Source organism: Antechinus flavipes, chromosome 4 (assembly GCF_016432865.1).
Source record: "Antechinus flavipes isolate AdamAnt ecotype Samford, QLD, Australia chromosome 4, AdamAnt_v2, whole genome shotgun sequence".
Lineage (NCBI taxonomy): Eukaryota > Metazoa > Chordata > Mammalia > Dasyuromorphia > Dasyuridae > Antechinus > Antechinus flavipes.
The window spans coordinates 281,840,692-281,984,870 of NC_067401.1; the positions used below are offsets into that span (position 1 = coordinate 281,840,692).

A 144,179-nucleotide genomic window follows, 5' to 3' on the forward strand; every position below is an offset into this window, starting at 1 on the left:
TGAAACATTTTTTCTATTGATTTCCATTATAATATAGAGAAGAACATGGCATTGCAGACACTTGAGTGCCGAACTTGGGGAGTCAGGTAGATCTGTATTAAAATTCTGTCTAGGATTCTTATTAGTTATCTGACCTTGGATATTCTATTCTCATTCAGGACCAGAGATTTCACTGTAGCATTCAGTAAAAAAATGGAAGAAAACATTTTAATTGCTTTAAATCAAGCGTCCTTAATTTTTTTGTATGTGTAATGGACTCCAATGGCAGTCTGGTTCTTATGCATCCATATCAGACTGTTTTTAAATCAGGAAATAAAATTCATGGAATTACAAATATTTTGAAAGTTATTAAATGGGTCCCTGGGGGAGCCCTGAATTTCTCCAAGATAGTTTCTAATACTTGTCCAAACAAGTTAGGGAATTCTGTATATATACTTTTGGGGCAAAACACACCTTTAATACTGCTTTTTCTTCCAATGTCTGAGTCCTCCCATTTTTTTACTTTTGTTTTTACTTCTTCTGAGTGATTCTCTTTGGAAGTTTACCTAATAGGAGTGGGATTCCTCCAGAACTAAGTCCAAGGACCTCTGGAGAATTTTCCAGTGGGCTTCTGCCAAAGAATTTAGTGTGAAGAAGACCCCTCATAAATAGGAACTATCCCAGAGGAGCCCCCAAAGCTGTGGGGGGGATGGCAGCAACTCTTTACCAAATTAAAATCAGAGACTCTCAAAATAAGAGATAAAAAAGAATTTATTTACAATATTGGGGAAAAGGGCAACTTCCCACTGCTATGGTGTTAGCAGAGAGAGAGTACAATGTGTGCACCATGGAAAGTAAATTATATAGTCCTAGCACAGAATTCTTCCACCCCTTCTGAACTTTTCTCCCATTGGCTGGAAGTCCAACCTCACAATTTAAATGCAAAAATCTACCCCAGAGACAAAGAATAAGGAAGTTGATAACACTAGCCAATGCCCCCAAAACAATCTTTACCATATTAGGAACTTAATGTTGATGTGACAAAAAGGAAAGGGGGAAGGGAAATATATGTTTGCCTAAGATAAGCTAACATATGTGGCTTTTGGCTATAGTACAACTTGTTATTGCAAAGCTTCAAGTTAAAACTAGAGCACAGATCAGGGCCACATCCTTATGGGGGGGTCTTCACTTAATTCATCCCATTCAAGGGGAAAAAATCTTCAACTAAATCAATTTAAAGTAATTACCCATTCATCTGTCCAGGAGTGCAAAAATGAATCCTACTTGAAAATTAGAACAGAGATTGATTTCAAGCTCCCCTAAATTCAACAGTCCATGTAAAAGCTTGAGCCATTAGCAACTTGGTCCCCAACTCCTATCTGGTTATTTCCAATCTAATATGATTTGCATACCAAGGACCATTATGTCAAATTAGTTTTTGTGACATTTTGTGGAGTGATTTTTGTCAATTAATCTTATGAAACTTAAGAGCTATATCTTAGAGTATGTCTTTTTTCAGTACTTAAAGAAAAATCATCTTAAATTCTTAATATAAGGATAAGGTTTTCAATTATTTACCAAACTACTTAAATTCTCAAAAAAGATACCCCATTCTAGGTACTTAAGTTCACAAAAATAATATCTGATTTGAAAAATAGTAGAGCTAAAAATGTGCAAAGTGAAATTAGTCCTTTTAGTTTATGATTTTAATATTTTAGATACCAAAAGAAATGACAAGTATTTCAGCTAAAATTTATATTTTACGAGTGAAGTAGAGGAGAAACTATTGTTTTCCTGATATTTAGAGAAATACTTGCATTTCTTTAAAAACAAAATCATAGGAGAGGCGGCCCTGTAAATAGAGTAATACTCACAGTCAGGAAGACACAGGTTTAAGTAGTACCTCTTACACAGATTCTAGGAGCTTGGGTATTTACATTTTGATCTCTTGGTCCTTAGGCAACTTCTTTGGACAGGAAGTTGCAAGTTTTTGCCTATTTGCTTGATAGAGATTTCTCTATGGAAGTTGCCTAATAAAATCTCAGGATTATTTCCTTCTCCTCCTCTCCCTTATCCCCAATAAAAAATGGGCAGAGGTGATGAAATACAGGCATGAAAGGAGGAATATTATGTCAGAAATGGCCAAAGGACTCATTTGTAATGCTTAATGAAGGACCTAAATTTAAGAATACTTTGAGTGACCAAGAATGCATTGACAAAGTGCATTAAAAAAATCTATAAAGTGAAGAAAAATAGATATAAGATAAAATTTTTATTTTCAAATAAAATTATTTAAAAATTGTGTCAATATTCTGTTTCTTGTATTTCATAGCCATAAGAGAAAATTATATTTTGTAGGTGTGTGTGTGTGTGTGTGTTTGGGGGAGGGGAGGAGGTTGAGTAAGAAGGAAAGTAACATTAATAACAAAAGATCTATAATATATATGTGTTTTAAGTGACTACATTCTGAAGCATTACTTATTTTAAATTTTAAGTAATAAATACAAGAATTATAACATAGCATAAATTTGAAGGAAAATAAACCCAAACTTTCCTATCTACTTTCTGAAAACTGAAAATCACCTAGATTGTCTTTTTCTATTATTCCTCTTTTTCCAATACACATATTTTAAATGTTTAATTTGCATGTCATCTAGCAAACAGATTGCCATTATGCACAACATCTCCCATGAGTGAATCAGAATGAAAATTTGCTCAAAATTAAATTACTAAAGTAATTAACTTGGGAATTTAGGTTAGATGGGATAAGCATATCCCTCTATTATATATGTATATGTATGTGTGTTGTGTGCGTATGCATATGCACATATACATTTATATAAACATGTATGTGAAAATCCTTTATCACATTATTAACAAATAAGTTAATGGACATGGGACATAACCAGTTTATATAACTTATCATGGTTGGTCTGCTCAAACTATCTTAATGACCACTAGTCAATCATTCAGTCTGACCCAAGTAACACTATATCCCTGTCACTGAAATGCCACTATTTGCAGTCACAATTCCAGTCACAAATGAAAATTTAACTTAAAATCATATTTTCTGAAGCCCTCACTAAATTTTTGCATTGCTATGTCTATGCATCTAAAATGTTTGTTATTACTAGTTTATTTTGTCTGAGATCAAGGTTGGGGCTCAAAGTGGCTCATGCATTAAAGAAAGGTGTGGTTAAGGAGCTTCAGGATGAGAATTCTCAAAAACAGAATAAAATTAGGTTAATCATGCTAGCCTATCGTGCCTGTGGCATTCTCCTCATCTACCCAACAACTATGACCATCTCTGCTTTTACAGTTACTCTAAGGTTGCAAAAGCATAATGATACCAGGCTTGGTGTGGTATTTGGGTTGGGTGGGCCAGTGGTGCAGAAGACAAAAATTAGGTGAAAAGCCACAAGAGAACAGATACACAGTAATGAATGAAAACAGGTTCAATATTACTTTACTCTAGAATTGACAACCATTTTATAATTATAATGCTAACTATATCAAATATGTGATATAGCTTTGTTAGTGTGATAAGCTTTGTTCTTATCAGGCTGCCAAAATAATGCATCTAGTAAATTATTTTAGGGAGGACTAAGGTGAAAAAAGTAACGCACAATAGTCAAACTAATCATTTCTCTGAGATTGCTAGAATTCTGTCCAAGAATATAAGAAAGCTAGTAGCCTTATCCAGACAATCCAAATAAATTTGCCTGCTTTTCACTGCTATTTGAAATGAGTTTTACAATAACTTAATAGGATTGAAATTGTCTTTTAAATAACTTAAAAGGATTGTTATCTCTAAAGCTGTGCTTCATGTTAGTGAATTGATTATTGTTTATGACAAAACAACAATAAAAACCTTGTACTGAAGACAAGACAAGGTGATTATGTCTGTGTCACATGATAATATATCCTAGTGAAGGACCATAAGACAAAAAGCATGGAAGATGGTCATTTTTAGGGAGAAAAAAATGCTCCCACTCTAATTTTAGTGTTTTGGGACAAAGCTTGTTTGTTCATTGCTAATTGTGGCTATTTCATAAAATATATTAGAAAGACTATACTAGGTGTCAGAAGACCTGAGTTCAAATCTAGACTTTCAATAAGTCATATTATCTCTCTGAATCTCAGTTTTTTCTCTGTAAAATAGAGAAAGTTGTACTACTTACCTCAGAGATGTCATGAAAATTAGATGAGGTAATATATGTTAAGGTTGTCATAACCACAAAACACTATGAATATAAACTATTAAAATAAATGATGGGAAGTTCTACATCAATTAATATTAAGAAGATTGACTAAGTTATAAAATATCAAGAAAATGTGAATATTTATAGGTTAAAATAGAACTTTGTTCAATCAAGACACAATAAAATGAACCATGAAAAACTTGAACAGTAAAAAAGAAAGAACATAATTAAAAAAAAAACAAACCCTTATCATCACTGACCACAAAATTTCAACCATCTGGATTTATCATGGCAGGGAAGTTTGAAAATAATAATAATAATAAAAGAAAACACTGGTAATTCTCAGGATCTCTTTAAGATGATTATTTTTTTTAATTGACCAGAGTACAAAGTTTCCTTGATCTTGAACTCTTTGTATGCTGGAGTAATCAACGAATTTTAGTCTTGACTGGAGATTCTGGCTCAAAGACATCATCTTCAACAGCTTCTTCAATAGGCTTCATTTTTTCAGAGGCTCTCATGTACGGGGAAGGCACACCTGTCAACATTTCACAAAGAAAATCAATTAACATATTAGCAAAAAGATTACAGAAAATCATCCCCAGGATAATACATCACGATCAAGTAGGATTTATACCAGGAATGCAGGGCTGGTTCAATATTAGGAAAATTATCAGTATAATTGGCCATATTAATAACCAAGTTAACAAAAACCATATGATTATCTCAATAGATGCAGAAAAAGCATTTGATAAAACCCAACATCCATTCCTATTAAAAACACTTGAGAGTATAGGAATAAATGGACTTTTCCTTAAAATAATCAGTACCATCTATTTAAAACCATCAGTAAGCATCATATGTAATGGGGACAAACTGCAACCATTCCCATAAGATCAGGAGAGAAACAAGGCTGCCCACTATCACCGTTACTATTTAATATTGTATTAGAAATGCTAGCTTTGGCAATAAGAGTTGAGAAAGAGAGTAAAGGAATAAGAATAGGCAATGAGGAAACCAAATTATCACTCTTTGCTGATGATATGATGGTATACTTAGAGAACCCCAGAGATTCTACTAAAAAGTTATTAGAAACAATCCACACCTTTAGCAAAGTTGCAGGATACAAAATAAACCCACAAAAGTCATCAGCATTCTTATATATCACTAACAAAACTCAAGAGTTAAGAGTTACAAAGAGAAATTCCATTTAAAGTAACTACTGATTGAATAAAATATTTAGGAATCTATCTGCCAAAGGAAAATCAGAAACTTTATCAGCAAAACTATAAAACACTTTCCACACAAATTAAGTCTGATCTAACCAACTGGAAAAATATTAAATGCTTTTGGATTGGACGAGCAAATATAATAAAGATGACAATACTACCTAAACTAATCTATTTAGCGCTATACCAGACTCCCAAAAAACTATTTTGATGACCTAGAAAAAATAACAACAAAGTTCATATGGAAAAACAAAAGGTCAAGAATTTCAAGGGAATTAATGAAAAAAAAATCAAACAAAGGTGGTCTAGCTGCACCAGATCTAAAATTATATTATAAAGCAGCGGTTACTAAAACCATCTGGTATTGGCTAAGAAATAGACTAGTTGATCAATGGAATAGATTAGGTTCAAAGGACAAAACAGCCAACAACTTTAATAATCTAGTGTTTGACAAACCCAAAGACCCCAGTTTTAGGGATAAGAACACATTATTTGACAAAAAAAATTGCTGGGAAAATTGGAAATTAGTATGGCAGAAACTAGGCATTGACCCACACTTAACACTGTACACCAAGATAAAGTCAAAATGGGTTCATGACCGAGGCATAAAGAATGAGATTATAAATAATTTGGAAGAACATAGGATAGTTTACCTTTCAGACCTGTGGAAGAGGAAAGAATTTATGACCCAAGAAGAACTAGAGATCACTATTGACCACAAAATAGAAAATTTTGATTATATCAAATTGAAAAGTTTTTGTATGAACAAAACTAATGCAGACAAGATTAGAAGGGAAATAATAAACTGGTAAAACATTTTTACAGTCAAAGGTTCTGATAAAGACCTCATTTCCAAAATATATAGAGAATTGACTCTAATTTATAAGAAATCAAGCCATTCTCCAATTGATAAAGGGTCAAAAGATATGAACAGACAATTCTCAGATGAAGAAATTAAAACTATATCTAGCCATATGAAAATATGCTCCAAATCATTATTATTCAGAGAAATGCAAATTAAGACAACTGAGATACCACTACACACCTGTCAGATTGGCTAGAATGACAGAGAAAGATAATGTGGAATGTTGGAGAAGATGTGGGAAAACAGGGACACTGGTACATTGTTGGTGGAATTGTGAACACATCCAGCCATTCTGGAGAGCAATTTGGAACTATGCTCAAAAAGTTATCAAACTGTGCATACCCTTTGATCCAGCACTGTTTCTACTGGGCTTATATCCCAAAGAGATACTAAAGAAGGTAAAGGGACCTGTATGTGCCAAAATGTTTGTGGCAGCCCTGTTTGTAGTGGCTAGAAGCTGGAAAATGAATGGATGCCCATCAATTGGAGAATGGTCGAGTAAATTGTGGGATATGAATGTTATAGAATATTATTGTTCTGTAAGAAATGATCAGCAGGATGATACAGAGAGTCTTGGAGAGACTTACATGAACTGATGCTAAGTGAAATGAGCAGAACCAGGAGATCATTATATATCTCAATAATGATACTGTATGAGGATGTATTCTGATGGAAGTGGATTTCTTCGACAAAGAGACCTAACTCAGTTTCAACTGATCAAGGATGGACAGAAGCAGCTACACCCAAAGAAAGAACAGTGGGAAATGAATGTAAACTGCTTGCATTTTTGTTTTTCTTCCCAGGTTATTTATACCTTCTGAATCCAATTCTCCCTGTGCAACAAGAGAACTGTTTGGTTCTGCACACATATATTGTACCTAGGATATACTGTAACCTATTTAATATGTATAGGACTGCTTGCCATCTGGGGGAGGGGGTGGAGGGAGGAAGGGGAAAAATTGGAACAGAAGTGAATGCAAGGGATAATGTTGTAAAAAATTACCCTGGCATGGGTTCTGTCAATAAAAAGTTATTAAAAAAAAGAAAGAAAATAGCCAATCTCAAATTGTAGAATCTTCCAAATACATAGAAGTCTAAAACAATGGCTCAGCTTAATATATTGTTAATCACTTACTATGTTCTGTGTTGGGCAGCAGGAATGCAAAGACAAAACAAAAACTAATACCCACTCTGAAAGGACAGCAATTATGCTCAGTTTTTAATGAAATAGAGATATGGAGAAGGGAAACTTGCCCCAAGTCTGATTTTACTTTGTCACATAAAAAAAAAAAATGAAGAATGGGGAATAGTTGTATTCATCTATTTGGAAGAACATCTTGTATTGATTCTGCTTAATGTGTTTGTATAATATGAGCCTTCTTGAATACTCAGTCTGGCTAGAGTGTAGTAGCTGGGTATTCAAGATATTTGTTGAAAAACTGAAATATAGTATATAGAATTCAAAGAACTTATATGGAAGAGTGTTTTCTAAAAGTAATAAAGACATGATTAAAAATAGTTGCATGGGATTTTCTAACAATACATAAACTCTCCAATTCTATGCTTTTGGTTTTTCACAGACAAAATAAGAGCAAAAATATTGACTCCCTTATGGAGTATTTAAAGGTCTCTGAATAAATGAATGTATTTAACAAATAATTGTGAAAGCTTATCAGGAGGTGATTATGGTAGGATTAATATCTAGCAGGGTTCTGCTCCTGACATATAAATCAGCATAATTCTTATCTAAAAGTTAAGGAAGCTATCCTCCAAGACTTTATTGGTCTTGGGGCTAAGGACTATTGACTATGTGACCTAGCTTCTGGATTGATATATTTCTAGATCATGTAAAGTCATAAATAGACCCATCTATCTGGAGTCAAGATCCTTCAGACTTGGCTGATGTCCCACTACCCTATATTATAAGGAAGTGAGTTCTCCCTCCTCCCCCACTTTATCTTTTCTCTACATTACTTAAATTGGATTACTTACTATTTGGACCACTTGGCCTTACCATTTACCCTGCTGCAGCACCTAATCACCACAGGCCTTTTTATACACATTGCAGCCTTAACTTTCCTATGTGTTTTATCTCTCCCTATTAGAATGTGAAGTTCTAAAAAATGGGGACTTTTTAATTTGTCTTCTAAGCAATTAGCATAGATGTTCAGCTAGTATTTACTGTTTACAAGGTTCTAGATTAGATACTTGGTATACAATACAAAATCATCAGTCTGGCTCTCAAAAGATTTTTACATGATTATGGCTAAGTCAAAACAAAAGAAATACAAGGTGATTTCAGAGGAAAAACTAGGGGTGGGGAGATGTAAACGTTAAAAAAATTAGAAAATAGAGAAAAAAAGAAATCAGAAAAAAGCTTTATGGATTAAAAAGAAAAAGGAAAATAAAAAAATTAGAGAAAATCAGAGATATCAAAAAAAAAAAAAAAGCTTTATAAGTGAAGTTGTACTTGACCTGAATCTTGGAGTGAGCTAGAGTTTCCAAGAGGAGAAAGTAAAGATGGAGAACATTTGCAGGTATGGAGAAAATAGCCTTAGATGCAGATGATTAATTTCATCTGAGTTAAAATCTAACCTCAGACCCTAACTAGTTGTGCAGCTCTGAGCAAGTCAATTAATCTCTGTCCACATCACTTTCCTCTTCTATAGAATGGAAATCTTATATACTAGCACCTATTTTTCAGGGTTCAGATTAGATAATAATTATAAAGCATTTAGCATAGTGCTTAGCATATTGTAAGTACTATATAATTATTGCTTATTGTTATTAGTTTTTATTCTCATTTTAGCCAAAGGGAGAAAATTATTTGAAGCCACTGTGGATTGGTTTGACAGCCCTTATTCCAGTACTAATTTGGTCTTGTGTCATAGCACCATTAAACTATGTAAACTTTTCCTGTTGTTAGAATCCTGGAATAGTCTTAAGTGCATGGACTGATATTCATAGGGAGTGAAAATAGGAGTGGCTACCTATTTCTCTGCTTGTAGCAGTCACTGTCAGGAGACTAGTTATCAAAAGCTGGGGGAATTATCATCAGACTTGGTGTTTTCTAACTTGATAAGAGATCTGAATTCTTTCTGGGAAAGATTTAGGTTTCATCATAAAATAAGAATGAATATTTCCTTCTCTAAGTAAATCAAAAAACCAATTTGGAGTTTGAGTAAAAGTGAGAGAATAGAATAAGGAAATTATTTTATATAATCCCAAGGTGGATGATGATAAATCCCTTTCTATGTTTCCTACTAACTTTTATAACTCATTAGGACTTTGCCCAGAAGGTGCAAACTAACTTTTTAAAGGTGATTTTATTGTGTTTTGTTTATTTTTCATAATAGCTTTTTATTTTTCAAAATACATGCAAAGATAGTTTTCAATACTCTTGCAAAATCTTGCATTCCATATTTTTTCTCCTCCATTCTTCTTTCTTGACCCTCCCCATAGGCAGCAAGAAATCTAAGTTAAACATGTGCAATTCTTCTAAACATATTTTCACATTTATCATGTTGCACAAGAAAAATCAGATTCATAGTCCTCTCTCTGGACACAGATGGCTCTCTTTCCATCACAAATCTACTGGGATTGGCCTGAATCACCTCATTTTGAAAAGAACCACGTCCATCACAGTTGATTATCATATAATCTAATTGTTACTGTGTACAATGTTCTCTTGGTTCTACTCACTTAACTTAGCATCAGTTCATGTAAGTCTCTACAAGCCTCTCTGAAATCATTCTGCTGATCATTTCTTATAGATCAATAATATTCTATTATATTCATATACCATAACTTATTCAGACATTCCCCAACTAATAGACATCCACTCAATGAAAATTAATTTCCTTGGCTAGTGGTGCAGTAAAGCTTATTTTTGGTTAGATGTTCATTCACATCACTCTTTGGCTCTTGGAGGATAGGTCACTATGAAGCTGAGTACCTCATATGTAAACATCCAAACAATTTATTTATCCAATACCTTCATAGAACTTCTTATACTCAAAACTTTTTCTAAGAGACATAAACCCTTGCCTAACTTCTTAAATTGAGCATATTGAATATAATTTAACTTTTTCTTCATGGTTCAGAACTAATATTCTTAATACCAGCTATTGTACTATACCATAAAGATCTATAAGCTCTCTAGGGTTGTTAAAGAGAATAGGACTACCTGTCTCTACATTAAATGGCCCCAAGGATCTATGATTTTGAGTCAGATTCAGATTTCTAGTTTTTGTTGCTTTACCTTTACCGTCCTATGGCATTTTCTGTTTCTGTCCATCAGAATCACAGCTGTTTCTCTGAAGGACAGCAGCAATCACCTTCTAATTTTCTATGGGAGCATCGAGGTGATGCAATGGATAGAGGACTGGGCCTTGAGTCAGGAGAACCTGAGTTCGAATATGGCCTCAGACTTTTCTAGTTGATTCTGAAAAAAGTTACTTAGCCCTCATCTGTAAAATGAGTTGAAGAAGAAAATGGCAAACCATTCCAGTATCTCTGCCAAGAACACCCCAAATAGGGTTACAAAGAGTCCAATCTGACTGAAAATGACCAAAAAAAAGTTTTCTATGGGTTGGAAATCCAGATGGCTTGATGGAATTGTATTTAAAAACAAAGTAAATGGATTCTGAGAGGTCCCAAAAGATTCATCTGTAGAGAACATAGAAATAGCATTACTATACAGATTTTGACAATTCTTTCAGTCTTATTTTCTTTTGGCTTTGAGATTTGCTCTAGGTAGGTGAAATTGAAAAAAAAAATCTCACTTTCAATTAGATAGAGCATTACTTTATAAAGTTTGTCAAGGAACCTTTTCCCCTCAGGTAATATACTTAAAATACACCTGATTTTGTAAAGCACAGAATAAAATTTCTTGAAACTTTATGCCCTAGAAACTTTGTCAACATTTTAAAAATTCATTTGAAAATGTTATTATTTTGATTATGTTCAACCATCTGGCCAACCAATTAAGTAAGTAATTAAAAACTTCACAGGCTTTTGAAATCTTATTTAGACTTATATAGTCCTTAGATCTATTTATTCAAATTAATTGGGAAGGAGAAAGTGTTAGCACCTTCTGTAGAAATATTTCTTTTCTAAAATTTGCACTTTTGTTTTACTGATTTGTTTCCACATTAATTGAAAGAGCTCAAACCTTTGGCCCTTGTTAAATCATGTTGAGATAGTTTTATATTCTTGCTTTTGAAAGAATGTTCTTGGAAATAGCTCATAAGATCTGTGTGAATCCCTCAGAATACAGGTATAAAATATGGAGGGGAGTGAAGGAAGAAACAAAAGAATAATATTCTTGTAAAATGGAGGCTCCTTATGATGCATTTAAGGTTACTGCTAAAAAAAAAATCTGCCCTTTCAAAAAGGACCATTTACATACATTGTGGAGAAGAGGAATACTTGGATAGAGTTTTCATCTATTTGGTGTGAATACTTGAAACTACTGGAAACACTGGATTTTACCTGCAATACTCATACTCTTAAGTTGAATTCCCTGAAAATTCAGAAGCTAAAAATTGATAATGCAATCGCAAGACAAACTGCAAAAAGTAATGGAAAAATTGTACAATTGGAGTAAAGGATGCTTCCCTATGAGATATCTCCCTTTAATACCCCATTAGTGTGTCTGTCCAAAGTTAGGATTGCATCTCAGAAGACTGTAAAGGTATTTATTTAAAAAAAAAATTAAAAAATCCCTTAGCCAGGGTAGGAGGAAACTATGAGAATTATTTGAAGTCACCAAATTTTTAGCAAACTGATGTTCAGGATGTGCTGAATCCAGCTCTTAATAGCTTTCAATTATTACATTTTCAGTGTGAGCAATTGCATGTCAGAAATCCTCAGTCTTGTATCAGAACTTTATTTCATTGTTTACATTAATAAAGTAATAGAGACAATATAAATAATGCAGATTAAACTATTCCCTTCCCCCCAGAGTTGATTGTTGGAGATTTATCAGCACAGCATTGCCTATATTATAATAAGAATACTAAAATTCATTTATTTATTCAAGAAATATCCCTTAAGTATCCGTTTGTTATCATTTATATATTTCACTATGCTATTATTGGTTTTTTTTTTGTCATACTATCAGAATCCCACTCTCAAATAATTCATTTTCAATGGTTCCTTTTCTTCTTCAATTAATTCAACTCATTCAAATCAACCAGAAAATATCTATTAAATATCAAATAGGCACAAAGTATGATGCTGGATGCTTGGGAAACAAAGAGATAAAAATGCTTTAAGAAAGAATGCAACTGACACCCATACAAAACACATTGTATTAAAGAATGTTTACCTTTCTCTCTCTTTCCTTCTCTGTTAGTCTCATTTGTATCATCTGTAATCCTTGGGACATTGGATTAGATCAAGGTATTCTTAAACTTTTGGGGGGTCATGGACTCTTTTGGTGTAGCTTATGGATTTATTCTCATAGGATGATGTTTTTAAATAATTGAAGGACATGCTATAAGGTTAATGAAAACAGGTGTAATTTTTTTTTTTTTCTGTCAGCTCTGTAATTTATTTATGGTACTTTGAGGAAATCTGTGGAGCCCAACTTAAGATTTCTGGAAATCATAGATAGACATCCCTCCAAAAAGGGAAAGGACCTATTTGTACAAAAATATGTATAGTTAACTCTTTTTTTGTGGTGGCTAAGGACTGGAAATAAAAGAGATTCCCATGAATTGGGAAGTGCTAAACAAACTGTCATATGTAATTGTAATGGAATATCATTGTAATGTAAGAAATGACAAACAGAATGATTTTAGAAAAACCTGGAAAAACTTACATGAACTGATGCATAGCGAAGTGAATAGAACCAGGAGAATATTGTACATGGTAACAGCAGTATTGTATGATGAAGAATTGTAAATGATTTAGCTTTTCCAAGAAATACAATGATCTAAGACAATCCCAAAGAACTAATGATGAAGCATATTATCCTCCTTCAGGGAAAGAACTAATATTGTTTGAAAACAGGCTGAAGCATGCTATTTTCCACTTTATTTCATTTTTTTCCCTTTTATTTGCATCTTCTTGTACAAAATGTCTTCTATGGAAATGCTTTAAATAAATGTACATATATAAGCAGACATCCATTAGGGTCATTTGGGTTTCTAAGCCAAACTTATACCAGCATTCAGATCTCTTAACTATCAAACTCTTTCTTACTCTTCCTTAAATTCTCATTTTATCTACATTAATCACATATGTCTCACTTACCCAAAGGGATTACAAATCTAGACTCTTTTATTTCTTGATTGTCTTATTTGGTTATAATTTAAATTGTGTGAATTTTATTCTGGCATAGCTAATTTATGGAATACCTAAGGCAGTCAGCAGTAATCTTTTCAGTTTGACTTGCTAGTTTAAGGGAATAGATGAGAATGAAGAAAATCTCATAAAGTATTAAATTTCAGTTCCCTCCTTGCCCCATCGAAAAAGGGAAGAATAAGCAGATTAAACTTAAAATAATTCTGGGACAGGAACAAAGGCCTATGTGGAAGGCTGTGGGGGGGAGGGGAAGGCAATCATTTGGGTATTAAAGAGGAAATAGAGATAGAGAAAAATTAATGACAGCAAAGGGTCACCAAATCAAATGGTCTAACAAGACTATCTTAGAATGGATGGTAGTAATGTCAATCCCTGCCTGGGAGTCTTATCTATCACCTGGATATTACTACTTACTAGAATTGGTGAATGGGACTAATTTCTTATTTTCCAAGAGAGTAAAAAGAGTGGGCAAATTTCAATTCTAGACTACATGCCTAATATAACTAGTGATAATTCATTAAGAATGTGATTTCAGGGACAGCTAGTAGAGGCACAGTGTCACTGTCAGTGGGGAAACTTTGAGTCAGGGATAAGACCCTTCAGCCCAGAGGGAACCTGCTAACAATGTCTGGCTCTGCTTCCCATCTCCCCTAAGAGCTCTTGACCTTCCTGAGAAGTCACAGGTGGTGACAACCTGTGTTGAGACTGAAGCAGAGTGATAGCAGATGGAAGAGTGATACCTGATGGCAAACTATGTACAATAGCAAGTTGTTTATGTAGTCTCACGTGCTCAGTGTTGTTTTTGTTACATTATAAAAAGGGGAAAGCCCTTGAAATAAATGGACTCCATCTTTCCACCCTCCTCAGGAGTCCCATCTCATCACTTCTCCACTAGGAAGGTATATTTAATCACCCCGGTGTGGGGGGTCTAGAAGGCAATGTGATGTTTTGTCACCCCAGCTTGGGGGCTCTAGAAAGCAGGACACAACAGCACAGTGGATAGAGCACCAGCCCTGAAGTCAGGAGGACCTGAGTTCAGATCTATCCTCAGACACTTCACTTCCTAGGTGTGTGACCCTGGGCAAGTCACTTAACCCCACTTACCTCAGGGGGAAAAATGTGATTTCATAACCAAGTGGGCTCTAGGTAGTACAAAGAATAAATTTGGAGTCGTAGGCTTTAGGTTGAAGTCTGAGCTCTGTTACTCACTATTGCATTACCTCAGGTGATTTAACTTCTCTGAGGCTTAATTTCTTCATTTGTAAAACGAAGGGGGTTAGATTAGATGACTATAAGATTTCTTTTGGCTTAGTTCTATGATTATATGATTTCTAATTTCCCCTTTCTTCTTCCTTCTATGATTTCAAACACTAAATATCCATCCTTTAGACATATCAAAAATGTTCCACAAGAGTAAGTTAACTGATTGATGCTAATGTACAAATAACTTCATAATTATTAATAATTCATAATTATTATTCTGGGAGATGTAAGTTTAAGTTTAGAAATTTAGGTGCCAAAAATAAGTGAGGTAGGAAGTCTTTCAAATATTATCACTAACAAACAGTTTTTGGACCTCAGATGTGCAAAGCACTGAGAAGGAAGGAAAACTTTCTCATTATACCATGTATATGGACATAGGCTAATTCAGTTTTAAAAAGGATATTTCTTTAGGAGAAGAGATTACAGATAAAATGAAGAGGTAAAATAAACACAGGAGTGATAAGTATGAAATAGATTTAGAAGAGCAATGGGGTTACCAAGGAAAGGAATCTGGAAAAATCTATTAAAGAAATATGCCATGAGGTCCAAGTGTGCCATTGACTGGTAGATTAAATCCTTAGAAAAATGTAGCAGACTAACCAGATCAAATGTGTATCAACTGGAAATAAGAATTGCACAATTATATAGCCAGTGATTCAATTATTAGAGTATGCAAAAGCATAGAATTTGTGAGCTTCCTATATTGAATTTTAGGAATAAATAACTTCTATAGAATTAATGGGCTACATGGAGACAGTTTTAGGAGTGAAGAGAAATTTTAGGAATTGTATGGCAACAGTGGTAGCAATCAAAGATACTTCCCAGAGAAAAAAAATTTTTTAAATTACACCTAGAACTCTATGCCAAAGATATGAGCCTGACAGTAACTATGCCTTGGAAACACTTTAAATCTCTGATTGCTTCTGAATCTGCTATTCACTTCCTTAAAGACTAAAAAAGATCCTGACTGAAAAACTATCATGGTAGTATGGGGGAAAAAACATAGACATATAGAAAGATGAAGGAATTGTGCCTCAATTTCCCATTTGCAAAAAAGAGAGAGCTGAATTGAGATCTCAAAGTCACTTTCAGCTCTAAGGTTCTATAACTTCAGTGTTTCTAAATTTTTAACTTTCCATTCAAAAAAAATTTTTAAACCTTCTAATTAACACTGTAATTTATGGAGTTCTGCTAATCCTAAATTAGACCATTTCACTATTATTCAAAAATAAATAAAAGGCTACAGTTATTTTCTTAATTATTTTAAGCATAAGTACTTTGATTAGAAGCAGTTTTGTACTCTATGAACTAAGATCATTTACTGTTCACATGGTGTACTAAAGAATGAATAATTATCTATCAATAAATTTAATAAAATATAGTACATATGTTGTGCCAGTTTCCTTTTATTGTCCTGCCTCAGTTTCCTTAAATAGTCCTGCCTCCGTTTCACTGAACTGTTCCATCTAAGTTCCTTGAATTGTTCTGCCTCAATCCTTCTGGTTGCAACCCCCCTTCCTGACCATTAGTACTGAGATAATTAGGATTGTAGAGATCTGGCATTCCAAAAGATAAAACTCCAGATGTCCTATCTCAGATATCTAATTGGTATCCTCAATCTCTAAGTTCTAGACTTTCTATCTCTAACTACTCCTGGTTTATCAGAGTTTAGGGTCCTCCCCCCAACCTGTCAGAACCAGATTGATGATCCTTCTTGGAAATTCCTGCTCTTAGTGTTCGGAATCCACCCCTTGCCTTTGTCTCCCCTGATTGCCAGAGAGCTATATATATAACTCATCGGAATCTCACATTCGATGCTGATACCATTTACCAATGCTTGGACTCCATCCCCTGCCTTTGTCTACCCTGATCTCTTAGAGCCACATATATAAAAAACCACTGGAATCTCACATCCCATGCTGCTGCTGCTGCTGAATGCTTTGAGACTTCAGCCCTGGGATCCTTTGGTCCCACAAAATCTCTTCCTCTCAGAAATCCAAATAAAATATTAAAAACTCTCTAATCTCTATCTTGCCTCAGTTTCTCCAGCATTACATAGATCCTCAAAGGATTTGCAATTATTGGATGGATTATAATGGAGTAAAAAATCCACATAATTTGGGTTTAAATTTTCCTTTTCCTTTTTGGAAACAAATAGCATTAAGGCTTCTTTTTGTATTCTGAGATATTAAGATATAATATTAAAATAGTGTCCTAGTCTAAAGTCTTTAGTATCACTTGAACAAAAACCTTACTTATACTTCTTCAAAATGTCAAAATTCTTTGTTTCATCCTTATCAAAGACTTAATCAGTTTTTTTGTATTAGAAGATGACCAAGTTCAAGGAAGGATCTCTTAGAAAACTTGTCTGTGATGCCTAAACTAGAAGAAATTTCTTTAACTCAATAAAAAGAAATGTCTCTTGAATTCACCTCTGAATTGAAGGAGAAATCCTTTGAGGAAATTTTATAGGGGTTGTTCTTTTGTTAACCAAGGCAAGTAGTTTTGTTTTGGACTAAAATCAAAGGAGGTAATCAATTTGTTTCACAGTGGACTTGACTGGTTTTTCCATTGTAGCCAGACCTGTCTCCAAGTGTACAATTTCCTTTATGGACATTTCTATCATTTTATTTTGTTTTGTTTTTTTTAGACCAAACTTCCAAAACAAAGCATAATTTTGCTTTAATTTTTCTGTGGAATTTAACGTTGTACTTCAAAACACTATAAATTGCAAATCTGTAACTTGAGGCAAAGAGAAACTGCTCTTTGGCATTTCAGCATAACAATATTTTATTTGTAATTAATGAATTTGTTTCTGTCAGATTTGTGTCAGAATTCTAACTTTTTCCACATTTCCAGTAACCAAGTAATAGAGGATAAGCTCATTAAGCAAACACCGACCTCCCCCCATCTCAATAGTTCTTTAATTCTTCAATGATCTGTAATGTCAGTAGTGCCAAAAAAAAAAAAAAATCCCAAACCCTTTACCAAGTCAATTTATAAGCCACTCTTTCAATCTCTTTAAACCTCAAATTTAGGTAGTCTCTAGTCTCTAAAAAACTCCATCTCTTCAATCCTCCTCTCCCAACTCTCCCTTCATGCATACAACTGATAAGCCTTTTCAAATATATGAGTCTCTAGAAAAGAGGCAGATAATTGATTGTCAAACCCATGTCTGAATTTTTCCTAGTTTGGAAAGAACTATCAGGCTTTGGGCTCTGCTGGCATAGCTTCTAAACTATCAATGTCATTTCCTTATGTGAGAAGGTATCAGAATAGAATTATCAAAAGCATACAAATTATTCCATCAAACATTAGAAAACAATAATTTGAAATGGCAGTAATTCCACTATAGAATTGTATTTAAATAGGAAGGATTATTTTTTTTTCTCTTTACATTTCTAAACCTTGAAGCTATGTTATTGTAAATAATTCTTTTGCAGTAAACAAGTAATTATAGATCTCTTTGCCATTAACAGAACCTAGATAAATGTGAGCTGAACACAATTATATAACTATGTACATTTCCAACATACAGTGCCTGAGGACTGAATTGATTATCTTTTCTATCTGTGACAGTCAAAGGTCAATCATTGTGCCTGTTGTTGAAAATTTAATATACTTTGATGTCCCCTAACAAATTCAACTTAAAGAAAAATAATTTTAGCACTATTGGTGCAACACTTAAGTTTTATAGGTCTAGTTCTCTAAATAGATTCTGGTTAATAATAAAACTCCTAAACTCATACTAACTTCATAAGGAAAAATCTTGTGTTAATGCAATAAAGAAATCAGCAGCTTTTTGTGGGTGATGATATTGAATAGGATAGTTGGGGGAGAGAGATTAACATCACGAGGTTTAGAGCTAGAAGAGAACTAGAGCATATGGTCCAGAATCAGGGTACACCTTTAGTGACATTTCACCTGTTTATTGTTTGTATCAAATCAAATGTTCACAAAGAATTTGCCAACCTTGAAATACAGGTGAAATTGATGTTATCCCATTTATATGTGAGAATACTGAGACAAAAAAATGAAGCTTCCCCCCCCAGAGTTACATACTTAAGAAGTATTTAAGACAAAATTTGAACACACACACACACACACACACACATAAACACTTCTATCTATTTATATATAAAACTGTCACTAAAGTTGTACCCCAATTCCTCCTGATGGGATGAAAATAATCCTAGGTTAGAGATTTTAGGATCATAAAATGATAGAGGAATCACAATAACCTTCTTCTACAGATGTAGAAGCTGAAGCTGAGAAGTTCTTTGACATGCTCAAGGTCATCCAAGCAGATTTGAATGCAAACTTCCTGGCTGGAGAATCCTGACTCCAAGCTCAGTGCTCTAGCCACTGCACCACCTAACTGCCCTCAAATGGATAAATGGCAATTCAAACTATTTGGATTGGATTGGATTTAAGCTACAAAGCTACAAAGAATAATATTTGAATTAAATGGTTCTCACAGCAACAACTATCTTCTTCCCTTTAATCCTTGGATATTCCTGAAACAGTATAAATATCTAGGCATAAAGTATTCTTAAAGAAAGAGGAAAGGTGTCCAAGAGTCTTGGCCTTAGAAATTTGGGTTAATATGTGTATTATTCTTAATTACCTATGCGTGCAAAATATCCTTCCTTTTGTTTTTCTTTGCTTTTCTGTCAAACAAAACAAAACCAAAAACCAAAATAAAAACAATTCAGTGAACAAGTTAACATTTGAATTCTAAAAAAAATTGACATTTGTTTTATTTGCTTGAGAGCATATTGTAGTAAATATAGTGCTACCTTTAGAGCCAGGAAAACTTGAGTTCAAATCTTGACTTTAGCAGATATTTGTTCTGTGATTGTGGGTAAGTCACTTAACCTCTCAGTTCTTTAGGCAATGCCTAAGACTCTAAATTTCAGAGAAGGAGACAATTTGAATTGGCAAAGAGAGTTTTCTTTCCTAGTAGCTCATCATACTCATATCACAAGTCTAGCTCCTATCCCTATTTAATTGCCTATAATTACTGGGGAGTAGGGAAAGGTATTAGGAGAGGAGGGTAGGAGGCTTCCTCCAAAGACTAGCTCTTACTAGTACAAGGAAAAACTAATGAATAAGAAATTAATTTTTGTTTAACTCTTGCCTCTCCTCAAATAGAAGAAAGAAAGAAAAGAAGAAAGGAAAGAAGGAAAGAAGGAAGGAAGGAAGGAAGGAAGGAAGGAAGGAAGGAAGGAAGGAAGGAGGGAGGAAGGAGGGAGGGAGGGAGGGAGGGAGGAAGGAAGGAAGGGAGGGAGGGAGGAAGGAAGGGAGGGAGGGAGGAAGGAAGGAAGGAAAGAAGGAATAATACTTTAATAGTTTTAAAAATTTTTTTATTCTTTATTCTTACATTTTTTATTCTTCCAGAGCTTGTAAAATTCAGTTCACATTGAATGTATTCAAAAGAAGAACCAATTTTTGAACCCAGGAACCACTACAGAACTTAAGGCCTGTAGTTTCTTTCAAATCACAACCACTATTCCATCAGTTTAGTCTTAGCTCAGTCTGTAAAAGTTCTATTTGTTGATTCATGCTATCTATTGGGGAGTCTCCAAAAGCCAGAAAATTGAGAAAGTAATCTGGGGAATTTTTTCATTCCAGAAAGTTTCTCCATAGTAAGATTTATCTTGAAACCTCTAAGATTTCTTTAGGATTACTTGAATTTGGGGGAGAATAGGCTCAAAGGGAAATAAAATATAAATATAATATAAAACATTTAGTAACTGTCTTTCAGTTTAAAAAAAAAAAGGATTCTGGACTAGACCTACCAGTTAGTACCATGGACAAGCCCTTTCACAGTGGGATGCTATATAACTTAGAGATCCTACCAACTTTTACAGGAACTACTGGAGTTATCCTGTAAGTACTGGGAAATCAGGTACTGTAGGTGGGTTTTTGGACCTTGCTATAAAAGAAGTCAAAGGACCAGTATTTTGCACAGTGGGGAAAACTAAAATCAGGCTAGCCTGGGAAACATGATAGCAATGATTTTTTTTAACACCATTTCCAAGGGATTTAGTTTGCCAAAGAAAATACTTAAACTATTTAGTTTAGGATGGCATAATCTTTCTTTAGGCATAGATATTCAACTGTGATGAATTTCACAAAGAAGGAGACATAAGAGGCTAATGTCCAAGGGAAAAAAACTTTCTCTAATTGTGTTTCCTTCCTTTATTTTCAGGTTAATCATCAAATAAGTTCTCATAAGCTGTCCTTGGTATGACAAATGTACCTGATGCTACAATCTGCCCTATGCTGAATGATAATTCCTTTGAAAATATTTCATTCTTTTCCTAATGTATATTTAATTTAGAGTTTAGTAACAGAAAAGATTTCTACCTTTCTACTTTTGTTATTGTTCAGTCATTTCAATTATGTCCATCTCTTCCTGATCCCATTTGGGATTTTCTTGGCAAAAATATTAGTGTCTTGTCATTTCCTTATCTAGTTCATTTTAGACTAAGGAAATTGAGGCAAACAGGGTTAAGTGATTTACCCAGGGTCACACAGCTAGTAAATGTCTGAGTCCAGATATGAACTAAGGTCTTCCTGATTCTAAGCCTGGTATTCTATTCACTATGCCTCCTAGTGGCCATCTCCTTCCTACTATGCAAGAATATACAGTGTATTAATGGTCTTTAGTAATAATAAATAATTATAAAATAAATTCCCCATTTGCTATACTTTAAAAAATATCTGAGGAAGTAAATAATGTTTCCTTTTTAGCAGTTCTAGTGAATTGCTATTTTTAATGACCTTTGCTTTACTTTCAGTTGCAAAAAGCAAAATAAAAGCTTAAAATATCAATAAAGATTTGTTTTAAGGCTTCAAGATTAAAGCAGATCTATATGGTCCACAACTTTCACATAAATAAAGATGTACTTCCAAATGACTTTAAGTTTATGTATTTGTAATGTTATAAATCACAGACCTATTGTGAAGCACTCATTTTTATTAACTTTATTTTTATTATGCATTAGTGCCATTTGTATCTTAATTTATAACTTCACTTGACCATAAAAATAAACCACTTTTAAAATTTCATACCTAATCTGGGAACTGGTTACATTCTGAAATTTCCTTTTTAAGTACACTCAAAATGATTTCCCAAAGAAATAAGGTAATATGGACCAGCCCATTCACTCAAGTATTACACAAAACAAGTGGAAGCTCATTGGATTGGTCTGGAAATACAAACTTCTTATACAAGTATTATGTATCAATGGATATTAACTTCAATGCAGTTTTGAACAGGATTTAGGTGATCAGGCTTGACTGCATTTGGAAAACTTTACAATCTACTCAGTAATCCCAAACTATCTGTTATTAGAAAAAGCCACTTTTTATTCTGGATATTCTCTCAATGATGCTGTAGGATTATAAATCACAGAATGCCACAACCTTGGAAGTATCAGAATTCCAAGTGATCCAGAGGACAATTGAGGGATGCATAGTGGGTGTAAAGTAACAGTTTATTGTCATCCATGACTTCAATTTAAAAAGTAGCACAAAGGCATCATTAAAGACATCAATGGGATTTGGTGCAGTCAAAAGTGCACTGTGGAGTCTGTGGACTCTGATTCAAATTTTAATTCTTACTGTCTGTGTGACCTTGAGCAAACTACCTGATCATTCTTGGCTCCAGATTGCTCATCTGTTAAAAAGAAAGTGTTGGACAAGTTGTCCTCTAAAGTTCTTTTCTGCTTTAAGGTCAATACTGGAAAATAGGAAACAAGCATGCAGTTAGGTAGAGTAATAGCAGTGGACAGCCAAGATTTTATAATCATATCCATGAAATATTAAAATAATCTGAAGAAGGCCACTCTGTAGTGCCTCTATTTCTCTATCTATAGAATAGAGCTAATCCCAACTATTATTAACTATTTTATATAGCAATTGTAAGGGTCAAATGAAATGTATATAAAGCATCTTGCAAACCTTAAGGAGCAATATTAGTGATCGGTTATTAGATTAGTTCTGAAGTGAAGGATTTATGGGAATTTTCACACAGGTTGAAAAGGTAAGGATGAGTTCAATTTCTTCCTCCTACAACATTGGCAAAGTGGATGACTAAGATCACACAGCTAAAAAATATCTGATTTATAATTTGAAACACATTTATTCCTGATTCCAAATCCAAGTTTTAATCCACTATACTACCTAACTGCCTCAAAAAAAAAATCAATGCAGTAAGGAGCAGGGGAAAGGAACAGTTAAAATATTTGCTTTCTCTTACCCAATATGGCATGTTCTTGACTCAGAACAGCAGATCAAAACCTGCCATTTGAAACTGTTTTTGGGATATGAGAAACAGGAGTGTTATGGGAGTGGAGAGGTGGTGTTAGGCAGCTTTAAGGGAGGAAAAAAGGAAATAATAAAGAGTAGAACCTGTATGGGTAAGAGACTTCCTGTGGCCACTAGATATCCATTACTATGAGGCAGCAGAATGTGGCTTAAAGGCAACTTTTAATGCCCAGAGCAATTTTCAACATTCTATTTGCCCTATCCTAAAACCACCCACTTCTAGTTGGTAAGGTTTTTTTGAAACTGGAAATGATGTGAAAATTTTTGAAATAGGTTATCGATTTAGGTGGATTATTTCATTTTGAAATTGCTTCTGGTTTGCTGGAAATGCCCGTGTTAAAATCAGATGTGTGATTACTGTGCTCTGTCCTAGGGTAAATAGACATACCCTGAACCTTAAAGACATCTGTCTGAATTGTCAAGGCAGGCTAATTTGGTCAGCAAATCACAAGATGATAGACTTAGAGCTGGAATGGACTCATCTAGCCCAATCTTTTCATTTTAAAGCTGGGGAAGCAGGAAGCTCAGAGAGGTCAAAGTGATTTCTTCATTGTCACACAGGTAGTACATCATAAGACTGGGATTTGAACACAAGCCTTCTCACTCCCAAACTAGTACCCTATCTACAATCCCATAAAGAAAGTGCAAGATTTTTTTTAATTATGAGAACCATATGCCTGCTCTTTGGTAGAGATATCTGAACACAATACAAGTAAAATCATGTCTTCTCAAATGTTGTACATAGGCTGATGTAACATGGTTAATTTGTAACTCAGTTCTATCCTGTGATATTAGTGCTACAAATGATTCTACTTTATATTTTCTAAATCAAATTAATTTGTCTGATTGGGAACAAGTTTATGAAGCTATAGTGGATGTTCCCTTTTCTCTCTCCCCCACCCTGCAAATCTTATATAGACAGAGAATTGGGCTTGAAGTTGTTTTCTTAATAATGAAATGCCTGTGTACCATGTCTTTCTCGAAAATTATACATATGCCCTGTCAGTTTTTCCATTCAAAAAATCCAGGACTGATAAGAAGGGAAACTAAGTATTAACTTGATAGGAATTGTACTTAGAAATATCCTTTGATGAGTTAGCATTAAAAGGATGGTTACAATGTTTTCCTTTTAATCTCTTTTTAGCTAACTGTACTACATTCAAAGCAACAGAAACAACAGACACTCAAGTAATCATCACGTGTATGTTTACCTTTTCTAAAAGGGAGATTATTTTATCAGAAATAAAAAAGCAGCCTCCATAGACACACACAGACCATGTGAGTGAGTAGCTGATGCACAACCCCTCTGACAAAAGAAAAGCAAATTCAGATAACTGGATGAAATGAAACCACCTTGGTGGACAAGGACCCTGTCTTGGCAATAACCACAATAAATAATAGCAACTATGAACCTTGAAGAGGGGGAGGGGTAATTTGTCTTGCCTCTCAGAAAGTAATTTTCTGATTTCTATTCCACAGGGCCCCAAAGAAAGACAATAAAACCTGAAAAACTAAGGGGGGGGGGAAGCAACATGCTTTCATAATAAAATCTTTAAAAGCTTAGGTTCAACTGACTGCTGAAGAGTATGCATCAAGATAAAAAAAAATCTACCTGAAGTTATTTAGCCCAGATCAACTAAAATGGAGGTCTGAAGCTTTCAAGAAAAATATAAAATATCTCTAGGTTGCCATGACAACACCATTGCTGTTCACCACTTGTCAGTGATGAGATTGCTTTGGCAATCTCTTTCTCTCTAATCATTAGAAAGGTGAGAGTTGAATACCTCTGAACTGTAGTAGCCCAGACTAAGAAGATGGGGTGTGTGTGACATAGCAATAATGATAATAACAATAATAATAGCTAAAATTATATAGCAATCTTAAGGTTTATAAATTGTTTTGCATATATCACTTCGCTTGATTCTCATCACTTATTTGTGAAATAAGATAATATTATTATCCTCATTGTACATATGAGGGAACAAAAACAGACGGAAGTAAAATGATTTGCGCAGGATCACACAACTATTAGATGTCTGAGACAGAATTTGAACTTAGGTGCTCCTGACTCCAAGCCTAGTGTCTATTTGAGGTTCAACTGTAAATACAGTTCCAATACATTTAGAAAAATTTATTCTTAACCTTTCCCCAAATCCTTCAGAAGATCTACCTTTCTCTCAGCAGTTTGTAGACACTACCACTGAACAAGAACTCACATTTATGTACTGTTTCTGTATTTTTTTTTATACACAACTTCATAAAATAACCACATTACTAATAGGAGTTAAAACCATGAGTGGAAGCTAGATCTTCTGATTCCAAGAGTAATGTTTTGTTTTGTTTTTCCATGATACCATGGCTGCCTTTAATTTGTATGATTTCTTACCCAATGAAATGAGAAAAGAAATATAAAATTTAATTCACTTCAATACATACTAAATACCTACCACCATGTGTAGGTCCCTGGGAGATGCAAAGAAAAAAAATGAAATATTCTTTGCCCTGAAGGACTTTGCATTTTACTGAAGAAATCCATCATGTACAAAGATAAGTAAATAAAAGATAATTTGAGAAGGCAAAGAGATAATTAACAATAAAGGGGGCCACGTTAGTCTTCAAGACAACAGTAGCAGCTAAATTGAGCCTTAAGGGAAGATGAGAATTTTGAAAAGAGAAGGAGCAATAAATTCTAGAACTTGCCTGTTGTAAAATATGCATTTGGGAGACAGAATATTTAATTCAGAGATGAACTAATAGTTAAATTTGGTGGGATATTGGAAAGGTGTGAGTGGAATGTGAAATAAAATTGGAAAAGTAAATTGGAGACAGATTTTGGTGACTTCTTAGTCTTTACTGAAGATAATGCATTCTATTCTAAAGGCAATGGGAGTCACTGAAGTTTTTTGAGCTGGGGAGTGACACAAACATAAGAGTTCTTTAGAAGTTTTTTATAAGGTAAACCTGGAGAAAAGAGATTGGAAGTGGAATGTAAAGAGAAAGAATGACATAATTCTCAATGAGTTAAAAATCAGTGTTAGCATGAATAACTGGCTAATGTTCAAAGTGAACAAACAAATCTGACTCTTTCAGGTTTCCATACTGAAACTTACCAAATCAACTGGGTAAAAAGAAAGAGACAAATGGTAGATAGAGAGGGAGGATGTTAGCCCAAATTCTGGCTCTACAGCTGAAAACTTGGGCAAGTTGTATCAATTCTCAGAGCCTCTCTTTCCACATATATAAAATTACAGTGTTGGGATAGATAACTAATTAGGTCCCTTTCATCTCTAAATCTATAATTAGACTCAGGACAAAGCCTTAGAGGTAGACAATTATAATAGGGGCAGGAGCTATATGATATAATAAAGAATACTTGTTTTGTTATGTGAAGAACCAGAACATAGTAGTTTCACTTAGGAAAGAGAATCAGCAAAAGGAATGAGTGGCAAACAGTGTCAAAAAGTCCATAGAAGTCAAGGAGGATGAGGATTAAAAAAAGAAACAGTAGAGAAAGGAAAAGATTGAAGATGGAAGGATACAAAGAACAGTTAATAAGAAAAATTTCTGGAGAAGAAAGAAGATGAGCTCAAGGATAAAAACAGAGGGTTAGCCTTGGCAAAGAGAAGAGCCATTTTTTTTTCTTTCAGAGACTTGGAGCAAAGAGTATGACAGGTAGAAGTGTAGAGGGATTTTGAAATAGAAAGTAGGAAAGATGAGTAAACTCTTGAAAGATATCCTAGGTTTTCTCAGTAAAGTAGAAGACAGTCATTTTCTGACAGATTTTGGACTGCTGCTGTGAGGAGACTGATAAATCAATCAGAAAAGTCCAAAAAGATTACTGAGTGGTACTGAGGTTCTAATTGAGATTAAACAAAATGAGTTTGTCAGCAAATGGGTAACTGCCAATAGTGGAATTAATGAGCATAGGAATAGGCCTATGCTTTAAGAATAAAATGTCCAATATAGTAAAACTGTACATATATGTATATATGCATATATACATACATACATACATATATATATATAGTCAGAGACTCCAAACAGAGGAAAGTAAGTCCAAAATATTGGTGACAGATATCCAAATGAATAGTTCTAAATTCTTTTAAATAAACACATGTAGCTTGGGTTAGGTGGGGTGGAAATTTGGAAATAAAAAAGATACTGTCTCCTTATAAAATCTTTTCTATCAAAAGGGGCTAACATTCTTTAACATATTCTAATGTAATTTTTATTTTATCTACCTATTTACTCTCTCCTTCATCCATGTAATTTTATAGTTCAGGAAACTAGAATACAGAAAGTTTAAGGGACCTTCCCTTTCCTAGGTAATTCACTTCATTCAATTTGTTCAATCTCAAAAAAAAAAAAACCAATCTGTTAACTATGTAAAAACAAGAGATCTAAAATGATCTAGAAGTGATCATTTAAATCCATCTGAAAGAAAAAAGAGCAAGAAAGTGTGGCACAAATCAAGAGGAATTGTGTTTTGCTGAAATGGATGGTGTATGAGAATCCTTTGAAATGAAGCTGAAAATGTAAATTGGAACCAAATTATACTTACTCTTAAAATCTGACCAAGACCGAGTTTGAACTTTATTTTCTAGACTCATAGACTATTTGCCCACAGTCAGATTTATATTTTAGGAGGAATGGTTTGATTACTCAGTGAAGAATGGAGTGGATGAGGAGAGATTAGCAGCATAGATAACAAAAAAAATACTGTAATACAGTTGAAAAGTGATGAGAGGTTAAATAAAAATCATGGAATAAGAGTAGAGAAAAAGGACAGATATGAGATTGTGGAAATAAAATTGACAGGATTTGACAATTGATTATCTCAGAGTGAGGGCGTGGGGAAAAATTGACTTTGAAGTTTCAAGCCTGAGTAACTGGGAGAATAGTGATGTCAATCACAGAAATGAGGAAGTTGGAAGAAGGGGTAGTTTTAGGGAAAATGAGTTTATTTTTTTACGTATTGGATTTGAGATGATGAAGGGGAATGAATGTAGAAATAACCAGCAGGTGACTGAAGATAGAGAAAAGGAGATCAGAAGAGAGACCAAAGTTTCATATGCAGATTTGGGGATCATCTCACATACATAGTGGTTATCTTTTGAGCCATGGTAATAAATTAGATCACAAAAGAAGGGAATACACAGAGAGGAAAAGGCCAAAGACAAACTGTTGGGTGGATATTCATTTTTGTAAAGAGAAAGACAAAGAATCAGAAAAAAACATGAAGAAGTGGTCTAGCAGGAAAGAGGAGAAGAGTAAGGGAGATACACACACACACACACACACAGAGAGAGAGAGAGAGAGAGAGAGAGAGAGAGAGAGAGAGAGAGATGACAGAGAGAGACAGCATTGGAAAGATACTCCATAAATTAGTCAATGGATGAACAAGTTGTATTTTATGATTATGATGGAATACTACTGTGCTATAAGAAATTATTACTCAGCGATCTTAGACAAGCATGAAAAGATGCACATGAAATAATGAAAGCAAAACATGCAGAACCAAGAAAACACAATATAGGCTAAAAGCAAGACAGAAAGAAACATCAAGAAAACCAAAGTGGGGTTGGAGGGAGAAGAGACTCCAAAAGGAAAGGGAATGAAAGGAGTTTAAAGTGACAAATCAGGATGAGGTTTGATAGGGTGAAGTACATTGGATGGAAATTCTTGGAGCAAGCAGTTTCTGTAGAATAGAGTGGATGAAAACTAGACTGCAAGAGGCTGAAGAATGAATAGGAATGGATGAAGGGGTATTCTATTAAGTCAATCAATCAATGATATCACCTCATTTATTCTTAATATCTTTACAAGGTGAAAACACATATCAATGGACTTAATCAGAGGTGTGAACCAAGTGTGAAAAGTACTAGACATCTACATTGAATCAATCAAAGGCATTTCAGTTAATTTCTTGGACTTGTAGGGAATTAGTTCCCTGTAGGACCTTGTTTAAAACAATCTAGCTAATGTGAAGTCATCTGAGTATCTGGTAGCTTAGTGGTGAAAGTCTCAAGCCAAGGCCTTACAAGGAAATTACTTTGAGTGGGTAAGGGAATTGCTTCATCCACCCCATCCCTGTCATTCTTTTGGCTAGAGGAAGATTTTGTGAGCTTCAAAAGGTTTAGAGAATTTTGAGCTTCTCAATAAGATTAACATCCCAAAATAGCTCATGGCATTGTCTTCACTGGGGGCCAAGGATAGACTGGACATGATAAGGAAAGGCAGACTGAAGATTCTACAAGAAACCCTGCAGAAAAGATAGACCATCACTAATTGTAGCATCTTCAGAACTCTACTGAAAGGACTTACAAGAGCTTTGAGATACATTTCACTACCTGTGCTCTTTCCATTTGATTCCACTCATCCCTATGTTCTATATGTGGAAGACCAAGTCATAGACTTCAGAAGAGGGGGAAGGAGGAAGGGGATATATTATACCAATTGTTATTACTATAAGCACCTCAGTAAAGAATCCTTTCTAACAGCTAATTAAAATTGATTAACTAATAGATAGCACCTAATATAATTACAGTTTAGAAGCATACTGGGTAAGGTGTAGCATTAGAAAGACATCCCATCAATTAGGAAATGGTTGAACAAGAAGAAATTTACATGATAATTCTGCTGTATATTTAAAAGGCATAGTAAGTTGTACATAGTAGATTTACAGTTTCATGTATAATCATTTTTTGTTCTGTACTATGTTATGGAAATACTTGTTTTACTACATAAACTAAAAAAAAAAAAGACATCCCATTACACCCAAACCCATAGGTTATTCTGGAACCCTGAATGAAGACATAGCAGACATCTTCTATGAGCAGGATTTGGAAGGACATCTCAAGAGCATGAACTATAAATGAATGAAGACATATACACAGTGATTGTATTCTGAGCCTTTTAGGAGTTTAGTCACTTATCCATGACTGAACTACTCATATGACTGAAGTGCAGTAGTTAATAGCCCTTTTCCATTCACATGAAAGACTGTTTACAAAATAAGCATTTAATAAATACTTCCTAGTATCACTGATTTAAAACTGGTAGATACTTTGGAAGTCATCTAGTTTGATCTCCTCATTTATGGATGAGAAAAATGTTGTCACCTATCACATAGATATCAAATGAGAATCAAGATTCAACTCCAAATTTTTTTTATTTCAAATCCAGTGTTATTTTCATTCAATTGTGAATCTCATTACCAGTTTCATGGTTTCAATTGCACCTCTATGCAGATGATTTCCAAATTCTTTTCTGTAGCCCAAACTCTTGTTGAGCTTTAACTTTGAATGGTCAATTTCCCATCTGATTACAGCTGTTTGAATGTTCCTAGATTCATAGGTTGGAGTTAGGAAGGACTTTGAAGGCTATCGAGACTAACTAATTCCATTTTACAGCTGAAGAAACTAGGTGACTTGTTTAACATTTTTACTCTAAATCTAATTTTTTTCCCATTATATTAATATGCATTCTTTTTAAAGGACAAGGAAGAAGTGAAAGGTAGAGAAGTATAGGGAATGAAGAAGTATTTTTGAAATCAGAAAGAGCTGGCTTCAAGTTCTATCTCTGACCTACTAGCTAGACAAGTAACTTCAACACTCAATTCCTTAGAGACAATTCTAAAACTATTAGCCACAAAAGCAATTGATGACCTCAGTTTCATCTAACTGGGAGTTCCTTCTTCCTATTAAATTACAGAAATTACAATTCTGGTGAAAAAAAAAAACACATGCACACACAAACAAACAACTTTCCTTCACCCAAAACAAAGAAAAATTAAATTATTTTTGAGGTAATAGTGGTTATAGGCACTTTATCAAACCATGTTATGTATGTGTGTATATGTGTCTCTAGCACTAAGTAGCATAATTAGTAACATGGATAAAACTTAATAATAAAAACATTTACTTCCAAATATGCAAAATCAGAAGCTATGCTGAAGAGAATTTCAAAAGGAAAATAGAAAAACCACATTAAAGCTCCACTGAGTCTCTGAAACCTAAAATACAATTAAGATTTAAATTCTGGCCTGGATGAGTTCTGAAAAATCCTCTTAAAGGGAATAAAACTGCTCACATTCAATATTAATGTGCTGATATGGTTCAATTTCTCAGTACTCAAATACTAGTATCCCATTAAGTATGGGAAGAGGCCAAGAAATTTTAAAAATGAAGCCAAAGGCAGTCAGAAAAGTCCTGTACAAACTACCTGCAGAGCATTTATTTTGTGGTGTTGAAACAGAAAATGCATAGGCAGGGAATAACTGGAGCTGCTCAGTTATGACTGTGACAGTCAATAAGATGATGAAGGAAAAGGAAAACTATAGAAGTCAAATCCAAGGTAGAGAAAATTAGTAGAAGTCAAATCCAAGGTAGAGAAAATTAGTAGAGAAAATTACTTACCAACAGTCATTTAAGAAGAAAACTGTCAAACCTATAGCTATCCATGAGCAAGCATTAGGTAATATTGTGGACTGAATAACAGACAGACTCAGTCAGGAATACCTTGCACCTCCAAAACTTATTAGCTGTGCAAATCACTTTACATCTTCATACAGATACTTTGCATCTGTAAAAATGGGTTTAATGATAGAACCTATCCCAGAGGGTGTTTATGAGGATTAAACAAAGTTAAGGCATTGCCATTACTGACAGAAAGGCCCTCCTAATACTTTTTTATCAATTGCTTTGCTTTTAGGAGATGCTGTCTCTTTCAGAAGTAGCCACAAGATAGGCAGTATTTAGATTTAAGGTAATCTATACAACTATTATCACTAATACAAGAGATATTAGAGAAAGGAAAGTAAAATAAAGAGATCAGTCTTGAATGAGCCTTTAAGACCTGAGTCATTTGATTGTTTTGAACTAATTGAATGGCAATGGAATGACTTGGAGATTGAACAGGATGAGAACCCCGACCTTATTCCTGATTAAAAGACTTTGCTTCAAAGCAAAGTAAAGTAAGTATGAAGGATTTGTAGACTAATGTGGTTGATGTGATCTCAGACAATTTGGGATAGAATATTTTGTTATATCTGTTCAAATGTAGAATTCCACATATTCCAAAAAACATTCTATACCATTTTTGTTAGAAAGGTATGAAAGAAATTAGAACCCAAGTAAAGCCCATTTAAATCTCACTTATATATGTCACTGTTCCCAGGAGAAAAGATACTGTACGGTAAAATGAACCAATTAGTTGAAACTATTTTTCCTTAAATTTTTTATTTTGCTTTATTAAAAATCTCTTACAATAAAAGGTCATAACATATAAATAACTATATATCCTCTGAGGCTTGCTTTCTGTACATAGCCAGTGATAATCTAGAATTAAATTATAGAATAATATTGAATAACAAATTATTCAATCGGGAAAAGTTTATCCAAATGGATCTTAACATTCGACTTCAATACTACCTTTTTAGAAGTTTTATGAATTATAGACTTCATTCATTTCAGTAATATACTTTTGTAGAAGTTCAATGAAATGCATAAAACATTTAGCACATAGACCTATCTAAAAAATTCTGCTTTCAAGTATTGTTTCATAATAGTAGACAATCTTAAAATGAAGTAAATTCTAACCATCATATTCTTTAGGAGGTATTCCAAATTTGGTCAAAATCTGTCAACTTATTTGGAAATTATATTAGAAGAAGCCTAAAGACAATTGTTCACCATTTTGAATCTTAAGTGAAACAGAAAATATAGAATTTCTTGGTCAACAACAAATACTGTCCATGCCTTAAAGACTCTTTGAAGGTTTCTACTAATTATATGCCTTAAAAATAACTTTTTCCCATGAATTCATTAATAACTAGAATCTTTGACTTAATTTATCCATAACATATAAATGCTATAAGATTAAAACATACAAACACTTAGGCTTGGGAGATAAAGGTGTTTTTTGCAGTTTAAAGTTAACTGAAGTTTAAAATCCAGTCTAAAACATCAATAAAAATTATTCAGTACATGCAAACATAAGAAATCCACAGATTTTATATTTTTCTTTGGATTTGTTGAATGGTTCTCAAAATGCAGCAGTGGCAGCAGAAACAGTGGTTGGTGGTGGCGGCGGCGGTGGTGGTGATAGTAGTAGTAGTAGTAGTAGTAGTAGTACTAATAGTAGTAGTAGTAGTAATGTTAGTCCAGAAGGCAAGGAATGATAATTTAGCTTTTGATCTTCAGCATATAATTATGTTGTTAGTGTTCATTAATTGTCTTTTAGCTATCTTAGTCACAGGCGAGTCTTCCCTGGGTAAATTATTGTCTTGTAGCATCAGCAGCTAGAGTAGTCTGAAAGGTATCATTTACAAAAAGGTGTTAATTTTTCCCACTCATCTTCAGGGATGTTAAACTTCAAGCCACCTATGAACATCTGGCTGCTCACACTAGGAAACAAACAGCCAAGATACAAATATCCAGCTGTCTTCATGACTATAGCTAGATCTATAAGAGGTTTTACTTTAAAAGTTCAAATTAAATAACAGAAATTAACTACCAAATTAGATCCCCATGAACATATGCATAAATACATTGGCTTAATTTAAGTGGTTTAATGGATTAAAACTTTAAATATAAGCTAGTGTATAATGTAAGAATCATAATAATTAATTAGCTCTGGTTTTCTTTCTTATTTTTCCCTTATTTAAGAATGACCCACTATTTACTTGCAGAATTAAGAGAACAAGTATATAACATTCTGTTACATACTTGCCATCTCTGGATGAAGAAGTTAACTAACCATCTTTTGTCATTTCTTCATTCACATTTGCTCTTGCTAAATGTTTTCACCATGAGCCATTTTTTGGAGGACCATTTTAAATCAAGACATAAATTTACTTCATCACTCTACATGGTTACTTACGAATAGAAGATGCAGTGGAGGTCCCCCGAAGGAAGTGCTGCAATCCATCTTCACTGTCACTTGAACTAGCCATACTGTTTCTCATTTGCATCACTGAAATCTGTGAGCAAAGACTGGGCTTGCGTTCCAACCTTTTGGCATTCTATAAAGCAAAGATTTTGGATGTATCTTCATTCTCAATGTGTACACTCAATAAATGAGATTCTTGAATAGAGAGTCAGATTATCCCTGCATTTAAACAACTTCTTCATTATAATTTAACTTCATTTCTAAGGGAAGCCTTTACCTTTTCAGATCTCCAAACTTACTGACAAAATTTACCACTTCAGCGTACTAGAATATTTATCAAGTTATATAAAAACACATAATGAAGAATAAAATGTATCGATATTTATTGTAACTTAATTTGTATTAAATTTTAAACTGCATTAAGATTTTTGGGACAACACACAGACACACACACACACACAACACACACACTCTTTCCCAGCTAGATTTTAAAATCCTCAAGAATAGAGAATCACTTTCATCTTTGTATAACCAGCATCTAGCACAGTACCTGGCCCCAAAAGATGCTTAATAAATACTTGCTGGTTGATTGCTAATGTTTTTAAAGAAATGTTATATGAAGGTATTTACTTTTTACTATTTACTTTGGGAAATGGATGAACTTTTCAGCAATACTATTTATCTATGAAATATATATTGGCTGTATTACTCTATTGTCATTGGTGGTAGGTTTATAGTGTGTGTCACATATTCCAGAATAAAACAAAAACGCAAGAGTAGATAAGAGAACTATTTAGAACTGAGAGAACTATTAGAGATAGTGTAAAAACAAATGAAGTCACCTGTACATCAATCCAAAACAAATTAAGAAGAGCAAAAACATGGGAGGGAGTTGTTCTCAAAATAGTTTTGATGTACTTTACCATGAGAATTATAGTTTCTGAAAACCCAAATTCATAAAACAGAAAAAGGAGATCATTATTTATAATGCTAAAAGAATACCCTGGTTTTATATAAACTATTTTATGTGTTCAAATTGTGTTTGAAATTGTTTAACGTGTGGAAGGAAAGTTAACTGGTTTTACAACTTAAAGAGGATGTACAACTGTAGGGTTTAGCACGGAAGTAATTCAATGATAACCAATACCTACAGAAGAAATGGATTGTTAGTGACTTAGTTGCTAAGGTAACAGTTTTCCCAATGAAAAGAAATAATCACAAGCTTAGCTACAGACTTTACACAGATGTGGATAAGATGAGTGTAGACAAAAAAAAAAAAAAAAAAAAAAAGATAATGACAAGCTCCTCTCTGGAAGAAAGCTTGTGGATGGACATTCATGGTGGGGAAGTGGAAGGGACTGGAAACTCTCTGAACTGAAATATTAGAAATCACTGGAACACCTCCATTTTGATACTTGTGACTTGTAACTTTACGTCCTTCCGAGTTAGAGGTCCTCATTTAGAAGGAAATGATGAGCCTTTCCAACCTTATAATGTTAACAACAAATATCATAATTACAAAATGCTTTGGTACAGATTTTCTTCAAACATCCAAGTATGATCCTATTCACAAAGATTTGAAATATATATATATATTGTTTATGAACATACTTTACTAATCCAAAGACCTATGAAAAAATTCTCCATTAGCCATGCAGATTGCAAACCTTTTATGCTTTAGAAAATGATTTAATAAGTTGCTATAGACAAAAACATTCATCACTTTTTGGCCAACCTTCTGATAATGAATCTCTTGGAACTTGGCCAGGCTGATCCTTAGGCAACAGATATACAGTATTATAAGCCTTTCCAGCATGGTACATTCTTCCAAAGTTTATTTTCAGTTGATAGGTATTGAGAACCCAGAGTTATCTTCATGCCATTACAGGTATCAGTGTAGATGTGATACCTTTGGGGAATTTTTATTGCATAAAGTATAAAACTGTAGTGTGTGTGTGTGTTTACAAGAAAAAAAAAACATAAAAGATCACAGTTTGAACCTCCAAGGTACCTTTTAACTCTGAAATACAGTGACTTACCTTATCATTTAATGTGGGGTCATTCAAGGAGTATAATTTATTTGTGATATCCTTTCCAATAAGGTATCTAAATATTTCATAAAGGAATGGCTCTGATTCCAGAAAAAAAGTTAATCTCTCTCTTGACCAGCATAAGAATCTACAAGTATCATCTGCAACAATGGTGACCTGAAAAAAATACAAGCATTGGGGGGGGGGGGGGAGGGAATGAACAGATTTGATTATGTGAATTGTGACTATACCATGCTAGAGGAAAGGAGAAATGGGATTATTTTACAGAAATTATTATTTTAACAATTATTTATTTAATCAGTTCAATTAATTCAAAACAGATTCACAATACACAGTCTCTTGTTATGTGTATAAAATTATAATGAGATATATTAAACAGTTCAAAAACAATTACTCAACTAAATAAAAAACAATCTTCCAGATATGTGTATAACATTTTTAACATCTGAGATATCTTGCAAACAGCACAAGGACAAAATACCAGGGACTGGAGGGGCAGCCTTCCGGGATATCTAGGTATACATCAGGGTTGTTCAATACACACATCACAAGTGACTAATCAGTTGGTCAGAGACTTGTGGTGAATTGATATTCCTGGTGCAGGGATGATTTATGGGCTGCTACTCTTCAGAAGAAAGTTTAAAAAGAAAGAAACAAGCTTCTCAGGGCAAAAATTGGATTAACAAACTAGGTTAGCTTTGCAAATTATTTCATTTCTAGTAACTGGCTTTTGTGCTAATTAATTTGTTTTTTTTAAATAATTTTTTATTGATAGAATGCATGCCAGGGTAATTTTTTACAGCATTATCCCTTGCATTCATTTCTGTTCTGATTTTTCCCCTCCCTCCCTCCACCCTTTCCCCCCAGATGGCAAGAGTCCTTTACATGTTGAATGGGTTGCAGTATATCCTAGATACAATATATGTGTGCAGAACCAAACAGTTTTCTTGTTGCACAGGGAGAATTGAATTCAGAAGGTATAAATAACCCGGGAGGAAAAACATAAATGCAAGCAGTTTATATTCATTTCCAGTGTTCTTTCTTTGGGTGTAGCTGCTTCTGTCCATCTTTGATCAATTAAGGCTCTCTTTATCAAAGAGGTCCACTTCCATCAGAATACATCCTCAAACAGTATCATTGTTGAGGTATATAATGATCTCCTTGTTCTGCTCATTTCACTCAGCATCAGTTCATGTAAGTCTCGCCAGTCCTCTCTGTATTCATCCTGCTGGTCGTTCCTTACAGAACAATAATATTCCATAACGTTCATATACCACAATTTACTCAACCATTCTCCAACTGATGGACATCCTTTCATTTTCCAGCTTCTAGCCACTACAAACAGGGCTTGTGCTAATTAATTTGATATCACTGTCTGGCTATCAAAGGAAAAGTTTGACTAGTGAGGTGACTTTTGCTGGGGGCAGCAATGGGGAAGAAGGGATGAGAAACTAGCTCTAGTCTTCAGCAAAACAGTACTACTTTATGAGTGATCCATCAGGACTAATCACTCTAGCAAAATGGGAGATAGGAGCTAAAAAACCCAGACCTTCATTTTAAACTTAATTATAGAAAAAAAGGAAGAAAATTTAGTATTTCCAATATTAAGCATGTGCATCAATCAAGGAAAATTTGGTACAGATTTTCTTCAAACATCCAAGTATGATCCTATTCACAAAGATTTGAAAGAATTTTAGAAAGGCAAACTTATCTACTATTAATTGCAACACTCCCCTCCCCTCCACCTCAACATAAAATAAACACATCACTAGCTTCTTTGTAATATTGGGATTTTTATGGAACAATAAAAATGAAGCAATTTTCTCTCCTTTCTCTCTGGATACTTCTATTCCTAAACAATTGATACTTAGCAAGTTAAAAGGCTTAACCTTTTTAAGAGGGAGATAATAGGTCCAGTGAAATATTTAAAAACAAAAAGGGATATTAGGAATTTATGTGATCAAATCTCTCAAATTCATTGAGCTCCAATAAGTTGATTTGTCTAAAGTCAGAGACTAAATAGGAAAGCTGCGATTTGATGAATGAGTGAATTTAAGTACTCACTGTGTGCTAGGCACTTTGTTAAACAAGTAGATACAAGTAGAGAAAGCAATCTAGTTATTGCTCTTAAGAAGCTCATACTTAAATAAGGACATAATGACATAAAGAAAAGTTTAGGTATAGGACAAATGGAAATCTGGAATTTCTAAGAATGCAGCATCTGGGCAAGGCAACAACCAGAGCTCCTTAGGATAACATCATCAGTAAGTCATATGATAATTCAGAGGGCTTGCAGGATGCAGAGGCTATAGTGGCAGGTTAAGGAGTTATGATAATATATTTTAATAGTCCTACTCATTGGTAGGAAGAGAGTTGGTGATTCCCACTGCATATAAGCTAGGAGAACAGTCAAACAGCCCAGGTGGTGAGCAATCAAGCAAGTTTGAGGTGGCTGGGGCTAGAGCACAGAAAATTTAGGAACTGAACCCAAGTCCCTGACTTGAGAATCAAGAAAAATGAATGAGGAATAACCAACATATGTTTAAGTACTCCTTAAAGCAGAAATCAATAGTATTAAAAAAAAAAAAAAGAATAATAAGACTTAAGATTCCATAAAATTCTGCAATGGACAAAATAATAGTACTTCAAACCTAAAGAGTATTTGTAGATCTTCCATACGTTTTCTTCTACACTTATGAAATGATGTTAGGTATACTCTATTTAGTAATACCACATGCTAATTTTAACACTGATTCTAATGCTAATTTGTGTTTTAGAGAAATACTCATTTTAAAGATAAGTAAGTTGAGGGATAGTGCAATAAAAGGATAAGTCACAAAGCTAGTTAATGATAGCCATTTAACCCATTTCCTGTCTAACACTGTTCCTGCCAAGAACATTTCATAGGACTATTAAATATTATCTATGTCCACAACTTCCACTAAAATCCTATTCCGAAGCTTCTTTACAATATGAGAACAATCTTTGGTTCTTCAGGATTATTTCAGCAATGCAAAATCTCTAGCAAGCTGGAAAATCTTTAGGTATAGTCCTGGCAACAGACAATGTCTATGATGTATACATTTGGAGGAATATAGTGTCTAAAAATGGAGAGGCTCGTGAACTAGGCTGACTCTTTGGTGATAAATTCTTTGGCTGTGGCAATCCATGAAAAAAAAAAAGGTCCTCAGTCTTATGTCGTCTGCTTTTGTTTCTACAGTGACATTAACAAAATTACAGGAAAGAGGATAGAAGGTACTAAGAATCAAGCAGTCTTCAGACTGTCTAAAAACATAAATTTAGCTTAAGAGGTAAGAGCTAAACGTAAGTTTTTTGTTTTGTTTTTTACAAATAAGTAGATATGCTATTGGAAGAACTTATTTATATTAATCTTTCACTTTCATATGAATGAAATCAGAAAACAAACAGGATGCTACAGTTAAATGGAAGGATGGCTCAGAAATTTTCCTTGCAGAGACAAATAACTTGGTTGGTTTAATTATGCCAACAAAAATTTCACAGGATATTTGGCCAGCTTATACTTCAGTACTCATGATAAATACTTGGCAAAAGACCAAAATCTTTTGAAAAATAATTGAAACTCTTGTACCAGAACTTGTTGAGGAGGATAAAAATTTAGAGAAATTCTACAAAGAATTAAGAAGACTTTCCAAATTAAATAAACAAATATTTTGAAACATGGCAATGTCAATGCAAAGAGAGGTATGGCAAGAGCCCATGAAATGTGGTTCTTTGGTTCTATGATATCAAAGACACATGAGAAGCTAAAGATATATATAGTCTATCAAAAAGTTTCACATCTCCATGTCATGAATATTTTTTTCTCAAGAAAAGAATTGGCAAGTGCTTGACATGAAAAATAATGAAAGCACAGAATAACAAAACTGTTTATATAATTTAGCAGGCAGGAAGAAATTTATTACTGACAGAGTGAGTCATTCTCAAATCAGATGTGATCCTATAATCCTATATAGTCAGACTTTTAATTTGTGAAGATCAAAATTTTATTTATTTATTTTTTAAAATAACTTTTTATTGATAGAACCCATGCCAGGGTAATTTTTTACATTATTCCTTGCACTCACTTCTGTTCCGATTTTTCCCTTCCCTCCCTACACCTCCTCCCCCAGATGGCAAGCAGTCTTTTACATGTTGAATAGGTTACAGTATAAGATCAAAATTTTAAAAATGAGATGTCATTCAACTAAAAATTTCCCACCTAACATATTTAACATATTTAGTGCCCAAAAAAACTAGATGGAAAGATGAATGTCTACACAGATTACAACCTCACCTTTAAAAAAAAAAATTAACTGGTAATTACCATAATAAAGAGACCAAAAGAACAAAAAAAAAAAAAAAACACTTAAGCCAGTCTTGCCAAATTGAGAGATACAGCAAACAAGACCAATGCCAATTTAGAATATAAACTTATTTATAAAATCTTATGAAGAAGACATCAAGGTGTTTGGCACTGCTACAGAGAAGTTCATTTCAGTTTGTCTCCACCTCCCCCCCCAAAAAAAAAACAAGCAAACAAACAAACAGTGATTCTCTAGAAATCACAGGATCAGAGATTTAGAGCTGGAAAAAAATTAAAGTTCATGTCCAGCCCCTTGATATTATAGCTCAAAGAAATTAAATGAAAAACCTGAGGTAAGAGTTAATAAACAGAAGAATTTAGAGAACTATAATTGTAGTTGATAAGGAGCATTAGATTTGGTTTGTTCTTGAAACCAAATCCAATACTCCTTATCAACTACAATTATAGTTCTTTAAATTCTTCTGTTTTCAGATACAATCACATATTAAGGCCCCAAATACTATAGAGAATGAAAACTATAACTATTTAATACAGTGTATCTACTGATACAGAAAAAAATAAGTGAATGAAGAATGCTAGATGGGCTACTCAAAGAGCTTGTCTATGAGGACATATATCTTAAGACAGATAACAGGTAGTGAGTTGGACAAAAGAAGAGTAGGTCAATAGCCTTTTGGCTATTGGCCTTGGGAAAGTATATAGTTATTTCAGTGAATCCAGGCTCTCTCTAAAACAAAGATCCAGCTTTTTAAAATGCCACCAATTGTCCTTCAATGTAGTATCAATGCAAGTCATTGAACAGAAACAAAGAGTTTGAGCAAGAAGAATCTCAGCAACTATCTAATCAAAACCATACAAGAAAGGAATCCTCATTGTAATACACAGGACAAGTGGTCAACTAGCTTCTCATTGGAGATGAGGAAACCACTACCACTTCCAGCATCTCTTTCCACTTTGGGACAGTTTAAACTGTTTAGAAGTTTTTTCCTGATGTCAAACCTAAATTTTCTTCTACAACTTCTACCCATAACTTCTGATTTCATCCTCTGGGACCAAATAGAAGAACTCTAATATTTCTTCTCCTCGCTATTCCTTCAAATATTTGAAGACAATGATCATGTCTTTTTTGACTCTTTTCTTTTCCAGGCTAAATAATAATAAGCTTCTTCACTGATCTTTCCATAATATGGATGCAAGGTCCTTCATTGACCTAGTTGCCTCTCTAGGGATATTATCCTGTTTATCACTGACTTTTTGTAATATTCAGAACTGAAGAAAGTACTTCAGATAAGGTTTGACAAAGCCAGAGTACAGTAGGTCTGTGTCCCTCTTTTCCCGGAAGCTATGTTTCTTTTAATCCAGTCCAAGATCTCATTAACTTTTTTTGGCCCCCACATCACACTGATGCTTCATAATGTGTTTATAATCCATTAACAACATTCTTCCCCATCTTTTTCATTTTCATTTATCATTTTTTCTTGATATTCTAAATTCTTATATAAATAAACATATTATTGAAAGAACTTACTTATATTAAAATTTTACATTTATGAGAACAAAACCAGAAAATAAAAAAAATAATGCATTTAGCAGAATTAGTTTAATTGTGACAAGAAGAATTTCACAGGACACTTGATCATCTTCTATTTTAGCATTCATAATAAATATTTGCCAAAAGACCAAGATCTTAACTTGTCTGAAATTTAACTGAATTTATGTATCAGAACTTGTTGAGGAGGATGCTACTTTCTAAGCATTTTTTCTAGTCTTAGACCTATAAAGTTAATTTTTTTGTTTCTAAGTATAACATTTTAGATTTATTCAAATTTAATTTCATTTTATTGGATTCAGCCAAATGCTTTGACTTGTCAAGATCCTTTAGTTTTTATATAGTTTATTATTTTTATTTTTAAATAAAAAATTTTTTTTAAATTAACTTATTCTCTGTTCTTCCCTCCCTCCCTGACAATTTAGCAAAAAGAAAAAAAAATTAGCCTCTTAACATATAGCTGCATAGTCCAACAAAGCAAATTTCTGAATTAACCATATCTGAAAATGTTTATTTCTTTATTTTAAGGTCATCATCTCTCTGTTAGAAAGGGGTGATATATTTCATCTTTATTCTTTTGGATTCGTGGTTTATTGTGTTGATGATAATTCTAAAATCTTTCAAAGTTATGTTTCTCTATAATGTTGTCAACATTGTATAAACTATTTTAGCTCTGCTCACTATGCATCAATTCATAAAGATTTTTCTAATTTCTCCAGAAATTGTCCATTTCGTCATTTCTTATGGCACAATAATATTTCATTACAGTTCTATCCTACAATGTGTTTAACCAGTTTCCAACAGATGTCTTATAAAACCACCAACTTAGTTTCCAATTTGGGACTACCACAAAAAGAACTACTGAAAATATATTTGTACACATAGATCCTTTTTCTCTATCTTGGTTTTCTGTATAGGCTCTTGACTCTATCATGTGATGTATTAGCTATCATAGTACACATATACAAATTAATACAAAAATACATAATAGAATCAGTCAACAAGCACTTATTAAATTCCTACTAAATAAGGTACTGTGCCAAGTTTTGGAGAAACAGAAAGATAAAAGAAGTGCTAAAAAACAAATAAATAGTATTGATTCAATTGACTCAATTGATTCATTGATTCAATTACAATAAGATTAACTTGTATCAACTTCTTGTATACCACCAATATAGATGATAGTTGAACTATCCTGACTAAAATCTCTAGAGCCTGAGGCATAAGGAATGGAGTTTGAAAAGCTGATCTCATTAGGACTTACAGAATTAGAAGAATAGGTAAATATAAAACAATTGTTAATTTTGTAGACATTTTGTAGTCACACTATTTTGACAAAAGCTGGAGGGTGGCTGAAGAAAGTGACAGACATCCCTTCTTACAAGTCACCATCAGTTATTCTAGAAAATATAGTTTATATGCATAGAGAAAAGGAATAAAATAGTAATCTACTGGCTTTAAGAAAAAATATTTTTACTGCTGTATGTGCTTTTTTAAATTGTTCTCTGTCTCAATCCTCTTTCCCCTCCAATCCTTTCTCTACAAAAGCCCAAATTTATATTACTCTGATGCAGATCTAAGTCAGTCTTCTATTCTAGTACAGAGCTTCTTAAACCTTTTCCATTCATGACCCATTTTTGCCTAAGAAATTTTTACAAGACCCTGTCTCCAATTGGAGCCAAGGTTTTCCTGGCAGCATTTATGCATGCACAGTACAAAGTAAGCATGTTGTGTGTTCAGAACTAAGGCTGCAGCAAAGTCGGGAGCAACATGGGCACACCTTAAATTCGTTACATATTTGATTTTGAATTAATTTTTGGTTGTTGCATTAAGAAATCATTTATTGTTGCCAAATTTTTTGCAACTCCCTACATTGTTATATGATCCCACATTGGGTCACTAGCTACAGTTTAAGAAGCTTTGCTCTAAGAGTTTCAGTGGCTCTCTTATCGCCTCTGTTATAAACTACAAACCTCCTTATTGATATTCAAAGTCCTGAATAATGTAGATCCAACTAACCCTTCTAGGCTCTTTTATATCAATCCCTCCATGCATTCTGTGTTTTAAGAAAAATTGGCATACTCAGTGTCCCCTAAACGACCACATTCTGTCCTCTCTCTTCATGCTATTGCATTGATTTTTCTCCTGTGCCTGGAAATCAGTCTCTCATTATGTTTATTTCTTAGTGTATCTGAGTTCTCCACAGAATGAACTCAAGCACTACCTCTTGCATAAAAGCTCTGCCAAATCCCTACTAATTGTTAGTGCCCTCCTCCTGAAATAAATTTGCATTTTTCTTACTGCATCCTCCTATTCCAGGGCAGTTTTGTTTCTATTTCCAAATCCCCAGTGTCCGACTCTTAATAGGTGCTTAATAATATTGACTGATTGCATGAACAAATCCTACCAACTAATATTTGGACAATCTCTCTGAATTTTTACACTGGGGATTCAAAGATAGTTTTAAAAATACATTTATATCTGAAAAATAATAAACCATTGCCTTAAGTTTAACTCATGTTAAACTTTATTTTTAACTGCAATAATGGCATAAAAGAACTGTACTTAATACTATATACTATACATACATATGGTTTCATCAAAACCAGGTCATGCCAAATTAATCACTTTTTTTTTTTGTAAAAGTATTAGGGAAATGCTATGAATAACATTTTAACTAGATTTTTAGCAAAACATTTAGTAGTTTCACAATATTTTTGTGGAAAAGATAGAAAGATGTAGGCAAGATAAAAGAAAAGTTAGATGGATTTATGTGATAGGTATCATGCTAAGCAATGGATTCATAATTTGTTGAATGATCTAACCCAAAGAAAAGTCATTAATATTTTAATGTCCACTCTCAAGAAGATCGCTAGCACAGTGTTATCAAACTACAATTGAAACAGGATCACTAAGGATCATTGTGGAATGCATATTGACACAGAAAACTACAAATAAGTATTGTATATAATTAACTATGTATTTTTTTATTTTGTTCAATATTTCCTAATCACATTTTAATTGGGTTCGAGCTATAGTTGGGAATGTGAAAGGCCCCCATTTTTGATCCTTCTGGTAGAGTGAACTGCTAATAATTTAAATAAAACATATTTGTCATATCTGTTAAATTTCTCATGGCCACAAAGTTGGAAAGGCCACTTGATATGGTACTTAAAAGAGACAGGATCCAGAAAGAGCTTGACATAAAAATACTGAGGAAAATCTATTTTTAAAAATTTAATAGGAATTTAAAGAAATTATTAATTATGGATTTTAAAAAATCTATTTTGTTAGTGCAAGATGGAAGAGTATCTAGTAGACAGCAGAGTGTATGGAAAAAAAGGTCTAGGGATTTTAGCAGTATGTAAACTGAGTGTGAGTCAAGATTATATTGTTAGGCATAGTCTCTAAGACTAAAGTCCTGTATGGTATTGCTGTACTCTGCCCTAGTTAGACTATATCTGGAGAAGCTTTTTTTAATTCTAGGTGGTACATTAAAAGATGGATCCTAAAAAGTTAATATATTTCTTAAGATTATCAACCAGTATGGTGGAGGTATTCAAGATTATGTGTCTAAGGTGCAATTAAAGCAAATAGAGCAGTTTAGTTAGGAAAAGACAAAGAGTTTGGGGGGTGATGACATTCAAATTCAAATATTTGAAGAGCGGTTCATGGAAAGTGGAACAGACACTTTCTGACTGACTCCAGGAAGACAGAACTATGATCAATGGGTTGAAAATTTAAAAGCCCAAGTTCAATCTGGATGTCAAGAAAAAATTATTAAGAATGGAAATATCCAACAGAGGAATGAGATCCCTCATAGAGAAAAATTACAAATTGTAAATCCCATAACTCAGAGTGAAAATTTTTCCATTGCACTAGATAAGCAATTCATTTGTTTTAGAATATCTGTTATTTACAGGAAGTTGAATTAAATCTAGTAAGCTTTTATTAAATGCTTTCTATATGTAATGATGCATATGTACATACATATATATATCTACTTTCTGCATTGTCTGAAAGACTAATCTAGAATAACTTTATTCTTAATCTGAAGAATCAAAGAATAGAAAAAAATTGACAAAACTAGAAACTTTATGCATCCATTTGAAACAAATATTCTATTTTTAAAATTTTATAATAACTTTTTATTGACAGAACCCATGTCAGGGTAATTTTTTTTACAACATTATCCCTTGCACTCGTTTCTGTTCTGATTTTTTCCCTCCCTTCCTCCACCCCCTCCCCTAGATGTCAAGCAGTCCAATATATGTTAAATATGTTGTAGTATATCCTAGATACACTATATGAAAAAATATTCTTTTAAAACTTACTTCTAGTCCTATATAGTTCTAAGACTTAAAATTAGCAAGACATCTTGGTTCTAAGAGTATAGAACCAGATTGAAAGAACTGTTGGCTCATTGGTTTAAAAAAAGTGGCCTGGATAGGGAAGAGTCTTAAGTATGGGATAATTCTTAAGGAAATATAACTTTAATTCTTTTAAATAACTAAAATAAAGAGACAAAATATAACCAAGAAGAAATCCTTAGCAGAATTGGTTTAATGGACAAGAATTACATATAATTCATAAATTATGTTTATATATGAATATTAGTTTTAAAATAATTGAAAACTCAAGTCTTTTTGGTAAGTTAAAATTTTCTTTGAAATCTTCTATACTAATTTACTTATAAAATCCCTTTTCCACAAATGGCATAAAGGTATATTTCAGCTCAGTCCCTAATTGATAACAAATTTTGAGTTAAGAAGAATTCAAAATGAGATTTTACTATAAGATATGTCTGCAAGGTTTGAGAGGTAAATATTTCTTATTTTTCCCCATGAGATTGTTTCGATATGGGGTTAGTCACAAGCATTATAACTAAGGTCATTCAATTTTGTGGGTAATGGTTTATTTCTGCTAACTGAGCAGTTTTATCTAAAAGCAGAGCTGTCTCACCAGTTAGCTGACAACAGACTTTTATAAAACATGAAAGTTTTATAATAGATTCCAGGAATTTTCAAAGCTACAGTAGACTAAATTTGCTTCCAGACCAATTAGCAGAGCTCTCTTCAATGTCGTATTTGAGTTCCTGCTAAGAAAATATAGTTCATAATGGTGTCAAGTTAGAAACACAAGGATATCTTTTGGTTTTGGAATAACAGCAAACCTTCACAACCTTCCTCTCCTGGGTCCATGCCCAAGGGAGGGATTACTTGGCAAACAGTGTAGCAACTACTGACTTTAGATTCTAAACCCATCCAACATAATGAGACTGTAGCTTATTCAAGCCACTCATGGCCACACATCAACAGTTTCTTTATTCTTAACATTTTGAGAAAAACAGTTCCTATTTGTTTTTCTGGCCATGAAAAACATATGTTCTTAGACTTTTTGTCACTGAAAAAGGAAAGTGGATTTGACAAACAAATAAAAAATACTAGTATGAAAAGGGCAAAAAAAAAAAGAAGGAATTTCTCAACATGGTAGAACGGGAAATATGGAACTCTGTTTAGTCGTGAAGTGTTGGCTGTCTTCATTCTGTGGAAAATTTACCTAATCTTTTTGGGCATGGTGCCATATTATGTACACCAAGAACAAGGGAATGTGTCCTGAGAAAAAGGTTTATTCATTCTCTTAATACTTATTGAATTCCCATAGGGTACTTGGAACAGTATACTAGGTACTAAAAGTATAAGGTTGGAAACTGGCCAGTGACAGATGGAATTACTTTACTGCATAATTTGAAGTTTTGCCTTTGTAAATTAAGATCCTGTTTTATATGAGTCCTGGTTAAAACTTAAGAGTTCACCCACTTCCTACCAGTTTGACAGCCTGTGAAATCAGCCAGGCCAGTTCTCCTCTGGGTTTGAATTTTTGGCAAATACGGAACAGAAGTAGGCAAGCTGTTATCCCTGGAAAAATCCATTCTTCTAGAATTTCCCCCCTTCCCCACCTCTCTTTGGGCCAAAAAAGCTTTGGTTTCCAAGCCTTCAGGCCACAGAACAAGCTGTTGATTTTGCTAGAAAACAACAGCAGGGAGGCAGTTTTTATATAAAGTTTTATAGAAACCTCAATTTACATAAAAAAACAGTTCCATTGCCAGACAGACCATAGCCCAAAGAGATTAGAGCTCTCCTGTTGGTGACTTTAGGAAGCAGTTACCTAACAAATTATATGTGCTCCATGGAAAGAGATAGAACAGAAAGCCAAGTTATCAGACTGCTCAGTTACACACACACACACACACACACACACACACACACACACAGCTCATAAGTATTACAAATAGCACTTCTGGCAGTGCCATCTTAAATCGTATTCTCTGCTACAGGCTAAGGGGCAATCATTCCATCTATTTGACCTTCCCCTCCCCCTAGCCTTAATATTTGTTCAATTTCTCTTTTTTCTTTATGACAACAAAGACATCTTTTACATTTCCATGATTCTTTAAAATTTAATTTTAAATTAAATTTAATAAAGCTAATTTTAAGAGTACTTTATGGTTTACAATGCTTGCATATATTATTTCTTTTCAGTCTCATCACAACTCTGTTATGAAAGTTCCAGGATTATTCCTGTTTTGCAGATAACAAAACTGAGGCTGAAAGGGGTTGATTAGACTTGATCATAGTCACACTGCTAGTAAATGTCTTAGGCAGGATTCAAACTCAGGTTTTTCTGATTCTTAAGTCCAACACAATATTAATACACCATCTAACTGCTTTAAAATAACAAAGTATTTTCTTTTTAAGGAACCTTAAAAGGTGGGAAAGGAAAGAATTGTTAACCTCATTTTGAAGAGAAGAGGCCTATGAGCAGACAAACAATACAGCAAAATCTAAACCTAGGAATTCTGTTCTAATGCCTTACCTCTATATTACACTAATTAAAAAAATAAGAAAAAATAACAATGCAAACATTCAATTATCCGACTTGTTATTAAACACTCATTCAATATTCTCTGGGAGAAAGGTTACAATTTATGGCTAAAATGGAAGAGAAAAGAACTATTATCCATGGATTTCAATCATCCTTCATTGGCACAGATAATAGAGAGCTGGCTACAAGTACAGTCTTGGCCATCTATGGACTAGCTGGCAAATGACAAAGAGATTTGAGGACTATTTTTATTCTTGAGTTTTGCCAATAATATAATTTTTGACACAACAAAACTAATATCTCTCATGGTCTTAACATTAGCCATTCCTTTTTCTAATTACAGAATTCTTAGACATGGCAAATTGGATGAAGATCTGGATTGGAAGTCAAGAAGCCCAAAATTTGACTTCTAAATTATACATTTATTAGTTATAAAGTGACTTAACTTCTCAGAACTACAACTTCCATATCTATAAAGTGGAAATAATAGTTCCTATCTAGTAGGGTTATTTCAAAGATTAAATGAGATAGTAAATTATAATAAGCATTTTGCAAATATCAAAGGTTCTTTTTCTATAAACACCACTACCCATCCTCATCAATAATAATCCATTTATTCACTGAGAAATAGCCCTCCAAGCACTTTCTACAGAGATATGATGAGCAAAGCCTCTGGAAAAGCCAAGACTACTATCTTTTAGGAAGCCATTCTATCTTAAGAATCAAATCTCTTTAACTGAATTTCCAGGAAGAAATAGCCTAAGCTAATGGGAAAAAATACTTTGAGAGAGTAGATGAAGTAGCAGTTTTAAACATATTAATGTTAAGTATTGCTATCAGGAAGGGTCGGACCTTTATTTAGGACCTACTCTGTGGCAGGCACTATGTTAAATGATAGGGATGCAAAGAAAGACAATGTCAGTCTCCATTCTCAAGGAAATCACAGTCTAACAGGAAAGATAATGTGCAAACAACAATGTACAAATAAGATTTGTAGAGGATAAACTGGGGATAATTTCAGAGACTGGTACTAAGGTGAGACTTTAGCAAAGACTTGATAGTTCTGAACCTTTGCCTTCCTCAAAAACTTTTTTTTGTAAAGTTCTAAAATATGAAATTTCACCAAGACCTATTATTACTTGACCTCTTTTTTCTAGTTACCTCTACATAAAGAATTATGCCAGCCTGTTCTGTTCTACTGTTTTATCCATATTTCAAGATCCATATTTTCCATAGTACTCAGCCCTCTCATAACTTAGCCATTTGTAAATTTCATACTTCACAGCTTTTTGTTGCAAGATGATAAGATGGAAAGGGTACCCACACTGATGAAATCACAGATCTTTTCAAATATGAATGAATCAATGTTATTGCTTGGCCAAGAAGTGAGGAAAACAGCAACTAAGGAAAAAAACAAACAAACTTCCTTCACTATCTTTGTAGCATTAATGAAATAATGGTTACTAGTAAAAAGAGACCAGCATTTTTTTTCTTTACATAAAAAAAGAAGAGAGTGTCAGGTAATTAGGTAGTTATTCCTTTCTGAGGACAAAAAAGAAATTAACCAAAGTGATTTGTTCACTTATAAATTATCACCACTTTAAGAAACTCATTCTCAAATGTGTTCATTAAGTATAAGAAAAGTTAATTAATTTCTCCTCTATAATAAGGAAATTCAAGGTTCCATTAAGTTCTATAGAACCAAGACAATTTGTAGTTTTATCTGTAAGTGAAAGTCATTGATTTTAAATGAACTCTGTACTCATGTCATGGATGTCATACATTGATTATTCATACTAGCATTACTTATGACTATCTATTTGATTTTTGTGGAGTCATGAGACTGTTCTGCAGTTTTCTTTGACCTATAACTAGTTATTATAAATCACACTGAACCATACCTGAAATTTTTCACCACGGTTCATCTGAGTTGATCGAAATTCAGGTGAATCTATAAAGGCACAGGGGTAAATATTATGCAGAAAATGTCCTCGATAGGAGACCTTCATTCTGATGATAAAAATATTTGTTAATAACATGTACATAGCATTTTGGCAACAAATGATAATATGAACTTAATCTAAACATATTTAATATCCTTATTATTTTCTGGTGTTTTGAGATTATTTTTTGAGGTTGTTTTGTTTTTGAAGACTGACAATAAATGCTCTTATTCTGAGTGCTCTCATTCAATCTCTAGGCAAATATTTATTCAATGAACTTTCTTGATATCACTTTCTGGAGTATAGAGCATCTCTCTCTAAAACAGAATTCATTGTTTATGCTATGATATCTCAAGTTATAGTTGTTTTGAAACAATAATTTTAATCCTATAATGTCTGGCCTCATTCTTCAAAATTATATTTCTGGAAATCACTGAAGAATAAGACAACCAAATATGCTTCTACCTCCCCCCCCAAAGATAAGACTTAAAACATTATATCAAAACTTTAAGAAGAGTTTTTATTTCTTATTCTAATTTTATTATTATGCCTTATGGCAAACTATAATTCTAACCCTCTAAAAGGAAAAAAAATGTGGATGGAGAAATAACTATTTCATAAACAATTGAGAATTATGTGAATTCAGCAAGGTGTGCAGAGGTAAATTCAAATAATCTCCACCAGTAATATCAAAATGAATTCAGTGATTATAATCAATTATTTTACTGCTATCTAAAAGAGAAGTCTCAATTTTCATATAACACCTACTTTCCCTTTAATAAAATACTCAGACGGTCATCAACAGATGTTTTATCCTCTGCAGCATAGGTCTGGCCTTTTTTTAGGGTCTGAATATTGCAAAACTGTCCAGTTAATCTTTTGAACAATTCCGGGGGTACACGTAATGGTTCAAACATTCGCCGGTATACACCAGTAAGTTCCTTTTCGATCTTTATCTGGAATACAAAGAATAAGGATTAGCTGAAAGGGTTGATTCAGTAAACATAAAAGATTTATCTCTTCTTAATGGGTAAGCATATTTTTAATTTATATTATGAATCTTGCACTAATATATGGCTTGTGGAGAGAAAAAGTGACAATGCTGATTTGTGTTTTATATTCATTTTTTTTAAAATAGCATTTATTGTTGTCTTTTGTTTTTACAAATTCATTTCTGGATATTACAACCCCCTCCTTCTAATAACACCTTGGCCCGGAATCAAAATCTTCTTTGTAATAAAAATAGAAAAAAATTAAGTAAAACAACTAATACTGTAACTGTATTTTCCCTGAAATTGAAGTGTAAATAAATAATTTCATAACTTTTTCATAATTTTTTTCTTATGGATTGTGAAATGACTGAATTTTTTGTTGTAATATATGACCTGTTGTCATAATATAGTATAGCTACCTTTCTTATTTCTATAAATAAATGCTGAAACTTGCCATGATTGGAATACTCTTTTGAGTATTGAAACAAAACAAAACAAAATAAAACATGTTCATTTTTATATACTGCATCAGGATTAGAAATAGTCCACAAAACAGTCACTATCAGAAAATATGTAGCAGTTTACTAAGTATAGTCTATAGGGTCCTGAGACATCCCTGAGATCAAAACTATTCTCATAATAATACCAAAACATTATTTACTTATTAAATTACTCTTCCCTCTCCCAACTATTTATCTGCATGAGGTCAGATTTTCTTTAGCTGAACTAGAAACAATGCTACTCTTCAAAAGCATCAACTAGATTTCATATTTATACATGTGATTCTTAATCTTAGAAATATTTGTTTTTGTGGGCATTTATAATACTGCCTCCTCATTAAAGTAGAATTCAGAAAAGCAAACATTTAGAATAAATCCTCAAGAACTTTCAGTACATGCATGACCCTATAAGCTCTTGGGTGTACATAAGAGCTGTTGCATTAAGCCCTCAACCCAAACCACAAATCACACAGATTGAAAGCAGAAGTAGATATGAGGATCTAGCTGTTTTCTATTAAGACAGACATTAATGAAATTTTCAAAAATGTGTAAAACAAAGCTATTCTTCTCACTTTTTTGTTTTGGAAACTATAGTGATTTTCACACACAAAAAAATTTATATTGACATATTATGGGTTTATTATCATTATTTTAAAGAGACTTAATATTTTTTTAAATTACCAGCTTTAATTTTTAACATGGTAAATGTCAGTAAGTATAATTCACATTAAAAAAAATCTCTTTGGAGGATCCTCAATAATTTTTCAAGAATATAAAGAGCTTCTGAGACCAAAAAATTTAAAGCAAGTCTTTTTTGCTTTGAGGGCAATTCCTTATCCACCATTACTTACTACTTGTCATTTATGTATCTTTTTTGTTTTCATCACTTGTGAGTATATTTCATAGGCTATCATGGTGTGAAATATAATTATAATATGACATAATGTCATATAGCATAGCATAATAAATTTAGCATTTTATGTGATATAAAGATATGTGATCTCTGGATCACAGATTAATATATTTATATTATATGTTAATATACTAATCATATGTTATATAGGATATAAACATAGAATTGATTATGCAATTAATTATAATAATTATTCATCATTATATATTACAAAATAGCATGTTATATAATAAAATTATGATATATTATTATAATTAATTTTGTTACAATATTATTGTAATATGTGTGTATATATAATAATGTATATATGTATAATGTATGTGGGTAATGTCAATCTGTAATATTTATTTATTTATTTAGAATTCCCCTTCATTATTAGCAGGAAGGGGAATAATTAAATAAATAAATAAATATTACATTATTAGCAGGGCTTAGCACATAGAAGTACATACAATAATACTTATAAATACTGATCATTGAAAAACAGCCTCCCCTAAACCACATTCCCCAATTTAAACATGTGTAATGTTTGATTATTCTCTGACCTGAGCTACTCTTCCTTTCTGGGAAGTGACTGAGCATTCTGGAATCCAATTACCGATGAGGACAATGGAAAATGACAGTACAAATTGTGCTCAATTTTAGGGCTTAATGCAATACCTCTTATGAACACCCAAGAGCTTATGGAGTCATGAATGTATTGAAAGTTCTTGAGGAATTATTCTAAATGTTTGCTTTTCTAAATTCTACTTTAATGAGGAGGCAGTATTCTAAATGCCCACAAAACCAAATATTTCTAAGATTAAAAATCACATGTATAAATATGAAATCTAGTTAATGTTTTTGAATAGTAGCATTGTTTCTAGTTCAGCTAAAGGGTTCCTGAATATCATGGCTCTGGGAGCTCTTGAGCATCCTATGGGAAATGGACTTTGGTTCACTAAAAATAATTCAAGATTAACCCATCTCAGAGATACTAGTCACATTTTCCATAGGCATTTCCCCTTAATTGTTCTGAGCATTATCTTTAAGATAATGACAGCTTGGGAGAGTGGAGAAAGAGTCAGCCTGTTTTTGAAACACACTGGCTATGAGATTCTAAGGAAATTACTTCCTAATGCTCTCTTACAAACTTTAAGCTATGGACCAGATACCTCTTGCAGCCATGGCCTAGTCATCCTTCAAGCCCCTGTTAAAGTTGGTATCGTCAGAGAATGTTTCTCTATGAAGCCAGTTCCCATTTAATTCACCTTTCCCTGTTTAAATTTCTATTGCACTAGTGCCTGTAACTCATAATTTAGCACTTTAGGTTATGTTGTCATTTTGTGTTCTCTCTGCACTGTTTGGGTAAGTCTTGGTCTTTCCAAGAAGAATGTGAGTTTCTTTAAAGTATTCTATGCCCAACTTTCCATTGTGCTAGGTATAGAACAAGCAATATCAGCCACAGTTATGATGAAATGATAACTTTTTTTCCATTATGTTTTTAGCATCATGTATTTGTATAGCATCATGTACTGCCATCAACAAAAATTAAAAACAAGCTAATTCATAATAAAGAAGATGTTAAAACTGATACTTTTACAACAAGTCACAGGATAACTAAAATGACTAAAATTTATGCATAGAAATAGCTAAATTTTTATATATAAATTTTATGTATTATTTATGAAATGTTGCCTTATAATTAGAATTGCTTTTATGAAAAAAGATTCCATAAATTAAGCATGAAATTATTGACTAGTCTTACAAAAAATGAATGTTGAAACAAAATTATGTGTGACATGATGATCAACTGTGATAGACTTGGCTCTTCTCAACAATACAAATAATTCAAGGCAATTGCAATAGAGTTGGGATAGAAAATGCCAATCGCATCCAGAGAGAGAACTATGAAAATTGAATATAGATCAAAGCATAGTATTTTCACCTTTTGTTTTTTGTTTGTTTTTTCTTTCTCATGTTTTTCCCCTTTTGACCTGATTTTTCTTGTATAACATGACAAATATGGAAATATGTTTAAAAAGATTGCACCTATTTAACCTAAATAAGATTACGTGCTGTATTGGGGAGTGGAAAGATAAGGGAGGGAGAAAGAAAAAAAAAATTTAGAACACAAAGACTTAAAAAAATGAATGTCTAAAACTATCTTTGCATATATTTGGAAAAAACAAAATTCTATTAAAAAAGAAAAAAATGAATGTTGAAAACTATCTTTACATGTATTTAGAAAATAAAATACCTATTGAAGAAAAAAAAAAAAGAACTGTTTCCCTAGCCAAAGCTATGAAAATCTGATCTGGTTTTCTTCTGCCTTTTTTATGGAATAATCTTTAATATTTAAGTCATATGGACATTATTTTAGCTTGTTATCATAAAAGTTATGTTACTCTAAATCTAATTTCTACCAGATTGCTTTTTCAGTTCTCAAAGAAATTCTTCTGAGATACATAATTTTTAATAATAATAGTCTTAATAAAATTTAACACTTGGTGATTTATGAAAAAAAGTTATTTAAAAAAAGGTAATAGAGAAATCTGATTTTAGAAGATAGTTTTAGACATTCATTTTTTTAAGTCTTTGTGTTCTAAATTTTTTTTTTCTTTCTCCCTCCCTTATCTTTCCACTCCCCAATACAGCACGTAATCTTATTTAGGTTAAATAGGTGCAATCTTTTTAAACATATTTCCATATTTGTCATGTTATACAAGAAAAATCAGGTCAAAAGGGGAAAAACATGAGAAAGAAAAAAACAAACAAAAAACAAAAGGTGAAAATACTATGCTTTGATCTGATTTTAGAAGAATTGAAAATATTAGAAATATACAGGGACCCAAGAAAATTTATGTTCTATAATGTCCGGGCTAGCTTTCTGGAGGGCCTCAGGATTAGTCAGAGTCAGGATCAGTCAAAATCCTTGGTCTTTAGAAGGAGAAGTGAAGGAGGCAGGCAAGTTGCCATGGGGCTCATCAAAGATGAATACTGGACTCTTGAGTCTGAAGCCTCAAGTTTTCTCTCCTGAGTGTGCTACAGCAGAAAGACTCTGACCCTCTCCCTCAGCCTTCCAATCCTTGCCTCTGATTACCTCACCACAACACATTCAGCAATCGCCAATCATGAGGAGAGCCATCACATCACCATATCAGCTAAGTATATGTTTATAGAATCATTATCTCACATTGAGTAGGCAATTAGCCTTAAGTGTTCTGCTCTTTTAGATTCAAGTATATCTTTTCAGAGTTCCAGCCCTCTATACTGTTCAAAATTCACATTAAACTTACGCTCATTTTTACCCTATGAGAGGAACTACATACCGGTCTCTTTTTGTACAACAGGTAAAGAAAATGCAACAAGTTGACAATCAGGAATGCAGAATTCCAGATCATTATATCCAAAGCACACCTGTAGAGTGTAGCCCAGACAATAAAAAGAGCACATCCTGTCAAATAACAAGTAAAAGATAAATTATAAAAAATTTCAAGTTTAACTTCAATATGCATGTAAAATATTTCTCTAATAGGAAATAAACACAGGACAGATAATTTAGATCATTTAAACATTGTATAAGTGTGAAACATTGCATTTATTTTATTTTGTTTTGTTACTGATGTGAATATGCCCTACAATTTTCCTCTTGTAAGGCTTTGTTCAATTTTGAATGAAAGGATTTAATGAATAATTAAAACTTCCAATTGATAACACTGGAAACTGAGGAATAGCTAAAAATTTACGATATATGAATATAATGAGATATTATTGTATCATAAAACAATGAAAAACATGGTTCAGAGAAATCTGAGAAGACTAGTATGAACTGGTACAGACTGAAGAGAACAGAATGAGAAGAATACTATTTATAAAAACACCACCATAAAGCAGTTTTGAAAAAAAAAAAAAGACTTAAGAATTTTGATTACTGCAATGACCAATTAGGTGATAGACTCAAAGTCCAGAATAACATATAATTTTCTTTTGGACATGGCCAATATAGACATTTATTTGCTCAGTTTTATATGTTTGTTACATTGGTTCCCTCTGTCTCTCTCTCAAATGGTGTTAGAGTGAAGTAGAAGGAAGAAAAAATAAATTTGAATTGATTTAAAAAATTAATTTAAGGAACATCCAAAAAAGGCTAAATTCATATGACTATATGAACAAGAACAGGAACAGAGACATTTTAATTTCCAACAACAATAAACAAAAATGATTCATTTAAGAATGTCATCTGACATTTCTGAATATCATTAATAGGACCCAATGTATGACCTGGTTAAGTCACAATGTTCAACATTTTATGCAACTCTTACAATGATGAAAGTATAGAACATGACCAAAAAACACAAACACATGTGCCTTTTTCCAAAGGGATAAATAAGTATTGAGGATCCTAAGCACCTCAGTTGACTCTTTAGATTGCCCAGAGATAAAAAAATCTTTCATTTCATTTCATCATGTATAAACCAGTCAAAAATATAAATTGGTCAAATCAAGAACCATGCCACAATAATGAGAATATAATATTTATCTTACCTATAGTTAACAACCCTCTAAGAAATATCATATGAAGTGTCAAGGTAGTTGGAATAACCAAAGCCACTGCAAAACAGATATTTGCTACATGGAAAACCAGGTGATGTATCTCTCTCCAGTTTTCACAAGTGGTTCCATTGGCAAGCACAGGTATGAGATTTTCATATTCAGAAATAAGACCTCTTGTTGTTAATTCATTCAGTGAACTGGGATCTGTGTGATTCATTGTGAAAAACTCTGTTAAAAAAAAAAAAAAGAAATGTTAAAACTTAGTTATATTATTTAAGACTCCAGAAGAGTTCCTTGCTTTCTTAGAAACAAAGCTATCATTTGACATTCATAGAAATAATTTATGCCTCATTTTACTCAAATGATTATCTTGAAAATTTTCTTAAAAGTTGAATTGTTATAAATTAAATCACACTTTAAAATAAAATTTAAAAGAATTCCAATTATAGTTATTTTGACTATTATAAATATCCAAATTAACTATAAAGGATATATGAAGAAAGATGTTACCTACATCCAGAGAAAGAACTGATAAATAAAAAAAAGGTACAGAATAATTTTACACACATGTATATATATATATATATATATATGTATGTGTGTATGTGTATATGCATGCACACATAAATGGTAGGCAACTCTACGATGTGTATAGGAAAGGAAAAAAAAAGAAATCTGCATGATAATTTTATTGTATATTTGAAATAAATAGCAAGTTATGCATAGTAGAGTTGCAGTTTCATATATAATAATCTTTTTATTGTACTATGTTATGGAAAAGCTTGTTTTAGTCCATAAATTAAAAATATAATACAAAAAGAGTTATAAAGGAATCTCATTATATTCCTTATGTTAAAAGAAATCTTTATAATGAGTCCTTCTGTGAAATGAATATAGTGCAAGCACCTCCTAAGGTACATTTAAGTACGCTGAATTAGCAAAGATGTATATATATACATATATATATATATATATATACACATGTATGTGTGTATATATGTATATATACACACATATATATTAAAGCCTTTTATTTATAAAACATATGCATAGATAATTTTCAATATTCACTCTTGCAAAACTTTGTATTCCAAATTTTTCCCTCTCTTCCTTCCATCCCTCTGAATGCACTGAAAATGCAGTGTTGTGATCCAGTATCTCCAGGCCTCTTTTAAATCATTCTGCTGATCATTTCTTATAGAACAGTGATATTCTATAACATTCATATAACATAACTTATTCAGCCATTCTCCAACTGATGGGCAGACATTCAGTTTCCAGTTTCTTTACATTACCAAACATTTTTGCCCATGTGGGATCCTTTCCCTCCTTTATGATCTCTTTGGGATACAGGCCCAGTAGAGATACTGTTGGATCAAATGGTATTCACCTTTGGGCATAGTTCCAAATTGTTCTCTAGAATGGTTGAATGAGTTCACAATTCCACCAATAATGTATTAATATCCCAGTTTTCCCACATCTCCTCCAACATTCGTCCTTATCTTTTTCTGAGATCTTAGACAATATGAGAGGTGTTTAATGGTATCTCAGAGTTGTCTTAATTTGCATTTTCTGATCAATTATGATTTAGAGCACCTTTTCCTATGATTAGAAAGTTTCAATTTCTTCATATAAAAATTGTCTGTCCACATCCTTTGACTATCAATTGGGGAATGGCTTGAATTCTTTTTTTTTTTTAAATTATAGCTTTTTATTTTCAAAATATATACATGAATAATTTTTGATATCCACCCCTACAAAACCCTCTGTTCTAATTTTCCCTTCCTCTCCACTCCCCCAGTCAGCAAGTGATCCAATATATATTAACTATGTGCAGTTCTTCTATACATATTTCTACCATTATCATGCTGCACAAGAAAAATTAGATCCCAAAGGTAAAAAAAAAAAAAAATTAGAAAGAAAACAAAATGTAAGCAAACAACAATAAAAAGAGTGAAAATACTATGTTGTAATCCACATTCAGTTCCCACTGTCTTCTCTCTGGGTGCAGATGGCTCTCTTCATCACAAGACCATTGGAACAATGCGGAATAACATCATTGTTGATGAGAGCCATGTCCATTAAAATTGATCATCATATAATCTTGTTGTTGCTGTGTATAATGATCTCCTGGTTCTGCTCATTTCACTCAGCATCAGTTCATATAAGTCTCCCCAGGCTTTTCTGAAATCATCCTGCTGATCTTATAGAACTACTATGTTCTATATATGCCATAACTTGTTCAGTTATTCTCCAATTGATGGGCATCCACTCAGTTTCTATTTTCTTGCCACTACAAAGAGGGCTGCCACAAACATTTTTACACATGTGGGTCCCATTCCCTCCTTTATGATCTAATCCAGTAGATACACTGCTGGATCAAAGGATATGAACAATTTGATAGCCTTTTGGGCATTGTTCCAAATTGGTCTCCAGAATGATTGAATCAGTTCACAATTCCACCAACAATGTATTAGTGTCCCAGTTTTCCCACATCTCCTTCAACATTCACTATTATTTTTTCCTGTCATTTTAACCAATCTGAGAGTACCTCAGAGTTGTCTTAATTTACATTTCTCTGATCGATAATGATTTAGAGCATCTTTTCATATGACTAGAAATGGTTTTAATTTCTTCATCTGAAAATTGCCTGTTTATATCTTTTGACCATTTATCAATTGGAGAATGACTTGAATTCTTATAAATTTGAGTCCACTCTCTATATATTTTAGAAATGAGTCCTTTATCAGAACCCTTAAATGTATTTTTTTTCCAGTTTATTGTTTCCCTTCTAATTTTGTCTGCATTGGCTTTCTTTGAACAAAACCTTTTTCACTTAATATAATAAAAAGTATCAGTTTGCATTCAATAATGTACTGAAGTTCTTCTTTGGCCACAAATTCCTTCCTTGTCCACAGATTTGAGAGGTAAACTATCCTTTGATCTTATCTTGATATAGGATGCTAGGTGGGGATTTATGTCTAGTTTGTGAATGGCTTAGATTTTTAATAAATCTGAGTCAATTCTCTATATATTTTAGAAATGAGGCCTTTATCAGAATTTTTGAATGTAAATTTTCTCCATTTTATTGCTTCCCTTCTAGGTTTTATTTGTACAAAACCTTTTTTAACATAATATAATATAATCAAAATGATCTATTTTTGTATTCCAGAAGATATTTCAGTTCTTATTTGGCCAATTCATTCCTTCTTTGTAGATCAGGGATGGGGGGGGGGGGGTAAGACTATCATTTGTTCTTCTAATTTGTTCATAATATCACTCTTTATGTTTAAATCATGAACTTATTTCAATCTTATCTTGGGATAGGATGTTAGGTATTGGTCAATGTCGTTTCTGCCATACTATTTTCCAATTTTCCCAGGAATTTTTGTCAAAAGATGAGTTCTTATCCCAGAAACTGGGGTCTTTGGGTTTATCAAACAGTAGATTATTATAGTCATTGACTAATGGGCTGAGGCTTGAGTTGATGCACTGAGGTCCCAAGCACATGAGGCTAAATAGTAATTGGACCATACTCTATTAATATATAAGCTTGGAGAAAGAATGGCCCCCGTCCACTCTTTGTGCAAGTCCTGATGTGTTGTATAGGAAATGACGATTTTGGTGGGTGGAGGCAGGGGAGTGGAAAAGGAAGGGGAAAGAGAGACTTTTTGCATTGCCATTGCAACGGTTTGCTCAGCTCAGATCTCTCTCTGTTAGCTGGCTTCCCATATTGCTATTGCAATCTTTCTTGCCCATATTGCTATCGCAATCCTTATTCACCTCTTCACTTCAATAAAGATTGAAGATTTTCCCCTTAACCTGAATTCCTGACTCCAGCTGATTTTAAATACGCGGTCATTACAATTGACTATTGTGTTTTGTGAACCTAACCTATCCCACTGATCAACTACTCTATTTCTTAGCTAGTACCAAATGGTTTTGATATTCTTTGTTTTATAATATAGTTTTAGGTCTGGTATAGCTTCAATCGCATTTTTTTCCCATTAATTTCCTTAGCAAGAATTTTTGATTTCATCAGTGTGGATCCTTTTAACTATGTAGCACAAAACCCTTACACTGTGTTAGCCAATGACCATAACACTTCATCACCTTAGCCCCCTTCAATAATAAGTCTTTGCCCACTTAGCCAAGCTGATCCTCTAAGAACAGACATATAGTTTGGTCATCCATGGGTCTAGAATTGAAGCCCTTCTACCTTGGCAGGCTCTGCTAAACCTTATATTTCATTGACATGTCATTAAGAACTCTGGATCATCTCCATGCTTCAAATGGACATGGGAATGAGATTTTAATTGAGAAAGTTATAGATAAACATATGATCATTTCAATAGATGCAGAAAAAACATTTGATAAAATCCAACAGCCATTCCTAATAAAAACACTTGAGAGCATAGGAATAAAAGGACTTTTCCTTAAAATAGTTAGGAGCATATATTTTAAACCTTCAGTAAGCATCATATGCAATGGGGAAAAACTGGAACCTTTCCCGGTAAGATCTGGAGTGAAGCAAGGTTGCCCACTATCACCATTATTATTCAATATTGTATTAGAAACACTGGCCTCTGCAATAAGAGTCGAGAAAGAGATTAAAGGAATTAGAGTAGGCAATGAGGAAACCAAACTATCACTCTTTGCAGATGATATGATGGTATACCTAGAAAACCCCAGAGATTCTACTAAAAAGCTATTAGAAATAATTCATAATTTTAGCAAAGTAGCAGGATACAAAATAAATCCCCATAAATCCTCAGCATTCTTATACACCACCAACAAAATCCAAGAGCAAGAGATACAAAGAGAAATTCCATTCAAAATAACTGTTGATAGCATAAAATATTTGGGAATCTACCTACCAAAGGAAAGTCAGGAATTATATGAGCAAAATTACAAAAAAGTTTTCACACAAATAAAGTCAGACTTAAATAATTGGAAAAATATTAAGTGCTCTTGGATAGGCCGAGCAAATATAATAAAGATGACAATACTCCCTAAACTAATCTATTTATTTAGTGCTATACCAATCAGACTTCCAAGAAAATATTTTAATGATTTAGAAAAAATAACAACAAAATTCATATGGAACAATAAAAAGTCGAGAATCTCAAGGGAATTAATGAAAAAAAAATCAAATGAAGGTGGTCTAGCTGTACCTGATCTAAAATTATATTATAAAGCAGCAGTCACCAAAACCATCTGGTATTGGCTTAGAAATAGATTAGTTGATCAGTGGAAAAGGTTAGGTTCACAAGACAGAATAGTCAACTATAGCAATCTAGTGTTTGACAAACCCAAAGATTCTAAATTTTGGGATAAGATTTCATTATTTGATAAAAACTGCTGGGATAACTGGAAATTAGTATGGCAGAAATTAGGCAAGGACCCACACTTAACACCACATACCAAGATAAGATCAAAATGGGTCCATGACCTAGGCATAAAGAACGAGATTATAAATAAATTAGAGGAACATAGGATAGTTTATCTCTCAGACTTGTGGAGGAGAAAGAAATTTGTGACCAAAGATGAACTAGAGACCATTACCAATCACAAAATAGAAAATTTTGATTATATCAAATTAAAAAGCCTTTGTACAAACAGAACGAATGCAAACAAGATTAGTAGGGAAGTAACAAACTGGGAAAACATCTTTACAATTAAAGGTTCTGATAAAGGCCTCATCTCCAAAATATATAGAGAACTGACTCAAATTTATAAAAAATCAAGCCATTCTCCAATTGATAAATGGTCAAAGGATATGAACAGACAATTTTCAGATGAAGAAATTGAAACTATTACCACTCACATGAAAGAGTGTTCCAAATCACTATTGATCAGAGAAATGCAAATTAAGACAACTCTGAGATATCACTACACTCCTGTCAGATTGGCTAAGATGACAGGAAAAAACAATGATGAATGTTGGAGGGGATGCGGAAAACGGGGACATTGATGCATTGTTGGTGGAGTTGTGAACGAATCCAGCCATTCTGGAGAGCGATCTGGAATTATGCCCAAAAAGTTATCAAACTGTGCATACCCTTTGATCCAGCAGTGTTTCTATTGGGCTTATACCCCAAAGAGATACTAAAAAAGGGAAGGGGACCTGTATGTGCCAAAATGTTTGTAGCAGCCCTGTTTGTAGTGGCTAGAAACTGGAAAATGAATGGATGCCCATCAATTGGAGAATGGCTGGGTAAATTGTGGTATATGAATGTTATGGAATATTATTGCTCTGTAAGGAATGACCAGCAGGATGAATACAGAGAGGCTTGGAGAGACCTACATGGACTGATGCTAAGTGAGATGAGCAGAACCAGGAGATCATTATACACTTCGACAACGATATTGTATGAGGATGTATTCTGATGGAAGTGGATTTCTCTGACAAAGAGACTTAACTGAGTTTCATTGGAGAAATGATGGACAGAAACAGCTACACCCAAAGAAGGAATACTGGGAAATGAATGTGAACTATTTGCATTTTTGATTTTCTTCCGAGTTATTTTTACCTTCTGAATCCAATTCTCCCTGTGCAACAAGAGAACTGTTTGGTTCTGCAAATATATATTGTATCTAGGATATACTGCAACATGTTTAGCATATATAGGACTGCTTGCCATCCTGGGGGGGGGGGGGGGAGGAGGGAGGGAGGGGAAAAAAAACGAAACATAAGTGATTGCAAGGGATAATGTCGTGTAGAAATTATCCTGGCATGGATTCTGTCAATGCGAAGTTATTATTAAATAAAATAAAATTTATTGAAAAAAAAAAAAAGAGAGAAAGTTATAGATAAATTGTTAGGGAATAAGTGACAGAAGCTCACATATCATTGGAAATATGAATTTCAACTGCCCCATTTTTGCTCAAAGTGGGGTATCTATTGTAGCCAAAAGTACTAAAAGAAGGAAGGAAACAAATGTTTATTAAATTCCTATTTTTTTGTGTGCCAGAAACTGTAGTAAGTGCTTTAAAATAGTATCTCATTTGAAATTCACAAGCTTGGGATGTAGGTACTATTATTATCACCCCCATTTTATGGTTAGGGAAACTGAGGCAAATAAAAGTTAAATTACTTTTCTAAGATCACCTGGGCAGCTAGGGTGAACAGTTGGGTGCAGAAATTGAAAGACCTGAACTCAAATCCACTCTCAGATACTTGTTAGCTATGTAAGCTTGGGCAAGTCACTTAATCTTGTTTGTTTCCTCATCTGTCAAATAAGTTGGAGAAAGAAATGGCAAATTACTCTAGTACCTTTACCAAAGAAACTCCAAATGGTATCATAGAGAATTAATTGAATATGATTGGAATGACTGAATAATAGAAACAAAAAGGGTCTCATATCTAGTATCTGAGGCTAGAATTCAAGTTTTTTTTTTTTTAACTTTACATCACTACTCTATCCTCTATGTCATCTATTTGCCTAAAAGAGAATTTAAATATAATTTTGCAACCAAGATATCAGTCCTCTTTTTTTCTTTTCTTTTCTCTCTCTCTCTCTCTTTTTTTTTTTAACAAGACATAACATTATGAGCCTGTGCTTTCATTAATCTGTAGAAATCTACCTTTTTCCATGTGGAATAGCAACTAGTCTGTAACATTTAATCTTAGAGAACCACCTATGGCATTAAAAGGTTAAATGGTTTTTCTATGTAACACAGCTGGTCTGTATATTGCAGAATTTGAATCTAGGACTTTCGGACTCCAAGGCCACAGTCTAACTAATAAAAGAATCCTCTGCTTCTTTTATAAACCACATCTTAAATTCACAAAAAAATTAATAGCAGGAAAAAATAATAATGATAGATAAAGAAGTGAGTCACAAATTTGTTAATTTATTACATAATTAAAATAAGTTAATTCACTGAAAGGGGAAGGGAAGACCAGACAATTGTAAAAGGCTAATTAATGAAGTTCACTTACTGGTTACATTATAATTATAAATTCTTCAGAAGAATAAAGCTGGGAAAGCAAAGTTTCAAATGTTTCATGCAGCCAAAATCCCTTAATTAAATTATTTTCAAAAAATATATTTTATAAAGGCAAATTTTTTTATTGGTTCAGAACCATGGACTCTCCTTCCCTTACTAAATCATTTTTTACTTACCAAGTATAGATTTCTCTATATTTCAGAAATTAAAAAGCATATTTCTACACCATATGCCAATTCCCTCTTCCCAGGACAGAGGTCATACTGTTGTGCCTCAGTTTCCCTAAATTGTTCTGCCTCAGTTTCCCTAAATTGTTCTGCCTCAATACTCCTGGTTGTAACCCCCCTTTCCTGTTCATTAGGGCTGAGATAATTGGGGCTGTAGTGATCTGGCCACTCTGGCATTTCAAAAGATAAAACTCTAGATGTCTTATCTCAGATCCCTAATTGGTATCCTCTATCTTTAAGTACCAGACTTTCTGTCTCTAACTAACTACCCTCTTCACTCCCAATTTATGAGAATTTATGGTCCTACCCCTAACCTGTTAGAACCGGATTGATGGTCCCTTCTTGGAAATTCCCACTTTGAGTGTTCGGACTCCACCCCTTGCCTTTGTCTCCCCTGATTGCTATATATAACTCACTGGAATCTCACATTTGATGCTGATGCTGAATGCTTTAAAAACATCAGCCCTAGGACCAAAATGGATCCTTTCTCCCAGAAAATCTCTCTCTTTCAAAAATCCAAATAAAATATTAAAAACTCTCTAATCTCTATCTTGCCTCAGTTTTTCTGGCATTACAATACATGATTCATAGTTTAACAATATATAGTCAGACACAACTAGAGATTTGGTTTATTTGACTTAGCTGTTCTTTGTTACAAAGAAGGGCTTGACTAGGTATAGAGATAGAGAAGTCACTGAAAAAAAATTAAAAGATACCAAGCAAACAATTATTGGAAAAATAAGGGCTTATAAATTATAAAATTAAAGATATAATTTGAGTATTGATTTAATAAAAATTATAAAATGAGTAGATCAAAATTATCTGTAATTAGAAGTCTATTGATGTAAAAAACAGAAATTCTTTCTTGGAATCCAAATATCTTATTTTGGTGTACATGACTATTTAACAATTTTTTTTAAAAGCTTGTGTCTTTACTAATTGCCTAAACCAAATTAACTTCTCAATCTAACACAGCTTGATGTTCATTTTTCAGATTTCCTACTATTTATTTTAATACTGTTGTCTTTAATAAATATGGTTTGGAGGAAATCTATGTAGTCGGTAGCTTGCTTATATAAAACTCAACACCAAGTGGCACCATTTGCTGATTCCTTTATCATTTGTGGATTATCTCTCTTTAATGAAAATGTTTTATTATGAACTCTATGAATTCTGATCCATTACAAAAACTACTTGATTTAGAGGAAAAGCCCTAAAATATCAATGTAGCTATTTCAGAAAAATAATTATTCCAGTGGGGACAGTTTATAATATTTCTTTTAGTTCATAATATATGTTTTTCCATTAGACAACTTTGTCTCTTTCTATTACTGAAAACATGCAAAAAAAATTTAAGAAATAGAGCAACTAGTATAAGTTAGGTATGCTGAAAAATAAGAGCTTATCATTAGAATTAAATGAAATTTTGGAAGAATTCCACATTTCTTTAAATGTTGAAAAACTTATTTTCTGCTTTTGCAAAATTTGCATGAAACATAATTAACTAACTTTAGAATATAAATTCTTTATTTAATAGATGAACTACTGAAAAATCATTAGAGTTGATATATATTAGAAAAATATCTAATTTCTGCATAGTTATGAAGCTCAAATATATAATGATATTAACAAAAGGCTAGTGCTGACTTAAACATCAATTTGATAGAAAAAAAAAGATATCTTAAAACATTTTAAATGTCCATATTAAAACAAATGAATTCCTACCAAGATTTATCCAATGATTTATTTTACCCTAGGATTAATTAATGAAACTCATATTATTATGCCAAATACAAATAATGCAGTTCCCTTTACTGTAATTCAATAAACATTTATTAAACCTGTAACATCTGCAAAATATTATGTTAAGCACATGGAGATAAATAAATTTAGATAAGATCCTCATAGAGCTTAATGTCTAGCATAAGGATAAGAAACACGGAAGTGACTAAAACATAAAATAATCCCATTAGAAAATAGCAAAACATCCAAATATTATAATTTGAGGAAGGAAAAAAGCCTGAGGTTAAATTCTAATTTCTTTTCTACTAATTACCAGACTCCTTAGTTCATAAATTGATTCTGATCAACCCAGGAAAACATTTTAAATATGCTTGACAACATGAGTGGTAGCTAATGAAGCATTTCCTATTAGCAAATCCTCCCCCACATTAGGCTTAATTTTCTCCTAATAATCATTTTAAAAAATCTTGGGGAAAAAATAACAGATATTCACATTCTAGCTGTAGCTAAAGAAAAGTAAGAAAGAGCTGAAGTGTTTTCATTGTGATCGATGATTTTTACTAACATATTTCTGTGATGGTACTTTAGTTTACTAATTTCTTCATGCTGAATTAAGAATAGACAAGGAAAACTATCAGCCACATGATGATTGATTGCCATATCTTCCTTGTGGACATCCTGATGATTCCATTTATCAACAAAGTACATAAAGAAGATCAGAATCTATACTACAATATGCCAGTAAAATTAACTGAGTCAGATGACTGGCAGAAATGAACTTGTATTGAGTAGAATCTCAGAAGGTCTGATATGGAATTCTTAATAATGTTACTTTTAAACTGTCAATGATGTAGTACACTATTTTTATGTAATATATAACATATATCTGCTTTATGCACAAAAATGCATATTTTAAACAGTTGAAAAATCAGATGAAGTTGTAATCAGTGTTAATAGCAACAAAAAACTATTTTAGATTTCCTGAAGAGGGGTTTTGAAATCTTATTTCTTCCCTGATAAACAAACTTTCAAATACAAACAAAAACAGATTTCTTTAATCTCTAAAATAATTGAATTCTGGCATGGCTACAGAGACATTATATTTTGAAGCCTTGATTACTGTGAATTAATTTTATTTATAGGAAATATTATTTTGATAGAAGACTGAAGATTAAGATGCAATTGCTTAAAAAGGTATAGTAAAATAAACTAAACCCAGAATAACTGAAGTTAAAGAAGAAACAAAAACAGAACATCAAGTTCCAAAAGATTTCATTGCTTATCCTAGAGAGAAATGGATGGGATTTTTATATGGGAATGATTTGTTATAGCATGATAAAGATATAATTTGCTACACAAAGGAAATCATTAAAAGATCAATCCAAAGAAAGTTGGATTATACCGTGATTGCATTTAATTGCCACAACTGAGACTATGCAAAGAAAATGGATATAGAATTTCTTTAATCTGTCTCTGTAGATCAAATTAGCCTCTCTTAGGGATTCTCTCAACCACTTAGGGAAGGTATTGTTGAGCTTTTGATCATTATGATATAATATCATTATTGTCATTAAAATTTTTAAATACCTTTTTTCTTCTCACCATTGCTTACACCAACCAATTTTTAACAATAACTATGACAGCTCATATTTTTACATCTCCTTACAAAAAGGGTTATGACAATAAGAGCATTATTGTAAGCATCAGAATTCCTACTTATATGAGGAAATTGATTCTTGAAAAAGCCATTTACCTAAGATTACAAATGTTGAAGAAAATACTTAAATACAGTGGTCCATTCACTACACTACTTTAACAAAGTGAGATAGCATACATTCTTAAAATTAAAGTCAATAAAATTAATTTCACTAAGTGACCTCCCAGGGGGTAGAGTCATAGAAACATGTTTAAGACTCTCTCTATGCCAAAGTATAGTATTTGATTTGTGATGGAGAATCACCAACCTAGCACTAATTCTTTACTTAACAATTAAATATAGAATATTCACAGACTATTCACCAGTCTTGCACAAATTCTGTCTCTCCCAGAAAAAAAGTGATTCCAGCAGAATTCTGATTTATAGCTGTAAATTCAAAAAATATTGAACTGTGGAAGTCATAAAGGTATTACTCCCATCTTTTAGGTAACTATAGAAAAACATAAAACAGAACAACTGAACAGGTGGCATTGCTAGCAGATTATTTGATGAGTCACAACCTTTGCTTTCTATCAAATTCCCAATTATAAATTCTCATGTTTTAAAGTATGAAAATTCAACAACACAAAAGCTGATCCGACTTTTATAGTCCCAAGATTACTCTCTTCATGGCAGAATTCAAGGGGGTAGGAATATCAATGTAATCTGACTGGACAACACAAGTTTTAAAACTACTTTATGCAAGTCAACTAAACCATTTAAAAAGCTGCTTCTTACTCTAAGTTTTCAGAAAAGTTCTATGGAAATACCAAAGTACTTATTAGCATACAACAATGTGCAAATTTGGAAAGTAATATCCATTGGTGAATGGAAAATGCAAATCTTTAATCAATTATATGTTATACAGATATAGTCATAAAAACCTACACACAAATATAATTTAAATATATTTTATGAATATATTTATAAAATGATACAAAATTGTGCATTTGAATAGCTCACATTGGCAAATGTTTTATAATGCTCCAAGAGCTTTCTTCCAGACAACTTTTTAATTCATTCTAATTACTTTTACAGATGAAGAAATTGAGACATTTCATGATATGTCCTAAATGACACTGGTAGTATTATTAATAATATCTATATTTCTGTCATATATTATCATTATTGTTATTAAATTTTTATTTTTAAAATTATTAAAATCATCATTGTAAAATATTATTGTTATTAATAAAGTTTATAAAACACTTTTAAATAGAGTAGACCTTCATGACTAGATATAGCATGCTATCCACTCTCAAGGACTTCTGAGATTATTTCAGAAGATATCCAAGGTCAAAATTATTTTCATAATAATACTAAATGTTTTTAATATCTAATACAACAAACATGGATAGATATATCTCACATAAACAAAAATTCTTTGGAAGGTCCTTAAAAATTTTCAAGAGATCCTGAGACCAACAAGTGCGCTACACCAAGTGTTAAACATCTTAATATATTAATTGACAAGACATTTTTTTAAGAGAGTATGAACACAAATATAGCAATAGGAATAATAAATTCGAATGAATACACATGATGTCAAGTCAACACACATTTGTGAAATCCCTACTATGTGCTAGGAGCTGGACAGGATTTTTCTTTTAAATTTCTTGGATTTCCTACCAGCCACCAAAAACCATGATTAAGTGTACAACGTACATGGGGAGTGGGGGAGGAAGGTTTTTTTTTTTTTTTTTTTAATCTGACCTATGATTTTATCAGTTTAGGAAAAACCTTGGTGCGGAAACTCCCTCTATCGATGGAGATCAGATACTTGATAGTAATTTATAATTACCTTACCAATAAACTTCAAGTTATTGAGCCCAGAGATGCGGCAATACCAGTGAGTTACTAAAAACAATGGTGCTCCTGTGCACAACTGTCTTAATAAGCATTTATTAAATAAGTTTTTGTTACAAAAACTGTATGTCCTAGAGAAATTTCATATTCCCAGCCCTCCATAAATATTGAACAGATCTCTCCCCTCCTGGTTTACTAAGTTGGCAATTTAAAAGTAAAATAAGATTCCCCATTCCCAATCTTTCTGCCTCTGACAATATGCTACATTATTCAATTGTTAAACACAATTGAAATGATTGGTTATTAAAATGGCAGACTTTGGGGGATTTGTCAAGAAATGATTATCATCATCCCCATTCATCTTAAGTCTCTATTGCAACAAATTATCTACTTTTTCAGATTTATATCTGCTATGTCAAAAGATATTGTGGATGAGAAAAAAAAATCCAAACTGAAATTACCCCTAAAACTTGAGTGAACACAAAAACGCAAAGAAATATGGAAGGGGGAGAAGAGGCCACTTAAAATCCTTTTACAAAAGTTTAGGATTACTTGTTTCTCTGAAAATTGTACTAAATTTTGCACACCTTTCTGAGAAGGAGTGGAGGAGTGTCACTACATATGGTATTTCACTGCTGTTCTTCAAAGAAGATCGTGTAGTTTCAAAGCTGTCACTACCTAACTGTTACTAAACGCCTTAAAATTTAGGCCCAAAGGGAGCTGTTTCTACTGAAGATCTTAACTCACATGTAAGTTCACACAAGATTTACCTTATCTTGTTTCTTCCGGAGGGAAGCCCAAATAGCTGCTTTTGAAGTTCCTTTCAATTCTGAAATTCTGTGATTGCTAGAGGATGAAATTGCTGTTTCCTCCCTGACCTGTAGTTTTCGTGGAGCCTAGAGGGATGGCAGAAAGAGCAGCCGGATTGGTAAAGCAATGGAGCTCCAAAAACCCAAAAAACCAACCAACCAACAAAAAAACCCAAAAACATCAAGGAAAGCTGCATTCTGCTAGTTAGATTTGGCTAGAACACTCTCTATTTTTCCTGGGGGGGGGGGGGGGAAGGGGAGGAAGGGAGGGAAGGAGGGGAGAAGGGGGAATCTAAACTGAAAACCCTGGCAAAACCTCTTGCTCCTGGCTCCATCAAGACTTCTTAGACGAAACAGAAGTACTTTCAAAATCAGGGTTTGAAGGAATGGTTAGATACAAGAGATCCAGAATGGCCATCAATTTGGGCACGTGGCCAAAAGGCCATATGTTTAGAGGTCCAATCCATTTTTACAAGGGAGAAAACCGGGACCGTTGTCCAAGAAAATCAATCAAGTAGTAAGGGGCCAAGCAAGGCCTCGGTCCTCTAACATTTAAACCTGCGGTGATTCCGAGGTTACCCCTGGGAGCAAAGGACACAGGGAAAAGAGGGTACCACGATCGAGAACTGGGGCTGTGGAGCCTAGACAAGAGCTGTCAGATGCATCGCCGAACATAGGAAGGAAAGAAAGGAGCAGAGTCCCCAGGAAGGGCAGTCTGGGGCGTGAGTAGAGCCCTGGTTAGAGAAAGGGCACAGACCTTCCCTTCTGAGTCCTTAGAAAAAGTTATTCTTAAACCCCCAGCTCCTCCAACTTTCGTTTCCAATTTTCAACAACCAGTTGCAAAGTTGCAAATAACCCCCTTCCCTCGGGGCAAGGATTGGGAAGACTTCAGAGAAAGAGACTGAAATTTGTGCGATTCTCTCCCTAGCCCCGCAGCTCTTACCTTTCGATCTTTGCCACGGAAAACCGAGCTCACATGGGCCAAAGTTTCTCCCCGAGCAAGCGAATCAAGCGCTCCCAGAATCCGGGGCGCAAGGTTCGGCGCTAGCTCTCCTGGGGTTCTGCAGGTGATTGTTCTCAGCCACTTTATTCTGCTCAGCCCCTTGCTTTCGCCCCCCAGCCCCTGCTCCTGGGCGCAGCTAGTTCTAAAATAGGCATCGGAGCCGGGAGGAGGTGGCGACAGTGCCCGGGCACGGGCTGTCACGGCGCACGCGCCCCCCAGATGCGCCCACAGCTGCAAGTGCCGAGCTGCTTGGCAGGCGGAGACACTGAGCCCTGCAGCTTAGAACTACTTAGAGGGAAGGACAGTTGGAAGGGAGCTCGCATCAGAGGTATCGGACAGGGGCGCAATTGTTCTCCCGCACGACTTTTCTTTACTGCGATTCAACTCATTCCCCTTCTCTATTCTGCTTTCATTCTTATTCAAAGATCAGAAAAATGAATATCAAACAAATTACTTGCGCCGGGAGCTTCTGCTGGCAAAACCTGGTAGCCCCAGGAGACAAGAATATGCTGCTGCAAGTTTTGTGGCTTTATTAATTTCGGATTTGACACGTTATAGATTTATGGAACTCCCTCAATAGATGCAGATTGGCTACTTATCTATTTCTTTCAGATATAATCCCCCCCACCCGCCCCCTCCGGTAATGCTAAGAGAAATTAAAGCACTTGCCTATAACCGGATGTTTTTCTAAGGAGAGAGAATTTTTTTTCATGGTATTTATTTTATTTTATTTATTTAATATTTTTCCTCAGTTACATTCAAAACAAAAAAAAATGTTTTTAAATTTTTGAGTTCTAGATTCTCTTCTTTCTCGACTTACAATACAACCATATATGAAGTTATGCAATCATTTCCATAAGTTAAGTTGTAAAAGAAAACATAGATCTCCCACTCAAGTAAAAATAAAAACCCTCAAGAAAAAGTAAGAGAGAAAGATAGAGACAGAGAGAGAGGAAAAAGTGAGAGACAAAGACACAGAGTCAGAGACAGAGAGAGATCAGAGACAGAGAGAGACACATAGTGAGGCAGAGACAGAGAGACAGAGAGAGACAGAGAAACGGAAATAGAGATAGAGACACAGAGAGAAAGAGACCAGAGACACAGAGAAACCGAGACACAGAAACAGAGAAAGAAAAGAGAAAAAGGAGAGAAAGACATACTGAGTAAGACACACAGGGAGAAAAACAGAGACAGAGACAGAGAGAGACAGAGAGACATATAGAGAGAAGGGGTGGGGAGAGAGAGAGAATGCTTCAATCTATATTCAGACAGACAGAGTTTTTCCTGAGAGGCAGAAATTAAACCCAAGTCATTCTCACTCCAAAGCCAATATTCTGGCCATTAGTTCAAGTTGCCTCTGTAAGATAAAGTAACCAATATAAATCTTGAGGTGTATTTGTTTCCTCCTCACCTATTTGAGGCATCCGCATTCTCTTCTCTTGGGTAACCCAAGTTGGGTCACAAGTCATAATAGGAAATGGAATACATCTTCATTTTCCCTCCAACTCCATTGACAACATTTTCTACTTTTGACCAACTCCTTACTGAATCCATCATCCCTCCTTCTGAGAATCATCTTCAATCAAATCTCATGAAAGTATTGTTTGAAAGCTAATAAGCTTACTTGATGTCTTTAAATACATAACCTGGTTTACTACACTTTTTTGATTCTTATTCTTAGTCCTTCATCTCTTTCAAGATATCTCTGGGTAGCACTAAAACAATTTAGAGGAAGAAGGCATAGTAGGAGGATCCTAAATTTAGAGCTGTGAAAAATCCCTAGAGATCATCTAATATGACCTTCTAATGTCAGAGACTAGAGAATAGAATGGTTATGTGACTTACCTAGTCATACAGGAGTAAATAGAAGAGAAGATGTGAAATCAGGTCAGTTGACGCCAAATTCAGCACTTTTCCTACTACATTCAGATCACAAGTCAATGAGCATTTATTGAGGAAATACTCTGTGCCTCTCCATTGTGATACATTGCCTCTCAATGGAATATTCTATATTATTTGATACCAACTCTGGGACACAAAAGCAGATTCAAGAGGAAGGTGCAGAGCTCTTTTGGTCCATGATATGAGCCAAACATCCTTGCAGCCCAAGAATATTAAAGATGCTTACCACACCATATAAACTGACTAGTAACTTATTGCCATTTTTCTTCAGCCCAAGCCACAGAAAAGCCTTTTTGGGGCCTCAGTTGGGAATTAGACATGAGTAAGATAGGTATATAATAATATATATATAAGAATATAATGAGAAACACTTTTTTCCTATTAATTATTATTGATATTATTAATATTATTGTATTATATAGTATTAATTTATAAGATACAACTGTCATAAAAATTCCATGAGATGGAGATATTTATTTTGTAATGAGTTTTTTTAAAGCATGATTTCAGTCATATTCTCCTTTTCTTTTTTTTTTTTTTATTATAGCTTTTTATTTACAAGATATATGCATGGGTAATTTTTCAGCATTGATAGATGCAAAACCTTTTATTCCAATTTTTCCCCTCTTTCTCCCCACCCCCTCCCCCAGATGGCAGATAGACCAAAACATGTTAAATATGTTAAAGTCATATTCTTCTTTTCAAGAAGCTTTGAAAGCTCAATTTCCTTTAGGATAATAACAAGCTCCTCTGTTTAATGTTTCTTCTCCTCCTTCCCTCCTTATTCACTATACTTTGTCATCCATCTAAGTACCCTTACATAGAATGTCCTTATGCTTGGAATGGATTAATTATCACCACCACTACCACCACTACCCCTTAGAATTGCTAATTCTCTTTATACCTCAGCTCAAGAACTCCATTCTATTTTGCCCAATCCCACTCTCACTTCCCACCCAAAATGCTAGAATTATCCCCTTTTAAATTATATCTATATTTTGTATTTGAGTTTGTGTATACATTTTATTTTCTCTGGGAGAATATAAGTTCCTTGAAAGTAGCACCAAGGGCAGAATAAATACTGATAAATGTTTGTTGGCTGATTGATTATATTGATAGTGAAGGTTCTAACCCTTTGGTGGGCAATAACATGGCAAAGGTCACATTTTTCTAAGACATGGGAACACACTTTTCAAACCTTGCTTAGGATATACAAATGCCATGGATTAGCACTATCTGGGACATTGGAAGATGGGTTGGAATAGATGAAAATATTATAAGGTGGGTATTTGACCTTAAACTTTCTTGCTAAACCATTTCGTGAGCCCAGTATCATAATCCACTGGCAGAACTCGGATCATAATCAAGAACAAAATTGCACTGTAAGAAGTTAAAACAGTATGTTTTCCAAGAGGTTTTACTAATTTTGTTGAGACTGTAGAAGGTGGCACATGAATATAAGATGAAAGGAAATTTGAAGGTGAAGAAAAAGGAAGAGACAATAAGTAGAAATCCACTGGTATTGTTAAAAACTGAAACATATATGTTGGTCCCTAAAACTCATTAGTTGGCAACATAAAAGTCTATTAACGTCCTCTGATATTATACAGAACAAAAACAAATCCATTCAAATATGCCCCCAGAGATATCAGAAAAATTCTCATGAAGATCAAAAATATACTTGTAGTAGATACAATATGCTGATTTCGAGTCCTCCTCTGACACATACTGACTATGTAACTCTAGGTGAGTGCATCATATAACTTTTCAGTGCTTCAGCAACCCTTTAATAAACTGAGGATGAGTTAACACTTTTCATTAAGCAGCTTTCACACAAATTATAAGTCCCTCTGGACCATTCTTGCCAACACCCACACAGAGATAGAATGACCCTTTTTGTTCAAAACTATGATGATTTTTGCATGGAAAATCCCACTATTAATATAACGAGGCACCTGTTCTTCAACTCAGTCTTAAATAGTTGCCCCAGTGATGGGTTAAGTGATCTGCCCAGTATCAGAAAGCCAGTATGAATCAGTGGTGAAACTTGAACTCAGATCTTCATGATTTTTGAGGTTTGTTGTCTATTGACTATGTCAACATTATATCTATCTCACTGTCTCTGTCTCTCATTCTCTTATTTTTATATTTCCCTTCATCTCTTTCATTCTCTATCATTTGCAGGTCTTTTATGGATTTTACATTTACATTTACAGTCCATTACTGTTTATATCTTTCTATGTGCTAACACAGGGAGAACTTGATTTGAATCCTGCCTCAGACAGTTACTTGCTATGTGATAGCCTCATTGGACCTCAATTTCCTCATCTTTTAGATGAGCAGGATGAAATTGATGACCTATAAAGTTTCTACCAGCTTTAATTATATAATGCTATCAATCTATGTGTCAAAGGCTCATATTTATGTTCTCTGGAACCAACTATTGGGACATTTATTTTGATGGAATATGATGTACCTTGAGTATGATTAATTTGAAAATATAATCAGAATCTCACCTCAAACTGGATAACACCAATGTTATAAGCTTCCCATATTATTATAAGAAAAATTTATTATGGTTATAGAAACTGTCAAATCCAAGTAACTGGTATAACTTTGACATAAGCAGCTATTTCTATTACCATCTTTCCAGAAACTTTATCCCATCATCAACTGAACAAAAGAAAATTGATGAGACTTCATATTTGAAAAAGGAGTGTACTTTTGAAGTAATTAAACAAGATTGAGAGGTAATTTTGTTTTAAGAGTAGAAAAAAAGTTTTGAAATCCCTGTATAGTAAGAACAAAACCATACTCCTTTGCTGTCTTGAATACATCCTTCTAAGTTTGAATCAAGTTGACATTTGAATCAAGCTGAAATTGCTGGCTTTAATATATGAGAATTGTATCTTCCCAAGAATTTACTTTTATATAACCCCTTTCAGTTAACCACTCACTTCTAGACAGACAGGCAGACACACACTGTTAACTGACCACTAAAGCAGGGGCTTTCTGTTTAGTTCTTCCTTTTATGTACTTAAGAATCTCTAGAAATTACATTAACATTTGTGTGTATGTGTGGAATCAATGTAACAGTTGTCTCAGTCAAATACTTAATTTAGTTTGGACTTTGTTTTTTGTTTAAAATTGATTTGCTGGGTGGAAATAATTATTGAAAATAATAGGATGAATTTCTTGATAAAAATGCAGTTGAATTCTTTTTGTCCTGATTCTGACTTGCTAGACTTACAAAGTTAGGATCAGAAATGGCAATTTCTACTAAAGTACATCAGGTGGATAAATTTTCATGTAACTGTTTCTTGCTAAACCATATGTCCCCCAAAGTTAAAAACCACATATATCCCAAGTGAAACTTGCCTTTGCAGTCTGAGGAAAATCTGATGCTCTAGTTAACTTTAACAATTGACTTTAAGTTAATTAATAGATTTTCTTTGGTAATAATGAATGACTCAAAATAAGGAAATACAACCTTCAAAGAAATAAAGTTGAGAGTTATTCAAAAAACAATAGAAAAGGGGTACTTGAGCAGGCTGCAACTTGTAAACAAAGAGTGACACATAGAAAGTGGTACAAATGATGTAATAAAAGAAATCTATGACTATAAAAGAAAAGATGAATTGTACATTAGAAGAAGAAGGGATAACTGAATGGATAACCCATGATCACCACTGGCACCCTCTTAATATAAATAGAAGATCTCCAGTTGGGATCACCCTGTGACAACATGAGGAATATGGATGAAGACCTGAAGTCAGGAAAATTTAACTTCCTGAGTTCAAATCTAATCTCAGACTAGTTGTGTGACCCTGGACAAATCACTTAATCCAGCTTGCCTCAGTTTCTTTGTCTGTAAAATGAGCTGGAGAAGGAAATGGCCTTTTGTCAAGAAAACTTCAAATAAGATCACAAAGAGTTGGACATGACTGAAATGACTGAAAAACAACATGGATGAGGACATTTGGGCTGAGCCTTCATGAATGGGATGCCATCTTTATTACTGAAGGGAATATCCACATATTTGAAATCACAAATCCAATGATGTATTGGTGTATCATCACATAAATGAATGGTTTTTATTTATTTATTTATTTATTTTACAATAGACTAGATACAAGAAAGCAATGGCATAGTAACAATTCAGAAAAAAAGATGATGCTGACTCTCAACACAATTTCCTGAACACATCTTGCTTCTCCCCTGCCCCCCCAGTGTCTAACACTATGATTCATATAATAGGCACTCAGTAAGGATTTATTGAATTGGATTGGATTATTAACATTAACATATACTGCATATTTGAAGAAACAAATGAAAATCCTACGCATCTAAGAAACATCATCCAAAGGCTTTAGTCAAGCTTGTTTTCTTTTAAAGGTAAAATTAAATTTCTTGTTTTAGCTGTTCTAAATAAATTGGTTATACCATACATATGGCTCTATTGTTTCAATTCAAATGGATGCACAAATTGCAAAATTTAAAAGAATTCACAAATTGTAGTGGATTAGGATTTCCAAGGAGCATCCAGAAATTAGATACTGACTTTAGTGACAAATTTATTAAATATGCAATAGCCCAAATTCCAGAAAAAAATGGATATAACAGGGATAAGATATAGCAATTCACTGGCTTGGGGTTTGCAGCAAGGCATCTGCAAATAATTTCAATGTCAGAAACTATGGGCTTGATATTCTCTTTCTCTGCTCTTTCTCATATATTATTTGCTTGTTTCTGTTTGCTTTTTTATTTTAAAGGAAAAAGCAAAGGGAAAGAATGGAAACAGATGGGAAAATATTTTTGTTGCCTATTGTAGAAGGTAAAGGGAGAAACAAAAATTTCTAGCATTTGATATTGTTAACCTCAAATTTTAGGTATTTTCTCATTCTTAGTCCTTTTGCTCCTCCTACTTGTCTAACAGGTCCTTTCTTTGACTGGCTTCTCTTTCCCTGGGCATCTCCCTGGTTCTATTATTGGCTCCTCTCATTTCCATTCAGATGAGAGGCAATGTGGTATAATTCCTTGAGAGATGATATCAGAGTTGGAAAGACCTGGGTTCAAGTGTCATCTTTGGCACAAACTGGGAGTGTGATTCTGGATAAGCAAGTTAACTCCAAGTATCTCCAGTGCTCTGACTATAAGTTGCAGAAAAGGTGCCCATCTGCATTGATAAAATGAATTTTCTCATCAGGGAGTTCTTATTACTATGCAGATGACTTCCCAATCCATGTTGCTGCCCCTTTATCTCTCTACAATCCATATTTCCAGTTGTTTCCTGGACACTGCCATGTTCTACCTTTATATGATATCTCCTCAAGCTTGACTAAACTCAGTGCTTATTTCTAAAACTCTTTACCTCCTAACTTTTTCATTTTGTTGCTGATATTATCTGGGTAAACTCCATGTTTGCAAGGCTCAAAACCTTAGATTTTTCTTTGATTCCTTTTTTTCACTTTTCCCTACATCCAAATAATTGCCAAATTCTACTAATTGGCCTCCTGAAATATCTTTCACATTTATCCCTTTGAGCTCCTCTCCTGCCAACTATTACTTTTACAGTATCCATTTTTTACCTTGAGGACTGCTACAATCTCTAACTGATATCCCTCCTGTTTTTAGTCCACTCTTCATATAATAGCTGAAGAAACAATGTGACATGATATAAGTTCTGGATGTGGACTCTCTAGAATTGCGTCCAAATCTCAGCTTTGTGACATATTAACAACACAATTTTGAATAGTTTTAGTTGTCCCAGCTGTCTTAGTTGTACAATGAGGGTATTGGACTAGATGATATGGGTGCTTTCTTTGAATTTTAAATCGTATAAATCATGTTTAAATAATATTTCTAATGGCATAGATATGACCATGTCATTCCCCTGCTCAAAAATATCAGTCTTAGTAATTTCAAAAAAGTCTTGATTCCAATTTTCTTATTGAAATAAAGGCTTAAAATTTTAATTCCAGTCTTGCATTGATATTCTTGTATAGTTGAAGATCATGGAATACTCCTACCTTCATCAGAGAGTGATGAAGTATCCATGAAGGATGTGAACAACTGCAATATGTTTCAAATGAGAGCTACAGAGAGAAATGGACTTAGAGAAGACATCAAAGAAATATATGATCAAAAGAACCATGGCAAAGGCAAAGAAGAAATCACTTATGGAGAACCTTTGTGCATCCCTGAAATCTGCAGTCATTCATTCAAGCAACAAGCGTTTAATAAAGACTCATTTTGTGCCATGTACGTTATTAAGTTCTGAGGATATATAGAAAGAGAAAAACTATGATTATCTTCAAGGAGTTTACATTCAAATGGGGGAAACTATATGTAAATGATTGTGTATAAATAAAATAATACAAAATTAATGGAAGGAAACAGGAGAGTAAATGTAAAAAGAAGTCAAGGAAGACCTTGAGTACATTGACTGGAACCCTTTATAACTTTGATGAGAGTCAACCATGAATAGCTTATTGAAGGATATAAACAAAAATTACACTAGTTAGGCAGGCGTAATTGGGTTGCCATCTGCATTGTGGGAAGAAATATTGACATCAATGAGCTCATAGATTCATTTGAATATTTGAATATAATTTGTATAATAATTACTTATGTGTAGTTCATCTCCAACCCACCAACTGATATAATCACAGAAAGCAAGAGACAAACAACAGGACTGGTGATAATGTATAAATAAATCACAAAGACAAATCTATATCTTGTTATTCCTTTACAAATGTGAAGAAGTTTCTTTGATGAATTTAGAAGGACAGGTTGTCACTGACTTACAAAAAATTAGCCAAGGATATGATGGTTTTTTTTTTAAAAAGTGAACCTTTCATCTATGGCAAAAGTCAAGAAGTGGCTTCAAGGAGTATAAACTTTGGCAGTGGAGAAGAGAGCCAACTATGGAACTAAAAGAAAATGTACCCAGTCACTTGGAAATAGAAGTATGGAAAGGAGTAGAGACAGAGATGTCATCAGAATTACCCATATAGTAGAGATACTGTGCTTATTGCAGAATTATGTGAGGACACCACAAGAGAAGGAGACATTGAGATCCTACAGTAACGAAGGTATGAATTTTCTTGGTCATGTGTTCCCTATATTTGTGTTTCACTACCAGTTTAAGTTTGCAGACACTTTTGCTACTGAAACTTGTGTGAGAAAGCATGCTCCAGTTTCAGATATAATATTTTGTAACTACTATTATTACTATGCCATCTTGGAAATTACTCAACTTTGATCTGTCTACTACATAAGGATTTGTGAATTATAATTTTAGGAGTGTGACCAGAAAATATCCTGAATCTAGGAGTAGTCAATCCACTGCTGACCCAAACTGCAAACTTGTGAGTGCTACAATGGAAAGATATTCAAATAGGATGCTGTTAGTTTCTCTAGATGTGTTATTTTTTTCATCTTTGAGTTCCTAGTACCTAGCTCAGTGTCTTAGAGGAAATACTTGCTAAATACTTGAATTTGTTTTTAATTTTCAGAATACTATTTCAAAATAGTGGAAAGGAAACCATTAGACATTATTAGATCCAGAGGAATTGTGTTAAAGGTGGATAAAGTCAGGTATGAAGAGAGAAACAGGCACTGAAAATACAAGATGGGGTTACAAGTTTGGGGAAATATATGTATTCATGGTTCACACAATCTGAAAATCGATGTTTGAGAAAAAGCTCTTGTGCTTCCCAAGGAACCTTTAGGCAGGGCCAAATAAGCCTTCCAGAATAGCTCTAGACAAGAATAGACCATCCTTTACTGAAGTTATCCTAGTCTGAACCTGCATTCTTCTGAAGGAATTGCTTTCCCAGAATATACCTAATCTCTGTTTTGCATAGGTTGATAGCTGGAATGAACTAGAAGATAACTTTGTACAAGTTTGCTTCACTCTAGGCCCTTCTAGTGTTTCCTAGGGGAAGATGAAAATGACAACTACTTATTATTAGATAAAGAGCTTTTCAAATCTTTAACATCAAAATCACCTCTCTACTTTCACTCATTCATTCATCAACAACCATTTATCAAGTATCCATTTTGTGCCAGACATCATACTTGAAGCTGAAACACATAAATAATAACTAGTTTTCACCTTTGAGAAGCTTTAATTGAATTTTCTCATTAGTATACTCTTTTCTGAAACATGGAATTTTATCAAAATTGTGTGTGTGTGTGTGTGTGTGTGTGTTCAACTGGGGAAGAAATAAAGTTTATAGAGGTGAAAATGAGAATCACCATACTTATCATTCTTTAAATATGATTCAACTCTTTAAACAACAAGAGTTTGAAAGGTACTTTAAGTTATGGAAGAAGAAACTTTAAAAATTATATTGTTGTGACTTAAAGAAAGAATAACTAATACTGGAAAATTGTGGTTGATTATTTTGGGGTGGAAGCCTGCTAAGTGGTGCAGTACATTTAAAAATGGGTTGCAGGGAATAAAAAAGGGGTTGGAGTCAATATTCATCTTTGAGAGTAAAAATCTAGTTTCATTTTTACTAGCTATGTGACCCTGGCCAAATCACTTAATCCTCTTTGCCTTAGTTTCCTCATCTGCAAAATGAACTGGAGAAAAGAAATGGTAAATCAGAATTTCTGCCAAGAAAACACCAAATGGGGTCACAAAGAGTCAGATAAAAAATGAAATGACTAAACAGCAACAAATTGGGGTGGGAGGGAATCTGGAATTTTCATTCTCTTCTCCTTCAGACAGTACAGATCAGCAATTGTTTGGCAACTTATAAAACAGTTGCCTGGGGAAAGGAAAGAATTAACTATTTCTTCATAGTCAGTGTTTGTTGGAGAAAGAGGTTGAACCCAGATATTTCTGCTTAGGGCAGCTAGGTGGCACAGTGGATAGAACTCCAGCTCTTAAATCAGGAAAACCTGAGTTAAACTCCAACCTTAATAGCCTTGTGATCCTGGGGCAAGTCATTTAACCCCATTTGCCTCAGTCTCCTTATATGTAAAATTAGCTGGAGAAGGAAATGGTAAACCATTCCAGGGTCTTTGCCAAGAAAATCCAAAATAGGGTCACTAAGAATTGGACACAACTAAAATGACTCAAGAACATCAAAAATTTCCTAGCTTAAAGGCTTGATCTTTTTCCAATTTAATATGCTGCCTCTCAGTTGATGGATATCTTTTGAATAAAATTTACTTAAATAATAGCATGGGTAAAAATCACTATCAAAGAGAAGAATGAGAATGATATGTTCTTTTTATCCTAGAATTGGTAAAAGATCCCTGTTCTCCATGAAGGGAATTTATTTTTTGGAGACAAATGCAATATTTAATGATATTCAGAAAAATAATTGACATGGGATCGAAAAACAAAAACAGTAAACAGTACATTAAAAAGATGGAATAATAACAGAAACTCGGGATAATGATGCAGCCAAGGAACATTAATTGATATACTCAAGCACTCTAAGTTCCCAGAAGGAAAAAATGATTTAAATGCAAATTATCATTACCACTACTACTTATATTATTATAAATTCATGAAAATAAGACACCTCACTAGCTTAATGCATATATAAAGATGAATGAAATATTTATGAGGCAATTTTTTTTCAAAATATTCCATTGCCAATAATTTACCAAGCATAAAATGAAAGATAACTAAAAAGTTTAAATATTTCTTTAGTTCAAGAAAATGTATTTTGCACTTTCTATGCTTGTTTACCTGTACAGGTCAGAGTTATGACTGATACAGAAATCTACCATAAGCCTTGATTAATGATTATATTTTGATGGCAGTTAAGAATGTCCAGACTAATATTCTCTAGACTGAAAATTCTGAGAAATTAAATGGGAAATTCTTGGGAAAGTGAAGGTTCTTTTCCTGTTTGTATTTATAAATTCCTTTGCTGCATTTTTAATAGAATCACATTCAAAAATAATAGATGATAGGGGAACACAGAGATTGTCATGAACCATCACAAGGGAAATAAAGTTGTGGTATCTAGAGAAAGTAAGCATTTAAAAATGATTTATTAATATATGCTTTTTATTTTCATAAGTCACTAAGCAAAACATCATCCCTCTAAAAATATTCTCACATTTAAAAGTGTTTTAACATAAATTTAACATTTGAAGTTTTGAGTTACAAATTCTTTCCTTCTCTCCCTGTTCTCCCCTTTCCCCAGAGACAGTGAACAGTCAGAGAGAGGTTATATAATTGCAGTCAGGTAAAATGTTTCCATATTAGTCATGTTGTACACCAAGACTCGAATAAAAGATATTTTAAAAAAGTATAAAATAGCATGCTTCAGTTTGTATTCAATTGTTGAATACAAACAATATCAATTCTTTCTCTTGAGGTGGATACTTTGCCATTAATCCTTTGGATTGTCTTGGATCACTGTATTGCTAGGAATAGTTAAGTTATTCACAATTTTTTACCCAGCAAAATTCCTGTTACTGTGCACCACATTTCCAGGTTCTGGACACTTCACTATGCATCAGGTCGTGTAAGTCTTTATAGGTTCTCTGAAATCATCCTGCTTTTTATTTCTTGCAGCAAAATAATATCCCATTATAATCATGTGCCATAGCTTGTTTAGCCATTCTCCATTTGATGGGCATCTCTTTGATTTACAATTCTTAGCCACCACAAAAAGAATTGCTATGAATGTTTTTGTATAAATAGGTCTTTTCCCATTTCTTGAATGTCTTTGGGATATAGATATAGCAGGGGTATTGCCGGATCAAAGAATAGACAGTTTTATGGCCCTTTGGGCATAGTTCCAAATTACTCTCCAGAATTGAAACCAAGCATTTTAAAGAGCCTTTTAAAATTATTATTTGTGACAAGAATGGAAACATTTGGGGAAAATATGTTCTGATATTAGATGATTTGTGCTTTGATGCTATGTTCAATAGACCCAGGGTCTAGAAACAATCATTGCTATTTTAAAACATTACTTAATACCCAGTTATTCTGGGGGCATTTTAAAATCAACCATACAACATTCAAAATATCTGAAGACAAGTGGAATATATTCTGAGCCCAGAGCATGTTTTTTAAAATCATCTAAGTGTGACATCTCATTCAAGAAATTTTTCTTGGGTTTCTACCTAATTTTTTTTTCATAGCCAAATGAAATACTCAATTCCAAGGAAGTTGAGGTGTCAAAAATTATAGAAGAAAATATATAACTAATTTAAGACATTCAACGACAAGCCAAAACTATGATGAGATCACTGAAGATGTTTTAGTAAGAAGCAAACTGTAGTGCCAGGGAGGTTAGGAGTCCTGACAATTCAAATGGAGTGGGGTAGGAAAAAGGATCATGTATTCCAATTGGTAAAAATAAAATCATAAATATTTTGTTAGTCCTGTGATTTAATTGCTGTTGGAAGCCCCTGGTAGGGAAATTTTCTCTGCTGATTCAGGTCAATAATTTTTGGTTTTAGAGCTTTGCCAGGGGCACTGAGAAGTTAAACAACTTGACCAGGGTTACACAGCCAGTATATTTCAGAGGCAGTATTGAAACCCACTTTTTTTGAGGTCAAGATTGACTCTCTCTATCCATTATCCCACACTGCCATGCATCATAAATTGAATGGTAAAAATTGAGGAAATTGAGTACCTTAATTGGTTTTCTTTGAAAATAATATAGTTCCAGTTGTAGCTTCTTCAAAAAGTTAATTTTTTTAAAAAAATGTTAACTTCATTCATTTATCTATTTTTGAAAATTAATTGGTACTTTTTACTTTTTACATCATGGTCATTTCTTGATCTACTACCATCACCATCATCCTCCTTCTCCCTGTAATTAGTGCTAAAGAAAACAGATAAGCAAAACAAGCAGACAAAACAACTGAGACTGACAGGATATTCAACTTTCTGTTACTATAGTATCCTGCAAAGTATGTTTTTCATCACCTCATCTCTAAGACAAATTAGTCTGATTTTAGTTGGCATTTATTATCATTTTCCTGTATATTGTCTTAATAATTGTGTGCATTCATTGTTCTCTTGGTTCTGTGTACTTCACTCTGCATCAATTTGTAATAGTCTTCTCGTGTGTTTTTCTGAATTCCTCACATTTGCTTTTTCTACAAGTATGAATTAGATAATTTGCCAAGCCATGGACATCCATTTCCCTCTTTCTTTGATTTTCTTGGGATATATAGTGGTAGTCAAAAGGGTAACTAAGTGGTGCAGTAGAAAGAGTGCAAGAATACTCAGATACTTGCCAGCTGTGTGGCCCAGGACAAGTCATTTAACTGCATTTGCCTCAATTTCCTCATTAGTAAAATGAACTAGAGACAGAAATGACAAATCACATTAGTATCTTTGGCAAAAAGACCCCAATGAAGTTATGATGAGTTGTATACTGATGAAATCAATTGAACAACAACTAGATGGCCTCTTAGGTACCTTCTCATTCAATTCCCAACATTCTAATAATGTATTAGCATAAAGCAGTTGATTTTTTTTTAAAAAAAAGAACAACAAATTTGAAAGTCAAAATGAGAATCTTTGTCCCCAAGTGATTTATTCTTAGAGCCACAAAATTTCATGAAGAACATCAACTCACATGGGGACCAGTGTCAAAGAGTAGCCACATGAATGAAAAAAAAAAGTTGCATGAATGATCATGAAAATCACTTCTAATGGTAGAATGAGAACAAACTGGAATTGAGAAATATAAGAAATAATAGAGCAGGAATATGTTCAATAGCCCTAATAGTCATAATTATTCAAGAAGTTTGGTTAGATTCTGAGCTACCCAGATCATTGGCTAGCAGCTGCTTTAGAGTTTAAAATTTAAAGACCAAAATAAGATATTTAATGGCTCACTGCCTGTAAACTCAGTTCTCTATCCTAAAATGCTAAAAAAAAAAAAAAAATTGCCTAAGCAATTCTGACTGTAAATGGTTAGTACAAGAGATGCCTAACAGTTTATTGCTAATATGAAGTAAATTGGTGAGAAAGACGTCATAAGATCCTTCCTATCAAGAATTTATAAAGTGATACTTCTAGAAAGTACCTTTAGACAAGGATATGCTGGAGTCAGCTCAATCAGCTTTCAGTTTGAGCATTTATGCCTTGGAATTTAACAACTGCTGTAAATCAAGGGTTTGGTTTATTGCTCTGCTGATTGTGTAGACTGGAGAAAATTTCGATAATATAGATTAAATTTTAAAATGTGCTATGTGCCACACCAGATTTAAAACTATATTATAAAATGGAAATCATCAAAACTATTTGGTATTGGCTAAGAAATAGAGAGTTGGATCAATGGAATAGGTTAGGTACACAAGACACAATGGTCAATGACTATAATAAAAGATAAACATTGATTAAATGTTTGATAAATGGAAAGACTCCACTGTTAGAATAAGAATTCACTATTTGACAAAAACTGCTGAGAAAATTGGAAAATAGTATAGCAGAAACTAGGCATAGACCAATATCTTACATCATATCTTGTATCAAGATAAGATCAAAATGGATACATGATACACACACACACACACACACACACACACACACACACACACACACATATATATATATATCTATATATATATATACACACGCACACATACAAGATAATACCATAAACAAATTAGGAAAGCAAGATTTGTGGAGAGGAACAAACATGATCAAACAAGCAATACATATATAATCCATATCAGATTGCTTAATTGCGTGGAGGGAATGAAGGAGAAATGAAGACAGAAGGGAAAAAAATTTGAAACTCAAAATCATATATAAAATGAATGTTGAAAACTAGCTTTATATGTAATTAGAAAAAATACTATTTACAAAGAAAAAAGAAAAAAAAAGTTCAACCTTAAAAAAATGTAGCATATGTACTTCCCCTTGTCCAGAAAATTAGCTGTTAAAGATTTATTGTCACACCACTGCCTTGAGAATCTAAGTCCAAACTCCTCATTTTTTGGATTAGGAAACTATAAACCAAGAAAGGTACAATCAATTAATTAATCATTAATCAAACAATAATTATTTGATTAAATGTTTATTATTTATTAAGTATTTACTATGTACTAGGCACCATACTAAATGTTGAGGATATTGAGAGAGACAAAGAGAGAGAGACAGAGACAGAGAAAGAGAGACAGAGAGACAGACAGAGACAGAGACAGAGAGAGAGAGAGACAGACAGAAAGACAGAAAGAGAGAGAGAGAGACAGACAGAGAGAGAGAAAGAGAGAGAGAGAGACTGAAAGAGAGAGAAAGAGAGAGACACAGAGAGAGAGAGAGACAGACAGAGAGAGACAGAAAGAGAGAGAGAGAGAGAGAGAGAGAGAGAGAGAGAGAGAGAGAGAGAGAGAGAGAGAGAGAGAGAGAGAGAGAGAGAGAAAGTGCTTACTTTCTGTGGGGGAAAGTAAACAGATATAATCTCCTTTGGAAACTCTGCCAAAAGGGCTTGAAAGGGAAGATACATGAGTTTCTCTGCAGGCAAGTCCCTTTCCCCACACACAGTTCTAATGCTAAGTAACCTGAGGGTGCAATATTTGTAAATTCCCTTAAAAGTTAAAGTTCCTGGAAAATGAGTGGATGCCTATCATTTGGGGAAATGGCTGAATAAGTTATGGCATATGAATATAATGTAATATTATTGTTTTGTAAGAAATGACCAGCAGGATGATTCCAGAGAGGCCTGGAGAGACTTACATGAAGTGACGCTGAGTGAAGTGAATAGAACCAAGAGAACATTGTACACAGTAACAAGATTATGTGATAATCAATTCTGATGGTCTGATGATTCAAGCCAATTCCAGTAGACTTGTGATGGAGAGAGCCATCTGCATCCAGAAAAAAGATGGGATTGAGTGTGGATCATAACATAGTATTTTCATCTTTTGTTGTTATTGTTTACTTGCTCATTTTATTTTCTTTTCCTTTTTGATCTTTTTCTTGTGCAGCATGACAAATGTGGAAATATATTTAGAAGAACTACACATGTTTAACATATATTGGATTGCTTGCTGTCTAAGGGGAGGGGGTGGGAGAAAGAGAGGGGGAAAATTTGGAACACAAGTTTTTGCAAGGGTGTTTGTCTCGGGGCTAAGGCTTGAACCAATGACTTCCTATAAACTTAGATTCAAAAGTCATCCCTCCATGTAACTTGGGATTCCTCCTTCGGGATTGACAGACAGTACCAGTAAATTTGGCCACCACCGACCTGGGAATCTGTGCTCAATTAAATCTAGGCTATATCTTTGTTGAATATTCTTTCTATAATATGGTTATCCTTTTGTTGGCTGCTAATGGCCTACAATTTTTTCCCATCTGGAACATGACTCATTAGATCAGTCTGGATCAGGTGTGGCTTGCAGCCCCTTCCAAAGGCAGCATTCTGGACTCTCAGGTAAATGATAAAAGTCTTCTGGGACCATAGAGAGAATGAGCAAGGTTATGTGCCTTATTCTTTCTATCTTCACCTGATTCTAAAACACTTTTTGGTTGAGCTCCAAAAAAGAGACTACAAATGAAAAATAAACAAAGTTAATTTAAAGCAAGTTCCATAGCAAGAATCAGTAATAGTCTCATTTAGGAGATTATGCTTGAGCTGAGCTTTGAAGGAAGCTGGGAACTGTGAAAACTGGAAGTGAGGAGGGGATACAAAGAAATGGAGTAAGAGAGGAAAAACCATTAAGTCAGTTTTGCTGGAAAACAGAGTGCATGGTGGTCAGAAGTTTCTGTTAAGTCTGGAAAAGTAAGCTAAAGTACATAGGCAGAGGGCTTTAAATACAGAGACATTAGTATTACATCCTACAGGTGACAGGGGACTACTGAAAATTTTCAGTTATGTTGATAGTTTTCCTAATATTGAACCTGTCCTGCATTCCTACCATAAATTCCACCTGATCATACTGTATTATGATCTTTAATTTTCTTTTTCCATTTTAGGCTCTTTTTTGTTTAGATATCATCACTATATTTTTATCATAAAAATAATTTAATAGGACTCTACCAATTTTTCCAAATTGTTTATATAGTATCAGATTTAATTATTCTTTATATAGTTGGTAGTCTTCATTTATAAATCCATCTAGCTTTGGAGAATTTTTTTCTTAGGGAGTTCATGATAAATTTTCAATTTACTGAAGATTTTCAAGCTGATCAGACCTGTGATTTGGGCACCTGCGCTTTAGGAATATCATTTGGGCAGCAATGAGGAACATGGATTGGAGAGGGAGAATCTTGAGGAATTGAGAAAGCCTGAACTAGGGCAGTGGCTGTTTGACCAAAGAGACCATGATGAATGTAAAAAAATGACATAGAGTCAAAATTGACAAGATTTGCAAACTAATTGTGTGGAATTAGGGAGTGTAAAGCTGAGAAATAGTGAAGAATTGAGGATGAGTATGAGATCACAGAACCAAGTTATGATGAAACATGCTGTTGCCCTTAACAGAAAAAGTGAAATTAGGAAGAGGGATAGGTTTGGGAGAAAAGATAATGAATCCTGTTTTGAATATATGCAGGATGAAATGTCTATGAAATATCCAATGGGAAATATCTAATTGGAAATTGATAATGCCTTATTGGAGCTTAGGGTATACATATGTATATAATATATTTATATACATATGTATATCAAATATACAGATATTATTTATGTTTACACATATATGGCCAGCTGGGAACAGCACCAAACTTAGAATCAGAAAGATTCATCTTTGAGAGTTCAAATCTGATCTCAGATACTTAGTAGTTGTATGATCCTCAGAGAGTCATTTAACCCATTTGCTTCAGTTTCCTTGTATGTAAAATGATCTGAGAAGGAAATGGCAAATCACTTTAGTATCTTCACCAAGAAAACTCCAAATGGAGTCACAAAGTGTTAAACACAAATGAAACAAGTAAACGACAGAACATACATATATAAACACATACATATATATGTACACATGTAGGAATCATTAACACAGAGATGATAATTTAATCCATGGGAACATAGTAAGCTGTGCCCAGAGAGACAAAGAAGTCCAGGACAGAACAAAGTCACACATGTATACGTGAAATAGTGATTAATATAGTGAGAAATTGTTATGCCACAGTTCTCTTTAACTGTCCTGACTCAGTTTCCTTGTACAAGTTTCTCTTATCTCAGTCTTCCTAATTACTCCCCTAAGCTGTAAATCTCCCTCCCGTCCATTAAAGCTGGGGACCAATTACTCTAAGGTTATAAATTGTTAGCCCAGGCAAGATAAACAAGAGAGTAGACCTCCTGATTCTTTTCTGTCCTCAAGAATTTACTATATCCCTCTAAAATATTCCAAGATATTTCACTGACATCTTTATCTCTGTGTATTCAGACATCCTGTCTCTGGGTTTTTGGGGGTTTATGGCCTCTTCCATTCTGACAGCTTCTTACCCTTTCCTTTGTTTAGAGAAAAGGTATTTAAGAAGTTGGGGTTCCTCCATTCATGGCTGGAAGATGGTGGCTGGCAGGTGGATGCTGGACTCCTCCAGCCCTGGGACCAACATGAATTCCTTGGTTTCGGTATATCTTTATCTCTATCTGACTGGATAATTTGAGACAAGAGTCCTGTCCAGTCAATCTTACTCTCCCATTAATAAAATATTTTAAACTCTCTAATCTCTCTCCTGCCTCAGTTTCTCCAGCATTACAAACTAGAACGTCTACTTCTGACTCCTACTCCTGTGGCCTTCCCAGTGTAGCCTGCGAAATACAGTCCTCCTTATTTTACCATGATGACCTGAACATGTCCATTTTCTTTTCTCATTTCCTTTCAACTTCTTAGTTGAACTTTTTAGTCTTCCCTGCCACCCCTCATAATTTTTGTAGAATGCTTCTTTCTTAAATTTAAAAAGATTCATTGTATGGTATTGATGGAAGCCTTTGGGAAGAAGGTTGTAGTGAAAAAAACTGACACTATAAATCAATAAATAAAATGAATACTGAGGATGGCTTTTGCATAGAACAGCAAAAAACAAAAAATTATTTTAAGCCTGGAGAAGTACTTTAAGATAAGTATTTAAAGGCATTCCAGAATATATGTGTAACTTGATATAAATAACTCAGGGTAAGCAACACATGAAAAACAAATAAATGTACCAGTACATATTTTCAGAGTAAAAAAGGAAAAAAATATATAAGAATTACTTACAGAGAGCACAAAGATCCATTCATTGTTTCCACTCAACCTTTAGTAGTTCTTCTAACCCCCCCCAAAAAATTTAGAACATTAAAGCTAATAACTTTCCATTCTTAACAATAACTCATGAAATTTACTTCAATATCTCCATTAAGGAAAAAAAGTGTCCTGAAAAAGCTTCTTTAGTAATATTAAAACTTATAGTAGCCAGTATAATTGAAACTTTACCAAACTTAGGATTTTAGTTATTAAAATATATATGTATATGTATTTTTTTTTTCTTTTGGTGTGTGCATGCCTAAGATCAATATGGAGGCAGAAATAAGAAAACCATGGGAATTTGAATAAAGAAGTAGGAAAAGTAGGAAGGAAAAAGTTTTCTAGACGTTTACCTTATAAAGAAAGAAAAGGGAGGAAAAGTAAGTATTATCCATGGGCTAAGTCATCTTCTCTTAGATGAACCTATTTATATCCAACAATAATACCCTGTTTCCAAAATCTGCCCTAAGGGCACACAAACTAATTTAGCAGAAATGTAGTTTTTCAACTAACAAAAGACTCAAAAGACAAGAGGTACAATCTAAATTGCCTCCGGATCTCTTAGAGACCCCTCCCTTTACAAAGTTTCATTGTATATACAGTATCCTGCCTCCCTTCTCACCCCTAAATTTTAAGAATAAACAACACCTTAAAGGGCAGTGAACTAATTCTGCCCCAGTGTAGGCTCTTCTCAGGATATTAAACTTGATGGGTTCAGATGAAAACTTCCCTTAGGAAACTCCCAGAGAGCTCACAAATAAAACTTGTAAATGATTGAAAATGAAATTCAAAGACCCAAACCTTGAAGGGCTTATGTAAATTGACTGCATCAAAATAGTTTATGCTTGGTTTCATCTTTTAAAAATTTACAGCAATTTTTGTGAAGTATTGATTGAATTGTTGTACAATGTAAACCAGTTTTCAGTTCAAACTAGTTTCTGAGTCTTCACTAATTATAAAGACTCCCGTTTGAATAATCTCCCTGGAACTATTATTAATGGATTTGAGTAGAAATACCCCTAGTATTTTGTGCTTGAATTCTCCTTCCATCCAATTTGGACAAATTTCCTTTTCTTTTTCACTCAATAGTCCAGACTAATTGTTCTTTTTTTTTTCTTTTGTTCTTCATAACATGTAACAAAATAGCTAAGTGCAAAATAGATATAATGCTAAATTTGAAGTCAGGAAAACTTGAATTCAAATCCTCCCTTAAACACTAGCTTTTTAAACCTGTGAGAAAATTACTGAGAAAAAAATAAAAAACAAACTCCCCAGCCTTGGTATACTCAACTATACAGGGAGAGGAGAAAGACCCAACAGCCTCAAAAATGACTTTGGCTATTTCTCTATAGAGGCTCACCCCACCTCCCACCCCATTTTTGATATTATTCCTTTCCCTAGTTTCCTTTAAAACTCACTTTACTACCATTTTAAAGCTCTAATTTACTACCTCACCATCTCTGTACATCTGACTCTTCATGATATTATAGATACCAGGCCCTACTAGCTTGAGAAGTTCATTTTCCAATGTCATATCTTTTTTTGTTTGTTTGTTTATTTTCTTAAGCATTTGTAATACTGCCCATAGGGTTTTCTTGGCAAAAATATTGGAGTGGTTTGCCATTTCTTTCCCCAGTTTTATGCAATCAGAGGTTAAGTTAAATTTAGATCCAGTACTCTATCCATTGTGTCACCTACCTATCCCTAACAGATTAATTCTTCCTTTTCTGTTCTTGAGGATATTATAACATAATAACATGAAGAGCTTACTTAAGGGGAGGGAACTTTGGGGGAAGAGGGTAGAATAAACATCGGAAGGATTTCTTCAACTGCTTCATTATGGTGCAGAATCACAGAATCTTACCTCCGCTACTTTCCTAGCTTAAATTTCATTATCACCCCTAACTGTATCATCTCCATGAGCTTGCACTTGTAATCTGAAATTCTCCTCCTTAGTCATAATTTTAAATTCTTTAAATTCTTTCTGCTTTAATCTTCCTAAGCTTATTATTAAAACCAAAATGTTTATTGATGCTTTTCTATGTCACAATTCTTTCTTGATATTCCTATTCCCTACTCCCAACCTGCTCACACAGAATTAAAGTCTTCCTTTTAAAAGAGAAAGTTTTAAACCCATACATGGAGAACCTTCTCCATGTTTTTTTGTGATAAGCCTCAAGTAAGACATATGGGACCTGAGGAGAGTCTCATTGTACCCACACCCCCATCATTACCATTTCCCAATGTTTTTGTGAAGGTGAATTTCAAGAAAAGTACTAAGAGAAAAAAGAAATTACAAAATATGAAGGCTAAGGAAAACGTAGGAAGGGAATTGGAGTAATGCCATTCAGATTGCTTTGGTGGCCCAGATTATAGAACATATGTAGGCTGATTATATAGAACCTAAAGGCTCCAGAAGATCCATGAGTCCCAGAAATTATGAGCTATGTGCATGTTTCATGTGTAAAGTAGATTCAGGTTCATCCTCATCCTTCTATCATCTTAGGATGAGACCAAAGAGATGGAATCAACTATGAGCTCAGTCTGGGTCTGGCAATATGATAATGTATTGTTTCAGTCTGTAACGCTGCCCACCACTTGATGTTACACTGTCTCTCCACAGGTACCATGTTCAGTTGAGAAAGGATTCTAGTATGTGGGGTCCCCGATCAATTTGTTCTACTCCAATCCAATATTTGGAAAAGTTTTACCTCCTATTCTTTTATCCCTGTGATTTAGGGTTGCCATCTTTGAGAGCAGAAATTCTTTGTTTTGTTCCTTGCATTCTCATCCCTATGCATCTCAGTCCTTCCCCTTCATAGTTCCTGTCCTTCCCTGCTATGCCATTCCATTTAGTCTAGTCTATTGCAGTGGGATATTGAAAGAAGAGGTAGAGACATATTTTGTAACTACATCTTCCTGAAACACAGTGGAGTATGACAACTATAGCAAGGACTTGGAGGAATTGTTGCAATGTACCTAAGGCAAAACTGAATACAAACTATCCTAGAGAAATATGAGACATGAGAATATTTAAACAAGGTGTCAGAAAAGAGAAAAATGGAAAATGGATATGGAGTCAGGAAGCTGTTCTGCATTTGTCTGCAGGTAGATAGCACAGAGGATAGAATCCTGGGTCTTGAATCAGGAAAATGTGAGCTAAAATCCAGCTACTCTGAAACCTTGGACATGTGTCACAGTTGTTGCCTGTTTCAGGTTTTCCAACTGTAAAGCAGAGATAAAAAAGTATACTTATCTCCCAGGGTTTTGAAGATTAAATGAGATAATGTTTCTTTCTTAACACTGTGTCTGGTAAGCTTCCACGCTCCTAATTTCCCACCTCTCTGCAACAAGGAAGAAAGCTGAAGAAATGATGTTGAATTTGATACAGAGAATTATGGAAAAGTGCATGGAGAATAAAGGTTTTAATATATTATATATGATGAATTATTCAAGAGAAATATCATAAAGAATATTACCAATGACATTCACTACCAGAAAATATGAAATCAAATAACAAGACTGAGGGACAATCCATATAAAGCTCATGTGCTCCACTGTTATCCATCTTACAAGAAGAGAACATGCGGAAGCTCTCCCAAATGTTGGACAAACATGGATGAGTACTATGGGATGAAGAGGAATGAATCTGTCTGCATCTTATTGGCAGGAGTATTAACACTGATGAGATGATCAATTGACTAGAAGCAAACTAATAATAACAATGATAACAATAGTATTTAATATCTATAAAATACTTGAAGGTTTGCAAGGCAATATATATTTATTATTTCATTTGATTCTCATAAGAATCTTAGGAACAATGTGTTTTTTGAGACTAAGAAAGGGTAAGGGATTTGTCTTTGTGCTAAACTAAAAGAGGACTCCATAGCTGACTCCAAATGGGCATTCCAAGATGTAGCCACTGACTGCCATATATAGTAGTTGTTAAGATGTAGAGTCAGAGGACGTGAGGTTGAACATTGGCTTTGCTGCTTCCTCCCTTTGTAATTCTAAATAAGGCAGCTCAGCTCTCAGGGCTTCAGGTTTCATATCCATAATACAAGAGCTTTAGATTCAGTGGCCACTAAGGTCCCTCTATGGAGACATGCTCTGAGGTTTGTGAGAGCTACATTATTAAATTTTCATTGTGAGCATTTACACCTTGGAAATGAGGAAACTCTTTGAATTAGGGCTTGCTTTATTGTTTTGCTGATTTTCTAGATGTAACACAGTAATGGAGACAATATCAGTGATGTGAATTGAATTTTAAAATGTATTGTGGCCCTGAATCAGAAGGATCTGAGTTCAAATATGACAGCAGACACTTAATAGGTGTGTGACCCCAATTGTCTCAAAAAAAAGTACATTGGGGGTATGTTGTTTCTCACCTTTCCTCCCAACTCCCCCTCCCAAGAGCCTGTTGTTAAACATTTACCTGCAAGCCCCTGTCCCTTTTTAAATTGTGGAATCTCTGACCCTAAGAAATAGGAAAATGTTATTCTTGTGACTTAAATCTTCTTCAATACATCAAAAACCAACTTAGAGGCAATCTTTAGAAGAAAGAAATAAAAAGTATTGAGAATAGCTCAGTAACTAAGGGCTTATACCTTTTGTCTCTTTCTGATAAAGCTGATTGAAAGAATTGTTTTAAAAGACTTTCTTGTTTGTATTATTTCTATATAATATTTGTTGTATATCTGGTGCATTGGAATTCTTGCTTCCTCAATATAATATTAACAATGGAAAGAAGTGATATGTAGTGTCTTTCTAATTAGATGATGTTTAGCAATGAAATGATGGTATCATTTTTAATAATAATATTCTATTTGCATGTAATATCTTTTTTGTATTATTTATGGTTATAAAAATAGTCTTTTAAAGAGACATTTTATATTATCTAGAATTTATTTTATTTGTAAAATAACATCAACTAACATAACATTAAAAATAAACAACCTCTATTCACTATAAAGTAATAACTTGTTTCTATCAATAAGGGACCAAAGCAAATTTTTCAGAGAGCAACTGTGAAAACTGCAGCTGATGCAACGCTGGCTTTGAGCTAACTTGCGAGAGAGAGAGAGAGAAAGAGAGAGAGAGAGAGAGAGAGAAAGAGAGAGAGAGAGAGAGAAAGAGAGAATAACAGACAGACAGAAAGAGGCAGAAAGAGAGAAGAATAACAAAAGGAGAGAGAGAGAAAGAGAGAAATAGAGAGAGAGAGAGAAAGAGAGAGAGAGAGAGTGAGTTTGAAACTGACCAGTACAGTTCCTCTAAAGAAGTCAAGGGCATAGGCTTGAATAAATTAGATAAAGAATCTGAGCATATTAAATTTTACTTTTCCAGTTCTGATGCAAGGGGCACCAAATACATGCTATGATTATTGATCTCTTCCTGTCACAAGAATAACAATCAGACACACCAGAGAAATCAATACCAACTGCTTAACTATGACAAAATATTTGAGATACATAAAACAGTAGGCTAGTTGCAAAAAATATATTGATATGGTGCATGAAAATAGCTGTACTTAACCAGAGATATTAGCCCTGTGACTTCCCAGTGTGATTTATAAAAATATTGGTGAACTTTACTTCGGTCATTTCATTTTCCTATTTAATCCTAGGAATGATAAAGAGAATTTTTAGAGGTGGAGTAATGGCTGATAAAGAGAGAATTTTTTATACTTAAAAAAAAAAACATCATTTGGAAATGGTTATATCAGTATCTTCTGGTATTTTTCCGAAAATGTTCTGTCAGAGGTGATCTGGCTATTTCTGGGGTGGCAGCTTGATAGAAGTTAGGTAAGCGGATGTCATAGCGATGGCCTTTTCCCATATGCACCCTGTCATTCAAGGCATAGAGTTTGTCAGCAATATCACTGCCAATTAAAACAGAAAACAGGCGGGAGATGAAACGATGCTGAGCAAAGAGCAAATACAGTTTCTTTCGCCTCCAAGCCACATACCGACAATCTGTCTCTGCTATGAGGGTTACCTGCAAAACATAAGACCACAAACAAATAGATTAAAGGAATCAAATATAAATACAGGCAGCTTCTTTGTGGATAGCATTTCAATTGGTTTTGTTAACTTCAGAAAAGAAAACCATGTTATCATTTTATTCCTTCTATTCTTCATTTAATTTCCTTTTAAATTTCAGAATAGAATTTGGTAATCTATAACATATTCCAAAAGTGTGTATGTGCACAGGGGAAGTGTAGTTATGAATACTTAAGTATCCAAAATGACCACAGCTTTTGAGAATTTAATAAGATGTCTTGTGCTTTGGAAGCTTCTGGCCCTTTTGTGATTTAAAACCATGGCTGCAATCCTTAGGCTAAAGAATTATTAGGCCTATGAATTCATATGAGAATCCATAAATTAGCAAATATACCTTCCCCATACTGTATACATTATATCCTATACATTTTTTCAAACATATGTAGATGTTATTAAAATGAATAAAGCACAAATTCAATCAACATTACTGATTCCATCTTATATTTCTGTTATTATATATATGTATGTGTATATATGCATATATTTGTACACATACATATACATAATTTTCAATTAGCAGATTCTAACAGTCTAACTATCTTATGGGGCAGGGAAATTTGTTAAATTTAGAATTAAAAATCTTGTTAAATAAAGTGTATTAGGCTACTAAAATAACTAATGTAATTTGGAATAATGTAATTAAGACTGAAAATAATGAGAAATATGAATATAAATATAAATGAGAAATAAAAACCTCTATGAAATAAGACAAAGTAGAAAATAGAAACCCTGAATATAGTCCACACTAACTACACTCATATAAAAGGGGAGTGAATAGGAATAAATGTATAAACAAAAATTTCTGATGGAGACTTAGAGGAAATGACTAAAAAGATCTGATACTATGTTATGTGTTAAAATTAGTTTTTTTTAAAATATGCATTATTACAAAGCAAGTTATTAGGTCTTATTGATGTCCAGTATTGTTTTTAAAAAAAATTGGGGCATCTGGATGGAACAATGATAGGATGCTGGTCCTGAAATTAAGAGGACCTGAGTCTAAATCTGAACTCAAACACTTGGTTGTGTGACCCTAGGTAAGTCAAAATCTAATTGCCTCTAAAAATAAATAAACAACAATAACAAAAAGCAAAAACAGTAAAATAAAGCCATTTCAAGGCCTATTGGATGCCCACATTCTATACAAAAAAATGCCTTAGGTAGGTTATACCAAAGGCTATGTTTTAGATATGAAACCATACAAATAAAAGTAAAATCTATTATGGGACCTAGTGAGTCATTAACTTTCAAAATAACTAGATGCAACAGAGTCAAACAGATGTTGTAATTTTTCATGATACCCAAGAGAATGGCACTTCCTAGAAAATACAAAATTACTTCCCTTCTAGCAATATAAACATGTCTTTGAATTTTAGTTTGTTTCTAAATTGTCCCACTAATGAATTTCAAAGTCTGATAATTGTCCTCCAAAGATTTTAAAAGCACAGCCTGAATTAAACACAGTTTGATTATCTAAAACAATTTTTAAAATCTGCTATTAGTTTCTTCCTATCTATATAAAAATCAGTTTTATAATGTGTTTATATATCAAAAACTTGAGCTCTGAATAATGAGGGAAACATATCTCAATTTATTTTAAAGAAAGACATTACACAGTAAATATAACAGTAATTAGAACAAGTGATTTTTGTACTATTTTTTTCTTTTACATTTTCTTATTGTTCAAAATCCGGAGAATTGAGTGCTTATTATGCAGTTCATCCATGCTTTACCTGAAAAATACCCTCCTCTGTGGGTCTCAGTGAATCCCATTCAGGAGAATCCAGGAATTGAAGGGGGAAAATGTAATGCAGAAACTCTCCATCCACTGTCACTCTGATCCTACACCAAGTACAATAGTAAGAATAACATAATTATAAGAAAGAGGCATTCTAATAGTAGGGGTTCTTTGAACCTTCCTCCTGTTTTCTTACCACCTAAGACTCCATTCACATAAAAGGTGGGGGGAGTAGAGTGCATACATTGTCATCAATCGAAAAGCATTTATGAAGTGCCTACTATGTGCTAGGCATTGTGCATCCAAAGACAAAGAGTAAAAGAGCCCTTCTCTCAAAGAATCGACTAAGAATATACATTCAAGCAAACTTCAAATTAATGGTAATGTTTCAAAGTTCAGGTATAAATGGGTTGTGTAGAACAAGTAGTACATTTTCCCATAGAAGCCCATGGTAACATAATCATGACCCTAGTGAAGACACATGGGCTTGTGTTCCTTATGTTCAGTTCCACACCAATAGTCCTGGAAGGGGGTAAGCATTACATGGAATAATGTTTCTCTATAAGAGGAAGTATCCAGATCATTTTAGGAGGTCAGAAACACATCTTCAGCACAGGCAATAAAAGGCTGAGTTACAACTGGCATGAGTCAGCTAGAACTCCATCTCCACTCCTAAGTGATACAATTCTTCCCAGAGAATGATTTCTCTCCCCACTCTCTTCTGCTGGTGTTGGGGCAATTAGAACACTGGATAACTAACTATAATTAGGAGAATGGACCAAGTGGATAAAATGCTAAGCCTGGATTCAAAAAGATTCATCTCCCTGAGTTCAAATGGAATGCTTTTACTGAGTTGCTTACTAGTTGTGTGACTCTGGGCAAGTTGCTTAATTCTGCCTCAGTTTCCTTATTGGTAAAATGAACTGGCTTAGGACATAGTAAACCACTCCAGTATTTTTGCCAACAAAATCTCAAATAGGGTTACAGAAAGTCAGATGTGACTGAAAATAACTGAATAACAACAAGAGATTAGGAGGAGAAAGTATTAAAGAGAGAAAGAGAGGAAGTTTGAGTTCTTCATAAAAAAGGGAGACAATTTCTATGGTGTTTGGGGGCAAATAATTTTTTGTTGTTATAAGCTAGGGAGACCACAAATAATAATCTCTAACTTTAGGGATACAAGAATTTTAAAAGCATTTTATATTATCTTATCTAATCCTTTTAACAACACTATGACATAAAGTATTATAGATTTTGTTAACCTGCTTCCCACATTGAGAAAACTGAGGCTGGGCAAAGTTGAGGCTTCTCTTTCTATGATCACATAGCAAGTAAGTATAAGTGCAGGGGTTAGATTTGAGCTCTTTTGACCCTAAAGTTCAGCACAATTTCCATTATACTGTACTACTTTGTCAAATAAAAGAAAATTTCAGCTTTAGAAATTAGTCTTGTGAATATTCTCATAGAGACTGGTTGTGTCAGGTTTGTGTTTCACATACTATCAATAAGTTGTTATTGTTCATTAGTTTCATCATATCTGATTCTTTGTGATTCAATTTAGTATTTTCTTGGCAAAGGTACTAGAATGATTTTTATTTCTTTCTCCTTTTACAGATGAGGAACTGAGGCAAACAAGAATTAAGTGACTTGTCTAGGGCCATATAGCTATTAAATGTCTGAGGCATATTTGAACTCAGAAAGATGAGACTTCCTAACTCTAAGCCTAGCACTCTGTCCATTGTATCACTTACCTGCGGTCAATAAGCATGTGGACATTTAAGTATAAAGTAGTCTTGGTGATGGAGTGAAAGGGCTGGAGAAATACCCTTCTGCTCCCTAGCATTCCAAGAAAAGTGGAGTGACGCCTACTGGGAGCATCTGTTATTGGCTCCAGAGAAGAAGAGTTGTGGCAGGTAATTCTCTGAAAAGAGGTATACATGCATTTGTATGATGACCTTATATGGTCCATTAGAACTAATGCTATCTTTCTGGTCAGGCATTCTAAATGTTAGGGAAAATCTCTTGAGATTGGTGAATTCTAAAGCTTGCTATATACTACTGATGACTTCATGTGGGAACAAACAATACTGCCAGAAAGAACCTGGTCAGGAAACTGAGGAAATCAAGGGCACAAGTAGTACTTCCATCAGTTTTTCCAACTAAAGGTAAAACTTTTAGAAGATAAAGTAGGATATAGGAAATGAATTTTAAAAATAATGTGGAAATGGTGAGGTTTTTTTTTCTGAAAATGGGAGATGGTTTTCATAAAAAAGACATTGAAATAACTTGTAGATGTAGTTGCTAAATGACTGTCAGCAATATTTGAAGAATTATGGTGTATTGGAGAGGTGCTGAGAAACAAAAAACGGGAAAACATCTCATTTTCTTTTCTTCCTTCTCTTCCCCTTCCCATTCTTCCCCACCCCCTTTCCTTCCCTTTCTTTTAAAATAGGGTTCTTAAGCTTAGTGATGTGTAATAATTCAGTTAGTAATTCATGACAATATTATAGATACCATTTATGAATTGCCAAAAAGCATCTGATAGAATCTCTCATGGTATCTTTATCACAAGACAAAGAAATGTAGGCCAGTTATGCAACTGATCATCCTCTATATACCTTTTCCTCTTTGGAGTTTCATGACCTTACTGTCCGTTGGTTATTCCCATACCTGTGTTACTACTCCTTTCTCACTCTGCTTTTTGGGATCATGAATAATATCCTGCTCTCTAATTGTAAAGACACTCCAAGTATCTGGACCTCACTCTTTCTTCACCTCATTTTTATGGCCTGGGGACACCTGCATCCCAAGAATGAATGCTAGAGATAGAAACTAGAAGTTGAAGTTAAAAGTTGGGAAATAGGGACTTTGGGGTAAAGAAAGAAGCTACAGGTACAGAGACTCTGTAGAAGGTCAGTCACAGATAAGAAAATCTAGATAATCAGAAATAATCAGCCTAGAATATGTCTGTCCACCTCTATAACACTTTCTAAACTTCAGATTATTTTATACCTGTTGTATACATACCTGAAAATGTGAGAGTAAAATTAAGTCCCAATTTCAACTGTACTAAAGGAGGCTCACATTTGCTATGAATTATTTTACAAAGTAAACAATCCGTCCTTTACAACTAAGTAATCATGTATTTTCTCCTTAATCTATCTTTTTTTTTCTTCTAATTTCACTGTTTTTTTGTCAAGAGAACCATATGAGAACTAGCAAGGTTAAGGTTTGCAAAGAACTTAACAATTTTATTTTATTTGATCCTGACAACTGGAAGATAGATGGTATTATTATCTCCATTTTACAGATGGGGAAATTTAAGCAATTTTTTTCCCTCAAGGTCACACAGTTGATAAAAATATGAGGCTATATTAAAAGTGTATGCCATTAATCTAACCAGACTTTAATTTATACACAATGTGGGGTAGTGGATTAGAGGAACAGTTCTGGGATCAAAATTTGGGATCCTACTTTTAATAACTGTATGACCATGAGCAAATCAGTAGACCAGGCATGCCATAAAATTATGTTATACTTGGGTTGATGATCTGAATTACTAGAAGGATTTCAAAACTAGGAATTCTTCACACTGATGAAGAAAGGAAGGGAGGAAGAGAGGGAAGAAGAAAAGAGGGAAGGAAAAAAAAACCCTATTTCTTCTCCATCCCTACCCCCAATTTTTGTTCCCTAAGTAAAGATTTTTGTAAACTTAATTTTCTAGGAAGTCATCTGGCATGTAGAATAGATTTCCTGAGGGAAGATATGGACAAAAGTTATACAAGATGGGCAGGGATGATAGGGTTCAATGTGTACCATTAGAGGAAATTCCCTAAGATTCATTTGAATATTTTAGAATTTTCCAAAATAAAACATGTTATACATTTTTCATAATTGCTAATAATTATTACAGTTGGGAGAGAATAAAATTTACATTTTTCCTACTTAGAAGAAAATATGTGCACTTTTATTTATATATAAAATCAATAAGGTAAGATTTCAGATTTCTTGGAATTATTCTCCCCTTGGCTAGTAATGCCTTAGATTGATAACAAACGAGGCAGGATAGTAAATAGACACACACTTTTATTTGAATTACCATTTGTATGATTTTCTGAGAAGAAATGTTTGATCTAGAACATGACCTGCTTCAGCTACATAATTCTTTGTCCTATATCTTCTCCCTGATGCCTCTTGTTTCCAAGATGCTTCTATCATGGAATTCCCTATTACATCAAAACTGATGTGAAGGAATGCCTCTGTAGCCACAGGTCTGGACAGGTATGGAACAATTCAGTTGACCATTATGGAGAAAATTTGGACAGTGCTTTGGTAAGAGGTAAAGACTAAGTCCTTTCTTGCTAAAATCTACTTTGAACCACTGCACACTAAGATGGAAACAGATTGATAAAGAGGGAACACATACTAACACACATAGAGAGAAAGTGAAGAGATAGGTACAGACCTTCCTGACACAAGTAAAGAGAGTTTATCGATTGGTGTTTTGCCCTGCATGGCATAACAATGCTCCTTCTCCAATGAGACCACTTGGCAACACAAAACAATCTTCCTGAAGACAGGCAACGTAATTCCCAGGGGCTGGAACAGAGAGCTGTAGAGCTCGTGAAATTCTTTGTCAAAGGTGACACTGCGGACTTGGTAGGCCACGTGGACAAATTGCATGAAGCAGATGATGAACAGGATAAAGTTCCAGGAGAATATATCAGCTGCGCAGACATCTACCCAGGCCCAAACTGAAGAGCAGAGGAATCCCAGTCCCAGCAAACTGAATACATACAGGAGCCCGAAGAATCCACTCCCTCCCATGAAGCCAACTATAAATAAAATACTAGCCAGGTGATAAATGGACCCTTCTGCCTCTTGCTTCCAGGCTGTGCAGAGTGGATGTTCACCTAGCAAGTTCCACCATATGCTTGCATTTTCTCCCATGGCTGGCTGAGACTGGATTTCTTTTGAAAGTTCTTAAGCGGATAAATGAGTCTTTCGCTGCACCATCCTCAGATCTTGGGCTAACTGGTCACTAGCCAGGAACATCTCATATTTGGACTCATGTGGATGACTTCAGTCTTTATGGAAGGGAAAGCATTCAGGAAACCATCCTAATTTCTGTAGATTCAGCTGACCTCCCATTTTGGTTTCCGTCCTTACATGATATATGGTCTGCCCTGCCTGAGAGGGGAAAAACATCCATTTAACTAAAATTTAAAAATCAAGAGATATAGTGAAAGAATCATTAGAATAACTTAAATAAGTAAACACTTAGTTGCAAATTAGGTACTAAAAACACCAAATGTTTGGGGAGTACTTAGTTTATAAGTTTGTTAAAAACTGATTTTTATAATCAGAGGAATATGGTTAAAATGGACTTTGTCACATGTGTGATCTTAGTAAAATAATATTACTTCCCTGGGCCTCAATCAACTCATAAGGGAATTAGACTAGACCACCAGTCAGCAAGCATTTATTAGGTACCCACTATATCCCAGGAACTGTTCTGAAGAGGGAGAGGGGGCAGGAGTTACAGACAAAAGTGAATTTATCTCCTATTGGGGAAGACAACATGCATACAAGTATCTGGATAATATAGAAAACAAACACAAAATTAATTTTGGGGAGCAAATGACTCATTGGTTGGTTGGTTGTTTTCCTTTATTCTTGAAGAGAACCAAAATGACATCATTATGTTGGGGTCAAAGTAGAGTGTGGCCAACTGGGCCTGATCAGACCAATACAAGCTCCAAAGTCTCTACCCACAGGTCAGGAAAAAATAGTCCATATGGACTAGTCATATGGAGTAGCATTTAGAAAGATCAGGAAAAGCTTTATAAAGGAGGTAGGCTTTGAGTTAATCTTTGAAAGAAAATAAGGATTCTAAGGGGCAGAGGTTATGAATTGGTTCATTCCAACTTGTGCAAAAGGAGTGATGATGAACTGTGGAATGTCCCATGTGAAAAATAACAAGGCCAATTTGGTTGGAACATAGAGTACATGGAGGGAACTAATATGCTATAAACCTGGCAAGGCAGATTGTAGCCAGGATGTGAAAGACTTTAAATTCAAAATGGAAATTTGCGTATGATTTTAGAGGTAATAGGGAACTGTTGGAATCTATTGAGCAAGGGAACAATATGGCCAGATCTTTGCTTTAAGAACAACACTGGCAGCTGTGTGGAGTCTGGAATATAGAAGGAGAAAACAGTTAGTAGGGAGACCACTTGGAAGACTATTGGAATAGTTCACAGCAGAGATGATGAGGTCCCAAGCCTAAACTAAAATAGAGGCTATGTTAGTGGAGAGAAGGGGATGGATGTGAGAACTATTGTGGAAGTCGAATGGACAAGACTTACTTAGCATCTGATTGGATATGAAAGGCAGCTTGAGGAATCCAGGAAAACTCCAAAGTTGTGAACCTGGGTAAGTGGAAGGATGATCATATCCTTGACAGAAATAGAGAAGTTCAAAATAAGGGTAAGTTTTGAAGGAAATAATGACCTCTAATATTCATTCCAGTTCTAAATCTTGAATTGGGGTCCATTCTAAGATGTGCACAAGAAATTTAAATAACTTTGCTTTACTAGTAACATTCTATGCTATAAAAGTTTGGTTTTTGAAAATACTTGCTTCAGATTCTAACTTCAAATTTTGTCTTCAATACATGCTAGTTGTGTGAATCTGAGCAAGTAATTTAACCTCTTACTGTTCCCCAGTGACTACTAATCGCAGAGTAATTGCTGGATTGCATAAGTAGACTCATTGTCCTCCAATCATCCTCTCATTAACAAATCAATGGACAGAAAAATAATCTGAACGTGAGCCAAACTTCAAGAAATTTGAGAAAAACGATTCCATCTTAGTTTAATGTATTAGAGGTTATTTCAGGGTAAAAGCTGAGTTCATATAGCTAAACAAATGCTATGAATACTCCTGGCTACATGCACTGTATACTGATTTACCAGATGGTCAAAAATGTTACTACCAACACTGCTCTGTTACACATACATTCTCTTCCCTTTAAGCCATATGGTAAAAGAACTCTTATTCTATGTGAGTCACACAGAATGAATTCCCAATGCTGTAGGAGCTGAAGGATCCACAGCAATTATCAGAGGCACATAGATGCTCCGGACAATAATGGCATCCACTGGAAAAATGAGCTTGTTTTTTCTCCTATGATAACAAACTAAAGAAGTGAACTTTGGGGCTATTTTTAGTAATTTTATTTTTAAAACAGTCTATTAGCAGAGCTCTTGTTGATGAGATATCAGGTATCATGGCTTTGTTCCATGGAAAAAGTACATAGAGAAGCAAAATGACTTGGCCAGAGGGAAAGGAGCACATCATCATCTCTGCTACAAATGGAGTTAGAAACCCCTGTCCCTAACTTTTGATATTGATTCCTTTCTGGAGGAGAAGGATATTTTCTGAAATAAGTTCATAAGGATCGCATGGTCATTTACAATAAAGGCATGGCATTCAAGATATGCCAAGAACTAACATAAATATGTAACAGTCATTCCCCAAAGGATAAATGGTTTATTGAACTTGTTCATATGAACAAACACTCCTCCATTGAAGAATTGTAAACTAACAACCATTTAAAAGATTGCTCCAAAGTCAATGGTAATAATGAAAATTAAAGTAAATCTGAAGACTTATCCTATGCTCTATAAATTGGCAAAGATGGCAAAAGATAGAAACAATTCATGTTTTCCCAGCATGAAATTAAGTATGCTGCTGCTTCTATTGAGCACTACTCTTATGATCTTGGACAATTCATTTAACTTCTCAGAAGCTCAAATTTCTCATCAATAAAATGAGTAAAATGAGGAATTGAGGAAGAAGCAAAGGTTCTTAATATTTTTTGTGTGTGACACAAAATATTTTGTCAGTTTATTGAAAGCTATGGATCTCTCAACAGAACGATGTTTTAAATAATTGAAGATAATGATAAATTTCAGTTAGAAATTAATTAAAATAAAAATGTAATTTTTTCCTATCTAAATTTATTTAGTCCATTACAGGGCTTCCTGTAAATTATATACAGAACTATTGAAAGTCCATGAATGCCAGATTTAAACTCTAAGGATCTTTCCAGTACTACATTAGTACAACAGAGTTGATGAAGTTATGAATTGGTCCACTTATGCTGGCAAAAAATTTGGAACTATATAAGGGGGAAGGTGACTAACCTATCCTCTTTGACCCAGGGATTGCACTACTGAATACATATTTTAGACATCAAAAAAAAGAGAAAGTTTCCAGATACATCAAAAATAATCATAGTAATACTTTTTGTAGAACAAAGAACTAGAAATAAAGTAAAGGCCTAACGAATAGTGGTGCATGGATATAAAGGAATATTATTGCACAACAAAAATAACGAACATGAGAAATTCAGAGAAATAAGGGAAGACATGAACTAGCAGAATAAACAGAAACAGCAAAACATCATACAAAATAAAAATATTTTAAAAATTCGAATGTAAATGTCACAACCAAGCTTGACCATGGAGAAGAGGTAAGAAAGTACATGTCCCTCTTTTGTTGAAGGGGAAGTCTATGGATATGAATATAATATATGTAGTCAAATATGTTTGATATGTTGGTTTTTCAGGATAAGTATTTTTGTTTTGTTTTGTTTTGCTTTGAATCTTTGTTATCAGGAAAGTCTTGGATGATGAGAAAAGGGTTTATGGTAGGATTGTGGAGTAAGACAGAACTTCAGTGATTACTTCTCTGCCTTGCAGTTACTATGTGATTGTGAGGTATAAACTTTGTAGTACTTTTCTATTAAGAAGTTGGACTAATTTTAAACTTAAGAGTGATGGACTGTTAGATGTGGAAGGGCTGTTAGAGATCAAGTGTGAATTGGCCAATTCTTCCTTATGCCCTCTTTTCTTTATACATGTAGCCACCACTATATTCTAGCTCCTTATTATCTCATATATAGAGAATAATTCTCAAAGAGCATTTTGGGGATTCATACTGCTACCTGAGACTTTCAAGTGGTCCTAGAGACTCTTTTAGGTAGTCCATGAGGTCAAAACTACTTTCATAATAATAATAAAATGCTTTAATGTCTAATACAATAAATATCTATAAATATAATCGATACAAGCAAGGTTTTTTTTAAGGGGGATCCTTGATAATTTAAGATATAAAGGGGTCTTAAGAGCAAAAAGTTTAAGAACCAATGGCTTAGATTATTATAATATATTTTTTTTTGGTTGCTCTCCCTCCTTGGGAAGTCTCACCACTTGAATCCATTTTCCACAACACTGCAAAAGTGATTTTCCTAAAATGCAAGTCTGAATTGTATTTTACACAGGTATGTCACATACCAACCACAAATTACCCCTTTTCTCATTAAAGTCATTGTATCCTTACTACCTCTATAATCAAATAAAAACTCCGTTTAACACTAAAAGCTCTTTATATTTAATCTTATTACATAATACACAGTCATTGATGAATACTATGATCCAGCCAAACTATTTTGTTGTTTGTTGTTGTTTAGTCATATCCAACTCTTTGTGAGTGCATTTGGAGTTTTCTTGTCAAAGATACTAGTGTGGTTGGCCATTTCCTTTTTCAGCTCATTTTACAAATGAGTAAGTAAGGAAGAATGGGTTAAGAGACTTGCCCAGCATCACACAGATATTAAGTGTCTGGGGCTGTATTTGAACACATGAAGATGAGTCTTCTTGATTACAAGCCCAGGGAGATATCCACCTGTCAAGTGTGCCATCTAGCTGCAAAATCATTTTTCTTGCTATTCTGTTTTAACACTCAATTTTCTCTGTACCATTTCATGTCTTCAAACTTTCCTTTCCCTTTGCTTCTTAGAATTCCTGGTTTTGTTCAAGATTCAGCATTAGAGCAACCTTTTATTTTAGATTCTTCCTGGTTCCCCAGCTGCCAGTGTCTTCCATGAAACTAAGATGATTTTATTTCAGCTTTGTATAAACTTTTTATATGTACATATACTTATATATATATGTGTGTGTGTGTGTGTGTGTGTGTGTGTGTGTGTGTGTGTGTATAGATATATGCATGTTATGTCCTCCTTTAGAATATAATCCGCTTGAGGTCAGGACCGCAATAGCCTTTATATTTCTAAGCCTAGGCTTGGCCCATCACAGGCATTTGCTAATATTTGTTGATTAACTGTCTAGAAGAAGAATTTTCTAAAAGATTCATTTTCTGGAGGAAGAATTTTCTGGAAGGAAGAAAACTAGAAAACTGAAATAACATATCCAAGATCACAGATAATATGTTAATAATTGAGTTGAAATCTGAACTGTGAATCCAGTGTTCTTTATCCTATGTTAATCTCTTGCCTGGTCAGGTAATTAGCATCATAAAGGGGGTGGGGATGATTCTCATTATTTTAATTGGACTTGGAAGAGGATCCCATCAGACACCAAGTACTGAGGGCTTTACTCCTATGATTTCCCTTAAAATCATGCCATCTTTCACATTGCTACTGTCACCACCTGAGTTTAGGTTCCCAGTGCTGGACCAGGACAATTCCTTTCCATTTTCCTACCATGCAGCCTCTTTTGTATCTAGTCCATCATATTTGTGAATCAATCTTCCTAATGCTCTAGTCTAATTACATTATTCTACTTCTCAAAAATTTAACAAACAGTCCCTAGTGCTTTCTGAATAAAATCCAGCTTCCTCTGTCTGCCATTTAAAAATCTTTACAATTAAGTTCCAATTTCCCTTTCCTATACCCTCTACTCAAACATACTTGGGGTCCCTAAATTTGCGCTTTCACTTTCCAGCAACTGAGTCCCTTCCTACTTCATTTTCTTTTCCAGGAATACCCTTCCCAAATAACTTCCATTTCCTTCAGTTGAAATTTTACCCATATTTCTATGCCGACCTTATCCAGGAAAGCTTTTTATGACAATTGTTCCAGACTCTCTGCTGAATTTTTTAGCATTTTAATTGTATTGAAATCATTTAATTGTGTTGTTTTCAATTGTATCTAATCCTTTGTGACCTCATTTGGGGTTTACTTGGCAAACATACTAGTGTTTGCCACAAAGGAAGTGGTTTGCAGTTCACTTTACAGATAAGGACACAGAGGCAACCAAAGGACTTGCTCATGGCCACATAGTTAGTAAGTATCTGAGACTGAATTTGAATTTTCTTGATTTTAGGCTTGGCACTCTATCTGCTAAACTATCTTAATTGCATTTCATGTATATTCATCTTCTTCTTTGTATTAAAGTTATTTGTCATAGAGAATCAATTATTCACCCCAATCCCCAACAAAATTGCAAACTCGTTGTATAGAAGGGCAGCCTAATTTTGAAAAAAAAATTAGTCCTATATATAGAGCCCTAGCACATGATAAGAATGTGATAATTAAAATTTAGTGAATTGAATGGAATCATTCAACTCCCTGGGAAACTCACTAACTTTCTGCCTCAGTTTCCTCATTTGTAAAATGGGAATAATAGCACATACTTAAAAAGCAATATACATACAAACAAAAAATAGTTCCTGCTTTGGAGGAGCTCATTGTTTAGTGGGAAAGAAAAGTTGCAAACAACTCTGTACAAACAAGATATAGAAAATCTTAAAGGGAAGACATTAAAATAAAGGGAGGACTGGGAAAAGCTTTTTTTTTTTTTTACAGGAAGTAGCACTTTGGCCAAGACTTGAATAAAGCCTGAGAAAGATGAAGATAAGGAGGAAAACGTTCCAGGATTGAAGAAAGCCTGCGTAGAAAACTTTTCCCAAATGCCAATTCAAATCTGAATATTATTTAAGATAACATAAATTCCATAAAATCAATGAAATATAGAGCAGAATAGGCCAAGATGGCTACCAGCCATATTGTAGTATTAAAACGAAAAGCTCCACTAATCCAATAAATAAATGATGGAATTATGATCCATAAAACCAATCCAAAAGATTTATTATGGTGTTTTGCCATCCCATGCCACAAGAAGCCAGAGAAGTGTTCAAACATTTCTCTTGGTTGCGGGGAGAAGGAAGGTACAGGAATCCTGTACTTCTATCACAGAGATAGTTACAAGGCATTCTGTACAAGATACAGTCTTCTAGATACTATTCACAAAGACAAAGTGGTTAGCAAATTAAAAAAAAGTTTTTAGTTGAATGTCTACACCATTTTGTCTTACTAGAAACAAAGTAGATGTCCATCATTTGGGGAATGATTAAAAAGTTGTTTTACATGATTGTAATAGAACATTATTGTACTGTGTGAAATGATGAATATAATAAATATAAAGAAACATGGGAAAATTAATATGAATTGATACAAAAAGGAATAGGAAGAGTCAGGGAAATAATATACACAAGAACTGCAACAATATAAATGCAAAAAACAATAATGACAAAAATAAAAGCTTGATACAGTGAAATTATAATGACAAAGCTTGGTCATAAAGAAGACATATAAAAAGACATTTCCTTCTTTTCTAGAGATATCAGACTTCTTAGATGTAGTGTTTAATTTTGCTAAACTTTCTCCCCATCTTTTTCATTCTTTGTTATGAGGGAAGGCTTTAGAAGGGAGGAGAAAGAGGAAGAAAATTTGACTGGGAAAAAATTAAATGCTTTGTACAATACTGGATTTATATGGAGACCTTATTGTCTTTCTATAACCCTGAATTCCCCAGTTAAAGTATTAATTTAGTTGGAATCAATGACTCTAGACAACATGTATTATTGAACTGGTTTTTGGTTGCTAGGCAATCCAGAAGAACATAATTATACCAATATTTTACTCATTAAATTAGTATCAGTTTCAGTATATCCTCCAGATATCAAATTATCATGTCTGTAATTGATTTCCTCTTTTTCCAGATTGTAGGTAAACTAGAATCTATATGCCATCACTACTTCTAGTTACTTTTAACCTATTTGCTTGCATTGTGACTACAGGCAAGTCAAGGATCTCAGTTTCCCAATTTATAAATTGCGGATAATAATTATTTCCCCTTCCTACCTCACAGAGTTGTTGTAAAGATCAAATTTGATAATGTTCATTAAAATGCCTTGGAGTAAAATACTATATAAAATGTGAAGCATCTTTACTTTACATTAATAATTTTAGTGTAAAACTATAGATGTTCACATGGTTACATGCTCCAAATCACTAATGGCTAAGAGCAATGTAAATTACAACTGTGAGGTTTTACTTTACAACCTGAAAATGGGCAGACATGACAAAAAATATAAATAATTGGAGGAGGTATGGGAAAATAGTATTCCATAAAATTTCTATTAGAACTATGAATCAATCTAATCTTTGTGAAATTCAATTTGGAATTATGCAAGGAAAATTATGATTCAGTGTTCTATTACTGGTGGAAAGAAAGAAAGAAAAGGGGAAAAAAGAAGGAAGAAAGAAGAAAGTAAGGAGGGAGGGAGGGAGGGAGGGAAGGAAAGAAGGAAGGAAGGAAGGAAGGAAAAACTCACTATGTATGGAAATATTTGTTGCAGTAGTCTGGTAGTAAGGAATTATAAAGAAAATGGGTGTCCATCTATTGGAAAGTGAATTTAAAAACTCGTGTAAAATTAATGAAATCTTATTGAGCTTTAAGAAATTATTAATATGGGGAATTCAGAGAAATATGGGAAGATTTGTACGACACAAGGAGAGCAAAAAGAATAATATATATAATGATTGTAAAAATAGAAATCAAAAGATTATTAAATGAAGTCAAACTCAAATGTTAATTTGTTCCAGAGAATAGCAAATGAAGCATTCTGTCCATCTTTCCTAGCAGAGGTATTGGAAACAATGTAATGTGATAAGAACACTGCCTCTGGGAGTTGTTCTTAAGTTGGAAGTCCTAGGCAAGTCACATTACTTTTCTGGGCCTCAGTTTCCATACCTACAGGATAACAGGATTGGTCCAGATGGTCTTTTTGATCTGAATCCATGAACTATTATGTGTATTTTTTTTAAATCACAAAATTAGGTATTTTTGCCTAATAATACAAAAGAAGTAACATGTATTACTTCCAGAAATAAATATGGTTAAAATGCATTAGTAGCATTTTGAAAAATATTGATTGACCACCAATATATGTGTCAATGGATTTGGTCATCTATATGTAACATATTTCAACAGCATCTTTCTAGAGAGGATAGAGGCATTGTTAAGAGCCAAAGGAAATATTGTGCAAAAAGTAATATTGATACTGGATTTGTAAAAATCTGTTCATGGAGATGGCTTAGAAAAAGCCAAAGATACTGTTGTTTTTTTTTTGTTTGTTTGTTTGTTTTGTTTTGTTTTGTTTTGTTTTTTTTGTCATGGTCAGAAAGAAGGCAGAGAAGGAAGATCTGAGAGCTTTCCTTCTTGATTGAGCCATTTTAATCTTTTGGGTGTGAAAAGGATGAAGAATATTCTTTTGAAAAAAATTTACTTGTCCTCACTATGTTCTCAGAAGTGAAATCATGCGCTAAGTAGCCTATTAGATAAGTCTTTCGGCCATGAAGATCTAAGTTCCAATCCAGCCTCAGATGCTTACTTGCTATATGATATGGAGGAAGTTATTTAATCTGTTTACCTCGGTTTTCTCAGTTGTAAAATAAGAAATCATTTACCTCCCAGAGCTGTTAGAAGTTAGAGTAGATACTAAGGGCTTGTTTCCTTCCTTCCTGCTATTAAGCTGAAGGTTTGAAGTGATCTTGGTAGTGATCATTCTCACAACTAAAATATTGTAAATAATTATCTACATCTTTGTACTACTAATTTCCTCATTAAAAATTATATGTCCAATAAATTTAATATTTATTTATTCTTAGAGATCAAAGGATTAATTTTTAGAAGAAGAATAATGATTACTATTGGGAAAGAAAGTTTCTTTAGTTTGTTAATATTTGATCAACTGGTAGGAGCTCTGAATTCAGTTGATTAAGAGATGTTAAAACTTAATTAGTAAAAAACATTTAAACATATATCTGAATGGTTCTAGAGATTGAGATGATTAAATATGATTGAGAATTAATTAATTGATAAAATTAAATATGAGAATGAGCCAAATGATATGGGAGATACCAAGATCTTTGTGAAATAAAAGGTATAAAAAAGACAATCCTTATTACCAGGGAATTTAGAGTATATACAAGGCACAAACATAAGCAAACAATAAAAATCTTTTCTTCTTTTAAGATTCCTACCTGTTTCTTCCTTTTCAATAGCTTGAAGGGCCAATGGAAATCTGATCCAACATCATCAATTTACAGATGGAGGAACTGAAACCCAGAGAAGAAATGAATCATTGAAGTTCATATAGCTAATAATTGGCAAGGCCAGAATGTACATTAAGGCCTTCTGATCCCATATCTATTCGCTTTTGATAACCAACCTGTATTTCCTTTTCTATTTAGTCAAAGAAAATTGGTTCTACTTCTGGTGTTGTGGTCTGGTTTATGTTTATATTTGCCAATGTACTTAAGGTGCATGAAGTAGTACCAGGGCCAATAGAAATGTTAAGATGCCCTTCCGTACATTTCTACTCTCATTATGGGAGATTTTATCATATATTGGGCTCATACAGAAGGGAGCACTATGTGATTTATATACTAGATTTTGTAAAATCATCAATATTACCAATATTTTTTTCTATTTCATTTCTCACTAAAAAAAAAAAAAAAGGATTTTATACTATACTGAAATCTTACAGAATGAATGGGACACCACCTTACTTATTGTGGCTACTATAGCTCACCAATAGCTATAACACATATTAAGAGCAATGGGGGAAAATTTCCTGTTGTATCAAATTGGAAGAAAAATCATACACCATAGATCTAAAATAGGAATGGACTATAAAGCCATGTAGCCTACACTGTTTATTTTACAGATGAGGAAACTGAGGCCTAGAAAATTTAAATAACTTGTCCATAGTTCAACAAGTAACAAAAAGAAAGAGACTGAATTCAAACTCAAAATCTGTAAGTATAATTCCAAGTTCAGGGCTTTCTCTACCACACCACACTGTCTCCAAAAATAAAAATAAATAATTACTCCCTAGCAATTTCATATCTTATCTTAAAGAACTCAAAAGTAATTTATAATCTAAGCATTTAGAAATTATCTAATTGGGAAAGGTTTCTGTTGGTTTCATTTATCACCAGCTTAAGAACAGCAATCATAATATGTTAATATGATTATAATATATCATTAGTTGATATTTATATACTATATTGAGGTTTACAAGTATTTTACCTAAATTATCTCACCTGAAGCTCATAACCACTGTAGAGTTATTGCAATCTCCATTTTTATAGATGATGAAACTGAGTCTGAGAGAGTTTAAGTGATGGTTATACTATTGGTAAACAGTGAGGGCAGGAAAGTGAGACATCTTCCTAAATTCAAATCTGTCCTCAAACACTTACTAGCTGTGTGATTTACCCCTGCTTGCCTCAGTTCCCTCATCTGGAAAATGAGCTGGAGAAGGAACATCAAGCCACTTTAGTATCTTTGCCAAGGAAATCCCATAAGGGACCATGAAGAGCTAGACATGACTGAAATAACTGAGAAACAAAAAAAGAATCAAGGTTGGTGCTTAAACTCAGTTCTCCTGACTCCTGCTATATTTAATGAATGGTAAACAGTCATAGGAATTTGCATTTTTATTCCTTCTTAAATTCATGTCAATGATAGGAGAAATTCATGGCCAGAGGAATTCTTGGCAGAGTTAGATTTCTAAACAAAATCTATAGGTTGTTTACTCTATACTTTGTTGTCTCTACTCCTCTTCTTCCACCCTCAGCCCTTTACAATTTGGCTTTCCAAGGGATAATATTCTCTTCAAAGTTATCAATGGAGAAAAATGGTTATTAAATAACAAATTATTGGAGAGATCTCTGATCTTTACCAAAAATTTACCACATCTAGACTATCTTATCTAAGTGGAATTGTTGCCCTACAACTAGAAAACTTTACAAAGAATTTAATCTAAGATGAATTCTAGCTCTCTGTGTTCCACTCAGGCAGGGTTGAGCAGGATTGAGCAGGGTGGTAAATCCTTTGCCTAGATTGTCCAAAGCAGGGGCTGATTTGGAAGTAAATGATATAATCAGTCACATCCCTCAGTCTTTCATTGGAATAGATCCACCTATCATTATAATATTCATTTTTTTCATTAATAATTAACCAACAAGAATTGTCATCATTAAGAACAACCATTCTTCCAAGGGCATATGTGCTGAGTGGGTTCCTTGAAGAGTCTTTGACATCCAAGAGTGCCATTAACCCTTTTATTAATTATATACTAGAATGATTAATAAAATGATTACACAAAAATTATCTCTTGAACTTTTTAAATGTCACAAAATGATCTCTTAATTGGCAAAGCTGATGGCCTTTTCTCAGTCCTTACTATTTTTAAGCTTTAATATACTTGACACTATTTACCACCTGCTAATCTCAGACATTCTCTGCTCTCTCAATTTTCATGATCTTGTTCTTTCCTCATTCTTTTTTTACCTGTCTGACCCTTCCTTTGTTTCCTTTGCTGGTCCTTAACATCATGATGTCCTTTATTGTGAGTATTCTTCAGTGTTCAGTTGTCAGTGCTCTTCTCTTCTTTCTGTATACTGTCTCTTGATAACCTTGTCAGTGTCCATGAATTTAACTCTCATATTTTTGTTGATGACTTGGAGATGTATACATTTCTCTCTTTCTCTATGTGTTTATCTTTATCCATATATATGTACATGTATATACATACACAGATCACACACACATATATATATATATGTATGTTTATATATATATATTTATGCATATATTTGTCTGATTATATTTGTGTTTGTGTGTGTGAATGTTTCACCATAATTTCTCTCATGCTAGTAAGAGTACCAGAGGACTTTCCTTTTCTTCTTTTTTTTGAAGAAGATAACCAAAAATTATCTCTCACTAAACATCTTCCAGAAGTGACTTTCAGAGCTTGAAAGTTTCACCAGTGAAGTCAAGGCTTCAGACTATCCAACCAAGTTAGAAATATTTCACATAAAGCATGATTTAATGGAAAGAGCAGTGGATTTTAAGTCAGGCATTTGGGGTTCAAATCTTGACTGTTTTGCTTATTAGTTATGTGACTTTGAGCAAAGAATTTAACTTCTGCAAGTCTCAGTTAAAATCTGTAAAATGGAGTTAAAAATACATCTGTTACCTGCCTCACAGGATTTTTGTTTTGTAAATCTTAAAACACTAGAGAAATGTTAATTGTAATGTGAGAATGTCATGGTGATGGTATATATCATACAATTATCATTTAAAAATCAGCATAGGTAAACCAAGGAAGAATCATCACCAGAAAGCTATTCATTTTTTAGCCACAGAAATTCTTATAAATCTTTCTGAAAGTTTTTTCCTTCTATTCAAAGTTTCATCAAGCAGAGATGTTGGAAGGTGCAGGGAGGTCGATGAATGAGTGGTTGATGATTTTTATAAATAGGTGGGTTTTACGTAGATTGGTCATTAGTTTCTGTAGTTGAAGTACAACTATGGTTTTTCATGCCATAGGTTATGGCTAGAGTCCATATTGAAACTGCTATGGAAATGATAATAATTTTCTTATTGTCTTTGTTATTAATTTTTGGGTTTGTTGCTTTTGCTTCTAAACCATCTCCTGTATATGGAGGGTTAAGTCTTGTGGCTAGTGGGGGTTTGGGTTATGCTATTTTTGTGAGTCTAAATAGTACTTTTTGGGGGTTGATTGTGTTTTTGTTTTATTTGGGGGGAATATTGATGGTGTTTGGTTATACTGCAGCTATAGCTACTGAGGAGTACCCTGAGAGTTGAGTAGGTAATTTGGAGGCTTTTAGTATGTTGTTGTTGACTTTGTTGATAGAAGTGAACTGATCAAGAAAGAAAAGAGGGATTCCTGATCTGTGTCGGAATTAAATAAGAGCTTTTTCAAAGCATTAAAACAGAACACATATGCACACACATACACAAATCTCACATGCATACATACTTTGAAACAATTGCACAAGGAAGCCATATAAAATTGAACAATGAAAATTTATCCAGGTCCAAAAAGGCCCACAATGTCCTGACTACAAAAACACTATATTAACAAAACTCATCACACTCAACCTTTGCTTCCGATCTTCACAAAAACATAGCAAGGTAAAAAAATATCAATATGATTACCTCCACTTTGTAGATAAAGAAACTGAGGTCCAGAAAGATTAACAGATTTTCTCAACAAAATAGAGTAACAGTTTGAAAGCTAGAAAGAGTAAAACAGTGGAAGTTCATTGCGTTTATAATCAGATATCTTGGGTTTGAATTTTGACTTTGCCACTAACTTCCTATATGATTCTTGGATCAATTATCTCACTTTTCTGAGCTTCAGCCCCTTCTAGCTCTAAATTTATGCTCCTATGATCATTTGATTCTAGAAATCATTTCAATATAATATACAATTTTTAAAATGTCCACTTATCCCACCCTTTGTTATAGATGGCACTAATGTGTCTGAGATTCAAATTCCACGTGGTTCATTTCTGGCATCCTTCTTGGAGTCTGATCTAATGAAAAGAGTACTAGATTTAGATTTAGATAATTTTAATTCAAGTCCCAGCTCTGACAACAACAACAACAACAGCTAAATTTTATGTAGCTCTTTGAGGTTTTCCAAAACATGTTTTATATATATATAAAATCTCATTTTAACCTATGTGGCAAATGTTCTAGTTCTAAGGAGAGAAAACTAAGACTGAGAGAAAAATATAAGTGACTTGTTCAGGTCACTAGTAAGTATCTAGTTCAAACTCAGGTCACTAGGATACCAAGTACCATGCTCCATCTACTCAGAAGCCTGCAACTTACCAGAAAAACTCCCAAAAGCAAACAATAATTTTCAGTTTCATGTGCAATCATCTTTTTAAAAATTGTATGTTATGGAAATGCTTGTTTTACTTAATAAATTGAAATAAAATAAAAATATCTAGGAAATATTTAACAAAACAATAAATAAAAATACCATACTACAGAGATGATCATGATTTTTTGTTTTTCTAAGTCAATATGGCTGTAAGGTTCTCTTTGGATTTGAGTATAACTACACTGCAGGACACCATTTAATGCCTGAGTAACAAACTTCAAGTCTTAATTTCATCACGTATTAAAGTACCCATAATAATGTCCATTATAGTTATCTCACAAAGTTTCCAAAAAGAACAAACACATTTGCTAAGTCAAAAAGCAATTCAAAAACGTGAACTACTAGTGTAATTAAGTCCAACTCATTTGACAGATGAGTAAGCAGATGCCAAGAGAGATGAGCTGTATAAGAAATGATGATCTGGTCTGATTTCAGAAAAGCCTGTAAAGACTTAGATGAACTGATGCTGAGTTCAGTGAGCAGAACCAAGAGAACATTGTACACAGTAACAAGATTATATGATGATCAGTGGTGATAGACTCGGCTTTTTTCAACAATGAGGTGATTCAAAGCAATTCCAATAAATTTATGATGAAAAGTATCATCCACATCCAGAGAGAGAATTATGGAGACTGAATGGGAATCAAAGCATAGCATTTTCACCTTTTTATATTATTTTTGTTTGCTTGTTTTTTTCTTTGGATTTTTTTTTTTTGCACAGCATGATGAATATAGAAATATGTTTAGAAGAGTTATATATGTTTAATTTATATCAGATAGCTTGCTCTCTTGAGGAATGGGGAAAAGAGGGAGAAAACACAAGGTTTTGTAAAGGTGAATGTTGAAAATTATCTTTGCATGTATTTGGGGAAAAGTATTAAAATAAGAGAGAAGAGAGAGAGAGAGAGACAGAGACAGAGACAGAGAGAGAGAGACAGAGACAGAGACAGAGACAGACAGAGACAGATAAATGAGCTGTGTGGCTCAAAGATACATAATTAATATATGGCATAGCTGGAGCTAAAACTTAGATCTTCTGATTCTCAATCTAGTGTTTTTCACCAAAACACAGACTCTCTCATGAATTAATATGCTAACAACTGGAGATAGAAGAGTCTCAGCATTGTCAAAAATGTTCTAAACCTATGTTTGAATCACTTCATCATGAGCATCCTCTGAAGGATGTCAATCAATTCCAAGGGTATTTGAATTGTTTGTCTCCTTGTCTTAGAGTTACACATGCCTAGCCCAGCTTCAGCTCTGAGTAAACCCACTAGCAAAATTATCTGCTTCTATTCATAATTAATCAACAAAATTAATTATTTAATCAACAATTAACTAACAATCAACAAAAATTTACCTTTACATAACTATGTTTCAGGGATTATGCTACTCAACGGTTACAAAGAGCAAAAAACATTTATACTTATAGTCTTTGGAAGCTTATGTTCTAAGCTAAGCAACTATGTTCTAGTTGGGGAAACAATATAAAAATCATTACATACAAAATAATTGTTGAGTAGATGAAAAATAATTTTGAGGGTATGACACTAACAACTACAAAAATAGACTATTTTGGTATTTATTTAATTGAATTTCAAATGCATCTTCATTATTATGAGGCTATCCTTTTATTTTTTTCCTCTTAGTCATTCTCTATCCACTCCAGATAGCAGATTATTCCAAACCTTTTCTTGTCCCCAAATTCTTCTTCCTTTCAAGTTCAGATTCCTAGAAAAAGACATCTACAACTCATTACTTTGATATCTAGACCTTCTCTTATTTATCAAATTCTTATACTCTGACTTTTGATCTCTTTAGCAACTCAATTGTTGCATCTCTTGTTCTTCTTTGTCCTTATTCTAACTTTCTCTAGCCTGTAATGCTATTGACTGTCCCCTTCTGAATGCTCTTATTCCTTGGCTTCTATATCATTGCTTTCCTTTGGTTCCCCTCTTCCTTTATAAGGGTTGTTGTGAGAATTAAAGGCAAATTTGTGCAAGGTGCTTTGCAAACCTTTGAATTCTATATAAGTTATTTATTATTGTTATTATTGTTAAGTGTGTTGGCACAGTAGCTAGCATCAGGAAGACCTGAGTTCCAAAATAGTTTCAGATATTAGCTGTGTGACTCTAAGGAAATCACTTAACCTCTCTTGGGATAAATTAGGAATAATAGTAAAGTGCTCAGTATCATACCTGGCATACATAGTAAGCACTATGTAAATATTAGGTATTATTATCTCTAACCTCTCTTATTCCTTAATTTGCCTTATTGAATAATTTTCTCTTTTAGTTCGTCAAATAAACATATATATCCCTGAAAATATTCAGTAGCTCCTTATTGCTTCTAAGATACAAACTCTTTTGGTTGGTATTTGTAGCCTTCCATAATCTGATTGCTACTTCCCTTGCCAGATTAAGTGCATCTTTTTGCTTTCATACACACACTATATTTTGGCCAAAGTAGTATTCCTTTAACTTCCCATTCAAAAACTTCTAATTCTTATAAGTATTAGGTAGATATTTTAAGAGGATAAAATAAGAAGCTTCAGATTTAGTAGCCCCTCAGTTTATCAAAAATACTGCATTTCAAATAACAAAAAAATGATAATTGCTTCAATCAATTTGGAATAAAGCTATTATTGTAAATCCAAAATATTATCTGAAGTCTCATCCCAAGTTTAAATGTGTGAATAAAAATGTAATTCTTTCTTTACTGTTTTTACTTATTATCTACAGATTAGGAAAATTAGATTTCAAAAGCACCAAGTTTGCATTCTAATATAATACTTCTCTTGCCCATAAAAAAAGCCTACATATGTGCTGTTTCTTACCTGTATAAAAAAATTGTGTTATGTACTCAACTATATAATGGGAAAATCAATGGTCATATCTCCTTTAAGGCATATTGAATTTGTTAGACATTCAAAATTTAGGCAAAGTCTACAAGACCAAGGAATCTTCAGATTTCAAATAGGATAGGTTTTACATACTTAATCAGAAGGCAGTCATATAGCCTTCTGTCCTCATCAACTCACATCTGTTAACTCAATGAATAATTTAGTTGTACAACTTTATCTATTCTCTGTCTCTTTTACATTAGCAATGGATTTGATACAATATAAATGCTCAGCATGTAAGGACATAACTAGGAAGTATTAGGCCTAAATCAATAGCAGATTTGTTTAATGATAATAATGAAACGAAAGTTTTAAAAAATTGTGATTTTTCCTTTGAAACATTTTCCTGTTCATTTCTTGAAAAGAAATGGGGGAAGGGAAGTTGAGAGAAGCAAATCTTAATTTTTTTCTTTACAATTCTCCTCATTTGGAGGCTTATTGCTATATATGCCCATGATATTCACTGATAGTGACAAAATCTAAATTCTGAAATTTTCTCTATTTTTTAAAGGGTCAATCTCAAAATTTTTGCAAAGGCTACCTTAAAATTTAATTTTACTTAATAATCATAGGTAGTGAGCCTATCGCCATACTTATATATGAAGACTGTTTCATAAACAAGTCTGGCCGTTAGTTTCAGTCTTCTAAGGCCTTCTTTTTGACCAAGTAGCACTAAAAAGATGTGCCAAACTTATTAGTCAGTTCTGTGGTACAAAGTCTGAATTCCAGTTTCTGGTGACACATTTTTAAATTTAACAACATAGAATGTCACCATTTAAAAGTTGAGTTTGTTCTATGATTCAGATATTATAAGAGATTTGTGTAATTAAAGAAATCCAACTGCTTACCAAATGTCTGAAGGCTTAAATGCACACAGATTTAGAGAGTAGGTAATACCTTAAATGAAATTGAATTTTAGAAAATACTGTATTGAAGATTGTGGAATACTAGCACCAGAAGGAATCTTAAGAATTTGATCTAATGTTTTCATTTTATAAGTCAGGAAACTGAAGCCCATATTGGTGATAAACAAGCCCAGTCTTGTTTATGTTTTCAACTGAGCGTTCTTGTTTAGTTATTTATTACCAAAAAGAACAATTTCAAACTATAATAATATAATTTTTATGCAAATATCCTTAGGGATTAAAAATAGGAAGGACTGACTATAATTTATGCTTACCCTGAAGTTTCAAAATACTTAAAATATAATGGTTAACATTTTTTTTAAATCACTCAATGTGCCTGTTTGATGGAAAGGTTTTGAATTTGTTTCCAAAGTTGTTGAATTTCTCTTTGCTGAAAAAAAAATTCCTACCATCTGTATCTTATTAATTTTCTATTTGTGTTTTCAATCAATATAGGGATCAGGAATCACTAGAGTTGGATGGGATCTTTAAGATCATCTAGTTCAGTTGTGTTATATTTTATAAATGAGGAAACAAGAATAGAGAAATAAAATAACTTGACCATAGTCCCACCAAGAACTCTTCTCTTAAAACTTTGACCTGCTTACAAAAAAGAAAAAAGGAAGGAAGGAAAAAAGAGAGAAGAGAAGGAAATAGGGAGGGAAGGAAGGATGAAGGAAAAAAGAGAAAAATGGAGAAAGGAACAAAGAAAAAAAAGGAGGAAGAAATGAAAGAAGAAAAGAAGGAAGGATAGGAGGGAAGGAGGAAGGAAGGAAACTCCAGAAGGAGTGACAGTAACCTTCCTCTGAAATATAAAGCAGGCTTGTAAGGCATTTGAAAACTCCTTGCATAGAATATGAATGGGAAACATTAAGAATCATTTTGTTGTCTCCCCTGCTCCCCCCAACCATATTCGTCTATAGGACAAGTGAAAGAAGATGGAGATGGATAGCTAGATTGGGGCAGTTCTCCCAAGTCGGTGTGCAATTGAAGACAAGGGGAACCAATCCTGTTCCCTCTAGGGTCCAGTACAGGAGACTGACAGCAACTAAAAACACAGACGCCTATGAGAATCTAAGAGAGAGCTCTTTTTTTCCCCTACTAGATTCCTCCCCAAATCTCTTAAGAGATCCCTGAAGACACGGAATAGGCAGAATTGACAGGCAAAAAGAAATGAGGAGCAAGGCAACAGAAAAAGTAGTGTGGAGAAGTGGGGTAGGAGAAAGGGCAAAACGTGGGAAGGGAATGGGAATTTGGGGAGCAGCCAAGGAAAATGACAGTGCCAGTAACCGACCTGGGGCAAGAGAGGAGACATATGAGTAGCGGCAGAGCACAGAGAAGAAGGGGCAGAGATGGTGTTGGAGAGCTCCGGGAAAGTTGCTCCAAAGCCCGGGGTGCCTCCAACTTTCGCTTCCATTTTTAGCCCCGTGAGGTGCCAGGCTGTAAGTCGACACCCGAGCAGGAGGCGGCTGCAGCCAGCAGCTCCTCTCCCAACTCCTTCTTACCTTTTTGTTTCGCTCCGCACAAGCTCCAGGGTTGCATGACAAAAGTTTCAGATCCTAGCCGGACTCTAGCTGGGAGGCTGAGAACCTGCGAGGCTAGAGCTGACCGGACAGCTCCGGCTCTCCTTCTTATTCAGGGTGGGTGCCGGCAGCTCCGGCCCAACGGGTCAGCTCCGCGCCCCTGCGCTCAGCCCTCAGCTCCAGGCGAGCCCGGCGCCGGGCCGCGGCAGCTTGGACTAAAATAGGCAGGGCAGCGGGGAGGAGGCGGCGGTGCCCGGGCATCGGCTGCCACGGCGCACGCGCCCCCCCAGATGCGGCTGCAGCTGTAGCTGCAGCAGCGCTTGGCAGGCGGAGACACTGAGACCAGCTGTGGTGGGGTGGGAGCAGCTGGAGCCACATCTGGGAGGAACCCGAGGGGCCAGAGCCAAGAAAGTGGCGACGAATACCCAACTAGATAACAGTAGGCGCTCGGGAGAAGAACGGAGATGACAGTTTGAAAACTTTGATAAACTCCAGTTACTCTTAATGAATACATTAGGGCTTGAATATTTCGTACCTACGACTAATAACATTTCACATTACAGAATATTCTCCACATAACTTAAAATTCACATTTTAATCTCCCCCACTTGGCATTACGCATTTGTTTTAAGAGAGAAGCTCTAGGGGTGCTGTTCAGTTTCTCACCTTGTAGGATTATGAATTTAGAGCTAAAAGGAACTGACATTATTCAATACTCAGATTTTACCCACAGGAAACTCAGGCTCACGAAGAGAAAGTGGCTTATCTAAGGTCAAACATGTAGTAGTAACACTATTTCTAATACTTTGTCTTTCTAGGATGTTGGTACGTTTTTGGTTCAAAGAATCTGGGCCAAGTCTCAGTCAAATTATGAAAATCTTTAAAGGGACATAGGTCTACAGTTGGAAGACACCTTAGTCCATCTTTTACATTCTACAGATGAGAAACTTTAGATTCTGAAAATTCACTTGTTAAACTCATAATCTTCTATCTTCCTAAGAGGTCTCCATCACCTTCACATTCATGGCGTCTGCACCTTCAATTTAAAGAGTTCTGTGAAAGAAAATTGGCTGTTGGTTTAGTCTATGGGCTTGAATTGGAGAACTTGGGAGTCATTCTCTATTACGATTTTTCTCATAACTACATCCAAATTAATTTTTCTAAACTCAGAAAGATCATACACATATATATGTATATGTACACATGTATATGTGTATATATCTTCACATATTTTCACATGATGCATGACTTCAGAAAACAATGAGCCTATTTTCTGGCAATATTCAAATTTAAAACTTTTTTTCTTTCTTCTCAAATCCTATCAGCTAAGTGAAACTTTTTTTTAGCCTCACAGACATCAGTATCTCACTTTTGAAATTACCTACTATAGATTTCATATTACTTCTAGGTGTAAATGTTATCTCATGGAATGCTTCATTTTTGTCTTTGTATCTGTGGGACTAGAACAGCCTCTGTAATATCGTAGCAATTGAATAAATGTCTTCTGATGGATGGATTAGGAAGGCTGGATGGTACAGTAGAAAAGGTGCTGTCTTTGGAGTAAAAAGACCTGAATTTGAATCCTGTCTCCCATACACCTCTGTGAACTTAGAAAAGTCACTTTAGATCTCTGGGCATCAATTTCTTTATTTGGACTCAATAGTCTCTAACGTCCCTTCCAGATCTAGACTTATGGTTGTTACCATGATCATACTTTTACCAAGATTTAGCTCTGATCCTTTTCACTGAAAATATAGTAAAACATTAAAAAGACAAAGTATCAGGAACAGTGTGGTACATTGGGGGAAATGTAAGATGCAGAAGTAGAGAATATGGATTCAATCTCAGCTCTGCTGCATTCAACCTAAAAGATCTCGAATACCTTATTTCCTCTCCATGGACCTCAGTTTCCTTATCTGTAAAATGTAAGCAATGGATTAAATGATTTTAAGGTTTCTTTTAGCTCTAAGTGTATGATCTTGTGAAAAATGATAGAAAATGGAAGACTCTTCAGAGTTTATTCATCAGGGTGGTCAAACAATCCAAGAAGTCCCTTTTTTCAAGATCATCCTTGACAGGAGACATGCACATATGCATGTGTGCACAGGCACACACACACACACACACACACACACACTCACAAATACACAGAGACACACAGAGACAGAAACAGAGACACAGAGAGACACACAGAGTGAGACAGAGAATCGGAGAAAACTATGATGTAATAGGCATTTTGAGAGATAAGACTCCGAGAAGGGTGTCTTATTGCCATCTCTTGCTTATCTCTTTTAATTAAATTAATTAATTAAAAGCAAAATTGCTTTTGCTTTGCTGAGATTATGATTGCTCTTTCTGCCTCTTTTTTTTTTACTTCAGCTGAAACATAATATATTCTGTTTTAACCTTTTACCTTTACTCTACATGTATCTCTGTGTTTCAAATGTGTTTCTTGTAAAGAAATTGTATTGTAGAATTCTGTTTTTTATTCTACTCTATTATCTACTTCTGTTTTATGGAAGATTCAGTCCATTCACATTCACAATTATATTTACTAACTGTATGTTTTCTTCCATCCTATGATCCCCCATTTATACTTTTCTTTCTTCTTTCACCCTGCCTCTTCTTACTAGTGTTTATGTCTGCCTACCTTCTCCCTCAGTCTTCCCTATCTTCTATCAATCCCACCCTATTTTTTCCTCTTTCATTTCCTTACGCCTTCCTATTAGTCCTCTCTTTCCCTTTTCTTTCCCCTTTTTCCTCCTAGTTCCCTATAGAGTAAAATAAATTTATATATCCTACTGAATATATATGTTATTCTCTTTTTGAGCCAAATCCAAGATTCAAACAGCATGCCTCCTTTCTTTTTCTTTATTGCAATAGTTCTTTTGGGACTCTTCATGGGATATAATGTACTTTATTTTGCCTCTCCCTTTTCTCTTCTTGCAGTATAATCCTTTTTTTACCATTAATTTTTTATATCATCACATCAAAGTCATCTTACTAAATCATCCTCCTTTTAACTCTCTAATAGAGAAACATTTATTAAGAGTTACAAGTTTTGGAGGTAGAACCAAGATGGCAGAGTGAAGGTAGCGACCTGACAGAGTTCTCCCTCAGACATCTCCCAATACTTTTAAATGATGACTTTAAGTAATTTTAGAGAATCCGAAAACACAAAAAAGACAGAGTGAAACAATTTTCCAGCTGAAAATAGGTTCGAAGTTAGGCAGGAGTGGGCCTGGAACACAATCGTAACATAGGCCACATCAGCTTAGCCTGGTCCAGAGGTGCCTGAATCTGCAGCAGTTACAGCAGTCTCCAGACCTTTTAGCCCACAGACGCCACGCACAACCCAACAAGAAAAGTTTGGCATACTAGTATATGAGGGGAGCCCCAGACCAAGATAGGGCTTTGGGATCCACTGAATCAGTAGTGGAGACAATAAAGCTGCAGTGACAACAGAGACTTCCAGAGATCTCAGCTTATATATATGTGTGTGTGTGTGTGGTGGGTTGGAATGGGGGGAGAGGGATGAACAGCTACTCAAAGAGAGATTACTGGCACTGAGGCAAAGCTGTGGTGCTTTGTCTACACTCATCTCTGGGTTGCAGTGCTGGCTCACAGTACAGGCACCTAGAAGGATCTTTGAAAACAACTGCACAAAAATTCTGAAGTTTGGAACATTATACTCTCCACCCTGGAAATGGAGCTCTACTTTAACAAAAAGTTAAAAAGGCTGGAAAATAATAGACTGGGAAAATGAATAAACAATAGAAAAAGGTGCTGACCATAGAAAGTTATTATAGTGACAAGGAAGATCAAAATACTCATTCAGAAAATGATAACAAAGTCAAGCTTTTATATCCAAAGCCTCCAAGAAAAAATAAGAATTGATCTCAGGCCATAGAAGAACTTGAAAGGGATTTTGAAAATCATTTAAGAGAGGTAGAGGAAAAATTGGGGAAAGAAATGAGAGTTATGCAAAAGGAAATACAAAAAGCTAATGAAGAATATCTTAAAAAGCAAAATTGGCCAAATGGAAACGGAGGTACAAAAGCTCACTGAGGAAAATAATTCCTCAAAATTAAAATTGAGTAAATGGAAGCTAATAACTTTATGAGAAATCGAGATACAATAAAACAAATTCAAAAAAATGAAAAATTAGAAAAAAGTGAAATATCTTATTGAAAAAACAAGTGACCTGGAAAATAGATCTAGGAGAGATAATTTTAAAATTATTGATCTACTTAAAAGCCATGATTAAAAAATACAGCCTGCACATCATGTTTCAAGACATTATCAAGAAAAAACCTGCCCTGATATTCCAAAATCAGAGGGCAAAATAGAAATTAAGATAATTCCTGGATCACCTCCTGAAAGACATTCCAAGATAAAAACTCTCAGGAATATTATAGCCAAACTCTAGAACTCCCAGGCCAAGGAGAAAATATTGCAAGCATTCAGAAAGAAACAGTTCATGTATAGTGGAGCCACACTCAGAATAACACGAGATTTAGCAGCTTCTATATTATAGGATCAGAGGGCTTAGAATATGATATTCTGGAGAAAAATGAAGCTAGGATTGTAACCAAGAATCACCTGAAAAAATGAGTGTTATCCTTCAGAGGAAATTGGAAATTAAATGAAATAGAAAATTTTCAAGCATTCATAATGAAAAAACCAAAGCTAAATCACTATTGATCAGAGAAATGCAAATCAAGACAACTCTGAGATATCACTACACACCTCTCAGATTGGGGCTAAGATGACAGGAAAAGATAATGATGAATGTTGCAGGGAATGTGGGAAAACTGGGACACTAATACATTGTTGGTGGAACTGTGAATGGAACCAGCCATTCTAGAGAGCAATTTGGAATTATGTTCAAAAAGTTATCAAACTGTGCATACCTTTTGATCCAGCAGTGTTTCTAATGGACCTATTATCCCAAAGAGATTTTGTTTTTATTTTATTTATTTGCTGAGGCAATTGGGGTTAAGTGACTTGCCTAGGGTTACACAGCTAGGAAGTGTTAAATGTCTGAGACCGGATTTGAACTCAGGTCCTCCTGACTTCAGGGTTGGTGCTCTATCCACTGTGTCACCTAGCTGTCCCCCTAAAGAGATTTTAAAGAAAGGAGAGAGCCCACATGTGCAAAAATTTTGTGGCAACCCTTTCGTAGTGGCAAGAAACTGGCAGCTGAGTAGATGTCCATTAATTGGAGAATGATTGAATAAGTTATGGTATATGAATGTTATATAATATTATTGTTCTATAAGAAACAATCGGGAGGATGATTTTAGAGAGATCTAGAGAGACTTACATGAGCTGATGCTAAATGAAATGAGCAATACTAGGGGACACTGTAAATAGCAACATCAATATTATATGACGATCCATTCTGATGAATGTGACTATTTCCAACAATGAGATGACTGATGCTAGTTCCAATGATCTTGTGCTGAAAAGAACCATCTACACCCAGAGAGAAGACTGTGGGAATTAAATGTGGATCACAACATCACATTCTTACTCTTTTTGTTTATGTTTCCTTGCATTTTGTTTTCTTACTCATTTAATTTTCTTTTTGATCTGATTTTTCTTGTGCAGCAAGAGAATTGTACAAATATGTTTACACATATTGGATTTAACATATATTTTAACATATATAACATATATTGGCTTGCTTGCCATCTAGGGGAGGAGTTGGGGGGAAGGAGGAGAAAATCTGAAACAGAAGGCTATGCAAGGGTCAACATCAAAAAAGTATCCATGCATATGTTTTGAAAATAAAAAGCTTTAAAAGGAAAAAAAAAAAAGAAAAGAAAAGACCAGAGCTGAAGAGAAAATTTGATATTCAAATTCAAGAGAAGCATAAGTAGATATTTAGGAAAGGAAAATCATAAGGAACTTAATAAGGTTTACTTTTTTACATTCCCACATGGGAAGATGATAATTGTTGCTCATAAGAACTTTCTTATTAGTTAGAATTAGTTAGAGAAGGAGTATATATATAGACAGAGGACACAAATGTGAATTGAATATGAAATGACAAAATCTAAAAATAAAATAAAATTAAGGTATAAGAAAAGAATGTACTGGTGAAAGAGAAAGGTGGAATGATGTAAATTATCTGTCATAAAAGAGGCAGGAAAAAATTGTTACAATTGTGGGGAAATAGAGGAAGAAGGAACATGACTGAATTGTACTCTCATCAGAATTGGTTCAAAGAGGTGATAGCAATAGAGGTGCTATCACCATACACATTTAATATGGGTATAAAAATCAATCTTACCCTGCAGGAAAGTAGGGGGAAAGAGAAATACGGGAAGGGGAGAGGGTGATAGAAGAGAAGGCACATTGGAGAAGGGAGTGATCAGAAACAAAACACTTTTGAGGAGGGAAAGAGTGAAAGGAAAAAGAGACTATAATAAACAGGGTGAAATGCAGTTAACAATAATAATTGTAAAAAGAATTTTGAAGCAAATTTCTATGATGAAAACCTCATTTATCAAATATATAGGGAACAGAGTCACGTTTGTATAAAAAAAGCCATTCTCCAATTGATAAATGAGTAAAAGAAATGATCAATCCAAAGTTATGCATATCTTTTGACTTAATATTACCACCACTAGGTATGAATTCCAAAAGAGATTTTTTTAAAAAAAGAAAAGAAACCATATTATGAAAATAATTATAGTAACTCTTTTCTCAGGGCAGAGAATTGGAAATTGAGGGTGACATAAACTGAAATCTTTTGCCCCCTCCTCCCCACCAGACTCCCAGTTAAGTGGTTTCATTCAATTGGAGATCTTGGTCAATCACCCTCCATTGAATTGCCACAAACAACTCTCAGTGGCTCAAACTCCCAGTTAAGTAATCCCATTAATTTTTAAATTGAATTGAAAATCAGTCTCTCAGGAGTTGCTCCACACCTCTCTGGGCCAAAGATCAAAGCAAGCTCCAATATATCTAAGGTTACATGCCCAGATATCTTTGCATATGTCCTAAACAGGACCTTGCCCACTGTTAAGATATCCTCTTTTCATTGTAACTCACCTTGGCAAATGTCTTAATAGACTTTGCCCACTGGTGAAAATATTCTCTTCTCAGTGTTAACTTTTGCTATCTTCCTAACAGGACCTTTTGCTCACTAAAAAGCCGGTCTTCCTAGCAAGCTGGCTTCTCAGTGCCAATAAATCCCTTTTTGCCACCCAGATTTCAGATTTGTGAATTCTTTCCCATAGGACCTGCGCCTCTGACCAGAGGGTATTTCCCACCCCAATTCTCGTACCTCATCACAACTACCACTAACCTCATCATTTACACCTCATCAGAGGGATGCCCATCAATTGGGGAATGGCTGAATAAATTGTGGAATGTGATTGAAGGAATATTATTGTTCTATAAAAAATGATGAGCAGGACACTATCAGAAAAACCTGGGAAGTCTTTCATGAGCTTAAGCAAAGAGAAATGTACTGTGTGCATTGTAATAGCAAAGTTGTGGGATGATCAGCAGTGAATGACTTTGCTACTACTCTAAAGGACTCATGATGAAAAATGCTATACTTACGAAGAGCAATAACTGAATATATCTGAATACAGACTAAAGCATGCTTTTAAAAGGGTTTTTTTTGGGGGGGGAAGGTTCTATATTTTCTTTTCCAACATAATTTTTTTTATTATAATAACTTTTTATTGACAGAACCCATGCCAGGGTAATTTTTTACAACATTATCCCTTGCACTCACTTCTGTTCCGATTTTTCCCCTCTCTCCCTCCACCCACTCCCCTGGATGGCAAGCAGTCCTATATATGTTAACTATGTCGCAGTATATCCTAGATACAATATATGTGTGCAGAACCAAACAGTTCTCTTGTTGCACAGGGAGAACTGGATTCAGAAGGTAGAAATAACCCAGGAAGAAAAACAAAAAATGCAAACAGTTTACATTCATTTCCCAGTGTTCTTTCTTTGGGTGTAGCTGCTTCTGTCCATCACTGATCAATTGACACTGAGTTAGGTCTCTTTGTCAAAGAAATCCACTTCTATCAGAATATATCTTCATACAGTATCATTGTTGAAGTATATAATGATCTCCTAGTTCTGCTCATTTCACTTAGCATCAGTCCATGTAGGTCTCTCCAATCCTTTCTGTATTCATCCTGCTGGTCATTTCTTACAGAACAATAATATTCCATAACATTCATATACCACAATTTACCCAACCATTCACCAATTGATGGGCATCCATTCATTTTCCAGTTTTTAGCCAATGCAAACAGGGCTGCCACAAACATTTTGGCACATACAGGACCCTTTCTCTTCTTTAGTATTTCTTTGGGATATAAGCCTAAGAGTAACACTGCTGGATCAAAAGGTATGCACAGTTTGATAACTTTTTGAGCATAATTCCAGATTGCTCTCCAGAATGGTTGGATTTGTTCACAGCTCCATCAACAATGCATTAGTGTCTCAGTTTTCCCACATCCCCTCCAACATTCATCATTATTTTTTCCTGTCATCTTAGCCAATCTGACAGGTGTGTAGTGGTATCTCAGAGTTGTCTTAATTTGCATTTCTCTGATAAATAGTGATTTGGAACACTCTTTCATATGAGTGGTAATAGTTTCGATTTCAAGATCTGAAAATTATCTATTCATATCCTTTGAACATTTATCAATTGGAGAATGGCTTGATTTCTTATAAATTAGAGGCAATTCTCTATATATTTTGGAAATGAGGCCTTTATCAGAACCTTTAACTGTGAAGATGTTTTCCCAGTTTGTGCAACATAATTTTTATGGAAATGTTTTGCACAATTTCACATGGGCCTTCTCAATGTGGGTGTGGGGTGTGGGAAGGAAGGGGGAGAAACTGGAATTCAGAATTTTAAAACTAAAAAATATCTGTTTTTCATATAACTGGGGAAAGTAAAATTATAAAAATATTTTTTTAAAAGTTACAAGTTTCATCATCCCTTGTAGGGAGACAAAAAGTTTAATTTTATTGAATAAAATGTGGTTTTATTTTTCTCTGTTCATCTTTTTATGTTTGGATGTTGTATTTGAAAATCAAAATTTTCAGCTCTGGTCTTTTCATCAGGAAAATTTAAAAGTCCCTTATTTCACTGAATATCTGTCTTTTCTCTTGTGTTTGTTGGTAGTTAACGTATTATTTGGCTTGTCTGACTTATTTTTCTTTTTTAAAATTTTTGCTATAAGGAAGGAATCGCTTAGTAGAGGGGGAGAGAGGGATATACATAAATGAATGTGATATAAAAATTAAAGTGCAATCACTTTATTCTAGACTCTTTCTATTTCATTTCTCTTTTTGTAGGCTAGGGCCTCCTCTAACCCACCCCACTTCTTGGGTCACTGTTCTTTCTTGGCAGTTCCCTTGATCACTTAAAGTTTAATTCAATTAAGCAACAATAAATATTCATTGAATGCCGGGAAGGTGCCAAGGAATGTGCTAAATTCTTTGAATACAAAAGACAAAAAAAAAGTCCTTGTACTCTAGAAATTTACATTCTATTTGGAAAGATAGTGTTTATATGTACAGTATATACAGAAAAACAGTATGCACAATACTATTCACATATGAAAAAGAAATACAAAATACCTCAAGGCATTTTAAGGATTGAGGGCACTTGCAGTTGAAAAATTCCAAAGAGGCTTAAGGCAGAAAACAGCACTTAAGCTGTATGTTGAAAGAAATATTCTATCAGGCAGAGGTGAGGAGGAATGTGTGTGTGTGTGTGTGTGTGTGTGTGTGTGTGTGTGTGTGTGTGTTCCTGCGTGCATGCAATTTATTATTATTATTGGAAGCAAATAGGATTAAATGATTTGCCCAAACTCACACAGTTAAGAAGTATTCCAGGACAGATTTGAACTCAGGTTTTCCTGACTCCAGGACTGTTGCTCTATCCATTGTGCTACCTACTTGCTCCAGAGGGATGTATTTAGGCATGGGAGACAGCCAGGGCAAAGTCATAGAAATGGGCATTGGAATACTCTATGTAAGAAACAGCAAGAAGACCTTTTTTTTTTTTTTTTTTTGGAACATAGAGTGCAGGAAAGGAAGTAATGTATAAAGGGGATAGGTTGTGAAGGAATTTATTTAAAAGTCAAGCAGAGAATTTGTACATTTATGCTAACAGCAAACTGGAATTTATTGAGGAAAGGAGAGACATGTCAACCCACACTACTTAAGGAAAATAACCCTGAGAGCTGTATTAAGGATCCATTGAAATGTGGAAAGACTTGAAGCAGGTAGTCCCACTAAAAAACCATTGCAATACTCCACCTGAGAGGTAATGAGGGCATAATCACACAGAGGTGGCTGTGTGACTATCAAGAAGAAGTTGAACATAAGAGATATAGAGGTAGAAATTTCAAGATTTGGCAACCACTTGGATATACAATTATCTGTATGGAATGATCATTAAACTCTCAGAGATGATGAGGTCTCATTGGATCATAGAGCTAGAGCTAAACAGCATCTTAGAAATCACTTAATCCAAAAAAAGAGGGCATTTTTACAGAGAAGGAAACTAAAACCAAGAGAGATTAAATGATTTAGTTAAAGTCTATAGGTATTAGGCATCAAAGGTGAGATTGGTGTCCAGGGCTTTTGATTGAACATTTTCCTTCAATTTATCCCAATTTTACCATATTGTCTCCAGGAATGAGTGGAAAGAGAGATGGAGAAAAAGAACCTTAGCATATAAGCCAGGAAAATGATATGAATGATTAGACAATAAAGAAGCATTAATGAGACAAGTAGGAAAACTATGAAAGAGTAGAGTCACAGAAACCCAAAGAGGAGAAAATATTTGGCAGGAGAGAATGAGCAACAGTATCGTTGCTCCAAAAAGATGAAAATAAAAAAAAAGAGGAAAAGAAAGAGATGAGAATTGGGAAAAAACGATTTGACAGTCAAGAGATCATTATAATTTCAGATATAGTGTTGGGGTTCAGGGGTACAGAGGATCCCCAAATATATATTGACATGCTGGACTGGTATTATGAGTGTCCCAAAGAATTTGGAAGCTTAGATAATTTTTAAATTAAGAGTCAAAGATTTAGTATAATTGTAACACCAATTAAAGTGGGCTAAATTCCAAAAAGAGGAAGTTAGCAAAGAGCAAGGAGTAAGCAAGTAAATTTATACGAATTTGGGGAATACAGAACAAAGAACAGAGCAAGCTAAATGATATCATAGGATTGGAATTAACATGTTTTGTAGAGGGGGAAGCTAGATGATGCAGTGGATAGAGTACTAACCCTGAAGTCAGCAGGACCTGAGTTCAAATTTGGCCTCACAGGCACTTAACACTATTCAGTTGTGTGACTCTAGGCAAGTCACAAACCCCAATGTGTCAGCAAAAAACAAAAAAATCAAAAACATGATTGGTAGAAAGTTTGGTATTGGGGCCAACAATAACCCCCTTTCTTCTTTCATGAAATCAAGAAGTGCTCATTTTTTAAGTCCAGGTGTAGATAACAGGCCAGATTTTGGATGGCAATTCAGACATCATTGAAAAAGAGCAGGGTGAAATAAAGATATCAGATCTCCCTTTCTTTTACACACACACATTTGCCAAGGTTGTGACATATCATTCCCAACAGCTATATAACTGCATCATCCCCAAGGTCCTGAAAAGTATTGAGGTCTCTATTACTATTGGGGTTTCCACTACATCATTGCCAAATCCACAAAGCCTGGAGGTTATTACTACATCATCCTGAGGGCTGCATCACATCAATAGTAGTTTCAGTTGAATGATGAGATTCGAAACTAGATTGTAAAAGGGTAAGAAACCAGTTAGAGGAGAGAAAGTAAAATAATCAGTATAGTTGATAGCTTTTTCTGAGAGTTTTTTTGCAAAAGAATAAGGAAAAGTATTGAAAGATAGCTTGAGGGAATAGTACAGAAGCCATTCTTTTTCTTCTTTTCTTTTTTAAAAGGATTTTGGGACTTGGAAATTTGAGGGAAATAAGGAAGGAAAATAGGGATAAATTAAAAGTTTGATTTAAAAAAAGAGGGAAATTATTGAGAGGCTAATATGTTAGGAAAACTGGGAGGGAAGGAGATCAAAGGCACAGAAAAGGTATTGGCAGAGTGAAGGGCCAATTAATCAGAGACTGGTGGAAAAGAGAATTGGGAATAATTCCAGAGGCTTTAAAATGAAGAAAATAGAGAAAATAGAAGCATTCTTTTAAAAGGCTTCAATTTTCTCAGAAAAAAAGTAAAGAGGATTTACTATAGGGGTAGTGGGAGGTATGGAAAATTTGAGGTAGAAGAGTCTTCAGAAGTCTATATGGAAAATGGGAATCAATTAGGAAGGAATAAAAAACTGCCTTTCTATAATACAAATCCAACAGATGTTAGATAACAAAATTTTGCAGTAAAGTCCTTTTCTTGTTCTATACAGAAGCACATGAGTAGTAATGGAAGGAGGAAATGATGGAAGTAATTTAGTTCTTTACTTTGCTTAGGAATTAGCAGCAATAGGATGATGGAACAAGAGATTCGGGAATAAAAAAAACTATAGAATTGACCTATTTAATTAGGGTTTAGATTAAGAATGACAGAAAATTAATCCAGAGTATGGGTAATGGTCTAAAAAGTACTGAGAGGTAGAAGAATTTGAGGTCACAGGTAGGACAAAAATAGATTTGGGAGGGTTAAGATACAGGCAGAGATACATTAATAGAAGGCTATGATTGCACAGAATAATATCTGGATTTTTTGATCAGGAAAGGGACATGAGTGATGATTGTGAGTGACGATCAGATCTGGGGTGTGACCATCATCTCTATGTAGTAAAATAGAAGAGTAGATCATAAGATCTGAGAAGATCAGGGAAACAAGAAGTTAGGGTGTTTGAAGGAGCACCAACAGGTATATTGAAGTCTCCTAGTACAAAGTTAGGAATTAGGTATGAGAGTAAATTAACAAATCAAATCTTGAACTCCCTGAGAAAAGAAAGAAAATACCCAGGGGTCAGTGGTTGATAGCCACACAGATCTGGAATTAGTGATACATTTTGATAGAGCAAACTTCAAAAAACAAGATGTTATCGCAAAAGGGAAAGCCAAAAGTAACAAGAAGTATTCTGATTCTCTATCCAAGAACAGAAAGACAGAACTTTAATGAGGGGGTATAGCACAGTACTCCCACTCTTGCTCTAACTAAAGCATATTCAAGCTGAGCCGCACCTGAGCCACTTCTAGAAAAACATGTGGCTCAATGATGAAAGGACTTAGTATTTTGGTATGATGCAGCAAACTCAAGGTGCTTTCTCCACTGGCCTTGAGAATGACAGGAACCAGGGCATTGCATCAATTTAAAAGGAATGATAACATTCTTCCTATCTGTGTGGAGTATGTGACAGTTCACTCTGTCTCTGGGATTTCTGTGAAATTCCTGTGAAATGTGAGGGAGGGACAGTGACCTAGACATTCCAGTTCCATGACATCTTTATATATATGACAATGAAGTTGGGTGATCTTAGAATAGACTTTGGATAGTGGCTACATTTTCTTTTTCTTTTTTTTTTTCTTTTTTTTGGCATCTTTTCTGATCATCTGTGATTGAATAGTGATGCTAAGGTATACATGTCCAGTCTTGAATGCAGCCTTGTAAGTGAGGCTGGAGCTCTTGGGGCCCTTAGCCAGAAATAGATGACAGCAGGAAATTTCTAGTTCAGAGAGAATTTCCATAAGCGGAATGATGAGGGCAGAACTCGTGGACTTGGTAGGGATTGTTTAGACAATGCAGAACTAAGGTGAAATATAAAGTTTCTACTCAGTAATTTCAAAAACAATTTAATTTTTAAAGTGTAAGTCTCAACCTCACCAGGTATAACAATAGTTATTTTACCACTGCTGATTGTTTTTCTGTTAGTGAGTTTCTGTGATTCTCATGTGTATTTTCTATTTCATTTATGTAAAGGAAATTAAGAGCTATTTTAGACCTGATTTACATTGTTCAATGGGCATTTTTTTTTATTTTGGGGGAGAACCTGGAAATGAGCTAAACCATAATTTTAGATGATTCTTCTTGTTTCTGGTAGGAAAGGCCCTAGTTCAAATCTGGCTTTAATGCTTAATAGCTGTATGACACTGAGCAAGTAACTACTATTGCCTCAGTTTTCTCCAATCTACAATGGGAATGATAATGGCATCTACCTTGTAGGGTTATTGTGAGGATTAAATGAAATAATATTTGCAAAGTGCTTAGCACAGTGTCTGGTATATACTTATTAAATGCTTGCTTCCACATGCTAAATGTGGAAATATGTTTAGAAGAACTGCACATGTTTAACCTATATTGGATTACTTGCAATTTAGGGGAGGAGGTGGGGGAGAGGGGAAGGAGAAAAATTTGGAACACAAGGTTTTGCAACGGCAAAGGTTGAAAACTATCTTTGCATGTATTCTGAAAAATAAAATGTTATTATTATTTTAAACATGTTTGCTTCCTTTAGTCTTCTTTTTAAAATCTAGGTGCCCCCAGGACTGAATGAAGACAGCAAATTTCCCAGGCCAGAAAAGAGGGACTCCTTTGAAGAGAAGGAAAGGGCAATTATTCTTGTCTGCCCAGCCCAGCAGTGTTTTTTTCTTATTCAGAGTGCAGGAAAGAAGCTTCTTCTAGTGACTGACAGGTGGACCAGAGATTCAGTGTCATCAGGAGAAGCCAAGTCTCTGCAAGGTTTAGGAGAGTAAAAGATCCCAAATGAAAGGAGGTTTGTTATTATGGAATGGAACTGCAAAAATGATTATACAGAATAATATCTGGATTTTTTGATCAGGAAAGGGACATGAGTGATGATTGTGAGTGATGATCAGATCTGGGGTGTGACCATCATCTCTATGTGGTAAAGTGGAAGAGTAGATCATAAGATCTACTCTTATGTAGATGTAAAAGAGAGACAGAGCTGTGAGGAAAGAAAAAAGGGAGAGAGTTGAAATGGTGAAAATTGTTAGCTTGGGGTGGTGAAGGAAAGTGTGCTATTAAGGATTAAAGATGCTGAGAGAATAACAGGTGGTTAGAGTTTCTTCAAAGCAGTGAATAGAAATAGTAGCAGTAGGAGAAGGTGACAGAAGATTAAAAGCCTCACACAGAACAGATATTTTATCAAACAGATCAGAATTGAAACAAATCATAATTGCAAGTAGAACCCAGCAAATATGCAGAATTCTAATCAGGTCATAGAGTTAGATAGATTAAGGTTTGGAGCTTGGACAGATGAGGAGCTTCAAGACAATTTAAAATAGAAAAGGAAATCAGAACAAATTAGACAACGTTAGAACTTGTAACAATTCAAGTAGTTCAAAAAAGTGTAGGCTGCCCATATTGTAATGAGTTATTTGCCTTTGATTGGCTCAAGCAGACTGGATGACAACTTGTCAGGAATATTATAGAGGGTATTCATTCCTTGATCAAGTTGTTGGACTATTGCCAATCATGTTTTACCAACCCTAGTCTTGGATTACTTCCACCACCTGCCTCCTTCACTCCTATTCACATCCAGCTGAATGGAGCTAAAGGAAATCACAACATAATGCTGACTGAGACCACAACAAATTTGTGTTAGCTAATCTGAACTGTGCCCTAATGCTACAAGGCATTCCTTTTACTCTTCCCTTAATAGATTCACTATCCTCCTCCCACAACAGCTGTTTCAAATATTTCTCCCTCTACTGAAGCCTTCTGTAGTACCCTTCCACTCGCTAAACTGGGCACCTTGCTTGATACATCATTGAAATATATGACACCATTCCCTGAAAGAGTTCTTTCTGCTCCCTCATGTTTATCTTACATCACCATCTTCTCCTTCAAATGACTAGGTAGCTCTTTTTCTTGCTAAGTATTAGCCTTCTACATGCAATCTTGTATTTTTATTCCCATCTTTTTTTCATTTTAAAGAAATTTACATATTAAAATTTTTCTACTCTGAACTTAAGAAATAAAACATGTATTTCCATAAAGTGGAATAGAAAAAAAGAGGATTGCACCTGCGAAACTGCAGATTATGTACAATTTTCTATTCCTTTTAAATTTACAACAAAGTTATCACATAACTTTCTTTTTTCTTCTTCCTGTCCTAGAGATGGCTACTACTACACATGAATATATATATACATATATATATGTTTCTGCATATATATACATACATATATATGTATGTCATTCTTTTTCTGGATACAAACACATCTTCCTTTGTAGAATCTTTGCAGTTAATTTGGCTATTTATAATAGAATAACTTAGTTGCTTAAAGTTGTTCTTAAAATATTATTGCTTTTACTATATACAACATTCTCTAGGTTCTTCTCATTTTACTCTTCATTTGATTTTTTGCAAGTCTTTCCACATTTTTCTAAAGGCATCAAATTCATTATTTCTTATAGTAACATTGTTATGGGCCAGAACTCTGAACTTGAAACAAAGGATGCTCACAAGGTACTAAGTGTAATTGATGAGACAATGATTATATAGTTCAACATGATTCAGTATGATAGATTTAATCTTACAACAAATAGTGATATAATGATTGGTTTATACTCAATGTGGAGCATATAGCAGGGACTAAGAGCCACAAAGGAGAAGCTTTCAGAGGGCAAAGAAGACAGGCAGACTCTCAAGTTCTCGGAACCAAGAACATTCATTCGATCTTCAGTCAGGCCACTGGTGGCAGGTTCTCCTTCTGCATTTCTCCATTGAGATCAAGGCCAGTCTGAAAGGCTCTCCAGAAAGCTGCCCAGCCGCAGGAGGGAGATAATAAAGGTTTTGGACTTTAACATCTGGCTGTTCTTGTGATGATTACTGAACTGAAAGGAAGGCTGTCCCCAGAGACTCCAAGGAAACTGAACAAAAGAAAATTACACAACATAATATTCCATCATGGACATATACCACAATTTGTTTAGTCTTTCTCCAATTGATGGTCATCCCAACAATTTCCAGGTCTTTGTCACCATAAAAAGAGCTGATATAAATATTTTAGGAGATATATAAATTATTTTCCTTTTCCTCTAATTATCTTGTGAAATAGATCTTGGCAATATTGCTGAGTCACAGAGGATAGGCAATTTAATAATCTTTTGGATATAATTCCAAATTATTCTCCAAAATGGTTAGATCAGCTCACAGAGCCACCACAATGAATTAATGTCCTAATTTTTACATATCTGCCCCAACATTTGTTACTTTCTATTATTTTAGCCAATCTGATAGGGTTATTGAGTTATCTGATTAATAACTCAAGCTTGTTTTAATTTGTATATCTCTACTCAATAACAACTGAGATAATTTTTATGACTATAAATTGTTTTGATTTCTTTATCAGCAAACTGTTCATGTCTTTTTAATCACTTATCAATTGGGGAATGACATATTCTTATAGCTCTGATAGTTTATATATTTGAGATATGAGATTTCATCTGAGAAATACTCTAAATTTTTCTCCCAGTTTTCTGCTTTTCTTATAATTTTAGCTACATTAGTTTAGTTAAATTGGTTTTATTTGTACAGTTTTTAAATTTAATCAAAATTATCTGTTTTACAACTACCAGTGTTCTCTAACTCTTGCTTATTCATAAATTATTCACCTATTGATAAATCTGATAGATAATATGTTTCATGTTCATTAAATTATCTTGTAATATATCTCCCTTTATATTGAGATCTTGTATCATTTTGACTTCATCTTGGTAAATAGTGTATGATATCAGTCAAATTTCTGCCAGAGTATTTTCCAGCTTTCCCAACAATGTTTACATAATAATGAATTCTATCTCAAATCTTTCTCATCTTCTAGAAAATTGATCACCCTCTTTTTTATCCCCATTGTCTCTATTTATTAATCTCTATCTAATGGTTCTTCTATTTCATGAAAGCTTTCCTTAGCTCCCTCCCACCCTTTACTACTTGACCTTTACCCCCAGCTTCTAGTATCTTCCCCTTTGAAATGACCTTTCATCTACTCTATATTTTATTA

The 144,179-nt window shown here is 34.0% G+C and overlaps 2 protein-coding genes across 4 annotated transcripts; both read right to left on the bottom strand.

Annotated features, from left to right (window-relative positions):
- Positions 1-4,529: 4,529 nt before the first annotated feature.
- Positions 4,530-73,218, bottom strand: BVES (blood vessel epicardial substance). 2 transcript variants are annotated; one of them, XM_051997456.1, is made up of 9 exons: positions 72,968-73,217; positions 71,986-72,111; positions 57,782-58,018; positions 56,566-56,690; positions 51,618-51,805; positions 50,808-50,916; positions 36,116-36,283; positions 34,068-34,209; positions 4,530-4,719 (listed from the first exon to the last, which is right to left on the bottom strand). In XM_051997456.1, exons 3-9 carry the CDS (start codon positions 58,005-58,007, stop codon positions 4,610-4,612), a joined length of 1,068 nt encoding a protein of 355 aa, XP_051853416.1. In that variant the 5' UTR covers positions 58,008-58,018; positions 71,986-72,111; positions 72,968-73,217; the 3' UTR covers positions 4,530-4,609. The 2 variants fall into 2 exon arrangements, with proteins under 2 accessions (XP_051853416.1, XP_051853417.1); XM_051997457.1 differs by lacking the exon at positions 4,530-4,719 and adding an exon at positions 33,386-33,496 and having other exon boundaries at positions 72,968-73,218.
- A 25,078-nt stretch (positions 73,219-98,296) lies between these two features.
- On the bottom strand, positions 98,297-126,373 carry POPDC3 (popeye domain containing 3). 2 transcript variants are annotated; one of them, XM_051997458.1, is made up of 6 exons: positions 126,145-126,373; positions 116,106-116,180; positions 107,278-107,367; positions 105,375-106,099; positions 100,905-101,013; positions 98,297-99,106 (listed from the first exon to the last, which is right to left on the bottom strand). In XM_051997458.1, exons 4-6 carry the CDS (start codon positions 105,857-105,859, stop codon positions 98,831-98,833), a joined length of 870 nt encoding a protein of 289 aa, XP_051853418.1. In that variant the 5' UTR covers positions 105,860-106,099; positions 107,278-107,367; positions 116,106-116,180; positions 126,145-126,373; the 3' UTR covers positions 98,297-98,830. The 2 variants fall into 2 exon arrangements, with proteins under 2 accessions (XP_051853418.1, XP_051853419.1); XM_051997459.1 differs by lacking the exon at positions 116,106-116,180.
- Between the last annotated feature and the right edge of the window lie 17,806 nt (positions 126,374-144,179).

What these genes read in the sequence shown, in the direction of transcription:
- POPDC3 (XM_051997459.1), bottom strand. Translation starts at nt 105,859, where the DNA reads ATGGGAGAAAATGCAAGCATATGGTGGAACTTGCTAGGTGAACATCCA. An exon ending in TCTTTACTTGTGTCAGGAAG is followed by an intron (nt 101,014 to 105,374) that starts GTCTGTACCTAT and finishes TACTTGGTGTAG; the next exon opens with GATCAGAGTGACAGTGGATG. An exon ending in CAGAGGAGGGTATTTTTCAG is followed by an intron (nt 99,107 to 100,904) that starts GTAAAGCATGGA and finishes TATGTTTTGCAG; the next exon opens with GTAACCCTCATAGCAGAGAC.
- BVES (XM_051997456.1), bottom strand. Translation starts at nt 58,007, where the DNA reads ATGAATCACACAGATCCCAGTTCACTGAATGAATTAACAACAAGAGGT. An exon ending in TAGAGGGTTGTTAACTATAG is followed by an intron (nt 56,691 to 57,781) that starts GTAAGATAAATA and finishes GTTATTTGACAG; the next exon opens with GATGTGCTCTTTTTATTGTC. An exon ending in ACCGTGGTGAAAAATTTCAG is followed by an intron (nt 36,284 to 50,807) that starts GTATGGTTCAGT and finishes TATTTTTTTCAG; the next exon opens with GTCACCATTGTTGCAGATGA.